We start from the raw sequence: 134,817 nt of genomic DNA, 5'->3' as shown, positions 1-134,817 counted from the left end.
CAAGGCTGACCATCGCAAGGTTTCGGGATTGCTACAGCCGCTGCCCGTGCCTCATCGCCCCTGGTCTCACATCGGCCTGGATTTTGTCACGGGCCTCCCGCCGTCCCAGGGCAACACCGTCATCCTCACGATAGTGGACCGATTCTCCAAGGCGGCCCACTTCGTGGCCCTCCCGAAGCTCCCAACGGCCCAGGAGACAGCGGACCTCCTGGTCCACCACGTCGTCCGGCTGCATGGGTTCCCAACAGACATCGTCTCCAATCGCGGTCCCCAGTTCTCCTCGCACGTCTGGAGGAGCTTCTGCCGGGAACTGGGGGCCACAGTCAGTCTCTCATCCGGGTATCATCCCCAAACCAACGGGCAAGCAGAACGGGCCAACCAAGAGATGGAGCAGACCCTGCGTTGCGTGACAGCCGCGCACCCGGCGGCCTGGAGTACCCATCTGGCCTGGATCGAGTATGCCCACAACAGCCAAGTGCCGTCAGCCACCGGCCTCTCCCCTTTTGAGGTGTGTCTAGGGTATCAGCCCCCGTTGTTTCCAGTGGTTGAGGGAGAGGTCGGTGTGCCCTCGGTCCAGGCCCACCTGCGGAAGTGCCGTCGGGTGTGGCGAGCCGCCCGTTCTGCTTTGCTGAAGGCCCGGATGAGGACAAAGGCCCATGCAGACCGTCGGCGGACCCCGGCCCCTACGTATCGTCCAGGGCAGGAAGTGTGGTTGTCAACCAAGGACATTCCACTCCAAGTGGCCTCCCCGAAACTACAAGAACGATACATAGGTCCCTTTAAAATCCTCAAGGTCATCAGTCCCGCCGCAGTGAGGCTTCAGCTTCCGGCCTCACTGCGGATCCATCCCGTGTTTCACGTGTCAAGGATCAAGCCCCATCACACCTCACCCCTCTGCACTCCGGGTCCGGCACCACCTCCTGCCCGGATCATCGATGGCGAGCCGGCTTGGACTGTGCGCCGGCTCTTGGATGTCCGCAGGATGGGCCGGGGCTTCCAGTATTTGGTGGACTGGGAGGGGTACGGACCTGAAGAACGCTCCTGGGTGAAGAGGAGCTTCATCCTGGACCCGGCCCTCCTGGCCGATTTCTACCGCCGCCACCCGGACAAGCCTGGTCGGGCGCCAGGAGGCGCCCATTGAGGGGGGGGTCCTGTTGTGTGGGCCGCTGAAGAGGAGGTACTGCTGGCCCACCACCACCAGAGGGCACCCGGCCTGGAGTGCGGGCTCCAGGCACCAGAGGGCGCTGCCGCCTCACAGGAGCAGCCAGGGTGACAGCTGACGCTCATCATCTTTGACAGCTGTCACCATTCATCAGGATCAGTGTTGGTATATCAGCCAGACGACATCTCCACCTCTTTGCCGAGATATCGTTCTACCTTGAAGGTAACGTACCTCAGCTGACTGTGAGACAGTATCCTTTTGTTACTTGAGCGTTGTATTGTGAACTACTTTTCCAACGAGAGGTGGAGGTAGCTTTCCTGCCATACGGATTGCTGGGTGCAAACGCGCCCTCATTTAACTGCTTTTTGTTCCTCGCCAGCAGTACCAGATCCGACACGCGGAGGCAGTGGCCACCTGGGAGTTCGGGACTTGGCGGCTCCAGTATTCCCGGGGTCTGGTGGCGGAGGAAATCGTGTGGTTCCGGTTCTGCTTTGGACAGGTGTCTCCTATCTTCGAGCCTGCCCACACGACACCTTTGTGATTTGACTCCTGTCTAGTGTTGTAATCTGTTGTATTGGTTGTGCACATTCGCAACAGTAAATTGTTGTTATTTGACCTACGCCATTGTCCGTTCATTTGCGCCCCCTGTTGTGGGTCCGTGTACCTACACTTTCACAACAATTACCGCGACACAGTCAGTCATTTGGATGAAGGTCAAAGTCAGCGGGATCAATTGTCAGATTGCCCATACCTGCTACTGTCTTCATGCCCACTGGTACCACTACCTCATATACATAAAATCTGTTACAATGATTAACTTCCAAATATTTTAAATAACTTAAAAAAATCTTGAACATAACAAGAGACAACATTTTTTTTTAATGTAAATCATTTAGGATAAAATCATGAAATTCTCATAAATTAAATGTCTTTCCTGGTAAATTTGGTAAATTCTGGTAAATGAAAGCTGTTAGTTTCAAGTGATATGTGTTCTTTGTAGAGTATATACACACCTGATCAATGTTGTTTTTTTTTTTTGTTTTTTTTATCAGTCAGTCAGATTGTCTGTCTGTAAAGTTAATGAACTACTATTGTAGTTTCATTGTTATGGTTCCGAAACAGGTGGCTGGACCTCCCTTGGGCTCTGTGTGCACATGAGTGCGTGTGTGCATGCATGCATATATGTGTGCAAACATTAATAAGAAGGATACCATTAATATATTCAGGATTCCAAGTCTGGGGTTAACAAAAATTAGACTGCAAACTACCATTGAACACAAACCATAAAAATTATGTTCACAAGTACGAACCATTGCTTTTATGGATGGAGGTGGAATTGAATTTCTTTATTATTTTTTTATTGTGTCCACAACATTTTGAAAATATATCAAAAGTTGGGCTGAACGGAGCTGGGATATCAACCAGTCCTTGAATCTGGATGTTATTGGTTGCTACAGTTTTTGGCTAGACCACATATCTGTATCCCAGAATGACCTTCACCTCGTCAAATCATTCTTTAAAGTTGTATGCAGAGCTGCAGCTACATGTCCAAGTTTCTGTTGATCATAAGATGGAAAAAAAAAAACTTTGAACAAACATGTTATTCAAAATCATTAAAATTAGCTACATGATTTTGCTCATTTTGCCATAGCACCCCTTGTATGCTTTCTGCCACTCCCTGTAGACTACAAACATTCTCTTTAGATTACAAACATTCCCTGTAAACTACGAATATTCTCCGTAGACTAGAAACATCCCCTGTAAACGACATTCTGTGTAGTCTACAAACATTCTTGCAATGTAAAAAAAAAAAAAAAAAAAAAAAAAGGCTTTATTGAAGTTGAAGAGAAACCATAACATATGCAAATGTGTTTCAAACCTTTAAACATTTCCATCCATCTGGTCACTTATCACTGTGGCATTGCAGGGTTGGAGTCTGCCAGTACTGTTTGTACAAGAGGCAAAGTTCACATTGGACATGTGTATCACAAAGTTTAAATGTACAAACCGTTCATGTGTACACTCAGGTCACCTCTACCAGTGGCGGTTCCAATGGATTGTTCTTGATGAGGCTAGGTGGAGGTGTGGCTACAGAGTGGCTGGGTGATGAAAACCTTTAGTTGTGACTGCAAACAGACAACCGACAGAACAAAGATAGTAGAAATTATCCTGAACGGACACATGCAAATTTGGTAAATCTGGGCAAATTTACAGACAAAACAACAGAAAGAATCTCTTTCTGAATGTGGAATTATCATCTTCCATGTTCTGGCTCCTGGATGTAGTTGTCTGACAAAAAAAAATTGTCCAGAGATTTTCAGACATGACTTATATCAATTTGACCCTGCTCTTCCCAAATCATGGTGGTGTGTATCTGTCAGGTGGTAGGTTTTCTCAAAATGGCAGCCATCTTGGATTTAATCAAAAAGTGGTTGGTAAGTCGTGTGTTTTTATTATTTGCTACAAAATAATTCTTAACACCACTTTTTATAGTTTTTTTTTTTTTTTTTTTTAAATGATGACAAATCTACATACAATGCATCCTGAAAGTATTCACAGCGCATCACATTTTCTACATTTTGTTATGTTACAGCCTTATTCCAAAATGGAGTAAATCATTTTTTCCCCCTCAAAACTCTACTCACAACATCCCATAATGACAACATGAAAAAGGTTTTTTTTTGTTGTTGTTGTTTTTTTTTTGGGGGGGGGGGGGATTTATTAAAAATATAAAACTAAGAAATCATGTCCACATAAGTATTCATACTCATTGCTCAACACTTTGTTGATGCACCTTTGGCAGCAATTACAATCTCAAGTCTTCTTGAATATGATGCCAAAACCTTGGTGTACCTATCTTTGGGCAGTTTTGCCCATTCCTCTTTGCAGTACTTCTCAAACTCCATCAAGTTGGATGGGGAGTGTTGGTGTGCAGCCATTTTCATCATCAGAGATGAAGCCACTCCTTTGGTATCGTGGCTGTGTGTTTAGGGTCATTGTCCTACTGAAAGATGAACCGTCACACCAGTCTGAAGTCAAGCGCACTCCACATCAGGTTTTCATCCAGGATGTCTCTGTACATTGCTGCATTCATCTTTCCCTCAATCCTGACTAGTCTCCCATTTCCAGCCGCTGAAAAACATCCCCACAGCATGATGCTGCCACCACCATGCTTCACTGTCGGGATGGTGCCTGGTTTCGTCCAAACATAATGTGTGGTATTCATACCAAAGAGTTCAACCTTTTTCTCATCAAACCAGGGAATTTTGTTTCTCATGGTCTGAGAGTCCTTCAGGTGCCTTTTGGCAAAATGCAGTGGCTTCTGTCTGGCCACTCTAACATGCAGGCCTGATTGGTGGATTGCTGCTGAGATGGCTGTCATTCTGGAAGGTTCTACTCTGTCCACAGATGAATGCTGGAGCTCTGACAGAGTGACCATCAGGTTCTTGGTCACTTCCCTGACTAAGGGCCTTCTCCCCCGATTGCTCAGTTTAGATGGGCGGCCAGCTCTAGAAAGAGTCCTGATGGATCCAAACCTCTTCCACTTATGGATGATGGAGGCCACGGTGCTCACTGGGACCTTCAAAGCAGCAGAAATGTTTCTGTACCCTTTCCCAGATTTGTGCTTCAAGACATCTGCAGTGAGTGCCAGTTTCCAATATAATCGGCGGTACTGACTGCACACATATTGCTTTAAAGGCATCATCACATGATAAATTTGTTTTTGTTAAAAAGAAACAAGTTCAATCCATCCATGTACAAATCATATGTGATGTGAGGAGGTGAATGCAGTCCATTTACCATTTATGTGCAAATGAATTGGGTTTGGTTGGAAACAGGCTAGGGGCTGGCACGGTGCACGATGGGTGGCTGCTTGGTGAGTAAATAGTTTATTTGTGTAATTGTTCCAAATGAAAACCAGCACAGGCATATTTGGGCGTGTGCGCATTCAAATATGTTTGTTATTCTTATGTTTTTTTTGCTGTTGTTCTCTATGGTGAAACTAGAACTACAGAGCTTCTTGACAGGCCCCCAATTGTCTTCCTGTGTTCAGGATTTGTCAGTAAAGCGTGTGCAACAATGTGAATGTCACACACTGTCAGCCACAGCTCACCTGATTTTTTAACTTCAGTTTGTGTGCGCTGCTCTGAGTCCACAGCATTTATGCCCCCCCCCCCCCCACACACACACGCTCCCAATAACTTTAGTTATGTTTTATGTTGATTCAGTTTTACAGGGTACCAAATGAACTATCCCTGAATGTCTCCACATCATTTACAGTCATCTGTAGCTCACACTCTGTATAATTTTTTTTCTGTGTTCATGTAGAATGATTGGGCAGAGGGGAATTCCACATCAGGTCCTATTTACATGAATTTGTGTATTTAAATGGATGGGGGGGGGGGGGGGGGGGGGAGAGGGAGGAGTTTGGTATGTCTGCATGTGCGCTCAATTCCACGTTCAGTGGGCTGTACAAACGGAACGTGCTTGGATCCTTAAAAAGTACAAAAACAGTGACAACCTGGCTTGTCTGGAATTAAATCATGTAGCAGATTGGATATATGCAAGGTTCTTATGATCAGTACAAACAATGAAGGGAACGGACGTACCTTCAAGCCATTGTCTCCATTCCTCCAGCGCCTCCTTCACCGCCAGGAGTTCCCGGTTCCCCACATCATAGTTTTGCTCAGTGAGAGTCAGAGGCCAGGAGAAAAAAGTACAGAGGTGCAGATGTTGATCTCCCTCAGCCTGCTGAGAAAGGATGGCCCCAATCCGGATGTTGGCGGCATCGACCTCCACGATGAACTGACGATCTGGATAAGGCTGTATAAGTATGGGTGCAGTGGTGAATCAGTGTTTCAGTGACTGAAAGGCACATTCAGCCTCAGAATACCAATGAAAGGTTGTCTTAGAAAATGTGGGTTTGTGAAGAGGAGCAGTGACCTGACTGAAATTGTAAACAAATCTATGGTATAGATAGACAAACCAAAGAACTGTTGGAGCTGTATAATGTTGGAGGGAGCGGGCCAATTGGAAACCACATGGATCTGGAAAGGTGATGGTCTAGTGGTTAAGCATTGGGCCTCAGACCAGAGGATCCTCAGTTCAAACCCCAGCGTGACCGGAAAATCCCTAAGGGCCCTTGGGCAAGGTCCACCAATTTGCTCCCAGTGTATAGTGAGCGCATTACTTGGCAGCATGCTGACATTGGTGTGTATGTGTGAATGGGTCAATGTGAGGCATCATGGTAAAGCGCTTTGAGTGTCTGATGCAGTTGGGAAAGTGCTATATAAATGCAGTCTATTTACCATTTAGAGGGGTCCGGTTTAATTTGATTGTGTTGGAAAACAAAACCCGGGAGCGAAATGGATTCCTGATGGAATGCGCATTTTTCAGCTTTCACAAACAGATGATTTTCCAATAGCCGATTCAGTACAAGTCAGATGTGATGGATATGTTCTGAAAGAGCTTTGGAGAATATCAATATATCATCCAAATATACAAAAGCGAAACAGTTGAGGAAGTCCCGTAATACGTCATTAACAAGGGCCTGGGAGGTGGTGGGAGTGTTGGTGTGGCCGAAAGGCATGACGAGATAAACGATAAAGAAGCCTGCCCACAGGGGGCAGGACGAAGGTTGGATGGGGCCTGCGGCCAGTGAGTCTTGTATATACTGCTCCACCGATTCCCGCTCCGGGCACGACAGGTTGCATAGGTGGCTGGAAGAGAAAGATGCCACCAGAAGTAAGTCGATGGAGCAGTCATAGGGTCAGTGCGGAGGCAATGAGTGCGCACGACTCTTTGGGGAGGTTGTGATATTGTTCCAGTATGAAGGAAAGATCCAGAGGAGTTGTGTTGGACTCTCTGGCACTGGAGGTACATGGCATGGAAGAGCTAAGGCACCTAAGGAGGCAGGCTTTGCTCCACTGGGAAATAGCCCCGGTCAGCCAATCAATATCACGGTTGTGCAGGGAAAGCCAGGAGAGGAGCAGTAAATGAAAAACTGATTGGATTTGTGGTGATGTGAGCTTTAGTGATAACGCTGTGATCAATGAAATTGGTGTCGGCTCCTGTGTCCACCAGAGCCTGCAGTTGCAGGGACTGATCTTCTAATAATAATGTAGACGGGACATGATTGCGCAAAGTGCGGTCACCCATGAGATGTGTATAGCTTACCAATAGCCCGGGTCCATTGGTGAGAGTTGGCTTTTGGTCGAACCGGGTATTCATGAAGGATGTGCCCCTGGGCACTGCAGTATAGGCACTCCCTGGATTCAAACCTGCACGGGTGTTTGTCGAGGCTTGTCAAGCTCCATAGGCTCCTTGACAGGGGGCGCCGTGGGAGTGGGGAGTGCACTGGCCGGTGGAGCGTGAGGAAGAAGGTGCGGGACTGAGGCACAGAGGGAGTTGAAGGGAAGACACGTGTTCTGCCCTCTGGCCTTGCCAGTTCATCTTTAGGGATCTTGGTTAATCCATGAACAAATACACTCCACAGTGCAGCAGCATTCTAGCTGGCCTCCACAGTGAATACCCAGAACTTGACTGAATATGCCACCACATTGCAGTTCTCCTGACAGAGGGACAACAATCTTTTAGAGATTGCCTGCCCCCACATCGGATGATTGAAGACCATCTGAAATTCCTGTACAAAGGAGGAGTATGATGCCAAGACAGGTGACTACTGTCCCCATAAGGCCGTAGCCCATGCTAGCGCATCTCCCTGCAGTAAGCTGATAAAGTAAGCTATTTTGTGTTGGTCGTTATGAACACTGTAATAGAAAGGCGGCACATGTCTCTTCACATCCTGAATATGACTCGGAATGGCAGATGATAGGCTCATGAGAATGGTGTGCTGATGCAGGTGGAGAGGAGGTGGACAGAGAAGACGGTGATGGTGGTGCAGGGAGACTGTGAGACAGCTGATCACTGATAGTGGACAACTGAGTGCATAACTGTGATATCTGGGTAGCTAGTAGCTGCTGTTGTCCTGAGATAGACTGGAGTTGTTGCTGTTGCTGTACGAATAAGGTTCTCTGCGAGCTGAGGGCTTTGCGGACCGGGTCTGCTCCCACTGGGTCCATGTGGTGGCCAGAAACTCCTATTATGGTTAAACCACAACAAAAGGTTAAGGGAGTCTGGATGTAATAGCCAAATAATAATTTTATTGTCATTTACAGAAATGTACAAAAAAATTGAGTTGATAAATGTACAAATCCATGGAAGAAGACACCGGAGCAGGGAGACGCTGACTTGACCAGAATGATAACTGGAGTGAGTTCTCGGTGGATGCCAACAGAACCAAAACCAGGTGGCTGCAATGGAGCTGACAGGTCGTAGGAACGCTGTGGACACAATGACAAAGACGCTGTCAAAAAACCAGAAGGCACAGAGTCAAAATAGAGCATGAACAGATAGGTGACAAAGAATCACTGAAGCCAGGCACCATACAGCCAGAACTGAGTTTCTGGCAGTTGTAGAGAGGCAGGACTAGGGTTTATGTACAGGTAGTGGTTGATTGCTGGCAGGTGTGAAGAATCAGCTCCATGACGCGGCACCTGGAGGAACAGGAAGGACACCAAGGAAACACAACAAGAGAGGTGTGATTGAGAGGAACGGCCTCTCTGATCTAAACCCGAGTGGTCATTTATTATTCAACTTCTGTGGTAGTCATGGACTGTCCATAACGAACACCATGTTCAAACATAGGGATGCTCATAAGTGTAAATAGTACCAGAGCACCCTAGCCCAAAGGCCGATGATCGATTTTGTGATCATATCATGTGAGCTGTGGTAGTATGTTCTGGACATTCAGATAAAGAGGGGGCAGAGCTGTCAACTGATCACCATCTGGTGGTGAGTTGGATCAGATAGTGGGGGAGGACTTTGGACAGAACTGGTAAGCCCAAACGGATAGTGCGGGTGAACTCGGAACATCTGGAGGATGTTGTGCTCTTCCGTGCGTTCCACCGCCGGGCCCCGTCTCCTTGGTGTCTCATGTCACAGTTATTGTCTTCACCACTTGTCTCTAGTTCTTGTCTGTCTTTGTGCTGTTTTGGTGGTCTGCCCTTCCTGATAGAAGTTGTCCATTGGCTTTGAGTAGAATGTTGTAGGCTGATCGGGAAGGGCGGATGGGGTCACACACACACCACATTCACTCATGCACTACATACCTTCTGTCTTGCAAGAATAAATTGCATATATGGGTATTAATGTTCATAAATGGTTCTGCCAGTGTGGCATTTACCATTACTATACTTGTATATGCAGACAACAACAGATTTTCAACCCATACCTCCGATGATGCCTTTCTGGTGTCCAAAATTGTTTTCAGTCAACTTACCAAAAGCAAATCTTGAACCAGAATGAGCAATGTTCAAAGGTTCCATTGCTGAAGCTGCAGCAGGAAGCTGTGGCCTGAAGGTCTTGGGTGCAACAAAGGGCGGCAACCGGCGAACACCGTGGTGGACAGTGGAGTTCGAAGAAACCATGGAGAGGGACTTTCCGGTGGGCACCAAGGTGCTTCTGGCGGACCATGAAGCACCTCAGGAGAGGAACCATCCAAGCTGTCTACAGTAAGGATGGGACTCTGCTGACCTCAACTGAGGAGGTAATCAGGCAAGGAACACTTTGAGGCCCTCTGTAGTAGATTCACAGCTGGAAGCTGATGGAGGATCATCATCAATTTCCCTGGTGGAAGTGACTAAAGTTGTAAAACAACTCTGTTGTGGCAAAGCCCAGAGGGTTGATGAGAACTGCCCAGAAATGCTGAAGGCTCTGGGTGTGGAGGGACTGTGTTGGATGAGACATCTCTTCAATATTGCATGGAGATCTGGGACAGTGCCTAAGGAATGGCAAACTGGGGTGGTGGTCCCCATATTTTAAAAAAGGGAACCAGAGAGTGTGTGCCAATTAAAGAAGCATCACATAAGTCAGCCTCTCTGGTAAAGTCTACTCCAGGGTGCTGGAAAGGAGGGTTCGGCCAATCGTTGAACCTCGGATTGAAGAGGAACAATGCAGGTTCTGTCCTGGCTGTGGAGCAACCGACTAACTCTTCACTCTCACAAGGACCCTGGAGGGGCCCTTAGAATATGCTCACCCAGTCTACATGTGTTTTGTGGATTTGGAGAAGGTATATCATCGGGTACCACAGGAGATACTGTGGGAGGTGCTGCGGGATTATGGAGTGAGGGGGTTCCTTCTGAGGGACATCTGACCTATTTACTCACAAAGCGAGAGCTGTGTTCGGGTTTTTGGTAGTAAGTCAGACTCGTTTCTGAAGGGAGCCCATGCAAACACCATCCGTGCGCCTACTTGTCTAAAAAACTGTCGCCGGCGGAACGGAATTACGGCATCGGCGACCGCAAACTGTTGGTGGTCAAAGTGGCCTTAGAGGAGTGGCGGCACTGGTTGGAGGGGGCACAGGTACCATTCTTTGTGTATACGGATCACAAGAACCTTGAGTACCTCCGGGCAGCTAAACGTCTAAACTCCCGTCAGACCAGGTGGGCTATTTTCTTTAGCCAATTTAATTTTACACTGTCCTATCGACCAGGCTCCAAAAACGGGAAACCAGATGCATTATCCCGTCAGGGGGATTCAGATGACGCGCCCGCTGTCTACCGAGTCCTGTTTTGTGTCCGCACTTACTTGGGACATTGAGTCGAGGGTTAAATCGGCATTAGGTATGGATCCCACTCCCGCGGGGTGTCCACCGGGTCGTCTTTATGTTCCCACTGCGCTTCGGGGTGATGTAATTCGATGGTGTCATGATAGCCGGTTATTCTGCCATCCGGGGATCAAGAAGACCATCTCCGTGATACAGCAGCGGTTTTGGTGGACAGGACTTGTCAGGGATGTGACGGAATATGTGAATGCCTGTCAGGTTTGCGCTATGCAAAAATCTGCCAACCGTTCACCTGCAGGTGCACTATTACCGTTACCGGTTCCTACCCATCCATGGTCGCACATCACCTTGGACTTTATTAGTGGTCTCCCACCCTCAAAGGGTAACACAGTGATTTTAACAGTTGTCGATCGCCTGTCCAAGATGGTTCATTTTGTCCCGCTGCCACGCCTCCCGTCCACTAAGGAGACGGCAGTAGTCACGTTAACACATTTTCAAATTACATGGATTGCCACAGGATGTTGTGTCTGACCGGGGTCCACAGTTTGTGTCACATTTCTGGAGGGAGTTCTGCCGCCTTCGCGGGGTCACGTCAAGTTTAACCTCGGGCTACCATCCGCAAGCCAATGGGCAGGTGTAAATCTGTTTGCAACATACCACAGAAAAGAAGTGTTGTCACTGATGAGGAAGTGGAAGACATAAAGAAGTCATTTACGAGGGCTGTCAATAAAGTATAGGTCCTTTTTATTTTTTTCAAAAACTATATGGATTTCACTCATATGTTTTTACGTCAGACATGCTTGAACCCTCGTGCGCATGCGTGAGTTTTTCCACGCCTGTCGGTGACGTCATTCGCCTGTGAGCACTCCTTGTGGGAGGAGTCGTCCAGCCCCTCGTCGGAATTCCTTTGTCTGAGAAGTTGCTGAGAGACTGGCGCTTTGTTTGATCAAAATTTTTCCTAAACCTGTGAGACACATCGAAGTGGACACGGTTCGAAAAATTAAGCTGGTTTTCAGTGAAAATTTTAACGGCTGATGAGAGATTTTGAGGTGATACTGTCGCTTTAAGGACTTCCCACGGTGCGAGACGTCGCGCAGCGCTCTCAGGCGCCGTCGTCAGCCTATTTCAAGCTGAAAACCTCCACATTTCAGGCTCTATTGATCCAGGACGTCGTGAGAGAACAGAGAAGTTTCAGAAGAAGTCGGTTTCAGCATTTTATCCGGATATTCCAGTGTTAAAGGAGATTTTTTTAATGAAAGACGTGCGGACGGGTCCGCGCGTCGGGACGCAGCCGACGCGGTGCGGCAGCACAGGAAAAACACCTCCGTGTTGATAACCATTTGTAAAATCCAGGCGGCTTTTGATGGCTTTCAGTGGAGTGAGTATATGAGAAATTGTTTAACAGCTGGACATGTTCCAACTTGTCCTTAAGGCTTCCAACAGAGGTGTTTTTCCTGTGGCGGAGCATCGCGGCGGCTGCGAGCCGACGCTGCAATCCGTCCGCACGTCTTTCATTAAAAAACTCTCCTTTAACAGTGGAATATCCAGATAAAATGCTGAAACCGACTTCTTCTGAAACTTCTCTGTTCTCTCACGACGTCCTGGATCAATAGAGCATGAAACGTGGAGGTTTTCAGCTTGAAACAGGCCGACGATGGCGCCTGAGAGCACTGCACGACGTCTCGCTCCGTGGGAAGTCCTTAAAGCGACAGTATCACCTCAAAATCTCTCATCAGCCGTTAAAATTTTCACTGAAAACCAGCTTAATTTTTTGAACCGTGTCCACTTCGATGTGTCTCACAGGTTTAGAAAAAATTTTGATCAAACAAAGCGCCAGTCTCTCAGCAACTTCTCAGACAAAGGAATTCCGACGAGGGGCTGGACGACTCCTCCCACAAGGAGTGCTCACAGGCGAATGACGTCACCGACAGGCGTGGAAAAACTCACGCATGCGCACGAGGGTTCAAGCATGTCTGACGTAAAAACATATGAATGAAATCCATATAGTTTTTGAAAAAATAAAAAGGACCTATACTTTATTGACAGACCTCGTAACTTCATGACGGAAGAAATTACTAAAATTTCATAACAGCAAAAAATGAATATGGAGTTAATGGTAGAGATTAAAGACCCAAGAAAGCAAAACAAAGAAATGGTTAAGAGAAGTGCTCTTTTGAAATGCCGGGTGTCAGACCTGGAACAATACTCAGAAATAAATGATGCGATATTGAGTGGCGTGGAAACCATGCACTGGTCATATTGAGCATCTTAAAAATCTTATGAAACGTAACTAAAGTTATTGGGAGTGTCTTTTCAAAATGGTGTATTTCTGCACCAGATGAAGGTACCGGAGACAGACACCACTTGGCAAATTATAGGCTGGTATCAATACTTTCTTAGTTTTGTAAAATATTAGAAAAAGTATTAATGAACTGATTTGACAGTTTTGTAGAGAAACGTGTTGTTGACAGGTAGCCAGTATGGATTGAGAAATAATAGATAGCCTTGGCATTCATTGATTTATTAGAGGAAGTAATGGAATGTATCAATAAAAAAGGTATGCAGTAGGAGTATTCTTAGATCTTAATCAAGCATTTGATACTGTCAATCATAACATATTGATTAGAAAAATGGAGAAGTATGGTTTCCGAGGTATTGTTTTGAACTGATTACAGAACAATTTCTTAACAGACAATAATTTGTACAAATACACCAATATACGTAAATCTAGATTCATGAATATTACATGTGGGGTACCTCGAGGGTCAGTCTTAGGTCCAAAAATGTTTAGCATGTATATTAATGACATATGTAGAGTATCAAAAGATAATAAAATTTGTGTTAAATGACACAAATATTTTCTGTTCTGGTGTGGAATTGCAACAGCTTTTGGAGGTAGTCACAAAAGAAATAAGTTAAAAATTGGTTTTGTTATAAATTAATTGTCTTTCAATTTGAATAAAACTATTTTTATGTTGTTTGGAAACCATAAGATAAATAAAGGCGTAAAAGTAAGTACTGACAATATAAACACTGAAAGAGTGTGACTTTAGACCACAAAATCTGTTGGAAAGCACACGTGAAATATGTTCGAGGGAAGTTGGCACAGAGTATTAATGTCCTGGAGACAACAAGTCATACACTAAATAAATCATTATACGTATACTTTATATTGTACATTGATTTTACCATATTTGAATTACTGTGTAGAGGTTTGGGGAAACACAAAAAAGTAATATACAAACAGTAAATACAATGCAGAAAAGGACCATAAAATTAATAAATAATGCTGGATATAGGGACCATACAAATGAACTCTTTAAAAATACAAGCTATAAAATTTCAGGATCTGATTATTTTTAAAACAGCACAAATAATATTCAAAGCAACAAATAATCTACTTATAAATAAAATAAACTGTTTTAAGAGAGAGAAGGGGGATATAACTTATATAACTATAAGAGAAGGGAAAGGTGATGGTCTAGTGGTTAAGGTGTTGGGCTTGAGACCAGAAGATCATGGGTTCAAATCCCCGCCTGACTGGAAAATCACTAAGGGCCCTTGGGCAAGGCCTTTAATCCCCTATTGCTCCCGGTGTGTAGTGAGCGCCTTGTATGGCAGCACCCTGACATCGGGGTGAATGTGAGGCATAACTGTAAAGCGCTTTGAGCGTCTGATGCAGATGGAAAAGCGCTATATAAATGCAGTCCATTTACCATAGCTTCAGAGGGGAACTGAATTTAAAAATGCTGTGTGTCATAACAACTTTGAAAAGTATGTGTTTCTGTGTCGGGGTAAAATTATGAAATAGTCTGACAGATGAACTTAAGCAAAGTAAAATCACTCATCAGTTTAAAAGAAAAACATATTTTAAATAAATATCAAGATGAGGTGCAACAGATTTAATCCAGGACAATAATGGCACTGCAAAAAGAAATATTTTTGTTGTTTTCAATAAGAAAACTGAACATTGTATTAAAATATAATATAGCACTCATCAGATTCTGTAGTTTATACAAATTTGTTGAGGAAGATCAAGTGTGGATGGGCACGTTGTATCCTGTAAAATTTGAAGGACCGTGCAACTCCTCTTTTCCTGTTAAAGTGCATACACACATGCATTCATAAAGTTGCTGTCACACCTTGTTAACAGAGACTCTTCACAGATCTTCTTGAGTTTCATAAAATAATAAGTTAAAAATAAACATTGGAATTGCGAATGAAGTAACATCTTGTTCAATCAGTCAACCAGAATACAGTAGAATTTATGGACAAAGGGGGCCCAGACTAAGAACCAGGGGCCCAAAAGCAAAGGGGGCCTCACACTGTTGTCCATTAAGATGTTATGGATAGCACAAATTACAACACTAACTCAGAAAGCACACAATGCAACACAAAATAATAAATACTTGAAACTAATAATATGCCCAGAGTTGCTAACACAACTAATAGTAAGACACTGATTTATGTACTTTCAGTCAAGAGATTTCAAAACCTTCGCCATTATTTTGTTGCTAGTGTTGCAAATTTTTAATATCAGAGTGAAAAACAACCTGTTACCTTTTAAACTGATGCAGCTGCTAGTACCTATAGCGCTGATATGCCTATGAAATCATAAAAACAGTAACATTTTAGAAGTGGACTGGTTTTATACAATAGCAAACAGAAAACAGAACAACCGTCTGACCCCTTTCCCAGGGTCCGTCACATCACAGCGCACAGGCCAGACTTTGAATTCCTGAATTTTGCATCTACCCTCCATTGCTGGTGAGCAGCCAGCGTTTGCTTGAAGCATGCTGGACAAGTCACATTTGACTTCCAAACCACTGTGAAGCTGGCGCCAAAGCTGAGGTTGTCACTATGTTTTTATAGAAAATGTGTAGCACACCGCTGCAGCATTTTGTCACCATTTCAGCAGATTCTTCGTTTCATACCAAAATGTGACAGAGCACCAGCTGCACAACCAGGACTTGTTAAATATTTACCACAATTTGTGTGTGTGTGGAGGAGCGGTCTTTAAAAAGTCTGAAATTGAAATGTCTATTATTAATTGATAACTGTTTATTGATGATCTGTCTTAAAAGAGAATCCACTTTCATATTTTACTCCGTCTTCAATGGAAACTCCAACAATCAGGCCTCTGAAGCGTGAAAAACCATTTGACAGCACACAGCTGAGCTGGACACAAGAAAACAAGATCTTTTTCCCCCCTTGGAAAGCTCATTATTCCTCAAACTGCCCTCTGTTTGAAAAGTGCCCCCTCCTCTACTCTCACTTTTTTAGCCTTGGCCTCGCCTCCCCACAAACCCACAGTGTGTGAGGGGCTGTAAGAGTTCTTCCTCTGTGCACCGCCTCTGTGCGCTCACTGGCTCTTTCCTCTCTGCCTCTGTGCCCTCCCTTCCTTTCTGCTCGCCCTCCTCCTCCTGCCTTTCTCTTTATTTCTGATTGCACACATCATCCAGTTCAGAGCCAAAGATGTCGTCTCTCCCTCTGGTATTGACTGAGCTTTCATTGTAGTTTGAAGAACCGAGACAGAACTCCAAAGGAAACTGTTGTTCAGGACTAAAGGTACAAGAATCCACTGTTTTGTAGTTTACAGTTGACTTATCTGCAGATAAACAACATCCTGTAACTGCATTCATCTCGTACGTGAGACAGACCCGTTATCAGCTTAAGCAGTCGTGTATCCAAACTGTACACGTGTAGTTACTTTGTGCATGTATGAGGTCGTGTCCATGCCCTTACGGCTTCAAGCCGATGCAGTGCTTCATATTTTAATGCTCTCAGGATTAAATTCATGACTTCATTTTCTAAATATGATGGACGATGTATGTCAGAAAGGAAGCTTCTGCGATTTGAAGCGGAACGTCCTCGCGTCAAGCAACCCAGTCCAGTCCAGTCGAAGATTCAAGCTTCTCTACTATGTCAGAAAGTGTTTTTATGTGTGCGCACATGTGCTTTTTTCCCCTTTTTTCTTACTGCAGATTGTGGGTCAATATTTTAATTATTTAAAGTTTGACTATCATGTAGGACTATTCAAATAAATTTTACTGCTTATTGAAGTCTCTCTGATCGCAATAAATGGTCAGAGATGTTAACAGATCTTTACAACCAATGTCATGTGCTGGATTACAGTATCTATATTATAATAGCCAAGTGCCCTCTATGTGTGTGGGTGTGTGCGTGCGTGTGTCTGGCTTCATCACGGAAAAACTGGGGAGAGCTAACATTTGCCATTTGGTATGCATATGTATTTTGGTTCAAGGATAAATGCTACAAAAACAGAAAGTTGATAGGACTAATATTTTTGCAGAAATTAGTGATATTAGCTAACAATAGTGAATAATTGATATTGTGCTGCAATGCACCATGGGAGTTTGGTGTTTTAAATGTTGTTGTGTTAGTTTAACAGTGTTGTTACTGTTATTGATTTGTTGTGTTTTTGTAGTTAAAACAGTTAAATGTGGTCTATTAAACATTAGGTCTCTTTCTTCTAAGTCCCTGTTGGTAAATGATATAATAATTGATCAACGTATTGATTTATTCTGCCTAACAGAAACTTGGTTACAGCAGGATGAATATGTTAGTTTAAATGAGTCAACACCCCCGAGTCACACTAACTGTCAGAATGCTCGTAGCACGGGCCGGGGCGGAGGATTAGCAGCAATCTTCCATTCCAGCTTATTAATTAATCAAAAACCTAGACAGAGCTTTAATTCATTTGAAAGCTTGTCTCTTAGTCTTGTCCATCCAAATTGGAAGTCCCAAAAACCAGTTTTATTTGTTATTATCTATCGTCCACCTGGTCGTTACTGTGAGTTTCTCTGTGAATTTTCAGACCTTTTGTCTGACTTAGTGCTTAGCTCAGATAAGATAATTATAGTGGGCGATTTTAACATCCACACAGATGCTGAGAATGACAGCCTCAACACTGCATTTAATCTATTATTAGACTCTATCGGCTTTGCTCAAAAAGTAAATGAGTCCACCCACCACTTTAATCATATTTTAGATCTTGTTCTGACTTATGGTATGGAAATAGAAGACTTAACAGTATTCCCTGAAAACTCCCTTTTGTCTGATCATTTTTTAATAACATTACATTTACCCTGATGGACTACCCTGCAGTGGGGAATAAGTTTCATTACACTAGAAGTCTTTCAGAAAGTGCTGTAACTAGGTTTAAGGATATGATTCCTTCTTTATGTTCTCTAATGTCATATACCAACACAGAGCAGAGTAGCTACCTAAACTCTGTAAGGGAGTTAGAGTATCTTGTCAATAGTTTTACATCCTCATTGAAGACAACTTTGGATGCTGTAGCTCCTCTGAAAAAGAGAGCTTTAAATCAGAAGTGTCTGACTCCGTGGTATAACTCACAAACTCGTAGCTTAAAGCAGATAACCCGTAAGTTGGAGAGGAAATGGCGTCTCACTAATTTAGAAGATCTTCACTTAGCCTCGAAAAAGAGTTTGTTGCTCTATAAGAAAGCCCTTCGTGAAGCTAGGACATCTTTCTACTCATCACTAATTGAAGAAAATAAGAACAACCCCAGGTTTCTTTTCAGCACTGTAGCCAGGCTGACAAAGAGTCAGAGCTCTATTGAGCTGAGTATTCCATTAACTTTAACTAGTAATGACTTCATGACTTTCTTTGCTAACAAAATTTTGACTATTAGAGAAAAAATTACTCATAACCATCCCAAAGATGTATCGTTATCTTGGCTGCTTTCAGTGATGCCGGTATTGGTTAGACTCTTTCTCTCCGATTGTTCTGTCTGAGTTATTTTCATTAGTTACTTCATCCAAACCATCAACATGCTTATTAGACCCCATTCCTGCCAGGCTGCTCAAGGAAGTCCTACCATTATTTAATGCTTCAATCTTAAATATGATCAATCTATCTTTGTTAGTTGGTTATGTACCACAGGCCTTTAAGGTGGCAGTAATTAAACCATTACTTAAAAGCCATCACTTGACCCAGCTATCTTAGCTAATTATAGGCCAATCTCCAACCTTCCTTTTCTCTCAAAGATTCTTGAGAGGGTAGTTGTAAAACAGCTAACTGATCACCTGCAGAGGAATGGTCTATTTGAAGAGTTTCAGTCAGGTTTTAGAATTCATCATAGTACAGAAACAGCATTAGTGAAGGTTACAAATGATCTTCTTATGGCTTCGGACAGTGGACTTATCTCTGTGCTTGTTCTGTTGGACCTCAGTGCTGCTTTTGATACTGTTGACCATAAAATTTTATTACAGAGATTAGAGCATGTCATAGGTATTAAAGGCATTGCGCTGCGGTGGTTTGAATCATATTTGTCTAATAGATTACAGTTTGTTCATGTAAATGGGGAATCTTCTTCACAGACTAAAGTTAATTATGGAGTTCCACAAGGTTCTGTGCTAGGACCAATTTTATTCACTTTATACATGCTTCCCTTGGGCAGTATTATTAGACGGTATTGCTTAAATTTTCATTGTTACGCAGATGATACCCAGCTTTATCTATCCATGAAGCCAGAGGATACGCACCAATTAGCTAAACTGCAGGATTGTCTTACAGACATAAAGACATGGATGACCTCTAATTTCCTGCTTTTAAACTCAGATAAAACTGAAGTTATTGTACTTGGCCCCACAAATCTTAGAAGCATGGTGTCTAACCAGATCGTTACTCTGGATGGCATTTCCCTGATCTCTAGTAATACTGTGAGAAATCTTGGAGTTATTTTTGATCAGGATATGTCATTCAAAGCGCATATTAAACAAATATGTAGGACTGCCTTTTTGCATTTACGCAATATCTCTAAAATCAGAAAGGTCTTGTCTCAGAGTGATGCTGAAAAACTAATTCATGCATTTGTTTCCTCTAGGCTGGACTATTGTAATTCATTATTATCAGGTTGTCCTAAAAGTTCCCTAAAAAGCCTTCAGTTGGTTCAGAATGCTGCAGCTAGAGTACTGACGGGGACTAGCATGAGAGAGCATATCTCACCCGTGTTGGCCTCCCTTCATTGGCTTCCTGTTAATGCTAGAATAGAATTTAAAATTCTTCTTCTTACTTATAAGGTTTTGAATAATCAGGTCCCATCTTATCTTAGGGACCTCGTAGTACCATATTACCCCATTAGAGCGCTTCGCTCTCAGACTGCGGGCTTACTTGTAGTTCCTAGGGTTTGTAAGAGTAGAATGGGAGGCAGAGCCTTCAGCTTTCAGGCTCCTCTCCTGTGGAACCAGCTCCCAATTCAGATCAGGGAGACAGATACCCTCTCTACTTTTAAGATTAGGCTTAAAACTTTCCTTTTCGCTAAGGCTTATAGTTAGGGCTGGATCGGGTGACCCTGGACCATCCCTTGGTTATGTTGCTTTAGACGTAGACTGTGTTTCATAATTATTGTATGGCCTTGCCTTGCAATGTGGAGCGCCTTGGGGCAACTGTTTGTTGTGATTTGGCGCTATACAAGAAAAAAGTTGATTGATTGATTGATAGTTCAATTGGTTTAGTCAGTTTAGTTAAGTGTCATATTGCCTCATGGTAATGGCATGGTAACTCATGGTAATGTGTTTGCTGTCTTCCACCACCATCTCTGTTTGTGGGTGTTTAAAAATAAAAGCACCTGGTTGTGGCAGAATGCAGAAAAGACAAAAAGCTCTGCCTGTGTACGTGCGTATAACTTATGGTATGCTTATTGTATGTATTTTTGGTCAAGGATGAACGCTGCCAAAACGGAACAGTAATAGGTCTAATATTTTTGGAGAAACTATGGATATTAGCTAACAACACTGAACAATGTACGTTGGTAATTACATTCTGGACTCACACTCCATTCCAGCAAAGGGCGGACCGCCCTTTGCTGGAATGTCTGATTTTATTTAGTTAAGTTCAATGTAAGTACATAATATAATTGTAAATATGTTAAATATGCGTAGATGACACAAGAAAGCAAAAACACTTAATTGTGGTACATTTAAATAATCAAATGACAAAACAGAAGTAGCAATAATACAACCCCAATTCCAGTGAAGTTTTGGACGTTGTGTAAAATGTAAATAAAACAGAATACAATGATTTGCAAATCCTCTTCAACCTATATTCAATTGAATACACCACAACGACAAGATATTTAATGTTCAAACTGATAGACTTTTTTGTTTTTTGTGCAAATATTTTATCATTTTGAAATGGATGCCTGCAACACGTTTCAAAAAAGTTGGGATGGGGCAACAAAAGCCTAGGAAAGTTGATGAATGCTCAAAGAACACCTAATTGGAAACAGGTGAGTGTTATGATTGGGTATAAAAGGAGCATCCCCAAAAGGCTCAGCCATTCACAAGCAAAGAAGGGGGGAGGATCACCACTTTGTGAACAATTGCGTGAAAAAATAGTCCAGCAGTTTAAGAGCAATGTTTCTCAACGTTCAATTGCAAGAAATTTAGGGATTCCATCATCTACAGTCCATAATATAGTCAGAAGATTCAGAGAATCTGGAGAACTTTCTACACGTAAGCAACAAGGCCGAAAACCAACATTGAATGCCCATGACCTTCGATCCCTCAGGTGGCACTGCATTAAAAACCGACATCATTGTGTAAAGGATCTTACCGTGTGGGCTCAGGAACACTTCAGAAAAACATTTTCAGTTAACACAGTTCGTCGCTACATCTACATACAAGTGAAAGTTAAAACTCTACCATGCAAAGCGAAAGCCATACATCAACAACATCCAGAAATGCCGCCGCCTTCTCTGGACCCGATTTCACTTGGAATGGAGAGACGCAAAGTGGAAAAGTGTGCTGTGGTCTGATGAGTCCACATTTCAAAATTGTTTTTGGAAATCATGGACATTGTGTCCTCTGGACAAAAGAGGAAAAGGACCATCCAGATTGTTACCAGCGCAAAGTTCAAAAGCCAGCATCTGTGATGGTATGGGGGTGTGTTAGGGCCCATGGCATGGGCAACTTACAAATCTGTGATGGCACCATCAATGCTGAAAGGTACATCCAGGTTTTGGAGCAACACATGCTGCCATCCACGCAACGTCTTTTTCAGGGACGTCCCTGCTTATTTCAGCAAGACAATGCCAAGCCACATTCTGCACGCGTTACAACAGCGTGCCTTCATAGTAAAAGAGTGCAGGTACTAGACTGGCCTGCCTGCAGTCCAGACCTGTCACCCACTGAAAATGTGTGGCGCATTATGAAGCACAAAATACGACAACGGAGACCCCGGACTGTTGAACAACTGAAGTTGTACATCAAGCAAGAATGGGAAAGAATTCCACCTACAAAGCTTCAACAATTAGTGTCCTCAGTTCCCAAATGGTTATTGAGTGTTGTTAGAAGGAAAGGTGATGTAACACATCATTTCAAAATGAGCAAATATTTGCACAAAAACAATAAAGTTTATCAGTTTGAACATTAAATATCTTGTGTTTGTGGTGTATTCAATTGAATATAGGTTGAAGAGGATTTGCAAATCATTGTATTCTGTTTTTATTTACATTTTACACAAAATCCCAACTTCACTGGAATTGGGGTTGTTGTAATAAAAATAATAATAATATGAATTATAATTATGTGTATATGATAACAAGAATCTAAACAATTTATAAATACACTAAGGTCTAAGGTTCCGGGCTCACACACCATTCCAACTCATTATAGAAACTTTGCTTAATTTATTACCACCTTTGAAAAATGTCCGCTACCTATTTTCTAAACACTACCCAATCTAGAGCCTGTGGATCCCCAACACGCTAGTATAATTTATATTTTAGATGCATTTCATCTCTCAAATATGTGACTGTCTTCTGCTTCTGGTTTCAAGCAGCTTGCAGACCAAAGAAGAGAGAAGAGCAAAGGTTACTGACTAAAGCAGCGACAAGTTGAAGGATCAAGACAGCTTCAAAAGAATTTTAAACAAGTTTAAGCACCTCAAACTGAACTCAGCCTATCAGCGTCCATGGATAACCCACCAAGAACCCAGCGGAGGATCCACTGGTTCAGATCTGGAGTCCAGTCACGGTCAAGAATGGCCCTGAAGAGAGTGCAGAACATCACAAAAGATGATGTGAAACGATTCTTCATAAAAAATGCCTTTGTGATCTTTACGGTCACTGCTGTCATTATTGGTGAGTGGGAATGTGATTTCAGTGTTTTATACTATTTCATCTTTGAGTTTATTGTTCATTTTGGCAAGATCTGTTATATTAGTCAGCATGTGTTTTTTTTGTTTTGTTTTGTAATCATTGCATTTTTCACCTTTAGCTCACTCTGGTGCACATAGTTTACATTGCAGACTCTTGTAAGTTCACTTGTAGCAGTCCTATGGAGATGCCTTTCAGCACACAAAAGGGTCAAGGTCAAAGGTCACAGGAAGGTCCAACACTAAAATCACAAAAAAACCTTTCCTGGTCGCAATTTTTGAAGTTTTGCCTCCAAACGTCACAGGATGATAGTAGGTGGTCTGGCGCATTAGCCATTACCTGGGATAAGCATTCAACCTTGACCTTCAGAGTTTGCATTGGGGTCAAAGATGACCTACAAGTAGGTCAGATTTCATATTTGAGCAAAACATGTTGTGTAATACACCAAATGAAAGTGCTTGATAAGAGGGTTCAGAATATATCAACCGTTTTGCATTGTGATGTCATTTGGTGATATGATGAGAAAAAGTGCAAGATTTAGATTTTTAAGGGTGTGAAAAATCATGCAAATCATCTTGGATTGTCTTCAAAGCGAACAAGAAGACACTTGAGGAGGACTTCTTTTGGTGTGCGAAAAATGTAAGGTCAAGGTCAGAAGAAGGACAAACACTAAAATCAACCTAAACAAACTTTCTTTGTAGCAATTTGTGCTTTTTTCCCCTCTACATTTTGCATGCATATATTGAATGGTCTTGTCCATAAGAATACATGATTGACCTTGACCTTCAGGGTTTACCTGGAGGTCAAAGATGACCTATAAGTAGGTCAAATGGCACATGACATGTTTTACTGAAATATAATACACCAAATTATAGTGCTTGATGAGAGGATTCAGAACATAACAAAAACTTTTGTGTTATGGTGTTATTTGGTGGCATTATGATAAGAAAAATGTGCAAAATTTTGATATTTTAGGGTGTGAAAAGAATGCAAATCATCTTGGATCGTCTTCAAAATGGGCAAGTAGAAACTTGAAGAAAACGTCTCTTGACATGTGAAAAAATTAAAGTCAAGGTCAAAGATCAAGCTCACAATATGGTCAAAGAAAGGTCAAAGACCAAGTTCAGTAAATGAACATTCCCGACGGCATTTTCTTGAATTTTTGCATCCAAATATCAGGAAATTCTAGGGGTTGGTCTTGCAAAAGTGCTGTTGCCTCAGAAAACCAAATGACCTTGACTTTCAGGGCTTGTTGTGAGATCATATGTGACCTACACATAGGTCAAATTTCATTTCTGATTGAACCATGTTAAGTGGTACATCAAATGAATGGTCTTGGTGGGTGCTTTCCAAAGATGCCATCATTGCTCAGGTATGATGTCACTGAGTGACGTTATAATGGAAAGACTGGGTCAAATTACGACATTAAAAGATATGACGCAGGAAGCTCTTCTCGCGGTATTGTCTTCAAAATGCACCAGTGGACACTTGGTGAATATCTTCTCTTCACACACAATGTGATCATTTCTTGTGGTAGTCGCTCTTGTTCACCTTTTTGGCAAGATGCCTGTCACCCATTTTCATTTGCTTCTTTGCATGATTGCAGAAAAGCTATTGAAACAATCTAAATGAAACTTGGTGGAGGAGTTGGGCATGGGTAATTGGGGCATTTTGTGCAAATCTAGATCAAGAGATGGTTCCTCACTTTGATCCTTATTATTGGTCTTTCATCCTGATTACTTTGACCTGGACTACAGGATCAAAGCAATCAACATCTAAACTCAGTGATCAGGAGAAGTCAGGATGAAACTACAGCAATCAGGATTGGTGTTTAGGTTCAAATTTCAGCAATTCAGATTAAAAATCAGGATCAAAGATGAATAATCAGAATCAAAGATTAACAACCATAATCAGTGGTCATTGATTCAGATTTAAATCCAGAGATCTGGATCAAATTTCAACAACTGGGATCAATGATCAGTGTTTCTCTAACTGGCCCTCAAGGACCTCCTAACCAACACATTTTTTCATCTTTCCCTGCGCTGCCACAAGCTGATTAGTTCATTCAGGTGTGCAACCAATCAAGTACTAGCAGACAGCTTGTGACAGAGCACGGAAAGATTGAAAATGTGTAGATTAGGAGGTCCTTGAGGACCAGTTTGAGACCCACTGGTTTAGGATTAAAAACCAGTAAGCAAGATCAATATGTATCAAAGATGAGTAGAGAAGCTTGAATCTTCAACTGGACTGGGTTGCTTGATGCGAGAACGTTTCACTTCAAATCGCAGAAGCTTCCTCAGCTAAAATTCTTGCTCTGGTAGTCTGACTTCTGTCTTGACTCTTGTAGAGAAGAATGAGTAATCAGAATCAAAGTTAATGATTAATGCTCATTGGTTAGGATCTAAATCTAGTTTATTAATTGGGATCAAAGATCGGTGTTTAGGCTCAAAGACCAATGATCAGGATCATGGTTGAATGACCAGGTTCCAGCAAATGTACTTTAGTCCAGAAATAATCCAGATCTGGCAGACAAAAATGAATTTTTGGACAGGAGAGATCTACTAGAATGGCGTCAAGATTAGAATTCAGTGTTTATATTAAAGAGGAATGTGGGGTGTTGGCAGAAGAACATGTGTTCCCTTGAGTGCCCTTCTACTTTAAGTATGTTTATTTTATTCAAAATGAATCTTGAATCAGAAGAAGAAGATCCTGGGTTCAAGCCCACCGATGCTCAATTACTTTTTATGTGGTGTTTACCTGTTCTGTGTGGGTTTCTTGTGGCTACACCAGTTGCCCCAACCATCAGTAACATCCACATTAGGTTCTTTGTAGATCTGGAGTTTGTCAGAAATGGCACTGGGTGTAAACTTTGCACCAAATCAATATACAGATCAAAATAGGAGGATCAGGTGAGATGGAAAGAAGACCCTGAACAAAAATGGGAGAAACTAAAAGAAAAAGAACCTGTATTTAAATCTGACAGCAAGGATTAGTATCATGTGACGTGTTAATAAAGAAACAACACAATAACAAAATACCATGTATCACTACTTGACCTCACGTCTTTTCAAAGTTATAATGAGGAAAATTCCAGATTTTTGCATCAGCATGTGGTACCACCCTCCTCATCAGACTGAAAAACAAAAACAAACTCACCAGGATTCAGATGAAATGTCTGACCTGCAGCCATTGTCCTTAGACCCTTATCCAGTACGAAGCAAGGCAAGCTCACGCACGTGGGATGTCGACAGTTATTTAATCGATTGTCTGAGTCAGGATATGCTGTGGTCAGCCACCTGGTCCTGTCAGTGGATTAGTGCTCCTTGTTGTGACAAAAGATTTCATTGATGTAGAAATAAAGAATGTCTGAAGACATTTTACAGCAAATACAAAACCGGTTTGGCTACAAACGTACTGCAACAGTAGTGGTAATGATTGCACACTGTGATTCCTGTTCCCCTCTACACCAAAATTCCATCAAATACAAACACACAATTTGTGTCATTGTGCAATGCAAGCACCAGCAATGACTAAAGTAATGACATGCTTAGACCTCACAACAGTTATCTTGTGGTTGTGAGGATCAATGTTGTAGTACAGGGGGAGGGGTTTAATGGTCAAATCCCTCCAAAAACATTCCACACACAGTGATGTTTGAACCATATTCCCCCAAATCTGTTAGAAAGTGGTTTGTATATTTTATCAAGTGAATACTTGATAAAATATATGAACCAATTGCGAAATGCTTGAAAAACAAAGAATGAGCTGCATTTTTGGGCAGTCTCCATTGCTGATTATTGATACCCAATTCTTTACATTTTTGGCTTAAAAACAAACAAACAAACAAACAAGGAACAACAAAAAAAGGATTCTCAATCAGAACCTGAAATTGAATATAATCAGCGGTAAAAGTAATATAAAGTAAAATATTGGCACAAACAATAAAGTCTATCAGTTTGAACATTAAATATCTTTTCTTTGTAGTGTATTCAACTGAATATAGGTTGAAGAGGATTTGCAAATCATTGTATTCTGTTTTTATTTACATTTTACACATGTCCCAACTTCACTGGAATTGGGGTTGTAAATGTTGTTATTTCACTACACTCCAACCAGAAAATGAATCGTTTTGAATGAAAGAATCACTGATTGAATCAATTGCTTCAGAAATTAATTCTCAGTTTCAAAACACTCGAGACACTAAATGAACCCATTGCTTTCCACAAAAATAAAACAATACAGAAAATTTATCAGTGTATCAAAATCTTTGAAGAAGCAATTTATATAATTGCTCCAGGAAACACTTAAAACATGAAATGAAGCAGTTGATTCCAAGAATGAGTGATGGTTTTGAAAATCACATCTAACACAAAATGAAGCTGTTGTTTTGGATAAAATAATTGCAATAATTAAATCAGAATATTTATCAGTGTTTTGAGCAAAAGCCAGGGCAGTGGTTCCCATCCCAGGTCCTCAGGGACCCCCTAACCTCTCTATCTCTCACTGGTCTGCCAAGCGCTGATGAGTTCATTCAGGTGTCTCTTAGCTTTTGATTGGCTGAGCACACCTGAATGGGCTCATCAGCATTTGGCAGAGCATGGAGAGCTTCCTGATTTTGTCTCATCCATTCAGGGTTTTCACGTATCCCATAATCTCTTGCGTGCCAGAGAGTTGCTGCAGTCAAAACAACATAGAGAATCCACACGATGACAATTGTAAATGAATATTATACTACAAAAATGTCATTTTTTTAATACTTTTCATCATGTTAATAAGAGACTGCTGCATGATACCCTGAAAACTTGCTAAAACAATTATAACAAAAAATCCGTGTCTGCTACGTTTAATCTGTGTGGAATTTAATAAACGCGAACCGAATTTCAGACATATTATATATATTAGTCTGGAACAAAGAGGACAAACAGTGTTGTAAAGAACAATAATCAAGACGTTAAAGAGCAAACTTCACTTTTCCCCAGAACGACATGATCAGGGAGTGAGCAGAGCTCACAGCAGCTCCTGTTGAAAATAACGGAGAGACAGCCTGTGATTCTTGCATGTTTACATAAAATAAACGCAATAACAACATCTAAAAACCCAGAGAATATATTCACGAGAGTTTTAGGCACAATATAAAAATAGTTTTATGTTGCGATGTTAATTGTGTTGTCCGTGTGCAGCGGTTAAAGTGAAGCGTGATCAGAGCGTATCAATGCAGTTCTCAATGTTACTGAGATCTCGCAGAGCAGCGAACTCTCCGAGGTTTTGTGGGATTTGAAACCTGAAAAGCCTCAATTAAAATATACAGTAGCTATGCAGGAATGATCTCATATCTTCACATTAACAGTCAACTGATTTTTTTCTTTTATGTGATCCTTGCGGCAGGTATAGGTCTGGGGTTTGCCCTGCGTCCTTATAACATGACATATCGGGAAGTGAAGTTCTTTTCTTTCCCTGGAGAGCTGCTGATGAGAATGCTCCAGATGCTGGTGCTGCCTCTGCTTATTTCAAGTCTCATTACAGGTATGGACAACATAAAATCACAACATACGTGGCATCAACTTTGCTGTACCAAACTGTACATGCTTGCATTCATATGAAAATATAAATACGCTTGTTTTCATTCCCAATTTGTCATGTATTGTTAAATATCAAGAATTTCTTCTATGAAAATAAAATGATCTCTCAAACTGCATTCACAAATTTGTTTGAGCACTTCTCCTTCACCAAGATAATCCACTTGGCAGGTGTGGAATATCTTAGGGATGGGTATTGATAAGATTTTATTGATACTGATACCATTATCAATCCGATTCCTTATCGATTCCCTTATCGATACCACTTGTGAATTTTCTGTGTACTAAAAGTAGGATTTACAGGTTTTCTATGTCAGCAACATTTTATTAAGTCTTAAAGTAAATAAATATGAAATTAGTCACTGTATCCTTAAACTCTGAACATAAATAAACTCTACACGGTGGATCCTTGATCTCTGGACATAAATCGAAATAAACAAAATGTATAGTTTTTGTCAAAAGCATTTCCTTTCAGACATTATTAGCATGAATCTCACTCCATACCTCTGAGCTGAGCTCTTGCAGCCGGCTGTGCTGCACATCAGGATGTAATTCAGAAAGAATGCAGGACGTCTCATTTTGGGTGGAAAAACGTTTTAGTCAGTTGTAGTTTATTGTCTGTATTACAACATTTGGAAAGAGGTGTCATTTTATTTAAAGCAGCAATTCATTTTGAAGTTATTAATTCCGACCGGACTCTGTCTTGGCAGAGAGCTGCGCAGTGTTTGGAGCTGTGCCAATAGAACGGAGGACAATTCTTGTTTCTTGACTGCAACAAGACAAGAGTCCCAGTTAGTGACTTTAATCCACACAAAAGTGACTCACGATTGACTTTTTAAATGGCTTTGAGAGGGGTTAAGAAGCGGACTTGCCGCTTCTGAAGAGCAGCGAATCAAAGAACCAACAAAGCAGCAGACTGAAGCACTGCTTCATTGGTTTAAGCTTCAAATCGGAGTCGCGCTGCAGAAGCGGTTGATTACAGACCTGCTGCAGGGTCTGGAATCAACACAGAGATATGATCATTTTCCTGACAAACACCCTTCAAAACAACGGCCGCTCTGAAGGACCGATAAGGGAATCATTAAGCAAAAAGACTATTGATGTCGGTATTTTTTAACAATACCCAAAAAGAACCACTTCTCGATACCCAACCCTAATGCTGATTAACCAGCATATTTATTGCACAGATGTGCTTTGGGTGAGTCACAATAAAATCACATTTAAAAAAATAATATTTTTTTTTGCAGTTGTCTTGGATCAAGACTAAGACACAGGCTTTCAATGACCTGGTCTCAGCCATCAGAATCACATGTGGCAAAAGTATTGAACTTGCAGAGACATTCACTTATCATGACACTCATGCCCTCTGTCTTTGAGATCGGGAGATCTCTGGGAAGAGCTTTTGGAATCATGAGGTTGCTCGACAGATGTGTTTGGTCCAAGTCTTGAAGGTCCTTTTGCTTCCTGTCTTTGTGTTTTGGACATTAAACAGTGACCTGAGGCCATGGCTAAATGTTTTTGTTACTAGGTTTCTTCTGAGAATCCTTGGGCATCACTGCTTGACTTTGTATCAAATAAGCCATTACTTAGGAAGACTCAGATGAGAAGCATCGCGTGCATTGTGAGGGAGCTTCAGCTACAACATTTTGGCCATGTAGCACATTTCTCTGGGCATGGTTCAATATACAGGAGTCTCAGTTTTAAGCACACCAGCAATTAGAGAAGGGCAAGAGGACATTCATGTTTCACCTGGCTACAGCAGACAGATGGTTATACTCCAAAGTTGGTGATGGACCAGTTGCATGGTTGCCATCCAGGAGCCAAGGTGGTTCTGTGGTGTGGTAGATGTGGAAAAGCACAGCCCCAGTGCATGTTCTCAAACCTGACCTGACCTGGTACACTTAAAAAAATGGCTTTTTGGATGAACTCAATTCAATTATGTGTAGGATTTACATCTAATGAATATATGTATCCCCAACTCAAATAAAACACATCCATGCAAGATAATGTCATTTAATTTAGTTGGGACTACATATATTTATTAGGTGGAATCCAATACAATGAGTCAATTTTTTTGAGTGCCTCACTCAAACAAATTGTCAGGACTTGAGGATGCATGGCACAGAATGTGGGATGGCACAAAATGCAGACTCAAGAACAAGGCGTTATAAGTAGAATATAATCTTTATCATTTTCACCAGCAAGGATACAGTACACGGGAAGGCAGGCAGCGAAGCAGAGGTACAGATAAGCACTAAACAAAAATGTGGTCGAGAGACAGGCTTGTTTCAAAAACACTGCGAGATACTGTATCTCACAGTGTACTGTATGAGGCAAAAACAAGGTCTGTTAAACAAAGCAAGGCCGTAACACTATGAGGCAAAACAAGACAAAGGAAAAAGGCTAGAACATGGATACTAGGATTGCGACTAACTGGCAGGGGAGTGGAGAAAGTGAAGGGCTTAAATACGAGGTCTGTGATTAAACTATCGTACGTTTTTATTTTTTTAAAAATCCATATGGATTTGAATCACGTGTGAATGTGTCAGGCAAGCTTGAACCCTCGTGTGCATGCGTGAGTTTTTCCATGCCTGTCGGTGACGTCATTCACCTGTGAGCACGCCTTGCGGGAGGAGTGCTCCACCCCCTTCGTCGGAGTTCTGTTTGTGCGGAAAATGGCGGAATGCTTGGAGCAACGATTTTGCATTAAATTCTGCCAGAAACCTGGCGACAGCCAAGCGGAAACGATTCGAAAAATACAGACGGGTTTCAGGGATGAAGCCATGAGCACCACACGGATTAAGGAGTGGTACAACCGGTTTAAAGACGGACGCGTAACGGTGGAGAGCGAGCCGCGCTCCGGCCGACCATCGATGTCCCGAAATGAGGAGATCATTTCCAAAGTGAACGCTGTGGTGATGCAGGACTGTCGAGTGACCATCCGAGAAATTGCGGAGGAAGTGGACATAAGTACTTTTTTGGCACATTCCATTATTAGAGAAGATTTGGACATGAAGCGAGTGGCTGCGAAGTTCGTGCCGAGGTTGCTGACAGCGGAGCAAAAGCACCTCCGTGTGGAAATCTCACAGGACATGCTGGACTCCATTCACACTGATCCCAGTTTTATGGACACCATTATAACTGGTGATGAGTCCTGGGTGCACGGGTATGACCCGGAAACCAAGTTCCAGTCGTCACAGTGGAAGCATTCCACGTCGCCAGGACTGAAGAAGGCGCGCCAAGTGCGCAGCAGCGTGAAGGTTATGCTGACTGTTTTTTTTTTACTCCCGTGGTGTGGTACACCACGAGTACGCACCACAGGGTCAAACAGTAACGAAGGAGTATTACAGAGATGTCCTCCGTTGCCTCCGTGATGCTGTAAGGCGCAAGAGACAGGAGTTGTGGGCCACAGGAAATTAGCGCCTCCACCACGACAACGCGCCAGCTCATTCCTCCAATTTAATTCGGACCTTTTTGTCTCAAAACCAAACTCCTGTGGTTCCACAGGCTCCATACTCTCCTGACATAGCCCCTTGCGACTTCTGGCTGTTCCCAAAAATCAAAACACCATTAAAAGGAACGCATTTTGAGACGAGGGAGGACATCATGGCTGCAATGACGGTGGCGCTGCGCACCATCCCGAAAGAGGCGTTTTTGGAATGCTTCCAACAGTGGCGACACCGCTGGGAGAAGTGTGTGGAGTCCCAAGGAGACTACTTCGAGGGTGATTATGTTTCCAACGCTCCAGGTAAGACAGTTTTTTTTCCCAGCCAAAGGTCCGATGCTTTTCTCACAGACCTCGTACACAGGTGATGTAATTAGGTTAACAATGTGCACGTGTGGAAGAATGTTCTAGAAGGGAGGTGGGGTCATGTGAATCCAAGAGGGAAGAGATGCAAGAGAGAGGGAGTGATCAGGGCAGACAGAAACAAAGATGAAACAGGCAAGTGCAAGAGTGCAAGTGAACACACGGAGGAAACAGAGACAAAGAAGAGACAGACAGGTGCAAGAGTGTATGTGAAAGAAATACAAATGGTGACCAAAATTAATGACTATAAAGGTAACAAATTAAACACATGGCTAAAGTCTAAAAGATAATAAACATAGCAAAGAACCTATAGATAAACAGCTGAAGTGTAGAACAGAAAACAAAGCACAAAGAACCCTATTAGCTAAGTGAAGAACAAAAGAGAACTGAAACAACTAAAGACTACATTATAAGAATCAGTTGAGAAAACCAGAAAGCATAAAACAATGGAAATAACAATAACTGGACAGAAACCACAACTAAATAAACCGCATAACTACAATATGAAAAACAGAAAATACAAAATAAACAGAAAACAAAAAAATAGACTGCAGAATACAGAACAGAAAATAAGTGATGAACTCACAACAAAACTAATGACTAGAAAGTCGTACTGTGGAAAGGGTTAAATAAGAGAAGCAACCCCATCTCGGGGTCAAACCTGACACAAATGACTCTTTCAATGAACTCAGTTCAATTATGGGCAGGATTTCCATCTAATACCGTAAATACATGTAGTCCCAATTAAATTAAGTTATGTTGCATGGATACACTTTATTTGAGTTGGGCCTACATATTTATTACGTAGATGGAAATCCTGCTCATAATTGAATTGACTTCATCCAATGCATGTTTTTTGAGTGAACAAGTTTTGAGGGCATGCACAATTCCAGGAATGTCCACCAGCCCTATTTGCCCATGAACCGAATGTTCAGTTTATTACCATAAGCTGTCTTCAGCATCATTATAACCCACAACTCCAGAGCACACATAACCATGCCAACCCACAGGACAGCCACATTTGGCTTCTTCACCTTTTTTTTTTTACTTTATTTTTTTAAGATCAGCTGCACATTGTAGATGGAGGATGTGCACGTTTGCATTTAGGCATTTTTCAGCTGTTTTTGAACAGTTTTTGTGCGACCTCTAAAGACGGACATTCACTGTATGATGATAACCATCCTTATCAATGTAATGCAGACCTGCCTCAACACAACACATTAACATATTTTAGAGGAAACATGAAACATAGCATACACATTATGGTGTGCAACTGTATCCATGCAGCAAATGACAAATGGCAGCTACACAGGTTGTCCTATCTCTAGCAGAGTTAGATTGTGTGACAGGCAAAAAATATGTCACAAAGCCACATTTTACAGAGGGCTAAAATTTCTTCTCCATACAAGATACATTTATTATCCACATTTGATTAGCTCATGTGGACATAAGCATCTGCATTGTGCCAAAAATGCCAAGCAAACACACAGAATTGAGATAGACAGTGACACCCTTTGTGATAGATGTTATTACTGGGTGTTTATGTGGAAAACAATAAACATGGAAATACATTTTGTTTGCGCAGAGAGAAACATGCAGTGAGCCTGCACCTTACTTTTTCCAATGGCCACATACACTGCCGCAATTATTTTCATTTTAGAATTAATTAAGCATGTGAAATCAGCAGCTGAGGTGATCTGTTGCAAGGAATACCTGCACCATCTTGGCCCTTGCTGCCCACCCTGGTGTACTGCACAGCAGCATGGTGAATAAGTGATTAGCACGGTTGCCTCACAGCAAGAAGGTCATGGAATCACTTCCCGCCTGGTCTTTTCTGTGTGGAGTTTGTATGTTGTGTCCAGACAGTCCAGTTTTCTCTCTCAATCAAAAGCATGGTTATTTAGGATCTGCTCCTTTCTCTGCCGCTGACCAAGACAGTGTCTCTACATCTGGAGATGGTCCCTGGGCACCAGACTGTGGCTGTTCACTGCTCCTAGTGGTTGTATTGTGTCTAACAGTAATTAGGATGGGTTAAATGCAGAGGACAGATTTTATTGCTTGTATGTACAGTGGCAATGAAAGCCCTCCTTCTTCAATTATTGTGTAAAACTAAACATTGCTGGATTGAGGTGGGCGTGATCTCCTCTGCAAAGTGAGGAAAATACTTTCTCATCCCTTGCAAAGCTTGTGTGAAGTGTAGTAAACACTTTTCTCATATTTGAGATGATGAAAGAACAAAATTGTTCACGTGTCTGTCCATAATTAAAAAAACAGCATCTGGTGTCATTCTGGCACTGTGCCCTGTATCCTCGGATGACCCCTGTCATTAATACTACAGCTGTAAAAACAAAACTGTGATGGCAATGCTTGAGTCACATCTTCACCATGACCAGTGTCTGAATCCTTCCACAGTTATCCACAGCTGACAGAGTCAAAGGTCAAGGTCATTGGTTTATTTGTTCGTTGCCAAACTCCTCCCAGGTCCTTTGGCCACTTTCCACCAAACTTGATATGTGGATGAAGGTCAACTCCAAAATTTCCCTTTAAGGGTTTGTTTTGGCAAATGTTAAGGTCATTGGGATCAATGGTAAAAAATGATGACCTATGATGTCCACCAAATGTGGTACACATACAGAGGTGGGTCCTGAAATTTCCCAGACGACATCAAACTTAACGAAGAGCAATCATTTGAGTCAAGGTCACTGGTCAAAATTGAAGGTTTTATTTTTAATGTGGTTTGGGCCAAATGTGGCACACATTTTTGTGGATTCTGGAATTGCCCTGGCAAGGTCAGCCAGAGGTCAATCATTTGAGTGAAAGGTTCAAATGTTAGAGCACTTGCCGCTACTCTCTTCATGCCCACAGGTACTAATTCATACTTACAGGAAAACATGAACAATTCATTGATCACTAGTTATTTTGAGTTCAAATTTAAAATCATTCTTTATTCAAACTTCCAGTGCCAACTTGTCTGTACTGATTTTAATTGAAATTTGTATCCAATGAAATTTTTGTCATACACAAAAATGTACTGTAATGCCTTAATTACACAAAAAGCTAATATTTAATTTTTATACAGACACTGGAAACATTTCTCCTATATTTCCAAATCTGCTGGTTTGAGACACCAGCAAATCCTCAGAGTGATAAAGAGGGACAAGTGGCCATCTGGTTTTTACTTTTTTCTTTCTTTCTTACTTTTTTTTTTTTTTTTTGCTTTATACTCTTTTCATGGCAGCACATCTTCCTGTATACGCTAATATCATTCTCGTATGTTATTCTCATTCAGTTGGTACCGCAGAATGCTGTTTGTTCAGTCTCCAGCTTTTGTTGGTTTTGGATAGTTGTACTACTAAGACAACCTCGAGTGTGAGAAAGACATTTGGAAATTTCCTCATCTCAGTCACATGTTTGACACATGTTGGAAGGAGCAACAGCGGCTCTGCAGTTCTCCGTTCCAGTTCAGGGTTATGATGAGCTCCTTTACCACTGTGGTCCATGAATCCCGTCTGTGACTGAGTGCAGGTGATTTTCTTTTCTTTTCTTTTCTGTGGAGGCCCTGTGAGGTTATTATTGAGCAGCAGAGGTTCCACTTGTTTTGGTCTGTGCCTAAGGAGTGAGTATCTGATAACACTGGACAAAGGTGGGTGGGGCACAGAGAGACCAAATGCTGGCTCACTGAGCTGCGAGTGACAGGCTGCAGAGCCAGTGTCCTTCACCAACACCATGTCCAATAATCACTGGCTTTGTGCAATTTCCGTGTAAACTCTGACATCACATCACATGACAAGAGCAACAACATGTGGAAGGCAACAAACAGCTCTGTGTAGCTTGGTCATCAGACTCTTTCCATCAGTCTGTGCACATACAAGCAGCGATAAGCTGATCAAACTTAAACACATGCACAAGCGTTTCATACTTTAACCCTCAACAACAAATCACATGCACTGCATGAAATCAGTGAAAACAATTTGTTTTCCAGAGAAACAGGACATCTACCAGTGTACACATATCAGTATCATCTGCCATACCTGCAATGAAGTTATTATTATATATTATGTTATTGTTCAAAATTAGTCAGCCAGAAAAACTACACTCAAGGTATAATTCGTCAGCATTAAGCAACAAGAAAGCAGAAGTAATACTAAGGTGATCACCGGCCACTAGCCCTAAGCTTCACTAACAGACCCAGACTTTAGATAAAGTTGAGGCCGAGACCCACTCTGTTTACTAATAAAATGAATTGAAAAGGGTAGAAAGCATACTACTATGCCAGTATGCTAGCCATACGAAAGGGAAAGTAAGTGCGTCTTAAGTCTGGAGTTGAAAGAATCTGACTATTTTATTGACACAGGGAGATCATTCCACAAAACAGGGACACGATAAGAGAAGGCTCTGTGGCTCGCAGACTTTTTATTCACCCTAGGGACACAAAGTAGTCCCTACGTACCAGACCGGTATATAGGGCTTTCCGCACACCGGTATAGATCTTCCAAAATCTTTTAATTGACTAAAAAAGCAGACAACTATATAGCTGTCTGACGAAGACCTCACAGTCGAAACGTTGTGTTTGTTTTCTTAGTCAATTAAAAGATTTTGGGAGCTCTATACCTATGGGTGAATTTTCCTTCTTTTTTTGTCTGCAATTCTTGATTATCCTGCACCTGGCCTAATCAGGATTGGATGTGCGCACAACTATTATTGTTTTCTTTGGTATATAGGGCTTGACCGGGAGAGCTAAATGGGGAGGTGCTTGTCCATGAATAATTTCATAGGTTATTAGCAGAACCGTAAAAGTCTGACCTCACAGAGACAGGAAGCCAGTGAAGAGATGCCAAAATGGGTGTAATGTGGTCAAACTTTCTGATTTCTGTCAAGAGTCTGGCAGCAGTGTTTTGAACCAGTTGGAGACCCCCAATGCTGGACTGCGGTAAACCAGAAAATAGAACATTACAGTTGTCCAATCTAGAAGAAACAAATGCATGGATCAGGGTCTCTGCATCAGCCAAAGACAGGATGAGACAGATCTTCACTATAATTCGCAGGTGGAAGAAAGCAGTCCTCATAATGGGCCTCATGTATCAATGTGGCGCACTTGTGGCGTAAATTTATGGTGTAAATTTGAAGTACACCAAAGCTGCCGTGACATGTATCAAGCAGTGCGCACCTACCCATTTCCGGCGTACGCCTGACGTGACCTTGATAAATGCGGCGGGTGAAAACAATCGTAATTATAATAAACACGCCCATAAATATTCAGACTCTGCTTCAGACACACCCTCATTTTACGACATGGAAGCCAGGAAGACGGCAAAGAAAAAGAACTCCACCAATCACGACACGTGCCAATAGAGCGTCAAAAGCGGCCGTCGTATCAATTGTTTTGTAGTATAATCAAAAAAGTGTTACAGTGGTCCCTCGTTTATCGCAGGAGTTAAGTAGTCAGCGTTATTTTTACAATTATTATAGACGTTTTAAAGCTGTAAACACTCTCAACGTTCAAACCTTAGTAGAAAAATAAGACCAACCTGTTTTCAGGCCCAAACATTTGTTTGAGAAATAAAAATAGAACGTTTTCCTATAAATAATTATGATGGCTTTTAGAACTAACAAATTTAATTCTAATGATCAACGTATGAGGGTCGACACATAAGAAATTATTAATAGTGACTGACCAGTATTTCACAGTTCCTCTGATCTTGCCTCTCTGTCCTGGCGCCGCGCCTTTTTCCTCTGAGTCAAACCTCGCTGCAGGTGTCTTTGTCCGAGTGAAGGACACAGTTGTGGGTAGTTGTTGGCGCTCTTTTTTCTTCTGGGCGAGAAGATTCTTATAAACAGACACGCAGAACACAATACACTGTTAAAAAAAAAAAAAGCATGCAAAATTGGACTAAAAAAATCTGCGAAACTGCGAGGCCGTGAAAGATGAACCGCGTTATAGCGAGGGACCACTGTATTCTCTTTAGCTCAATTAATAAGACATGCCTAATTTTTCAGATTTCTTTATTTTTTAAATTTATTTCTTTATTTATTTTATTGTAACAAACGAATGGAGAAGACAAAACCTGATTGCAGCACGGGCGAAGGGAATGACAACACTACAGTTGTAATAATCAATTTCATTGTCTAAAACGATCACACCACATAAAGTTAAGCTCAGCGCTGCTCTGGCTCCAGGCTCTGGAGAAAAAGGCAAGCAGCGCTTTCTTTGCGGTCAGCGCTGTGGCCACGGATCATGCTTGATAGACCAACAATTTGTATTAATTATTATGTAGTATAATCAGGAAAGTGTTATTTATGTAACATATACATTGATTTGTATGATGGCACTGTTTATCATGTTGATCATTTACATTTTTATGTGGATTCCAGTGCTGGTTCATTTTGGTGTATAATTTACACCACCTCTCGACCTGGTGTATATTTTCAGCGCAGCGTACGCCAACGACCACATTGATAAATGCCAAGTAGCGCAGCCATTTTGGCGTACACCCCATATATGCTCAAATATCGCCGTACGCAACGTTGATACATGAGGCCAAATATCTCTAATGTTTAAGTCAAAGCACAACATAGGATCAAAAATCACACCAAGGTTCCTCACTTTGTCAGTGTGTTGTATGTCACACGAACCTAGGCTAAGCATTATCTAGTCAAATTGATGCCAATGTTTTGCTGGACCATGAACCACCATTTCAGTCTTGTCTGAGTTCAAAAGTAGGAAATTGCTAGACATCCAGCTTTTCACTGATGCAAGGCAATCCTCTAAGGATTTTATCTGTATATTACCAGCGGTTTATCGGCATGTATAACTGAGTATCATCACCATAGCAATGAAAGGTAATCCCAAAAGGCCACAATATGTGCCCAAGTGGTGCTATATAAAGGGAGAAAAGCAAGGGGCCTAAGACGGACCCCTGTGTAACCCCATATTTTATGTCACTAAGATTAGAGGTAGTGTTGTTGTACAAAACACAGTGAGAACGACTGGTTAGGTATGATGTCAGCCATGCAGGGGTAATCCCAAAATGATTCTCCAACCTATCGAGTAGAATACGGTGATCCACGGTATCAAATGCAGCACTAAGATCTAACAGCACCAGAACCATAGTGGTGTCAGAATCCATTGCAAGGAGAAGATCATTTACCAATTTAGTGAGAGCTGTCTCTGTGGAATGATATGTTCTAATTGCAGACTGCAATGGCTCGAAGAGATTATTCTCAGTAAGGTAACTTTGGCTAGGTTACCTTACTCATTCATTTTATTCATAAACAGAGCGGGTCGCAGCCTTAACTTTATCTAAAGTCTGGGTCTTTTAGTGAAGCTTGGGGCTAGTGGCCAGCGATCACCTTAGTATTTGTTTCGATTTTCTTATTGCTTAATGCTGACAAATTATACTGTATTTGTTGTCTTTTTGCCACCTGATTCTGTTTTTTCTCTCTGATTGAGGTGCGGCTCCATCCACAAGTGGGAGTGATGTCTTCTTCTGCAAGCCTCCCGTCCAGTACACCATCACAAACTCCCAAAATTTCCTGGATATTTGTATTTTCAATTGTGTTGGTAACATGGCCCAAGCAGAGGGTCACCCCTGTGAGTCTGGTCTGCTTGAGGTTTCTTCCTCAAATCATCAGAGGGAGTTTTTCCCTTACTACTGTAACCTGTGTGCTTTGTCTAGGGGTTGATAACATTAGACTTTACTTGTGTAAAGTACCTTGAGGCAGCTTTGTTGTGATTTGGTGCTATATACAGTAGTGTTCAGAATAATAGTAGTTCTATGTGACTAAAAATATTAATCCAGGTTTTGAGTATATTTCTTATTGTTACATGGGAAACAAGGTACTAGTAGATTCTCACAAATCCAACAAGACCAAACATTCATGATATGCACACTCTTAAGGCTATGGAAATGGACTATTAGTAAAAAAAAAAATGTAGAAAAGGGGTGTTCACAATAATAGTAGAATCTGCTGTTGACGCTACAAACTCAAAACTATTATGTTCAAACTGCTTTTTTAGCAAACCTGTAAATCACTAAACTAGTATTTAGTTGTATAACCACAGTTTTTCATGATTTCTTCACATCTGCGAGGCATTAATTTTGTTGGTTTGGAACTAAGGGCCCTGTCCCACTGGCGTTTAGGAGGATTTGCATATGGATTGCGCACAAAATTGGCCCATATTCACCAAACATCCGCAATATCCGTGTAACATGCCTGTATGAGTCGGCCATCATCCGAACATGCCCGTGATCATCCGCAGAGGCACGCATGTCCGCAGCCAGGATTTTTGAGCTGTTCAAAAATCTGAATGCGGACAACATCCGCCTTACATACTCCATCAATACTTTTTGAATTTAATTGAATTTATTTATTCAGCAACAGGAATAGCAGCAGCAGCAGCAGTATCAGCAGCAACTGCAGCAACTACAATAGCAACAGAGTCTGTAATTTATAAGACACATCAAAAAACACAAAAAAAATTTAAGCATATAAAACAAACTCAAACAAATAACAAACAAATAACCCAACAATGCAACTGAAAGGGTGTGGGCAGAAGCAGAAGCTTATAAACGCCCACCCCATACATCATACAATATTTAAATACAAACACATTCACACACGATACAGATGTAGCACTATTAACAAACCAAAATACAAAGGCAAAAAAGAAACAAATATATTATTCACCATTATTATAACCAGAAATTATTAATTTTTTTATAACACTTCTTAAACAGGCCAATGAACCACATAATTTAATTTCCACAGGACATTCATTCCAAATCTTCACCCCTCTAACTGAAGCACAAAACCCCATAACATTAGTGCGTACAGGAGGCTTCTTAAATACCATGCAACCGCGTAATCTATATCCCGATTCCCTACTCTTAAACAAGTTCTGGACATAAAAGGGCAAGGCCTGGTTATTAGCTTTGTACAGAGTTTGTATCAAAATATAATCCACTAAATCCCTAAATTTCAATAAGTTTAAATTCCTAAACATGGAATGTGTTGACTCAAAATGATGTATATTACCAATAATTCTGATGGCACGTTTTTGTAGAAGAAATACAGGATTAGTGTTAGATTTCTAGGTATTACCCCAAAGTTCAATACAATATATCATATATGGTACAATTAAAGTATGATATAATGTAAGTAACCCAACCTGGGACAATATGTCCCGAACCCTATACATAATAGCAATAGATTTGGACATTTTTAACTTTATATAATTTATATGGGGTTTCCAACAAAGTCTATTATCAATTATAACACCTAAGAATTTGTACTCAGATACTGTCTGTATTTCGATATTATTGATAGTGACATTTTTACATTTGGACATAAATTTATTTCCAAAAATCATACATTTAGTTTTCCCAAGATGAAGTGACAATTTATTAGCATTAAACCAAGCGATAAATTTCCCCAGTTCATCTTCCACAATGTCCAAAAGCTGTTCAAGATTATCCCCGCTACAAAACACAGTCGTATCATCAGCAAAAAGAATGCACCTCAATACCCGTGAAACCAAACAAATATAATTTATATATAAAATAAATAACAAAGGACCTAACACCGAACCTTGAGGCACCCCACACGTGATTTCCCTGAATTCAGAATCAATGTTATTATATTGAACATACTGATACCGACCATGTAAATAACTATCAATCCAATCATATGCTAAACCTCTGATTCCATATTTCACCAATTTATTTTTCAGAATTTCATAATTAACAGTATCAAACGCTTTCTGCAAATAAAAAAAAACACCTACAGTATATTGCTTATTATCAACTGCAGTCGCAATATTTTCCACAAAATCCATCAGTGCATGTGAAGTAGTCCTAGATTTTCTAAACCCATATTGCTCTTCACATAATATCTCATACTTAAGTAAATAATTATTTAACCTTTTAACAAAAACTTTCTCCAATATTTTTGAAAATTGAGGTAAAAGTGAAATAGGTCTATAATTAGAAAAAATATATTTGTCACCAGACTTAAACAAAGGAATTACTTTGGCTATTTTCATTCGTGAAGGAAATTTACCTAAACTTAAAGATTTATTACAAATGTAAGTAAAAGGTTTTACAATACAATCAACAATTTTTTTCAAAAGAGCCATGTCCAAATTGTTAAAATCTGTAGATTTCTTACTTTTTGAGTTCTGCAACAAATCAATAATTTCTTTTTCATTCGTTGCACCAACAAACATTGACACATTTTATTAAATATTATCTTATTTGCAATGAATTTATCACTCATTGGATCAATCTTACTATCAAGATTTCTACCTACGTTGACAAAATATTCATTAAAATGATCAGCAATCATCACATTATCATCTATGACAGTATTATTAAAAAGAAAATAAGAAGGATAATCTCTACCTTTTTTATTCTTTTTAATTATATCATTTAAAATATTCCATGTATTTTTTATATTATTCTTGCTTTTAACAAGTAACTCACCGTAATATTCATTCTTACTAGATCTCATGATATGAATTAATTTGTTCTTATACATTTTATATTTACTTTCAGCTTCATTTGTTCTCAATTTAATGAATTGCTTATACAATCGATTCTTCTTTTTACATGCCCTCTGAAGACCCTTAGACATCCATGGTTTATTACTAAATCTATTATTATATAACTTATTTACAAGAGGACAATGTTTATCATATAACTTAGAAATAATAGAAATAAACCCATCATAAGATTCATCAACATCCTCAACATAAACATTATTCCAATTCTGACATAATAAATCCTCCCTAAAATTATCAACAGTCCTTGGTGTTACATTCCTACTCCTTCTATTGCAATCCTTTTGGAGCACTCGATCTTGAGATACAAGGACAGTAAATACAGGCAGATGATCACTAATATCATTTAACAATATTCCCGCATTAAGATTACCAGTTATAACATTAGTTAAAATATTATCAATAAGGGTTGCAGTATTCGAAGTTATTCTACTTGGATGAATGATAGTCGGAAATAATCCCATGCAATATAACGAATTAATAAATGAAGTAGTTTGTGAATGATTGTGAGGATTTAAAAAAATCAATATTAAAGTCACCGCAGATAAATAAATGAGAATTCTTATTTATTTTATTATACATATTCATAATTACTTCTTCAAAATTATCAATATTTGCTCCAGGAGCTCTGTATATACAACTAACAATCCTATTATTTGAATTTATAGATGTGATCTTAACTGTAACACATTCCATGATATTATCAATTGTAAATGACATATTATAAACCAATTCACAGTCATAATCAGACCTAACATATAATGCCACACCACCACCTCTTCTCTTCGATCGATTTACAGAAAACAATTGATAGCCATTCAACTGCACAAAATCATAATTATCCTTAGTTAACCAGGTTTCAGATATAGCGATCACTGAAAAACGTTTGCTAATTGTGTCTAAACAATCATTTATTCTTGAAAAATTCCGAGAAAGACTTCTACTATTAAAATGTATTATTGAAAAATCACCATCATTAATTTTATAGTCCTTAAGTTGTTCTTCTGTAAAATAATTACATTGTCGATGTTGTGTGGGCCGCTGAAGAGGAGGTACTGCTGGCTCACCACCACCAGATGGCGCCCTGCTTGGAGTGCGGGCTTCAAGCACAAGAGGGCGCCAGAACCACTGGGAGTGACAGCCGTCAATCATCCTCAACACCAGCTGTCACTCATTCATCTCATCATCATCATCACCATAAAGGCCGGACGGCGACTCCACCTCCTCGCCGAGAAATCTCCTACGATTCGAGGTAAACTTCTCTGCTGTGATTATTGCGAATAATAATCTGATCTGTTTTGCAGCTGTTTTTCCTGTTGGTATTCCTTATCTGGGATTTTTGGCGTTTGGTGTGACTGCGACGACTTCGCCTCACACCCCAAAACCGATAAGTGGTAAACAGGAGCTGCACGTGTGTATGATTGGAGGTGGAGGTTCTCCCTCCAAGAGGAATCATTAATCAAGGTTGCTGGGTGTGAGGATTCACACTCACCACCTCTGTTTCTGTCTGCCAGCAGTACCAGGGCCGACAACGGAGGACAGAGACCACCTGGGGACTCAGGGCTTGGCGGCTTCGGTGTTCTTCAGGCCGTTGGTGGTAGAAGCGGTGTGGGCCCCGGCTCTTCGTTCATCCGAGGTCTCCTATCTTCAAGCCTGCCCGCAGTCCTCTTGTGTATGATTGGCAGCACTCTTGTTTATATTACGTTGTGTTCTTGTGCAACATTAAATTGTTACTCCTTCTCTTATCCATTGTCCGTTCATTTGCGCCCCCTGTTGTGGGTCCGTGTTACAACACCTTCCCAACATTTCTCGGCCATTCGTCATGGATCCCGAGGGGCGTCAACCACAGCTTGAACAGCCAATGGGAGAACAAGGAGCGCAGGCGTCAGCAGGAGGCGTGGTAAGTGATCTGCAGCAAATCCTTACCGCTTTCACTGCTCAGTTACAGCTGGTAACCGAGCAAAATGCAATCCTCAATCAGAGGATGGAGGCTCTCACCGCCAGAGTGGAAGCACGCGAGTCGAGCGTCGCTGCAGTGTCTCCTCCTGCTGGCCCGGGGCCTAATGTAGATGTTCCATTGGCCGTTCAACTACCCCCCCCACCGTCCCCTGAAGCTTGCATAAGTCCTCCTGAACCGTACGGAGGCTGTGTGGAAACGTGCGCAGACTTCTTGATGCAGTGTTCGCTCGTTTTTGCACAGCGTCCAGTCATGTACGCAGCAGACGCCACCCCGGGTGGCTTATGTAATTAATCTGCTTCGAGGTGAGGCACGTGCTTGGGCTACAGCGCTCTGGGAACAGCAGTCATGGCTTCTGACGTCATACGCTGGGTTTATACGGGAATTCAAACAGGTGTTTGATCATCCCAACAGAGGCGAGACCGCCTCGACCGTGCTGCTGTCACTGAGACAGGGGCGTCGGAGCGCAGCTGATTACGCTGTCGACTTCCGCATCGCGGCTGCGAGGTCGGGTTGGAATGACGTGCGCTCCGCGCTGCCTTCATAAGCGGACTGTCTCCAGTACTGAAGGAGCATTTACTGGCTAAGGACGAACCGCAGACTTTCGACGGGCTTGTCACTCTGGTTATACGCTTAGACAACCGCTTGAATGAACACCGTCGGGAGCAGGCCGGGGGCGTGGCCGGGCACAAGCCGTCCCTCTCTCTTCCGGGTCTGAAAGGGTGACGTCGTCCCCACGCTCCATTGCCAGTGGGCTCCGTGTGGCAACAGCTCCCCCTGCTGACGAAGCTATGGACACGAGCAGGGCTAAAGTGAGATCAGATATCAGACAAAGGAGACTGGCCCGCGGGGAATGTTTTACTGTGGCTCATGTGAACACATGTTAAAGGACTGCCCCAAACGGTCAAACACCAACGCCCGTCCTTAGAAACTGGGCTAAGGGTGGGCCATAACATGTGCACGGGAAGACCCCACAAATCAGCACGAATCCCAGTGTTAATCCTGAGTGGGGATTTAACCCTTCACGCCCAGCACTGGTGGACACGGGGTCCGAAGGGAATCTGTTGGATAGCAGATGGGCAAAGGAAGTGGGGCTCCCTCTAGTGGCTCTGCCTTCGCCCTTGAAGGTACGGGCACTAGATGGCACTCTACTCCCGCTAATCACACACCGGACCCAGCCTGTGACCCTGGTTGTGTCTGGGAATCACCGGGAGGAGATAGTGTTTTACGTGACACCTTCTACCTCCCGAGTGATTTTGGGTTTTCCTTGGATGGTGAAGCACAATCCCCGGATCGATTGGCCGTCTGGGGTCGTGGTGCAGTGGAGCGAAACCTGCCACCAGGAGTGTTTAGGATCCTCGGTTCCCCCCGGAATCACGGCTAAGGAGGAGGTTAAAACCCCTCCCAATCTGACGGCGGTGCCAGGGGAGTACCATGATCTGGCTGACGTCTTCAGCAAAGATCTGGCGCTCACCCTTCCACCGCACCGACCGTACGATTGCGCCATTGATTTGATTCCGGGCGTTGAGTACCCATCCAGTAGACTGTACAACCTCTCACGTCCGGAACGCGAATCAATGGAGACCTACATCCGGGACTCCTTGGCCGCCGGGTTGATCCGGAACTCCACCTCCCCGATGGGTGCTGGTTTCTTTTTTGTGGGCAAGAAAGACGGCGGACTTCGTCCATGCATCGATTACAGGGGATTGAACGAGATCACGGTTCGCAATCGATACCCATTGCCCCTCTTGGATTCGGTGTTCACACCCCTGCATGGAGCCAAAATATTCACCAAACTCGATCTTAGGAATGCGTACCACCTAGTTCGGATCCGGAAGGGAGACGAATGGAAGACGGCATTTAACACCCCGTTAGGTCATTTTGAGTACCTGGTCATGCCGTTCGGCCTCACTAATGCCCCCGCGACGTTCCAAGCCTTGGTTAATGACGTCTTGCGGGACTTCCTGCACCGGTTTGTCTTCGTATATCTGGATGATATACTCATCTTTTCCCCGGATCCTGAGACCAATGTCCGACATGTACGTCAGGTCCTACAGCGGTTGTTAGAAAACCGGCTGTTTATGAAGGGCGAGAAGTGTGAGTTTCACCGCACTTCTCTGTCCTTCTTGGGGTTTATCATCTCCTCCAACTCCGTCGCCCCGGATCCGGCCAAGGTTGCGGCGGTGAGGGATTGGCCCCAACCAAAGAGCCGTAGGAAGCTGCAACAGTTCCTCGGCTTCGCAAACTTCTACAGGAGGTTCATTAAGGGTTACAGTCAGGTTGCTAGCCCCCTGACCGCCCTGACCTCCACTAAGTCCCATTCACCTGGTCGGACCAGTGCGAAGCCGCGTTTAGGGAGTTGAAACGCCGATTTCATCTGCTCCAGTTCTGGTGCAGCCTGATCCTACTCGCCAGTTTGTAGTGGAGGTGGACGCCTCAGACTCAGGAATAGGAGCCGTGCTGTCCCAGAGCGGGGAGTCCGATAAGGTTCTCCATCCTTGTGCCTACTATTCCCGCAGGTTGACCCCCGCTGAACGGAATTATGACGTGGGCAATCGAGAACTCCTCGCGGTGAAGGAGGCTCTAGAAGAGTGGAGACACCTGTTGGAGGGAGCTACGGGGCCTTTCACGGTTTTTACGGACCACCGGAACCTGGAGTACATCCGGACCGCCAAGCGGCTGAACCCCAGGCAAGCCCGCTGGTCCCTGTTCTTCGCGCACTTTGACTTCCGGATCACCTACCGCCCCGGGACCAAGAATCAACGATCCGATGCATTGTCCCGGGTGCACGAAGAGGAGGTCAAGGCCGAGTTGTTGGACCCCATCGACACCATCCTTCCCGAGTCCACTGTCGTGGCCACCCTCACCTGGGACGTGGAGGAGATCGTCCGGGAGGCCCAGGCAAAGAACCCGGACCCGGGAGACGGTCCGAAGAACAGACTCTACATCCCACCAGAGGCTAGGGCTGCCGTCTTGGACTTCTGCCACGGATCCAAGCTCTCCTGTCATCCTGGAGTGCGTAGGACCGTGGCAGTAGTCCAGCAGCGCTTCTGGTGGGCGTCACTGGAAGCCGACGTCCGGGACTACGTCCAGGCCTGCACCACCTGTGCCAGGGGCAAGGCGGACCATCGCAAGACCAGGGGCCTACTCCAACCCCTGCCTGTGCCTCATCGCCCCTGGTCCCACATCGGCCTGGACTTCGTCACGGGCCTCCCGCCGTCCCAGGGCAACACCGCCATACTGACGATAGTGGACCGGTTCTCCAAGGCGGCCCACTTCGTGGCCCTCCCGAAGCTCCCGACGGCCCAGGAGACGGCAGACCTCCTGGTCCACCACGTCGTGCGTCTGCATGGGATACCGTCGGACATCGTCTCGGATCGTGGTCCCCAGTTTTCCTCGCAAGTCTGGAAGAGTTTTTGTAAGGAGCTGGGGGCCACCGTGCGTCTCTCGTCCGGGTATCACCCACAGACGAACGGCCAGGCAGAGCGGGCGAACCAGGACCTTGAACAGGCTCTTCGTTGTGTCACCTCCACTCACCCGGCGGCCTGGAGTAACCATCTGGCCTGGATCGAGTACGCTCACAACAGCCAAGTATCCTCTGCCACCGGCCTCTCCCCCTTTGAAGCGTGTCTGGGCTACCAGCCCCCGTTATTCCCACTTGTGGAGGGAGAGGTCGGGGTACCCTCGGTCCAGGCCCACCTGCGGAGGTGCCGCCGGGTGTGGCGGACCGCCCGCTCTGCCCTGTTGCAGGCCCGGACGAGGGCCAAGGCCCATGCAGATCGCCGGCGTTCCCCGGCCCCTACATACCAACCAGGGCAGGAGGTGTGGCTATCCACCAAGGATATCCCGCTCCAGGTGACATCCCACAAACTCAAGGACCGCTTCATCGGGCCGTTCCCCATCGCCAAGATCCTCAGTCCGGCCGCTGTGAAGCTAACACTCCCGGCTTCACTGCGGATCCATCTGGTTTTTCATGTTTCTAAACTCAAGCCATACCACACCTCACCGCTCTGCACCCCCGGACCCGACCCACCTCCTGCCCGGATCATCGACGGGGAGCCGGCATGGACTGTTCGTCGGCTCCTGGACGTCCGTCAGAAGGGTCAAGGTTTTCAGTACTTGGTGGACTGGGAGGGTTACGGACCCGAAGAACGCTCCTGGGTGAAGAGGAGCTTCATCCTGGACCCGGCCCTTCTGGTCGATTTCCACCACCGACACCCGGACAAGCCTGGTCGGGGCGCCAGGAGGCGCCCGTTGAGGGGGGGTCCTGTTGTGTGGGCCGCTGAAGAGGAGGTACTGCTGGCTCACCACCACCAGATGGCGCCCTGCTTGGAGTGCGGGCTTCAAGCACAAGAGGGCGCCAGAACCACTGGGAGTGACAGCCGTCAATCATCCTCAACACCAGCTGTCACTCATTCATCTCATCATCATCATCACCATAAAGGCCGGACGGCGACTCCACCTCCTCGCCGAGAAATCTCCTACGATTCGAGGTAAACTTCTCTGCTGTGATTATTGTGAATAATAATCTGATCTGTTTGCAGCTGTTTTTCCTGTTGGTATTCCTTATCTGGGATTTTTGGCGTTTGGTGTGACTGCGACGACTTCGCCTCACACCCCAAAACCGATAAGTGGTAAACAGGAGCTGCACGTGTGTATGATTGGAGGTGGAGGTTCTCCCTCCAAGAGGAATCATTAATCAAGGTTGCTGGGTGTGAGGATTCACACTCACCACCTTCTGTTTCTGTCTGCCAGCAGTACCAGGGCCGACAACGGAGGACAGAGACCACCTGGGGACTCAGGGATTGGCGGCTTCGGTGTTCTTCAGGCCGTTGGTGGTAGAAGCGGTGTGGGCCCCGGCTCTTCCTTCATCCGAGGTCTCCTATCTTCAAGCCTGCCCGCAGTCCTCTTGTGTATGATTGGCAGCACTCTTGTTTATATTACGTTGTGTTCTTGTGCAACATTAAATTGTTACTCCTTCTCTTATCCATTGTCCGTTCATTTGCGCCCCCTGTTGTGGGTCCATGTTACGACACCTTCCCAACAGTCGATCGATATTATCATTAAAGAAAAAATCTGGATCTGATTCAAATTCACAATGGCGAGAGGCAAAATGACTATGATCAAATGTTTCCAAACAAAGCTCCTTTGCAGAGGTAACCTGATTATTAACCGTGATCATTAAATTATATTAAGATTATTTTGTCATCACAATCAACCAATACATACCATTATTAAGCATTTCATCACACTTACATCAATTAAACACATCAAGATCATTCTCATCTTTAATCCACAAGATTTTAGCTTGTTCAGGAGTTCCATTTAATTTAATATAAACTTTACAATTAAGTGTCCATGTAGCCTGTATCTTATTTTGTTTTCTTAACAATCGTGCCTTTCTTGCTATATCAGAATTTCTCTTGGTCAAATATTCATTTATATATACATTCGTTCCTTTTAAGTTCTTAGCTTGTTTTAAGATTTCAATCTTCTGTTTCCTATTTTTAAGCCTCAATAGTGTAACTTTAGGTCGATTTTGACCTCTCCTCGGGAAAAGGTAACTACTGTCAATATCATCAGAATTTATTACGATACCTTTGTCCTTCAAAAAAGAGATCACCTGTTCCTCTACAGATAGGTTGTCCATTTCAGAGGGCTCCTCTCCTGGAGCCACCGCTCTTGCATAACTTCGAGGCTTAATATCCAATCCTGTGATAAGAAGGTCATTTGACTTACACTGCTGTTCTAGATCAGCAATTCGATTTTCCATAGATTTCAATACTCTATCCTTATCCTCATTAGCCCTTTGTAATTCCACCACTTGTTTGGTTAATTCCAAAATCTTCTGTTGTTGTTGCGAAATAATCTTTAATTGGTCAGTTACTTCTTTAAAGGGCTTCATTTGCGCTGACATTTCATTTAACATTTTCCTAATGTCCTCAAGCTCTTCTTCCAAGAACAGAGTACCTTTTTTTGGAGCCATAGCTGATGATCCTGAAGATGAACCTCCAACACCGACAGCAAGAAATTCAACAAGCCGCAGTCGAGGATTTGGTAGGCCGCTAAACCCGGCCTACACGATATAAGCACCTCCTCAAGGCAGACCAACAGCAAATGACCACTGCAAATCTCCCGGCAAAAACAACAGCGGCCCCCTGGATCTGATGGCAGCTGATAAACGCCAACGATGATATCCAGCGACAGAAAAACGACGGATCCAACAGCTCCTGAGATGTTTGACGCTTGCTAACAGCATCATTGCTATTAGCAGCGCCCCAGTCAAGCAACGACCGCAGTACACCAGCCACACTACAGCTGCAGATTTTAACGGCCACACAACAAGTGACTGGACTTCAACAACAATGTTCCAAATAATATATTAACCGCCAGACTTGCTTCGGTCATTTCAATGACTTTCCGATGGTGGTCACAACAACCTTCCACAACAGTGCTAGCTAGCACACAGAATGGATTGTGACGACATCCGTTGTGACATCAATACTCAATTCATACACAATACATACTCACTCTATGCGCTGTATATCTGCCGTTAACCGCTGATATCCGTAACTGACGGGGATTTGCGGCTTGACAGTGGACTGGGACAGTGTGTAAAACAGATATATATTGTGCCCATCATGTCCACATCACAAACTAAAATATGTTGTAGCGAATGCAAACAGATTGGCCACGAACAAAGCGTTTTTATTACATCTGCTTTGCAGCTGATTTGCGGACAATCTGTGAATGCATAACAAACACGTCACGTAAACCCAAAGTATTATGTGTGGCAGAAAGCGACATACCTGCCAGTCAGTGCCGGTCCGGCTGTGTAAATCCACAAAGATAGCTGCTGCAATCCAGGACTTTATTTAACACCAACAAAAGGAAGAGTTGCTGTTTAGCCACAACTCAAGCTGAAGTATCTTTTCTGTGACACTCTCAAAAAAAAAGAAAAAAAAAAAAAAACACCATCTCACCCCCAAGCAGCTTCCCCCCTCCCACTCCCCAAACTCATGAACAGTTAACCCTCGCATGACAAAATGAACATTGACTCTGTATCAACTTATCCAAGTCCAGCAAATGCTCCAGAGGCTGTATTGTTGTATGATAGTGATGCTGAAAGGCCCGAGTGCGCTTCTTTTATGACAGCAATGCAGATGCCGTGCACGTGCAACACATGCGCGATACATTCATAATACACCCGTAATACTGCCGTGATAATCTCATGTGTCGTTTCAGTTTCCTCACTACATGCGTTATATAACCCGTGATTGTTCATCATATATTCGCTATATTATTAATATATCCGTAATTCATACAGGGACATTTGTCATTTTTGGCCATTTTTTGTTGCGGACGACAACGAATGCCTGCAATTTGTATACTCAGTTCATGCGCAATTAATCCTCTCCCCAGTGGGACAGGGCCCTAAGATTTTGCTTGTTTACTAGTGTGCTTGGGGTCATTGTCTTGTTGAAACACCCATTTCAAGGGCATGTCCTCTTCAGCATAAGGCAACATGACCTCTTCAAGTATTTTGACATATCCAAACTGATCCATGATACTGATATGCGATATATAGGCACAACATCATAGTAGGAGAAACATGCCCATATCATGATGCTTGCACCACCATGCTTCACTGTTTTCACTGTGAACCATGGCTTGAATTGCGGGTCGTCTCACAAACTGTCTGCGGCCCTTGGACCCAAAAAGAACAATTTTACTCTCATCAGTCCACAAAATTTCCTCCATTTCTCTTAGGCCAGTTGATGTGTTCTTTGGCAAATTGTAACGTCTTCTGCACATTCTTTTATTTAAAAAAGGGACTTTGCGGAGATTCTTGCAAATAAATTAGCTTCACACAGGCGTCTTCTAACTGTCACAGCACGTACAGGTAACTCCAGACTGTCTTTGATCATCCTGGAGCTGATCAATGGGTGAGCCTTTGCCATTCTGGTTATTCTTCTATCCATTTTGATGGTGTTTTTTCTGTTTTCTTCCACGCGTCTGTGGTTTTTGTCCATTTTAAAGCAGTGGAGATCATTGTAGATGAACAGCCTATAATTTTTGCACCTGCGTATAAGTATTCCCCCCTCTCCCATTCAACTTTTAAATCAAACTACGCTGTTCTTCTGAACATGTCTTGAACGTCCCATTTTCCTCAGGCTTCAAAGAGAAAAGCATGTTCAACAGGTGCTGGCTTCATCCTTGAATAGGGGACACCTGATTCACACCTGTTTGTTCCACAAAATTGACGAACTCACTGACTGAATGCCACACTACTATTACTGTGAACACCCCCTTTTCTACTTTTTTTTTTACTAATAGCCCAATTTCATAGCCTTAAGAGTGTGCATATCATGAATGCTTGGTCTTGTTGGATTTGTGAGAATCTACTGAAATCTACTGGTACCTTGTTTCCCATGTAACAATAAGAAATATACTCAAAACCTGATTAATCTTTTAGTCACATAGCACTACTATTATTCTGAACACTACTGTAGATGAAATAAATAAAATAGAAGGTGGTTCACGAACTACTGTGATACCACTTTTCCAGATTTGACTTCATATAGGCTTTGAAAAATTATGTATTAAAAAAAAAAAGAATTTTGGAGGTGATCCGCATCTGGATTCTGGGTCAGGATTTCACTTTGGACTTTTTAAGGATTATGTCAAAACTACTTCATGGATTCTCACTAAATTTGCACCACAGATAAATATTAGGACATGGAAGACTCCACTGAATTTTGGAGGTGATCTGGAATGTTGACGTCAGAAAAATGCTCTTGATTGTATTGCACTGAAGAGGAGATGTCAAGATCCTCTAAGCAGAAACCTCTGTTTGTGTTGTGAGTACTTCTGCTGTGTTGTTAGATGAACTATTCCAAAACATTATTGTGTTTGTGTGCATTGTGTGAATTTGCAGCAGATGCATTAATTCGGAAGTGTTGTGGCCCCTACATGTGGATTCTCATCTGCTTCAAAATATACTCAATTAGTCCTTGAACCAAGGTCATAAGCTTCTTTCTAAAGGTATTCACAATGTACATGAATGGAAGAGGGACAGTTTCTTTTAGTTTTCAAACTGAAGAGAGGAACCACCAACTAACAGACCCAACATATTTACAAATGACACAATGATGCCGATGTCTCCTAATGTGTGGAGGCATGCAGACCTCTGAAAAAAAGTTCACCAAAATCTTGAACTGAAGCTGAACTTAATGGCCTGGTCACACGGCATACGACGATAGCTAAATGAAGGAAAAAAGCACAAAGTCACAAATTGTCGAGAAAAGGTGGACGAATGAGCTTTCACTTTTCCCATCACTGAATAGCCTGCGAATCAAGAGCGCAAAAGGAACAAAAGAGGAACAAAATGAAACCGAAGCTAATGTTGACCTTGATGCTTTAAATGAAACATTGCTGGAGCCACTGCTGGAGCAGTGTGTGTCTGCATCCTGCTCTGCGTTCCAGGACTCGGCACTGGGACGGAGCTCTGTAGTACCTGAGTCCTGGAGAAGCTGCAAAGAGAAGCACATGATCCGATCCACTGTGGAGATTTGTGCACACATCGTGTGATCCACCTGCTCTGTTGCTCGTCCAGAACAAAAGAGGGATGATCATCTCCTACATCATCAGAATCCTCACTGGTTCAGACTCTGACGACGTGCTGCACACTGCGTTTGCTCCAGTTAAGAAAACTGAAGCGCTTGCTCTGTTGGGAAAGTGTAGTGACACGGACCCACAACGGGGGCGTAAATGAACGGACAATGAAAGAGTCGAATATGAACACTTTTCTGTTGTGAAACAAGCACAACCAAAACACAGATGATTACAGAATTTATGCAAACAGTCAATCTAGAAAGGTGACGTGTGGGCAGGCTCGAGGATAGAAGACGTCTGTCCTGAGAACAACCGGAACTACACGATTTCCTCCGCCACCGAACCTGGAGAATACTGGAGCCGCCAAGTCCCGAATTCCCAGGTGGCCACAGTCTCCGGATGTCGATCTGGTACTGCTGGCGAGGAGCAAAAACAGTAAGAGGGTGGGTGCGTGCACACCCAGTAACAACAACGGTGGAAATATCACCTCCACCTCTAATACAAGAACGTGCAGAGTAATGCAGTTATCTCTCAGGGGGAAAAGGAATGCAGTCCTAGCTCCCAATCACCAGCTCCTGCTGTCCTGAGATTAAACAGGTACTCCTGCAAAAACACGTACAGAACAAAGACTTATGTGTAAGCACACGAACGGCTAAGAGTCGTTACCGTCTACAGGTAGATGATATCTCGGCAGCGAGGGTGGAGATGACATCCGGCTTTTATGGAGTGATGAAATGAAGATGGGTGACAGCTGTCACGAGTTGATGGTGTGACAGCTGTCACTCCCGGCTGTGTCCGTGGCGGCAGCACCCTCTCGTGCCTGAAGCCCGCACTTCAGGCAGGGCGCCCTCTGGTGGTGGGCCAGCAGTACCTCCTCTTCTGGCGGCCCACACAACATGCTCAACATTCATAAGACGCCTCATTTTTACAAAACTAAAACAAAACAAAAAAACACCACCACACACACTACATTCTTCACCAAAATAATACACATTCCAAACATGCCAAATATTTGTCAAATCTCTTAAATACCAAAACTCTAATCATTGTCTGTATGCCCGAAATGTGTGCGTACTCAGTATTTTTTGCGTGTCGTTGCATTCGTAGATTTGCTTGCAGCTGCATATGTTTGCTTTTAATGTATGCGTTCTGTCGAGTGTAGCCCTTGCTACACTCCTGCTGTTTCTTTTTTTTGCTTGATTTTTTTTTTTTTTTTTTTTGCATTGTAGAAATCCGCTATGTTCTCAAAATGGTAAAGCAAATGGCACTCACATTTCCAGATGTACAGCAGGACACACTGCTTCCTTCAGGGCTGGGAACATCAGATCGCACAGTTCAGAGTCCTTCTCTGTCCCACCCAAAAATGTAGAAAATATTGCCATTTAAACTCACAGGCAAACTTAAAATTGCCATTCCTTGTTTCAGCATTGAGAGCGAGACAAAGGGAGAAAGAGAGGGAGAGGGGGGGAGAGGTGGGGGAGAGAGAGAAAAAGAGAGAAAGAGAGAGAAATAGCGCTGTCTTTCTCTCTGCCTTTTTTTTAAACTCTGGTATTTCTGATCACTGGGCACTGCGGCTGTGTGATCATGCAGTCAGTCACACGCACGCGTGTGGGTTCGATTACCAGTTCTGATCACGCACGCACAGGCACTGCATACCTGGATCAGTCACACACACACACACACACGTGCGTGCGTCACCTTTTCTCCAGCTGATTCACTCTGGATTAATGCATTCAGTGTTTGGATGTGTTGTAGCACACGTACATGTGCGCACAAAAGGACTGTCTCATAAATAATTCAGCGACTGAAACGTTGTTCAGAAAAGAATGCAGCCATTTGTGATCACACTGTGGTTTCTGTTTTTATATAAAAATTCAGGAAGTTATATGTTCTATTATGCATTCCAAATCTAAGGTGGAACTCCACTAGTGTATACTAAGTTTAAAATTTAAAATATGTCACACCTCTGTGGATCAAAGCTGTTCACACATGAATGTCCACTGCTGCTGAAACTTTTCACACTTGATTCTCAAAGTCACACTTCTGTAAACTGCCACCTGGTTTGCACAAACCGAGGCGCGGTTTGCTCTGAGAGATCACCACAGACGACACAAAATATTATTACGTCTTATCCGCCCTCAGCAGCTCCACGACAACAAGGCTGATTGCACTCCTGCAAAGCCCCCCTGCTGCGAGCAAATACGCAGCCATCAAGAATCACCTCCTCAAAACTTTGGAACTGTCAGATGCTGAAAGGGCCAGCAGGCTCTTCTCTCTGCATGGGCTGGAGGACAGCAAGCCCTCAGAGCTCATGGACAGAATGCTGCAGCTCCTGAGAGGACACTTTGTCTTGAGAGGACACTTTGCCAGACTTTTTGTGCAGCACCTCCCTCCTAAAGTGCACGCAGCGCTGGCCAACACCACGACCACGGACCGCCATGCGCTGGCAGAGGAGGCCGACAAATTCTTCCTGGCTGGCCAACACCACGGCATGACAGCAGCTGCATTCGCCCCATCACACGCAGCGGCAGAAGCCCCACATCACACACCAGCACCATCTCTCCTGCACAGCAGCACTCACAAACCGGCTTCTGTACTGTATGAAAATGTTCAGCTGGTCAAACAAAGTCAAATGAAACGCTAACGTTACAAAAACTAAGCAAATGATAAGAAACCGACAAGAATGACAGCAAAAGAAAATACAGACAAATTGAGGGTTTCGGAGGCATTCTTTCAAATTTTTTGACACTTTAAAAATCCTGATGAAGCGCCAGCTGCAGGAACGAAGCTGTGCGTAGGTTAAACGATGCCAACAAAAGTCAGTGAAAGTCCATATTTCTTGTTTCAGTTGGGCTTCGTTGCCCTTCGTTTAGTGTCATGTGACTGGGCCTTTAGGCAGAACCAACAAAGAGAACTCACAACTGATGTTACATGAGATCTCTTGGAGGGGTCCATAAGAAGCCTCACTGCAACATTTTGAACTATTTACCAGTGATCCAGAGATGACATACTGAGGCAGAAGCATTGTGAATTACAATAATCTAAATGAAATGTTTCAATTTCAAATGGTGATGCAGCATGCAAAAGGTCACAAGTTCAGGTCTTTGATCAAGCAATGGTATTGTGCATCGTCACATCCACCACGTACTAAATGCTCTGGATCCTGATTGGCATCACCAAAGCAGACCAATACTCCAGCTCCATCCCTACCTCCCAAAGTAGCTATCTGTCTGCTTGAGCCAGTGATACATGGGTGTCCCCTTTACCTCATCCAGTTGCTGAAGTCCTCAGCACTGAGGCACCTGCACTCAGATCATAATCAAGGGAACACACCACATTGCCACAGTGTTGCAGTTGATGTTCGATCACAATGAAAAGCGGTCTTCCTTACCTGGGTCCCTCTCAGTGAGGTGGGCAATGTTTCATAAATGGAAATGTATACCCAATTATCCAGACTGAAGCCTAGATCTGTAACATCCATCCATCCATCCATCCATCCATCCATTTTCTATACCCATTTACTCCAGTTAAGGGTTACGGGGGGGGGGGGGGGGGGGGGGGGGGGGGGGGGGGGGGGGGGGGGGGGGGGTTGGAGCCTATCCCAGCAGTCACAAGGCGTGAGGCGAGGTACACCCTGGACAGGACGCCAGTCTATCACAGGGCAGATCTCTAACAGTTCATTGAATTAGAAACAGAAATGGCGCTGTCAGTGACCTCAATGACAAAAAAATCGCTGTGGCACAAACATGACCAATTCAGGTCTGGCTTAGATATACATACCTCCTTTGTACCTCAGTCAGTATACAGTGATCAGTTGTGGCAAAAGCTGTCCAGACAGCCAACAGCACGCAGAGAAAACTGTGCACTAAGATATCATTAGAGAGACTGAGAAGTTTCAGTGGACTCCAACTGGGGAAAACCAAACTAATATTTATCAAGAATATTCTGTTCTGCCAAGACTAAACAACTGTTACACATCCAGCACTGGATTGTTATCATTTGTGCAGAACAGAACTCCATCTAACTTGTGCATAGTCTATCTTTAGGAAAACTACAGCATTTATTTGCTCAGTGTCACTGAATGCTAACTGGATTTCAGATGGAACCCTTGTGTGAAGTTCCCCTGTATGTTGGCCTATATTTTTTTGATGAATCTGCCCAATATGGGAAAAGGTAATTCTCCTCGCTCTCCATCAGTCACTCTTTCTTTTATTTGAAAAGACGGAATTGGCAAAGCTGTGTTCACTGTTGCCTCGACAACAGACCAGCGATCATTGTGTCCAACTTTGTCAACAAGTTTTCCCAAGGCTATCAAAAGGAGGAACAGGGGGAAAATTACATTTTGGGGGTGGGGGCATGGAGAAGAATTAGGGCTGAAATGAAAGAGGATTTCAGCAATAAGACCAGAACAAGAGAATGAGGGAGGGAAGATGTGTGCTTAGAGAGGAGGACGGGGGGGGGGACCTGAAATAAGATGTGACGATAAAGTAATGGCAGACAGGAGGTGAGGAAGTTGGGAAAGGATAATGAAGGAAGAAAGGGAGGATGCGAGGATCAAGCAGAACTGGATAAAACTCAGTGGGATGTACATTCATTAATTTTCTATACCCGCTGATTCGAATTAAGCGTCACAGGGGAGCTGGAGCCTATTCCAGCAGTCACTGGTCAAGAGGACAGGTCGCCAGTCCATCGTCACATGGAAATATACAAACACATAAATGGACTGCATTTATATAGCACCTTTCCATCTGCATCAGACGCTCAAAGCGCTTTACAAATAATGCCTCACATTCACCCCGATGTCAGGGTGCTGTCATACAAGGCGTTCACTACACACCAGGAGCAATGGGGATTAAAGACCATGCCCAAGGGGATTTAGTGATTTTCCAGTCAGGCTGGGATTTGAACCAAGGATCTTCTGGTCTCAAGCCCAACGCCTTAACCACTAGACGATCACCTCCCCACTAACCCATAATTTATTTTATTCCACAAGAGCACAGGGGAAAACATGCAAACTCCACACAGAAAGGACCAGGTGGGAAGCGATCCCAGGACCTTCTTGCTGTGAGGTAACAGTGCAAACCACTTATCCTGCCTGTGGGACTCACACATACCATCAAAATGTCTCATTTGAAAGGAATGCACATCTACGACCACACAAAGCCCGTTTGCTTTGTCCCTCTCTGAATGAAAATAATGGGCATAATAGGGCCTGACACTTCCAAAATACACGGCCCGCCACCTTCATGCCTATTGATAAAGCTTGTCTTTTTAAATCCACTTTTTTTGAATACTTGTTTCTTTTAACTACCATTATCCCTGCAAAGTCTTTATTGTTCAGGCAGTCGAGGGCACTTGATCCAAGGTTCTGGAATTCAGAAACTTCATCATGATTTGCATACTTTTATTTATTTATTTTTTTAATGGCAGTGGTTTATATTAAAAAAAAAATCAAAAACAAACATGAGACCCATGCTTATTGAGTCTTATTTGCTGTTTATTCATCAGGCCTATATGATAAAAATCACCATGTTTTTGGTTATGTACCCAATGTATATGTTGCAGGAACCTTGGAATGCAATGCAGCTGCACACAGCAGCAGAGGAAAACAGTCTTCTTCAGTTCATTATCCTAAAGGCAACAGGAAAATTTTAATCAAGCAATATCTCCTTTTAAAATTATCCTGATTGTTTGGTTGATTGACTGATGGATAGAAGATCTATGGGTTGTTTTTTTGCACAGTATCTGCAGTGTCTCAGTTGCTTTCACTGCATTGCTGTTGGCAGGGTAAACGTGCACACACAGCTTTTAATAGCACAAAATGTCCTTTCTGTATTTTGAATGTGCACAGACTAAAAGATTCCTGTTGAAGTCTCATTTAAAATACCAGTAAAGCACTTTTTGTTGCATCAGAATTCATTTTAATATTCCTCAGACCAAAGTGGCTGCAGGCATCATCCATCTTTCCCTCACTTTCTACAAATTTGTCATAAAATGGGTTAACAGTTAAACTTATAACATTCAGGTTCGTTGGGACCATGTTGGTGTCAAAGCCTATATTTTAGGCTCACAAGGTCAAAGGTTAAAAACACTTGAAGAGTTTTATCATCGAGACATTACTTGTGAATGTGATAACTTGTGATTGCTGCCCAGGCTTATATATGTGCAGGTATATTACATCACAGGACTCCCAAGAACCCTACTAACAGTGAATTATAATGCCTATAATGCTTGCTCTGCAATACTGCTTTTTTGTTCTCCCCCTTCATGCAGTGGCGGAACCAAGGGGGGGCTTAAACTTCCCCAATAATGAGCCAAGCTCCCCCCAATAATTCTGCCAATAATGTGAAACCGACTGACATATTTGTGGATCTCAACTGCAGTTTTGCGCTGAGAATGTCTCAATATTGCGTAACTGAGCAAAGTGATTAATGTGTGTGTTCGGTGATCCACCAATGCTAAATCACCCTTCACAAACAGAATTTTCAGTTTGCAAATAAATATTTATTTGTAAAAACCCACACACAAGTTACAAATCAGAAATTTGTGTTGTGGATCACAAAGCACATGTACAAATCAAAGGATATTTGTAAATCACCCTCTGTGCATTTGCAAGTATTAATGAGACAAATTTAAATCCATACTCCAAAAATGTAGGTTTCCTAAATTTTTATTACGGCCACTCTTAAAACTTCACTTATCTTTATAATTTTATTACTGGTAAATTTTAGAATTGCTTTAGATGAAATATACTTATTATCTCACAGGAATATATCACAATTATCTGGGAACTACTTCAGTTTGTATACCTATGTGCAAGTTTACTGAACTTGCAATCATTCTAAGTAACGTGTGTGTGCACTGATACCACATTTTAGAGGAGCACGGGTGACTAAAACATATACCTTGGTATTTATAAAGCAATTTACTATATATTGTTCATTTCGATGACATTTTATGGAGCACCTCCAACTTTTACCCCAGCCCCCCCTCAGGCCCCCCAACAAAAATTTTCTGGTGCCGCCACTGCCTTCATGGCACAATGCTTGCAAACACCTTACTCTGCTTCTGCATCCAGAACAAACTCACATCACACTTGAGGAAATGCCACAGTGATTAAAGACATTAGGGTGACACATTTTGCACAGCCAGACTAACCACAAAACACTTTTGCACTGTTGCTGGTTGCTCAAGTAACAGTTTTTTCAAAGAGTTTATCCATGCAATTGAAGTAAGAATACATGAACTGTATTAGAGCTGTATAAACTGGATATCTTCACTCAAACCGGACCAAAGGAAAAGTCCCAGTGTTTTTGTATGGTTTTCCATATAATAAACACTGTATATAATGGATTTTGTACAAGGGAATTTTCGCTCACATGGGACATGGGATTTTTCTGCCTCATCGTAATGCGGTCCCATTAACACCCCTTGCCATATATCGGACAGAGCCGTCTGTACAGAGTCAGTACAGAGGTATTAAATGCAGTTCAGCACTGACACTCACCGATTCGATGAAAGTGGTTTCCTTGATTAAAAGGCCGGCCATAATTTTTTTCAAACTGTGCTCAGACACGGTACCTAAACGAGGCAGGCCTTAATTCAAGGTCGGTGATTATTAACAAAATACTGCTTGTTGCCTGCCACTGTAATCTGGTGTTAAGTTTCACACATATTCCTGGATGTGGTGAACCAAACTGCTTTAGATCAAAGCCCTCTGTGTGGCTGCAAACCCCGCGCACCTGCTAAATGACTGCAAAAGGCTGTGACTTGTCACTTATCTAGTTTCATTCCTTCCTCTCCCATTATATTTTATTTAATAGTTTTTTGCAGTGCGCCCGCTGATTACATTTTCAATCATGGATCAAATACATTGGCAGAAAAGTCCACAAATATGATCAACTTTACAACATGGAGTCAAGAAAAGATGCTCAAATGACCCGCAGTTCATGGACGAGAAATTGTACGTATATCGTTGGTTTGGAGGTTGATGATTGTATAAAAAAGTGCAGCTCATTGAGGGACAAATTAATCCAGAAAAGGCTCCTGTCCTGCTGTAAATTGCATAAAGAACGAGACGGAGAACTTAAAAGGGTCACATGAACGTCAAAGTAATTACATGGCCACAGAGTTACAGAAATCAGGCTTTAGGATTTTAAGGTACCACTCCACAGCGGGACTTAGGAAAAACAGTGACTCAACCAAATGTAATCTTTTTAATGCATATAATGTCCAGCGCTTATGTTAAGGCAGGGTGTTGTACACAAAGTACAGAGGTTGTCCTGCATTGTAGACAAGTTTTGACGCAAAGATTAATTGAGGCAGCTCCTAATTTCCAGGTCAGGCTTTTATCAAGGAAATACAAAGCCTAACTGGAGATGGGGATTCCCCATAGATATCTCGGCGCCTCCTGGCTGTAGCAATCTGTTACATCCATATAATGGATTTTGTTCTTTATAAGTAATATAGTATATAAATGGATTTGTCCATGTTATACATATAACGATTTCAGTTTATAATGGACAAAATTCACTGGTCTACCTGAGTTTTACTGTATTTTCATATTTGATTAATCTGTGGATTAAATGTCAAAAAATAAGAAAAATGCCAGTGTTTCCCAAAGCCCAGGACGATGTGCTCAAATACTGTATTTTGTTTTGTCCATAATGTGAAGTTATTTAGGTTATTGTCAGAGAGAAGGAACAAAACTAGTAATGAAACTACAAAAATACTCACATTTAAGTTGAAAATTTAAAAAAATACTTTTTTGCTGTTGTTTTCTTTTTGTTTGTTTTTTATGTGTCAAAAAATGACTCAAAATGATTAATCTATGTAAATTGTTGGTGATGAATTTAGTAGTTGATGAATTATTGATTAATTGTTGCAGTTGTAACTGTAAGTACGTCCGTGTGACTACAGAGATGTTGTACATTGGATCTGTCCCTGGGTGGTGGTGATAGTGTTGTTTTCTCAAAGGTCAGAGATTGTGTTTCTTTCCCAGTCGCTGCCCCAGTTTGTTCTCACAGATAGGCAGATAAACCTCATGGGTGTATTCACTTTTCCCAGGTTATCTCTACGCACATGGGGCCAAACTCTTTTGAAACATGTATGTCACACGAAGGTCACAGAACAATGTGACTCCTGTCATTTATAATTAGGACGTTACTTTTTTGTGGACAGAAACCAGCTGGAGCATATGAGACTCAGATACTGTATGCAGTACGCAGAACACACAAACTAATAAATCTGTATGTGAAACATACCTTCATTGTAGTAGGTGGCATGATGCCACATGGCTTTCATAATATTTATGAAGGACTCACCCTTTAACATCACTATATATACATCACTCCTCATATCTACATGCTTTAAGTAACATGAGTATATTTATCAGTCATGAAGTATGTTTGATATTTCTACACAGAAGATTAACACTGGAGTGATGATATAAAATGTCTCTTCCAGGTATGGCTGCACTGGACAGCCGTGCCTCTGGTAAGATGGGTATGAGGGCGGTGCTTTACTACACCACCACGACCTTCATTGCTGTGTTCTTGGTATCGTCTGGTGCTGATCATTCACCCTGGAAAAGGATCGAAGGATGAGTTTAAAAGGCAGCAGCAGGTTGAGCAGGTCAGCCCTGCCGACGCCTTCCTGGACCTCATCAGGTACCACTCAGTGTTTTTCTCAAAGAATTTTTTATTTCCATTGTTGTTGTTGTCATGTGTTTTTTTTGTTTTTTTTTTTGGTTTGCCACACACTGGTGTCAGAAATTTCCAAATGGTTCAAAAAGTGACCACAGTATTATTACCCAGATGAAGAAGTTGAGCCATCATAATCACATGAATCTCTGAAGAACAGGAAGACAGTCTTACAAATTTGTGTCACATGTGCATGACCATGTAACTATGCTGCCATCGTGCGTACAGTAGTGTTCAGAATAATAATAGTCCTATGTGACTAAAAAGATTAATCCAGGTTTTGAGTATATTTCTTATTGTTACATGGGAAACAAGGTACCAGTAGATTCAGTAGATTCTCACAAATCCAACAAGACCAAGCATTCATGATATGCACACTCTTAAGGCTATGAAATTGGGCTATTAGTAAAAATAACCCACACCTGCACAGTTGTACAATGGCTTAGCCCAGGCACACATCTTTCAATATTATTGTTTGAGCAGAATTATGTTTTGCAACATTTATACATACATTCTAATTCTATTCTTTTACAACATGAATTGTATGGACATTAATAACATGCAACACAAAAATGTGTTTAATGCCAGTTTTTTGTGCGCCCCCCCATACTCTGGATCCTGGGTACATAGTAACCTCCCCCCAGTCCGACACCTCTGATGATGACAAACATCTTTACATGCCTGTTACAAATAGTATTTAAGTTTATTTCAGTACATTTAAAAATTGTGTTGACAGTAGCAAAACGATAACAAGCAACATATCCAAAACAGACAAATATGTGAGTAAAATCAAGTCAACATAAATAAAATCCTCACTCATGAAGAAAAAGGTATAGGCTAATGCCAATGATTATTATGTTCACCCTTCTCATATTTAAACTTAAAAGAAAATGTCAGCAACATGAAAAACATGACATTACAACATAACAAAAAAAAACAACACATCTTTTGTTGACCATATGGTCAGATACACATTTACATCCATTCATACATGGGAAATACTGTGTGTGTGTGTGTGTGTGTGTGGTGTGTGTGTGTGTGTTGTGTGTGTGTGGTGTGTGTGTGTGTGTGTGTGTGTGTGTGTGTGTGTGTGTGTGTGTGTGTGTGTGTGTGTGTGTGTGTGTGTGTGTGTGTATACAATTGTAAAAAAAAAATGGGGTAAAAACGAAAGGGAGAAGCCGAAGGGACTTACTATGTAAATAAATAAAAGCTGTGAAAACAAAACTACACAGCTGTTCCAGTCCTAATCGTAACTGGGTTTATTATTTTACTTTAAGTCCTGTGTATAATTGTCTGTGCTCTTCTGTGCATTTCAGAAACATGTTTCCTCCAAATCTTGTTGAAGCATGCACCAAACAGGTAATACCTCCCTCCACATTCTGTGCTCCCCTTGTCATGCTGACATACATGAAATGCTTATTATTTTTCTGATCATCTCTCATCATCCATATGGGAGTGTTCAAATGGGCACCGCTGTCTGTATGTGTTAGCCCTGTGATGGACTGCTGATCTGTCCAGGGTGTACCCGGCATCTCACCCAGTGTATGCTGGAATAGGCTCCAGCGCTCCCTCCCCCCGCGACCTCTAATGAGATAAGTGAAAGAAAATGGTTGGATGTATGGATGGTTACAACGTCACCTATACAGAGATTCTGTATGGTTTTTACTGTCTTTGTGTGTGTGTGTGTGTGTGTGTGTGTGTGTGTGTGTGTGTGTGTGTGTGTGTGTGTGTGTGGGTGTGTTGTGTGTGTGTGTGTGGTGTGGTGTGTGTGTGTGTATTCCTGTAATAATTATCAGAGATGTATGCAATGCTAGGAACTAATGTAATCTAAATTAGCTGCCACAATGAAATGACATCAAATTTACAGTCCTGGGGGGAAAAATGCACAACCTAATACAACCCCAAAACAGAAAATGCTGGTACAATATAGAAAATGAAAATAAATAAAGAAAAAATAAGGAAAAACATGCTGTGTTTCTTATATTTGCTTTGACTTCTATTTCATTGCAGACACTATAAACCCAAGATATTTCATGTTTTGCATACTCTACTTCATTTCATTTGTTAATATAGGTGTGCAACACAATTCAAAACAATTGGGATTATTATTATTATATATATATAATTATATAATAATATAATCCTATATAATTATTTAACACTTTGTAACTTTGACATTCCTTCTCAAAACACTTAAGACATTTTGGAGTCCATACCAAGCGATGAACCATTTCAGGTTTTATTCCTGCAAACACATCTTCAGGTGTTCAACAGACTGAGAATGTCATTGTTGCAGTTTTCATTTAAAAATTCTCCACACATTCTCTGTTGTGCACAGGTCAGGAGTGCAGGCAGACAGTCCAGTACTCATACCCTCATCTTCTGCAGCAATGCTAATGTAATGTGTGCAGAATGTGGTTTTGTATTGGTTGTTGAAAAATACATGGACATTCTTGGAACAGATGTCTTAAAGGCAGCATATATTGCTTTAAAATCTCAATGTACTTTCCTGCATTAATGGTGCCACCACAAGTGTAAATTACCTTTGCCAATGGCACTGGTACAACCCCATACCGTGACAGACCCTGGCTTGTGCACTTGTTGCTGATACCTGATGGACCTTTTCATCTTTACTCTGGAGCATATGGTGTCCATTTCTTCCTACTTCCTACATACTGAAATACTAGTTCATCTGACCACAGCACATATTTCCACAGTGCAATTGTCTGAACCAGAGGCCTCTGAGCCTATAGAAGTTGATGCTGCTTTTAGACAAGGTTAGCATTGAGCTTCTTTTTTCACACTGAAGTTTTTAATGACTTGTTTTTGTTTGTTTGTTTGTTTAACTCCATATTGTAGTCTTTGCTAAAGGTTTTCCAAATTAATCCCATGCCCGTCTGGTTATATCAGCTATTAATGAATGACTGTTCTTGATGTCTTGCTGTCTGAGAAATTTGAGATCACGCGTGTTCAGCTTAGGCATGCACCCTTGCCCTTTATGCACTAAAATTCCTCCATCTCTGCTCCTCAAAGACACAGTCTTTCATGGATACTGCTTTTGTACCAAGTCATGATTACGACCACCTGCTCACATCACCTGTTTGAAATAACATCATTTTATTTTGATACTTTTTAAAATCATTACTAGTGCTAAACTGGCCCATCCCAACTTTTTTTGGAATGTCTTGCAGGCTTGAAATGTAGGAATAGATGTACATTAACACATGAAATGAAGATAACCACAGAAGACAAGAAATATCTTTGGTTCATACTGTCTGCAATGAAATAAATGTCAAAGTAAATCACTGCATATATTTGAATGCATTTCCCATATCATCACAACTTTTTCTAATTCAGGACGGTACAATTGTGGCTGTTGTCTGTAGTAATGTTTTACATGTGACATGTAAAACATTTGAAAACTAGAGCACCCCACTCGTAGAGCACAAACCTCCGCCACTAGTTTCCAATTCCACACATTTTACCTTGGAAAAAATTTTCAAGGTCAATGTCCTGTTAGAAGTGGCTTTTCATAAGCTAAATTAGATGTGATCAAATGTCAGGAATATGTATTTAGTTCATGCACTTGAATCAAACTTTTTTTTTGTGGTGTTGTCAGTTTCTTTTCTTTTCTTTTTTTTTTTACTTTTTCATTTTCTGAATTCTTTTTCAGATCATTTTCACAGAACATTGATTATCTCTGCTATGCACAATTTGTCATTGTTTTTTGACACTTTCCGACTGATAACTGGAAGATAGACAAACAGACATAAATTTTGGTGGTGTAGGTAAATTCATAACAGAAAAATGAGAGTGAGTGAGGCACTTTTCATTGGGATATGATGCAAAATGTACACCAAATGGGCTTTGCAATATCAAATTAAAATGTCCACAAAATCCACAAACCACATCAGATCCGGATCATACTGTATCAGGTAAGACATAATTTAAATGGGGTTTTCAATGTTACATTTAAATGGCCAGAGAATCTGTAATCTGGATCAGATCTGGGGTCAAACCTTGTCAGTTGATAGAGGATGCCATCCTACATAATGCTATCAAGTATGAAAGAAATTCAATCTTTTTTGAGAAAGGTATGAATTTTTGGAAATTTGTTTAATGTTAAAGATTAGGAATTTTTCCAAAATTTTTCATGACTTTGACCTATGACCTTGAAAATGTAATCAGTTCTTGCCTATCAGGATATGAATCCTCTGTAAAAATGTCATAACCATATATGAATATTGTGGGTTACAGGCTGTTCACAAACAGACAAACAAACAGGGGTGAAAAACATTACCCTCTGCCCAACTTCGTTGGTGGAGGTACTATAAAAAACACCTGAATATCTCATATTTATTTATAAATAACTATAAATCAATTGTGACAACTTTTCACTTTTAAAAATACAATGTTTGTGTGTGGTGGAGGGGGGGGGGGGCATATTTTCTTTTAGTGGTTTCCTGCAATTCAGAAGAAAAGTTGGGCATATTTAATGACGTTACTACAACAAGTTTACAACTGCATGATCAACAACAGTTTTCTTCATGTTATATACCGGGTACATTTACAAACAAATCAGGATTTCTGTTAATGCTATTGATGGGAAATTTTGTTTTATTAATTTTACAATGTTTATACCTTGATGATTTGTTCCATGATTTAAACAGAAAAAAATTACACTCAAGCTTCTTTTGTCACAATGAAGAACAAACATTAAATGTACATATTAATCACAATACTATGATGACTACAACTTTTGACAAGTACTCCCATTTCTTATAATTTGCTCTCTCAACCTGTAACCAAGGGTTCTGTTGTTGTTGTTGTTGTTGTTGTTCTGTTCATGATCTAGTTCTAATACGTATGCTACAAAACTAGATCTTGTACTCATGTACATGTACCATCAAAGGAATTGAAAAAAAAAAAGTTTTGTTTTTTTGGTTTGTTTGTTTGTTTAAGATCTGAAAATTGCTTGTGGCTTGCATCTGATAGAGGGACCAGATATAATTACATCAGTGTTACTTTCATGTTCTCAAACACAGCCTACCTTTTAATCAACTGTGAGTGTGTCAGGGCAAAACTGTATGTTTTCTGTGAAAGATTTAAAGAAAAAATGTATTTACATAAATTAAAATTTAGTTCTGTTATGTTCAAAAAGCTGCAGCTCTTACTGTCACTAACCATTAAAATATAATAATAGGCATAGTTCTTAAATGTAAGTATTACTGTTATTCTGGAATAAAGTATTTACATGTAAACCTGTCCTTTTTTCTGCAGTTCAAGACACAATATGGCAAGAGAGTTGTCTATGTGACAGTGATGGTGAATGAAACCTTGTTCACACTCAATGGTAGCCAAGAGTTGACACGAGAGGAGGTGATTCCAGTGCCAGGAACAGTTAATGGAATCAACGCGCTCGGCCTGGTGGTGTTCTCTATGTTCTTTGGTCTGATCATCGGCAAGATGAGGGAACAGGGTCAACCCCTGAAGGATTTCTTCGACTGTCTCAACGAAGCTATCATGAAGCTGGTCTCCATAATCATGTGGTAAGTGCAAGGAAAGAAGGACTGGATGGATCTGCTCATCCATGGATGGATGGATGAAATAACTGGTAAGAATTCTTGACTGAATGAATTATTGAATTTTGAGAAACACAAATTTAGTATGACATGTTTTACTTCTCAGGTACGCCCCTGTTGGTATCCTGTTTCTGATTGCTGGTAAGATTGTGGAGATGGATGACATTACAGCCATGGGTGGCCAACTAGGCATGTACACTTTGACGGTCATAGGTGGCCTCCTCATCCACGCCGTTATTGTCCTGCCAACACTCTACTTCATCATCACCAGGAAGAACCCCTTTGTCTTCATTGCTGGGCTGCTGCAAGCACTCATCACTGCTTTGGGTACCTCCTCTAGGTGTGTGGAGATGTTCATCATTGTCACTGTCACGTATAAGTCAAAATTCACTACTCCCTAATCACAGACTTCTTTCTTTCCTTCCACAGTTCAGCCAGTTTGCCCATTACTTTTAAATGCCTGGAAGAAAACAACAATGTAGACAAGCGAGTAACCCGTTTCGTACTCCCTGTTGGTGCCACCATAAACATGGATGGCACAGCCCTATATGAAGCCCTGGCAGCCATTTTTATTGCTCAGGTCAATAATTATGACCTTAATTTTGGACAGATTCTCACCATCAGGTATGCAACACAGTTTACTTGCAGAGCTTTATTCATCTTTAAACCACCCATGACTTATTCATAGGCTTTAGAAAAGCCAAGGCATGTACCCTGTAAAATGCAGCAAACAATTAGAAAGGCGGGTCAGTATGATTCCCACTCCAATTTGTTAAAACAATAATTCAAAAACAATAACTACCGTCATCTTTTAAGTCTTGTAACTAACTGTAATTAAAAGATCATGTCAAGAATATTGATGAACCAGATAAATCCATAACATAACTTTGGGGAGGTGATGGTCTTGTGGTTAAGTGTTAGGCTTCAGACCAGACGACCCTCAGTTCAAAACCCAGCCAAACCGGAAAATCACGAAGAGCCCTTGGGCAAGATCCTTAATATCCTAGTTGCTCCCAGTGTGTAGTGAACGCCTTGCATGGCAGCACCCTGACATCAATGTGTGAGTGTGAATGGGTGAATGTGAGGCATAATTGTAAAGCTCTTCGAGCCTCTGATGCAGATGGAAAAGTGCTTCATTAATGCAGTCCATTTACCATTTGTTTTGTCTATGTAATATCCCATAGACATGTCTGCCACCTGCTGGATGATTAGTGTATGTGGATTGATGAAGACAGAAACAGGTGTCATTTTTAGTGAGAGGGACAGAGTCTTTCTCCACAGAAATTTGCTAAATCAAAACAAAAAGGTCACAGCAAGAAGGTCATGGGATCGCTTCCCACCTGGTCCTTTCTGTGGAGAGTGTTCATGTAGGTTCCCTCCGGGAGCTCAGGCCTCATCCCACTACCAAAGACATACAGGGGTTGGTGAACTGAAAACTTTAAATACATTAAATGTGACACAGTTTTAATATTTGCCACCATTTATGCGATATTGTATGGTCTGAAATCTCACACAATTGACCAATCAGATTGAGGAAAAAAATGTAATTCGATTAGAATGCAAAATTTACACCAATTTCAATATTAAATTCAAATGTTCACAAAATCCACAACCCAGATCAGGTCCAGATCAAACTTTGTCAGGTAAAACATAATGTAAAATATACATTAAATGGGGTTTTCAATGTTACATTTAAATGGCCACAAAATCTGTAATTTGGATCAGAAAACTTTAAATTGACCAATGATGTGTGTGCGAGTGTAAATGTTTTTGTATATGTGACCCTGCGAGAGTCTTGTGTCCTGTCCAGAGTGTCTCTTAACTCTTGTGCTATGATTGCTGGGATAGGCTCCAGTCCCACGTTTGTAATAAAGCAGGCGTGCTTGACTCCAGAAATAACAGATTTTGGGTGCAAGTTAAAAAAAAAAGATCAATCTGACGTGGGATATTATTTTTCACAGCTTAGGTCCGAAACACTTCGTGCAGTGGACTGGTCCAATAAAGAAAAATAATTATGAGAGCAGCTTGAGAGTGTGGTCCTTCACATCAGAGTGATAGAAATTTAAGTATGCACAGGCCAAGGTGTGGTCCAAAATTTCAAGGACATCCACTAATAAAAGAGCAAAGTGGACCCAGAATGTTGTGGACTGTGTCCAACAGGGGGAAAAGTGACAATTTAATCCTCAGTAACTTTTTGTGGTCTTGTCAGACCATGAATAAATTATGCACTGCTTTAACCTACAAAGGACTGATATAAGTTCCAGAAACCTTGGCATCACAAATACTCATAAAAAAAGTTTATGACTATGAATTCATGGATGATAATAAGTCTTACACAATCCACAACGCAACAGTTTGCAACCTAATTGGCAACTACACTGTCAGTTTTTGTATCTGAAAGTGCTGATGGGCATTACTTCAGTATTTGAAATAACTCTGTGACCTTCTCACTCGTGTGACAATGATAGAGCAACTGGCCTTTGTTAAGTCCTTGAAGATATTTTGCTGCTCATCCAAGTGAGTTTTTGATTTTTACACCAAACAAACTGCAGAAAATAGTGAAACATCATGAAGACTAACAAGAGTAAACTTCTGAATATCTGGATAACAGAGAGGATTCATCAGTTGATATGTTACAGAGGGATGACGAAATCTAAACACCAGAACAGGCAACAGTGGCCTTCACGGCCACTAGGAATCGACAATTACCAACAAGGCTTCACCCACTGCTTGATAGGCTGGTCTGTCTTTGCATTATGTTATGGTCATTGTGCATGTTAAAAGATGCCATCATGGCCCAAACTAGGATGTCTTCACCTGTATCTACCAGAACTTGAAATGTCAAAGCTGAATATCTTGTACTTTTTATGGTGTTATTTAAAGAAATTTTGTGGACTGACTGACTGACCAACTCCATTAGCCCTACGTTTGCACTGCTACTCACAGGGAACATTCTTTTACTTATCTTGCTTGTGTCACACTGTAGTGTTTAACCGTTTGTCTTTGGACTTTGTCATCAGTATCACAGCCACGGCAGCCAGCATAGGAGCAGCTGGAATCCCACAGGCTGGACTAGTCACCATGATTATCGTGCTGACGTCTGTGGGTCTGCCCACCGACGACATCTCACTCATCATTGCTGTGGACTGGTTCCTGTAAGTACTGGATACACGTGTTCCCAGTGTTTAGAAACATATAAATATGCTGTAAGTGTTAATTTACCAAACAGAAGTCAAGCTTTTTGCTCAAGTTGATCTTCAGGGTTTTTATCTATTTATTTTTACTGATCTGGACATGAAACAGTGTAGTATGAGTTCAAGCAAGTCACATCCAGGGAGGTTTTAGAGGCCTATGGGATCAGTTTGACACGTTGTATACTCTTACAGAACATCGTGAGACACTCCCCTCACATCCCATATCCTTCAGTTCATCCTTTTTTATTTAGTAGATATCTCCTCTGAAGCTCATTGGCTGTGATGCGCCTTGTGATTTGAAAATGACCTGAAAGTATTACAAATATGGCACATTTTTTTGTGTGAACACAGGGAGACACTCCACATTGATAACATTTAGATACCCTGAGTATGAATGTTGTATATTCAGCACCCCCCCACCCCCCCCCCCCCCCCCCCCCCCACACACACACACACACACACACTTTAGTTAGCTCCTGTCCTTTCCTGTCATTTTCAAGTGGTTGTGGCTGATGTGCACCCCCCCCCCCCCCAAAAAAAGTCTGGTTCTTCTCTGGGTTTTTCCTATCAAAGTGGAGTTTTTTTTTTTCCTGTACACTGAATTATATAATAAAGAGTACATAGTCCAGACGTGTTCTACAGGTAAAGTTAATTGAGATGACGTATGCTGTTATTTAGCACAACATAATTAAAACTGACTTTTCTGTAGGGATCGATTGCGCACGGTAACCAACGTTCTTGGAGATTCCATTGGCGCAGGCATCGTGGAACATCTATCTCGCCACGAGTTGCACAACAAAGATGCGGAGCTGGGGAAATCTGTCATGGAGGACAGAGCCAAGAAACCATATCATCTCGTCTGCCAGGAGAATGAGCACGAGAACGAGAACGAGAAACCTCTTCATTCTGAAACCAAGATGTAGGAGTGGTTTCTCTGTGAGGACAAGTATTAGGGAAAATTTTGAATTACATATAACCATTTACTGCAAGACTAATATCAGCTGATGAACTTTAAAAGTTTTAAAATGTTTTTGTAGGAGCACAGTGTGTGTTTTATGACCCAAGATGAGTTCCACGAGCAAAGACGAGCTGATAGGACCTTCCTGGGCAGAGCACAGATCTCAAATGGTTGACTGTAGTACTGTTTTTTCTTGGAATGTGTGCTCTGATGTTTAAGTGTACAATATCAGCCAAAAGGCTGGCAGTTGTTTACCGGTGATAATGAGCTACTCCCAATCTTGGCTGTCTGGCCTGCCGAATACGTCCAGTGCCCCTCAGAGCTGTAATGGCTATTTTCCATTGTTAGAGGTCAGTATTTCTACAAAAACAAAACGGCTGATAAACTTTTTGTTGTTTTTGCTGTACTTCAAACACCAGTGCAATGAAGTGGTGTTGTAATATCATGCACAAACACTGAAGAGAGCAGGGCATTTTGTTTTTGTAAAAGATGGCTTCTTTCCAGTTTTTTGTACATATGTCAGCAGCTTTATGTTGTGGAATTTATCAGTTTTATATTGTGACAGACTGGATGAATGAATTTTTTCATCTAATACAACACTGAAAAAAGTGCTACTTTGGATCAACTTAAAAAAATTGATGTAATTTGTTACAGCTAATTTTTTTAGTTTCTCATAATGTATATTTAATGATTTTGTAAAGCGATTCCAGCAGATTTAAACTGGAAACCACAATTTTCCATTAGACCAATGTAAATAAGTACTTTGAATGAAGTGCACTGTTTCACTTTTTTCAGTGAATGAAAAGGGCCTTTTATACATACATTCCAATGAAGTTGGGATGTTGTGTAAGATGTAAATAAAAACAAAATATAATGATTTGCAAATCCTCTTCAACATATATTCAACTGAATACACCACAAAGACAAGATATTTAAAGTTCAACCTGATAAACTTTGTTGTTTTTGTGCAAATATTTGCTCATTTTGAAATGGATGCCTGCAACACGTTTCACAAAAGTTGGGATGGGGTAACAAAAGACTGGAAAAGTTGATGAATGCTCAAAGAACACCTAATTGGAAAGAGGTGAGTGTCATGATTGAGTATAAAAGGAGCATCCCCAAAAGGCTCAGCCGTTCACAAGCAAAGATGGGGCGAGGATCACCGCTTTGTGAACAACTGCATGAAAAAAATAGTCCAACAGTTTAAGAACAATGATTCTTAACATTCAATTGCAAGGAATTTAGGGATTCCATCATCTACAGTCCATAATATAATCAGAAGATTCAGAGAATCTGGAGAACTTTCTACACGTAAACAGCAAGGCCAAAAACCAACACTGAATGCCTGTGACCTTCGATCCCTCAGGCAGCACTGCATTAAAAACTGACATCACTGTGTAAAGGATCTTACCGCCTGGGCTCAGGAACACTTCAGAAAACCATTGTCAGTTAACACAGTTCTTCACTACGCTTAAAGTGCAAGTTAAAACTTTACCATGCAAAGCAAAAGCCATATATCAACAACATCGAGAAACATCACCACTTTCTCTGGGCCCGAGCTCATTTGAAATGGACAGATGCAAAGTGGAAAAGTGTCTGATGAGTCCACAATTCAAATTGTTTTTGGAAATCATGGACGTTGTGTCCGCTGGACAAAAGAGGAAAAAGACCAGATTGTTACCAGCGCAAAGTTCAAAAGCCAGCATCTGTGATGGTATGAGGGTGTGTTAGTGCCCATGGCATGGTCACCTTCACATCTGTGATGGCACCATCAATGCTGAAAGGTACATCCAGGATTTGGAGAAAAACATGCTGCCATCCAAGCAACATTTTTTTCAGGGACGTCCCTGCTTATTTCAGCAAGACAATGCCAAGCCACATTCTACACGTGTTACAACAGAGTAACTTTGTAGTAAAAGAGTGTGGGTACTAGACTGGCCTGCCTGCAGTCCAGACCTGTCACCCATTGAAAATGCGTGGCTCATTATGAAGCACAAAATACGACAACGGAGACCCCAGACTGTTGAACAACTGAAGTCATACATCAAGCAAGAATGGGAAAGAATTCCACCTACAAAGCTTCAACAATTAGTGTCCTCAGTTCCCAAATGGTTATTGAGTGTTGTTAGAAGGAAAGGTGATGTAACACAGTGGTAAACATACCACTGTCCCAGCTTTTTTGAAACATGTTGCAGGCATCCATTTCAAAATGAGCAAATATTTGCACAAAAACAAAAAGGTTTATCAGTTTGAACATTAAATATCTTGTCTTTGTGTTGTATTCAATTGAATATAGGTTGAAGAGGATTTGCAAATCATTGTATTCTGTTTGTATTTACATTTTACACAATGTCCCAACTTCAATGGAATTGGGGTTGCGCGCGTGCACACACACACACACACACACACACACACATATATATATATATATATATATATATATATATACATATATATATATATATATATATATATATATATATATATATCATAACCATTCAAAGCAGTAAGTGTTACTGCAAGAAGAAAAAGCTGACACAAATTTTTAAACCAGATGGTGATGACGTTTCTCTGTTATTTTTTTTACTGTGTGTATGGCTGTGTTTGTCAAAACTAATATGCAATCAGCAGCAATGAAAAACCAAAATCACTTTTAATTACATTTACTTTGTGATGAAAGATTTATAGGTGGAAATATCTGCTATTTTAAGTGTTTGATTAATTATACCAAAACAAACAAGTAAACAAAAAATATCAGATTTTTTATGATTTATAATCGTTATACTAAATCAGGTGTTCCACTAACCTACACAAAAATCAAGACTGCTACAATTTAAAAAATGATGATGATGATTGCAGTGGAAATCATTTGAATTGCCTCAAATAATGATGTAGTATATACCACTGATAATAAAACTTTAAATTGCTGGCTTGTAATATTTTCTTATCAGAGTTTAATTAATAACTAAGGAAAACAATAATGCTAGTAGTTTTTGGCACGTTTAGCATAGTATTCCTTTCTAAAGGGTTTTAAATCTCACAGTATTTTATGATTGAATTCTTAATTAAGCAAATGCTTATTTTGTGTCATTTAATATGGAAACATTAACATGAATAATTTCACACTGTTTAGAGGATTAACTTGAATATTTTGTATGTGGATAGACATGTAGACAGTAACACATGTGAACATTAGTTATAGATTTGCATTGCAAAATGTTAGTTGGGGATGAACTCATTAAAAAATAAAATGCTGTAACAATGTACATATCAGTTCAAGATACAAGCTAATAATCTTCCTAGTTCCATTGTTTAAAAAAAGAGGCTGATTTAAAGGAAAAAATGTCTAGATATTAGCTCATTTGTTTACAGTCACTGTCCCTTCTGAGAGGAACACATCTTTTGTGAATTTATAGTATTAGTGTCATCTATTTTTTTCTTCTTCTATTGACTCTGAATAAAAAAATACAACAGGTTTTGGATTTTTGTTTTTAGGGTTTTTTTTTGTTTGTTTGTTTTGCTGCTGGAGGCTGCTAGCATAAATATGTACTGTATTAATGACTGCATGAATACAGCCTTAAAACCCTGGTTTGACCAATCATCAGATAACATAAGCTGGTATGAAGAAACAGCTGCTTCAAAGGGTAATATAATAGAAAATTCATTGGACACTTTTTCTTAAAATTGCCCACTTCAATACACTAGACAGGACCTATCATGTCATAATACAATCCAATGCTGACACCTTGAGGTCAAACATTGATTTAATCCCCTTTTAACAAGTGTACGTCATCATTTTCAAAATCCATCTCAGGGTCAAGGGGAGCCAGAGCCTATCCCATTGGTCATTGGGTGAGAGGTGGGCGACACCCTGGACGGTCACCAGGAAGCTGGAGCTCCCAGAGAGAAGCCACTCAAACAAAGGGAAAAATAGGCAAACACTACACAGAAAGGACCAGGCGAGAACCAAACCTGCAACCTTCTCAGCGTGATGCAACAGTGCTAACTATAATATACTATAATTCACTCACCATTTGCTAATTGCAGTAATTTTAAACAGATTTCCTTCTCATAAAATTGATCCACTTGTCATATTTCAGTAACACTTTACAATGAAGGTACATTATTAATACATTAATAAGTATTAACCAATAGTGAATTATGACAATTATGTTTACTTATTGTTTATTAAGGATGATCATGTTAAGTATGGCATTACTTTATACAATATTTAATCATTTATAACAGGGGTGGGCAATCATGTGCCATAAAGGGCCGAGACACTGTAGGTTTTCCATGCAACCAATCGTCTCAGCAGGTGATTTCATTAAAGATCAGGTGTTTCAGCAGGTGATTTCATTGACAACCAGGTGTTTATGTTTAGAGCAGAAGCTCATCAGCAACCCACCTGCTGAGGTGATTGGTTACACGGAAAACCTGCAGTGTCTCGGCCCTCGACGCCCACCCCTGATTTATAAAGATACTAACAGAAAAGTTTTGTAATCTATTGCACCCCTACATAAAACACTGAAAGCCATACCAAGTGTAGTGACTTAGGTTAATACTCTGTGCAACCACACTGCTCACTCACTCACTCACTCATCATCAACAACTGCTTACTCTAATTAAGGGGCACGGGGGCTGGAGCCAATCCAGCACTCATAGGGCATGAGGCAGATCCACCCTGGACAGGATGCCAGTCTGACACAGGGGCACATGTAGACAAACAAACATACCCACCTACTGACAGTTTAAAGTTTCCAATCCACCTAACCTGCATGTCTTTTGGATATGGGAGGAAACCGGAGCACCCGCAGAGAACTCACAAGGGCAGAACATGCAAACTCCACACAGAAAGGCCACAGGTGGGAATCAATCCCATAACCTTTTTGCTGTGAGGCAACAGTGCGAACCACTAATCCACCGTGTTGCCTTTATAAAGATACTGAATAATAATACTAATACTCATAATAATAAAATAGTACACCTAACATTTTTATTAACATTACTGTTGTTATTATTATCATTATTATTACAAACACAAAACCTGTTTCCTTCTGCATTCTGTCAGCATATTTTGAAAGGTACACATTCAACTGATGATATTTACATTGTGTAAATTTTGTCTTTTCAGTGGAACATTTATGGTATTCAAGGGTTCAAGGGTCAAAACAGGTGTTTTCAGTCATTTTCACCTTCTAAAAATAAATAAATAAATGAAAATAAAAATCATAACTTTGCCAGAAAGAATAACTGAGAAAAATAAACTGAAATGAGGCATTGGTCTATACTGCATTTCTTGTCCACTGTTTAGTTTTATAAAGTTAGCATATATTATGTTAGGCCTATTTATTACAATGAACACTTGGGTCTATTTTACATTATAATGTGATATGTGTATGAAGAAACACTGACATGTGTAACAGTCAGTACATTATGTCATATGCTTCTATAGAGATTATTTACTGTATGTGTTGGTATGTACTACGTTCATTCAAGTATACCACAAATGAACAAGACAGAATACAGAATTCTTTGTTGTACTTTGTTGATTTGATCTTTGTTATTGTTAGAATGACCCAAGCAGTTGGTCACCCCTCTGAGTCCGGTCTGCTTGAGTTCTCTTCCTCAAAAAATGCTTGAGGGAGTTTTTTCCTTCCTACTGTTGCCTATGTGCTTGTTTAGGGTGGTTACCCTTGTGATGTGCCTTGGGGCAAATTATGTTGTGATTTGGAGGTGTATTAATAAATTGAATTGAATACCAGGGGGCGCCGCTTCAAGGTCATCAATAATCAGTAGAAACAAACAATCAATCAATCAATTCAATCAATCAATTTTTTTATATAGCGCCAAATCACAACAAACAGTTGCCCCAAGGCGCTTTATATTGTAAGGCAAGGCCATACAATAATTATGTAAAACCCCAACGGTCAAAACGACCCCCCTGTGAGCAAGCACTTGGCTACAGTGGGAAGGAAAAACTCCCTTTTAACAGGAAGAAACCTCCAGCAGAACCAGGCTCAGGGAGGGGCAGTCTTCTGCTGGGACTGGTTGGGGCTGAGGGAGAGAACCAGGAAAAAGACATGCTGTGGAGGGGAGCAGAGATCGATCACTAATGATTAAATGCAGAGTGGTGCATACAGAGCAAAAGAGAAAGAAACAGTGCATCATGGGAAACCCCCAGCACTCTACGTCTATAGCAGCATAACTAAGGGATGGTTCAGGGTCACCTGATCCAGCCCTAACTATAAGCTTTAGCAAAAAGGAAAGTTTTAAGCCTAATCTTAAAAGTAGAGAGGGTGTCTGTCTCCCTGATCTGAATTGGGAGCTGGTTCCACAGGAGAGGAGCCTGAAAGCTGAAGGCTCTGCCTCCCATTCTACTCTTACAAACCCTAGGAACTACAAGTAAGCCTGCAGTCTGAGAGCGAAGCGCTCTATTGGGGTGATATGGTACTACGAGGTCCCTAAGATAAGATGGGACCTGATTATTCAAAACCTTATAAGTAAGAAGAAGAATTTTAAATTCTATTCTAGAATTAACAGGAAGCCAATGAAGAGAGGCCAATATGGGTGAGATATGCTCTCTCCTTCTAGTCCCCGTCAGTACTCTAGCTGCAGCATTTTGAATTAACTGAAGGCTTTTTAGGGAACTTTTAGGACAACCTGATAATAATGAATTACAATAGTCCAGCCTAGAGGAAATAAATGCATGAATTAGTTTTTCAGCATCACTCTGAGACAAGACCTTTCTGATTTTAGAGATATTGCGTAAATGCAAAAAGCAGTCCTACATATTTGTTTAATATGCGCTTTGAATGACATATCCTGATCAAAATGACTCCAAGATTTCTCACAGTATTACTAGAGGTCAGGGTAATGCCATCCAGAGTAAGGATCTGGTTAGACACCATGTTTCTAAGATTTGTGGGGCCAAGTACAATAACTTCAGTTTTATTTGAGTTTAAAAGCAGGAAATTAGAGGTCATCCATGTCTTTATGTCTGTAAGACAATCCTGCAGTTTAGCTAATTGGTGTGTGTCCTCTGGCTTCATGGATAGATAAAGCTGGGTATCATCTGCGTAACAATGAAAATTTAAGCAATACCGTCTAATAATACTGCCTAAGGGAAGCATGTATAAAGTGAATAAAATTGGTCCTAGCACAGAACCTTGTGGAACTCCATAATTAACTTTAGTCTGTGAAGAAGATTCCCCATTTACATGAACAAATTGTAATCTATTAGACAAATATGATTCAAACCACCGCAGCGCAGTGCCTTTAATACCTATGGCATGCTCTAATCTCTGTAATAAAATTTTATGGTCAACAGTATCAAAAGCAGCACTGAGGTCTAACAGAACAAGCACAGAGATGAGTCCACTGTCCGAGGCCATAAGAAGATCATTTGTAACCTTCACTAATGCTGTTTCTGTACTATGATGAATTCTAAAACCTGACTGAAACTCTTCAAATAGACCATTCCTCTGCAGATGATCAGTTAGCTGTTTTACAACTACCCTTTCAAGAATTTTTGAGAGAAAAGGAAGGTTGGAGATTGGCCTATAATTAGCTAAGATAGCTGGGTCAAGTGATGGCTTTTTAAGTAATGGTTTAATTACTGCCACCTTAAAAGCCTGTGGTACATAGCCAACTAACAAAGATAGATTGATCATATTTAAGATCGAAGCATTAAATAATGGTAGGGCTTCCTTGAGCAGCCTGGTAGGAATGGGGTCTAATAAACATGTTGATGGTTTGGATGAAGTAACTAATGAAAATAACTCAGACAGAACAATCGGAGAGAAAGAGTCTAACCAAATACCGGCATCACTGAAAGCAGCCAAAGATAACGATACGTCTTTGGGATGGTTATGAGTAATTTTTTCTCTAATAGTTAAAATTTTGTTAGCAAAGAAAGTCATGAAGTCATTACTAGTTAAAGTTAATGGAATACTCAGCTCAATAGAGCTCTGACTCTTTGTCAGCCTGGCTACAGTGCTGAAAAGAAACCTAAAGTTGTTCTTATTTTCTTCAATTAGTGATGAGTAGAAAGATGTCCTAGCTTTACGGAGGGCTTTTTTATAGAGCAACAGACTCTTTTTCCAGGCTAAGTGAAGATCTTCTAAATTAGTGAGACGCCATTTCCTCTCCAACTTACGGGTTATCTGCTTTAAGCTACGAGTTTGTGAGTTATACCACGGAGTCAGACACTTCTGATTTAAAGCTCTCTTTTTCAGAGGAGCTACAGCATCCAAAGTTGTCTTCAATGAGGATGTAAAACTATTGACGAGATACTCTATCTCCCTTACAGAGTTTAGGTAGCTACTCTGCACTGTGTTGGTATATGGCATTAGAGAACATAAAGAAGGAATCATATCCTTAAACCTAGTTACAGCGCTTTGTGAAAGACTTCTAGTGTAATGAAACTTATTCCCCACTGCTGGGTAGTCCATCAGAGTAAATGTAAATGTTATTAAGAAATGATCAGACAGAAGGGAGTTTTCAGGGAATACTGTTAAGTCTTCTATTTCCATACCATAAGTCAGAACAAGATCTAAGATATGATTAAAGTGGTGGGTGGACTCATTTACTTTTTGAGCAAAGCCAATAGAGTCTAATAATAGATTAAATGCAGTGTTGAGGCTGTCATTCTCAGCATCTGTGTGGATGTAAATCGCCCACTATAATTATCTTATCTGAGCTAAGCACTAAGTCAGACAAAAGGTCTGAAAATTCACAGAGAACTCACAGTAACTCACAATGGGAAGATGTTCTTTACTATTGTGCCTTGGAACAACCTTCCTGTCTGAATAATTTATGAACAAACAGACACTGTAACAACCATCATGTACAAGACAACTACCACAGTCCTTCCTGGTACACAAAGCCCACAGCACCCGTCAAGATATGAAGCAGAGATCAACAATAGCAAGACCATTCTTATAACGCTGGAGGATATGCATGTGTAATTGTTATTTCTGCACCTTTGAATCCGGTATGACTACAGAAGTCAGAGCAACTTGGGGTACCATCATAGATGCACCACTAGGGGTCACTCAAGTTGGTTGTCTATTGTTCCATCTCTCTCTCTCTCTCTCTCCTCTCCATCTCTCTTCTCTCCGCTCTACTTCGTCGTCCTCTCTTCCTCTTCTCTCCTATCAATCTCTCGCTCCTCTCTTATGATTTTGAGAAATAATTGTTACATTGATGGGAGTATACTGATTATTTTCTGATGCATCATTTCAGTCTTTATCGAGTATATTGTGGTATATTTTAGCTTCAGACTTTCATATCTGATCTTAAGACACCTGGTGACCCATTTTAGCTTCCTGAAAATGTGTGCAACTTGACATCTTTATGTTTTAGAAACTATAGAGGGGTAACTTTCAATCATAGTTTTAAATATATGTTCTCCCCTTTTCACAACAATTTTAAATGCATCCAGACTACAAAAGCCACCACACATACAAATTTAAAAATTCTTCTTAGTGTGGTCAGACTGTAGTAAACTGTGTCTGATAAACAGATTGTCAGCTTTGGGGGTAGGATATGATATGGGCTTGATCTCATACTCAAACAAATCTTCCACTTCGTTGAACACAGACAACATGCATCATCCTTTTCCAAGACAAAGTCAGGGAATGCCTCATAGATAGTCACAGAGGTCAGCTTATTAACAACAGACAAAACTGTCGCAAAGAAAAAAACCTTACAGTACCATTTTTATACACTACCATTAGGAGAGAAACAGACAGTCAAACATCTGACTTACATTTCCAGATTATGAATTTATCTCATAGAAATCTAGAGAGTTTATTTGGGATTCGTTTATACCTTTTTGAATTACCACAGTGCATCCTGTATAATAACACTCCTCAGAATTTTATCCAGTGAAAAATGGAGAACCACAAGATTCTGTTCTTGGCCCCTTGTTATTTTCTCTTTTGCATGTCTGATTCAATCAGTTATGTAATACCTTTTCACTGATACTCATTTTCTGTAGTTCTGTGGAAAATGAGTATCAGAGAACCATAGAATCTCATCTCTGCTGTTTGCAGACGATGTGGTTCTGTTGGCTTCGTTAAATCAGGACCTTCAGCGTGCACTGGGGCGGTTTGCAGCCGAGTGTGAAGCGTCCGGGATGAAAATCAGCACCTCCAAATCCGAGGCCATGGTTTTCGACTGGAAAAAGGTACCTTGCCCTCTTCAGCTCGGTGGGGTGTCCTTGCCTCAAGTGGAGGAGTTTAAGTACGAGGTCTGTTAGAAAACTAACGGACCTTTTTATTTTTTTCAAAAACCTGGTGGATTTGAATCACGTGTGCTTGCTTGAGCAAACCTTGAACCTTCGTGCGCATGCGTGATTTTTTCACCCCTGTCACTTGCGTCATTTCCTTGTAAGCAGCCTTTGTGTGAGGATGGGTGGAGTCTCTCGTCATTTTTTCTTTGCAAGGAAATGGCAGAACGACTGGAGCAGCGTGACTGCATCAAATTTAGTTAGAAACTGGGCCACAGCCAGGTGGAAACCATTCGGATTATTCAGACGGGTTTCGGTGACGGTTCTCTTGGCATCACACAGATTAAGGAGCGGTACAACCGGCTTAAAGACGTCTGCACAACGGTGGCGAGCGTGCCGCACTCCGATCAGCATCAACACGCTGAAACGACCGGATCATTTCCAAAGTGAACGCTGTGGTGATGTGGGACCTGTTATGTGTCGACGCAGATTGAGGAGCGAACCTGCGTCAGACAGGACCCAGCACTAAAAATAACAAAGAAGCGGTTCCATCAACAAAAAACAATTTATTTTTCACCTGTGCCTAAATAAATCATACAAAAAAAACCCAACCCAATGTCCTTCAGGAGGAGTGACTGCTGGCACGCTCTCCAGTGTTCACGGGGAGAGAAGTCCGATGCTCCTGGACTCACTACCATCAACAGACACCCCCCAGGTGGACACGACAAACTGATTCTCTGTTGAAGCACAGAAGATGTGAGGCACGTTAGCTATTATAGCAATTTCTTTCACAGAACACATGCTATCAGCAACACATCAAGGTTTATACTTTTTATCTTTATGCACATGAGCAGCTTCTCACAATAAGTGGAGGATCACTTATCCTGCACGCCACAACAGTGAGAAGCAAGCCACACCATTCTCATCACAATTTCACGTATACTATGTAGCAAAACATCAAGTTATTATCTACAATTAATCCAACAGTTAATTACCTTTACTGTGTGCTGACAGCATGTGTCCTCACCCTTCCTTGCTTCACAGGCTTATTGTGTCAAACCCAGGTGCGGTCCTCAGCGTCTCACAAACGAACATCACAAGGTCGAGTTCCCGGCAGTTCTGCTTGGCTCACACCTGCCTTAAAAGCAGAACGCCATCCAATTATCTGCTACAGCTGAAAGTCTTTAGGGCTGCACGTGAGCACCAGTCCCAGGTGCCTCACATGATATTGACGAGGGTGAGGATTCTTCAGCCAGCACCTTCTTTTCCACAGACAAATCAGCTTCCATGCCACCTGAGGAGCAAAGAAAAGAAAACAACACCAAAACCTCCAGCCACACCCCCCGACACACAACAGGACCACCATGTGACTATCTGAGAAATTGCGGAAGAGGTGGACATCAGCACTTTTTTGGCACATTCCACTGTGAAAGAAGATTTTGCCATGAAAAGAGCGGCGGCGAAATTCATCGGCATGACGCTGGTGGTGCAGCAAAAGCAGCTCCGTGTTGAAGTCTCACAGGACACGCCCTAACATGCCCAGATCTTGAGCCATTCAGAAGATTCAGACGGCTTTCAGTGGCTTTTCAGTCGTGTGACTATCCCAGAAATTGTGGACGAGGTGGGCATGTCACAACATGTCCTGTGAGGCTTCATCACGGAGGCGCTGTTGCCGCGCCATCAGCTTCGTGCCGATGAATTTCGTCGGCGTTCTTTTCATGGCAAAATCTTCTTTCACAGTGGAATGTGCTGAAAAAGTGCTGATGTCCACCTCTTCCACAATTTCTGGGATAATCACACGACAGTCCTGCATCACCACAACGTTCACTTTGGAAATGATCCGGTTGTTTCAGCGTGTTGATGCCGCCTGGAGCGCGACGCGCTCTTCACCGTTGTGCGGCCGTCTTTAAACCGGTTGTACCGCTCCTTAATCTCTGTGATGCCGAGAGGATCGTCACCGAAAGCCGTCTGAATAATCCGAATGGTTCCACCTGGCTGTTGCCCAGTTTCTGGCAAAATTTGATGTGGTTGCGCTGCTCCAGTCATTCCGCCATTTCCTTGCAAAGAAAAAACGACAAGAGAGTCCACCCATCCTCACACAAAGGCTGCTTACAAGCAAATGATGCAACCGACAGGTGTGAAAAAAATCACGCATGCGCACGAAGGTTCAAGGTTGGCTCATGCAAGTACACGTGATTCAAATCCATCAGGTTTTTGAAAACAATAAAAAGGTCCGATACTTTTCTAACAGACCTCGTATCTCGGGGTCTTGTTCACGAGTAAGGGACTGATGGAGCGTGAGATCGACAGACGGATCGGTGTAGCGTCTGCAGTGATGCGGTCGCTGTATTGGACCGTCGTGGTGAAGAGAGAGCTGAGTAGGGGGGCAAAGCTCTCGATTTACCGATCGATCTACGTTCTGACCCTCACCTATGGTAGAGAGAAAACTGACCCACCTTTCGTCAAAAAAGTGACAGCTGCCAATCAAAATCGACTACGTCACTAAGCCCTGCCCCCTCTATGACATCATAGCCAATCAGAATCGATGACGTCACTATGTCCCGCCCCTAAGCCCCTCCCCTAGTCCCGCCTCCAAGCCCCCCCCCTTATGACATCACAGCCAATCATAATCGATGACGTCACTATGCCCCGCCCCTAAGCCCCGCCCCTAGTCCCACCTCCGAGCCCCCGCCCCTTATGACGTCACATCCAATCAGAGTCGATGACGTCAGTATGTCCCGCCCCTAAGCCCCGCCCCTGGCTCCTCCCCTAGTTCCGCCCCTGGCTCCTCCCCTAGCCCCACCCCCAAGCTCCTCCCCTAACCCCGGCCAAGCACCGCCTCCAAGCCTTACCTCCCCTCCCACCCAGGGTCTAATATTTTAATGTCATTTTATTTCATGAATTAAAGAACAATTAAAAATACCTAGATCTTTTTAATGTATTAAAGAATTAACTAATTCTGAAATAATTAAACATAAATCAGTGTCTATTATTTAATGCCCCTTTAATATTTTTAATTCTTAAATTATTACGTTTCCTTTTCTGTTTTTTAATTCGTAAATTAAAGAAGGGGGTACAAATAGCCGTCTCTCGGCTGTAAGTCTTTGCAGCAAGACGGTCAAATACCCACGCATAGAGCCGCTCGCGGAAACATGACCCCACGGCTCTAATACCTGTTGCAGACGCTGTGTCTGTGTGAGTGCGCGTGTGTGTGTGTGTGTGTGTGTGTGTGTGTGTGTGTGTGTGTGTGTGTGTGTGTGTGTGTGCGTGTGTGCGTGTGTGTGTGTGTGTGTGTGTGTGTGTGCGTGTGTGTGCGTGTGTGTGTGTGTGTGTGGCGGGACACTCGCTGATCGGAGATGCTGCCCCGAGGTGATGAACCCGAAGAACAATAAACAATGCTCCTTATCACTCACGCCAGATGATGTTTTCTTTTAAGATATCAGCCGATCATCATGGTGCGCGGGACATCCGCTGATCGGAGATGCCGCCCAGAGGTGATGAAGGCGGAAAAAACAAAGTTTCTTCTCCGTCACTCCCGGCAGGGTGGCTGGGTGTCAGGCCAGATGGTATTTTTAGAGCAAAAGGTACCAGTAAGTGTTTTTCACAAAAAACCTCGTTTGAAAAACAATTTACCCTTTTCAACAATATTATAGGAAAGAACACAGACTGTATAAGGTTTAGAATATGTGCTTTATTACATTCATTAAAGTCACACACAGAGAAAAAAGCAATTGTTCATGTTTATTAAACACAGCATACGTGAAGGAAAACATTAAGAAAAAAAGTATTTGGTCCACTTACATGAAGAAAAAAGTATACGTTCATATTTATTAAACACAACATACATGAAGGAAAACATTAAGAAAAAGTACTTGTTCCAGTTACCTGAAGAAAAAAGCATATTTTCATGGTTATTAAACACAAATTTGGTCCACTTACATGAAGAAAAAAGCATACGTCCATGTTTATTAAAGGGTAACCATCAGGCTGTCGCTGTAAATTAGCTGATAGATGATTATTATGTCTCCAGCTGCGTATAATAAACTCAAGTCTGCTCAAAGCCACTTTTTTAAGGCAACAAGTTCGCATATTTTTTTTTGTAAAGTCAACTTATTATATTTTACACATTTTGGGATTCAAACATCAAATCCTTATCTCAACACTTCACGGTAACGTTCACATGCCAGCAGCTTGGATGTTAAGTCCTAAATCTAAACATTTTCTTTGCTCACTTGTATCGCTGCAAGTTCCTGCTTTACCACCTCATTCTGACCAAGAAACATCTGAAGTGTGTCAAAAAAATAACTGAAACTGTTCTTGAAAGCAGCTTTCTCCTGGTTAGTTTTTAATACACCCTGAAGACATCAAGATTCTCTGATCAGATTTCTTGGGAGACTTTCCAAAAGGGAGACATCTATTGTTTTAATATGAAAATCAGCCGTCAGCATTTTATGTCAAGTGTTCCCTGAAAATCACAGATAACTGAATGACGGAGAACTGAAGCAACAACTTTGAAGTTTCAAATAAAACAGGGTTCATCAGCATTTTTTGGTTTATCAGAATCTGAATCAGAACAGCTTTTAATGGCCAAGTATCCACAGAATACATGGAATTTTACTTTGGTTTGAGCCGCACTCTCTCTGTACACTGTAAATGCATGCAAACATACAAACGAATTAAGTTAACCAGACTCAGTTTTCAAGCTGTAGCTTCAAGAAAATTAAGTTGACCTGAATATGATGAATGAACAAAACTATTTTGAGAATTAAGCCGTCACTTGCTGGATGTTCACAGTAAATACATTACTGTAATTTATTTTTTTCAGTACAGCAAAATAAACAAGTTACTGTAATCTAGATTTTAAGTGTATTTGAGTACTGCACACTCGCAATAATTAAGGTAATCAAATCTGCTTCAAGACAACATAAATTACTTTGTAAGGCAGCAAGTTTGCATTTTTTGATTATTTTCATTTTTAGTAAAGTCAACTTATTATTTTTTACAGTGTAAGGCATGTAGAAATACCCTAAACAGCGAATAATCCGCAGTAAAAAATTGTACGTGTTTTTAAAAACCGCTTGTAATTATGAACAAACTAGTTTAGCTAACAACTGCTACAGAAAGGTGAACATTTATTAAAATGAATCTGAAATACACGAGTTGACCAACATCAGGAGGGTAAGAGTTCTAATGTTAAAACTCACTGTTGTTACTCCGCTGTTTTATGATTTGTAAAAAGCTGCACCAGGCACTTGAAAATTGCACATTTCCGACCAATTCTGTCAAAAACATTAACAGCCTGTGAGCCGACACACTGCTGTCAGTGTGACAAGAGGAAAGTGTGTCATGTAGAATCTGTGCATTTGTTCAGAGCGTATAATTATAAATCTCAAGTCGTTTTAACGTGGATAAAGATTTAAATACGGTTGTTTTGCAGAAGTTCCACTGAAAACACACAGAAGCTGTAATTTTTACAATTCACACGCCGTATCTTTGATAGAAACAGTCGGTGGTCATTTATTGAGAAATCTAACTGGCGGAGGGTTTTACGCTTTAAACGCTTATTTGGTTGTGAAAAGCTCCACAAAAACTTCTACTTTTCGAGCTGATGCTGACTGTTTGCATAAATTTTTGGCTGAGTGGGGAAACGTCTGACATTATATAGCCAATATGTTTTTTTTTTCTTACTTTACGGACCTTTAAAAACTTTAGTCATATTACCAAATCATTGTTTTTCTTTTTTTCTTACCTCATGAAGGCGACTCTCTCTCTCCGGCTCCCCGTGTCGTCTAATAACCCTCTGGGCTTCATTTGTCTTCTTCTTCTCGTTACACCAGAATAAACTTTTTATGCATCGCAATTATTCTCTCTCAAAAACATTAATTAATATCAGTCCAAAATATCCTCGAACCTCCGGGCATCTTGCAGGAGCGACGGTCACGTCTCGCCATAAACTGAAAGAAAAGATGCGACTTATTAAATATTTAGCCTACACTTTAAAAAAAAAACGTCATGATGTGATTTTTTTCTTCTTACCGTGTAACACGAGTCCGTCCCCGCGGCGCCCTGTTGACGGTTCGACAGACCTCCGTCGGTTAGAACACACCAGCTCCGCGTTATTAACATGTATTTTTAATATAAATGAGATTTCAGAGGGTTTACTATCTCTGCTGCTGTGTCTGGGGGAAAAAACTTGATTAAACAGCGTTAAATAAACTCCTAACAGAATATCCACAAACTGTAACACAGACCATACTTATTAATTAAATATTTACACTTTAAAAAGTTATGAGCTGATTTTCTTACGTCATAAAGGAGAGTCTGTCCCTGGTGCGTCGTGTCGTCTAAATGATCCTCTGGGCTTCATTTGTCAGGCCGAATTCTTCTGCTCCATCAGAATAAACTTTTCTCACCGTGGGGCTCTATATCTAACAAAAAAACATCATTTAAAAAATGTTTACCGCCGAGGATCTTTAAAAAAAAAAAAAAAAAAAAACAGAAGCATTTCTATCAAAAGATTACTTAAATCACTTGCCGTGAAAGACTTTCGCACTCTGAAGAAAAAGAAAACTTCATCCCGAGAGAATGAACGTCTGCTCCGGTCAGCGGCTGGAATGAAGGAAAAACACTGCAGCAGGAGGCGGGACAGAAAACTGGACCAGCCTCCAAAACAAGCTCATTACCCACAGGTATCAGGTTTTATGGTGGACCCAAAAAACACACGTAATCATCGATCAGGGGATTTAGCCTGACACCTCGGACCGAGGGACACAGCAGGACCTCATAAAAATATTGCTTCAAACGGGACCTGTGACGCTGGTCCGGTTTGTCAAAAGAGGTGCGACCTTTTGCGCTAAACACCCCAAATACACACACACAGGCACACACTTTTAAGAGTAAATATCCCCAGACCCGCGCGTGTAGTGGTCCCATACTATGAACAAAAGTGGATGGATAGCAAAGTCATGACGGATAATACAGAAATAGTGGACCTTTTAATAGTTGCACTAAAAGAATAAAACGCTACTCACAGGAGAATTAGTTTTCCCAGCTTCAGCCTGTCTTATTCCAGACATGTCAGAAACCGCATGAACAAAACATCTACATATCTTTTACACCAAAGAGATTTAAATATATCCGTACATACATATGTACATACTCATATTTTTTCCCATTTCTATTTCCATGTTTCCTTTTTGTGAATATTTACAAATAAAATAAAGGTCACTGCGTGTATTAAATATATATCAGCGCCACCGGGGCGTCGTACCAAGATGTGCTGTCTTTATACACCGAAAATACTATCGCAAACCATGATCTGGTTTCTGATTTTGTGAAAAGATATCGTAATTGCCTTAAGAAAAGGGGTAATACCTCCTGTATCCAGCTACAAGGACCTTCACACACTTTTAAATGCTGTGACAGCTTGTGTTAACCTTTGATCCTAATTTTTTTTTAATGTTTTTTCACGTGAAAATGTAACCCCTGTCTTGGGACAACCTCCCGATCATACCTTTTAAAGTTTTATCGCGTTTGCACGCTTTAAAACATTGTTATTAAGTACAGAAAGAAGTGTTAATCTTTGATCCTAAATTTTTTAAATGTTTTTTTTCACCTGAAAATGGGTTGGATGTGTGAGAGCGGCCTTCCGATCATACCTTTAAAGTTTTACCGCGTTTGGATAATTTAAATCGTCGTTATTAAGCGCAGAAAGAAGCGTTGACCTTTGACCTTGATTTTTTTATGCGCGTTTTTTTGTGAAAAAATGCTATGCTTCTGGTGTGTTGAGAACGCTCTCCCGATCATACCTTTAAAGTTTTACCGCGTTTGGACGTGTTTAAAAATTGTCACGGCTCGTGTTAATCTTTGATCCTAAAATTTTTTAATGTTTTTTTGCCTGAAAACAGACCGGATGTGTTGAGAGCGGCCTCCCGATCATACCTTTAAAGTTTTATCGCGTATGCACGCGTTTAAATATTGTCCCTCACATAAAACATGTTCAAGCTAAAATATCTAAAAATATTTCTAGTACCCTCAACAAAGCAAAAATATTTATTGAATTACAAAGCTCTACATATTTTATATCATTCACTTGTTTCGCCATATCTGAATTACTGCGTGGACGTTTGAGGCAACATTTACAAATCCTCACTTCGACCATTACCTTTATGATACCTTGTCAGTATTCATGACAGCCAATTAAGCAGTGTCTTTACTATAACCTTGATTAGCAATTTTAATGCGTATTCTTTATTCTATACAACATATAGCCTATTGAAATGATGTAAACTAAGGTGCAGCAATACAAATTCTATGGAAAAAAAGAGACTTACATGATTAATTATAACATTTATTAAAATAAGGGCTTACTTTCATCAATCAGCAACTCCGTCACTACATAAACGGAAAGTTCACCCCTTAAAAGTCAAAATTCAGCCAAAAGAGGGGCACCTATTCTCGTTTTGAGCTTCTCACAAACCTTCATGCGCTGCATCTCCTGGAACTCACCGTGGAAGAATATGAAGAGCTATTGTGGAATACTTTCGAGCAAAACTGCTGACAAAGATGTTCAGATGGTTCTCGCAGGATGCTAAGGTGACACTCCATGTGGTCCGGCTGCTGATGGTCTATTTCAGAGAGCCCACGGATGGACTTGTCCTTCTTGCAGACGTAAGTTTGTTCCTCTTCTTTCTTAAATTTTTATTGCATTGAATAATATTCTCACAACATGTATATATTTTCTGTACCCTATAGTCATCTTCCATAGGCTGACATCGAGAAGACCCTCACCCTGCCCATGATCTAATAACACTGCTTGGTATTTGGTGAATTCGCGCATTCGCATCAGATGAGCCGAAGTTATAGTCATCCCAGCAAAGCATGAATGTTAACCCGATTAGAGATATTTTCAAGATGCTTTCTGAAATAACTCCAATTTCATATTTCAGATGGGACAGAGCGTGTAACTGTGACGCTGTAATTTCAGTGTACTACAGTACCAAGAGGAGGCTGCCAGCACACTTGAATTCATTCAAAAGTAAGCCTCTTCTTCTCCAATTGACCTATTCACAGCAGTTATTTTGACATTAAATTGTATGGTCAACTCTCTCGTGGTGCTGTAATGACATAAATTGAAATGAAATTAACGATAGAAGGTTCACTTCTTCTATAAACAACAACCCTCTTTTGGAGTGACAAGATTAGGAATGAACATATCAGAGGGACGGCTCAGGTGGGACGGTTTGGAGACAGAGTCAGAGAGGCGAGATTGTGATGGTTTGGACGTGCAGAGGAGGGACCCATAGGGAGAAGGATGCTGAGGATGGAGCCACCAGGCAGGAGGAAACGAGGGAGGGCAGAGAGGAGGTTCATGGATGTGCTGAGGGAGGACATGCGGGTGGTTGGTGTGACAGAGGACAGGGTGAGAAGGAAACGATTGATCTGCTGTGGCGACCCCTAACGGGAACGGCTAAAAGACAAAGAAGATGCTGAAGATCCTGTCCAAATTACTAGTGACTGTTTATCAACAATCCTGTATGTCCATATGTTTGGAATGCGCCAATAGCCATCTCATCAATGTATGTGGTTAAACATAGTTCTGATTTTATTACCCAGCCGTGCTCTATATTGGAGATTTTATTTATGTCCAACCTCCGATCTCGGACTACCGTTTTTTCAGGTGATACATTGGGATCAATCCTGAAAGGGTGACAAAGACCTGCCGCGGCATGACCACTTCCAAAAGGACGGGTAGACTTGTTCAAAAAAAGTCGACCACGGTGAATCCCCAGGTAGCCACACTGCTCAAGAACCTGATGGATCTTGAGTGGAATTTCATATAGGTGACTAAGAACGCTCTACTCCCGCTCGTCTTGTCAGCAGTGTTTAAATTTTGACTTTTAAGGGGTGAACTTTCCGTTTATGTAGTGACGGAGTTGCTGATTGATGAAAGTAAGCCCTTATTTTAATAAATGTTATAATTAATCATGTAAGTCTCTTTTTTTCCATAGAATTTGTATTGCTGCACCTTAGTTAACTACATCATTTCAATAGGCTATATGTTGTATAGAATAAAGAATACGCATTAAAATTGCTAATCAAGGTTATAGTAAAGACACTGCTTAATTGGCTGTCATGAATACTGACAAGGTATCATAAAGGTAATGGTCGAAGTGAGGATTTGTAAATGTTGCCTCAAACGTCCACGCAGTAATTCAGATATGGCGAAACAAGTGAATGATATAAAATATGTAGAGCTTTGTAATTCAATAAATATTTTTGCTTTGTTGAGGGTACTAGAAATATTTTTAGATATTTTAGCTTGAACATGTTTTATGTGAGGGACAATATTTAAACGCGTGCATACGCGATAAAACTTTAAAGGTATGATCGGGAGGCCGCTCTCAACACATCCGGTCTGTTTTCAGGCAAAAAAACATTAAAAAATTTTAGGATCAAAGATTAACACGAGCCGTGACAATTTTTAAACACGTCCAAACGCGGTAAAACTTTAAAGGTATGATCGGGAGAGCGTTCTCAACACACCAGAAGCATAGCATTTTTTCACAAAAAAACGCGCATAAAAAAATCAAGGTCAAAGGTCAACGCTTCTTTCTGCGCTTAATAACGACGATTTAAATTATCCAAACGCGGTAAAACTTTAAAGGTATGATCGGAAAGGCCGCTCTCACACATCCAACCCATTTTCAGGTGAAAAAAAACATTTAAAAAATTTAGGATCAAAGATTAACACTTCTTTCTGTACTTAATAACAATGTTTTAAAGCGTGCAAACGCGATAAAACTTTAAAAGGTATGATCGGGAGGTTGTCCCAAGACAGGGGTTACATTTTCACGTGAAAAAAACATAAAAAAAAAATTAGGATCAAAGGTTAACACAAGCTGTCACAGCATTTAAAAGTGTGTGAAGGTCCTTGTAGCTGGATACAGGAGGTATTACCCCTTTTCTTAAGGCAATTACGATATCTTTTCACAAAATCAGAAACCAGATCATGGTTTGCGATAGTATTTCGGTGTATAAAGACAGCACATCTTGGTACGACGCCCCGGTGGCGCTGATATATATTTAATACACGCAGTGACCTTTATTTTATTTGTAAATATTCACAAAAAGGAAACATGGAAATAGAAATGGGAAAAAATATGAGTATGTACATATGAATGTACGGATACATTTAAATCTCTTTGGTGTTAAAGATATGTAGATGTTTTGTTCATGCGGTTTCTGACATGTCTGGAATAAGACAGGCTGAAGCTGGGAAAACTAATTCTCCTGTGAGTAGCGTTTTATTCTTTTAGTGCAACTATTAAAAGGTCCACTATTTCTGTATTATCCGTCATGACTTTGCTATCCATCCACTTTTGTTCATAGTATGGGACCACTACACGCGCGGGTCTGGGGATATTTGCTCTTAAAAGTGTGTGCCTGTGTGTGTGTATTTGGGGTGTTTAGCGCAAAAGGTCGCACCTCTTTTGACAAACCGGACCAGCGTCACAGGTCCCGTTTGAAGCAATATTTTTATGAGGTCCTGCTGTGTCCCTCGGTCCGAGGTGTCAGGCTAAATCCCCTGATCGATGATTACGTGTGTTTTTTGGGTCCACCATAAAACCTGATACCTGTGGGTAATGAGCTTGTTTTGGAGGCTGGTCCAGTTTTCTGTCCCGCCTCCTGCTGCAGTGTTTTTCCTTCATTCCAGCCGCTGACCGGAGCAGACGTTCATTCTCTCGGGATGAAGTTTTCTTTTTCTTCAGAGTGCGAAAGTCTTTCACGGCAAGTGATTTAAGTAATCTTTTGATAGAAATGCTTCTGTTTTTTTTTGTTTTTTTTTAAAGATCCTCGGCGGTAAACATTTTTTAAATGATGTTTTTTTGTTAGATATAGAGCCCCACGGTGAGAAAAGTTTATTCTGATGGAGCAGAAGAATTCGGCCTGACAAATTAACCCCAGAGGATCATTTAGACGACACGACGCACCAGGGACAGACTCTCCTTTATGACGTAAGAAAATCAGCTCATAACTTTTTAAAGTGTAAATATTTAATTAATAAGTATGGTCTGTGTTACAGTTTGTGGATATTCTGTTAGGAGTTTATTTAACGCTGTTTAATCAAGTTTTTTCCCCCAGACACAGCAGCAGAGATAGTAAACCCTCTGAAATCTCATTTATATTAAAAATACATGTTAATAACGCGGAGCTGGTGTGTTCTAACCGACGGAGGTCTGTCGAACCGTCAACAGGGCGCCGCGGGGACGGACTCGTGTTACACGGTAAGAAGAAAAAAATCACATCATGACGTTTTTTTTTAAAGTGTAGGCTAAATATTTAATAAGTCGCATCTTTTCTTTCAGTTTATGGCGAGACGTGACCGTCGCTCCTGCAAGATGCCCGGAGGTTCGAGGATATTTTGGACTGATATTAATTAATGTTTTTGAGAGAGAATAATTGCGATGCATAAAAAGTTTATTCTGGTTTAACGAGAAGAAGAAGACAAATGAAGCCCAGAGGGTTATTAGACGACACGGGGAGCCGGAGAGAGAGAGTCGCCTTCATGAGGTAAGAAAAAAAGAAAAACAATGATTTGGTAATATGACTAAAGTTTTTAAAGGTCCGTAAAGTAAGAAAAAAAAACATATTGGCTATATAATGTCAGACGTTTCCCCACTCAGCCAAAAATTTATGCAAACAGCCAGCATCAGCTCGAAAAGTAGAAGTTTTTGTGGAGCTTTTCACAACCAAATAAGCGTTTAAAGCGTAAAACCCTCCGCCAGTTAGATTTCTCAATAAATGACCACCGACTGTTTCTATCAAAGATACGGCGTGTGAATTGTAAAAATTACAGCTTCTGTGTGTTTTCAGTGGAACTTCTGCAAAACAACCGCATTTAAATCTTTATCCACGTTAAAACGACTTGAGATTTATAATTATACGCTCTGAACAAATGCACAGATTCTACATGACACACTTTCCTCTTGTCACACTGACAGCAGTGTGTCGGCTCACAGGCTGTTAATGTTTTTGACAGAATTGGTCGGAAATGTGCAATTTTCAAGTGCCTGGTGCAGCTTTTTACAAATCATAAAACAGCGGAGTAACAACAGTGAGTTTTAACATTAGAACTCTTACCCTCCTGATGTTGGTCAACTCGTGTATTTCAGATTCATTTTAATAAATGTTCACCTTTCTGTAGCAGTTGTTAGCTAAACTAGTTTGTTCATAATTACAAGCGGTTTTTAAAAACACGTACAATTTTTACTGCGGATTATTCGCTGTTTAGGGTATTTCTACATGCCTTACACTGTAAAAAATAATAAGTTGACTTTACTAAAAATGAAAATAATCAAAAAATGCAAACTTGCTGCCTTACAAAGTAATTTATGTTGTCTTGAAGCAGATTTGATTACCTTAATTATTGCGAGTGTGCAGTACTCAAATACACTTAAAATCTAGATTACAGTAACTTGTTTATTTTGCTGTACTGAAAAAAATAAATTACAGTAATGTATTTACTGTGAACATCCAGCAAGTGACGGCTTAATTCTCAAAATAGTTTTGTTCATTCATCATATTCAGGTCAACTTAATTTCTTGAAGCTACAGCTTGAAAACTGAGTCTGGTTAACTTAATTCGTTTGTATGTTTGCATGCATTTACAGTGTACAGAGAGAGTGCGGCTCAAACCAAAGTAAAATTCCATGTATTCTGTGGATACTTGGCCATTAAAAGCTGTTCTGATTCAGATTCTGATAAACCAAAAAATGCTGATGAACCCTGTTTTATTTGAAACTTCAAAGTTGTTGCTTCAGTTCTCCGTCATTCAGTTATCTGTGATTTTCAGGGAACACTTGACATAAAATGCTGACGGCTGATTTTCATATTAAAACAATAGATGTCTCCCTTTTGGAAAGTCTCCCAAGAAATCTGATCAGAGAATCTTGATGTCTTCAGGGTGTATTAAAAACTAACCAGGAGAAAGCTGCTTTCAAGAACAGTTTCAGTTATTTTTTTGACCCACTTCAGATGTTTCTTGGTCAGAATGAGGTGGTAAAGCAGGAACTTGCAGCGATACAAGTGAGCAAAGAAAATGTTTAGATTTAGGACTTAACATCCAAGCTGCTGGCATGTGAACGTTACCGTGAAGTGTTGAGATAAGGATTTGATGTTTGAATCCCAAAATGTGTAAAATATAATAAGTTGACTTTACAAAAAAAATATGCGAACTTGTTGCCTTAAAAAAGTGGCTTTGAGCAGACTTGAGTTTATTATACGCAGCTGGAGACATAATAATCATCTATCAGCTAATTTACAGCGACAGCCTGATGGTTACCCTTTAATAAACATGGACGTATGCTTTTTTCTTCATGTAAGTGGACCAAATTTGTGTTTAATAACCATGAAAATATGCTTTTTTCTTCAGGTAACTGGAACAAGTACTTTTTTCTTAATGTTTTCCTTCATGTATGTTGTGTTTAATAAATATGAACGTATACTTTTTTCTTCATGTAAGTGGACCAAATACTTTTTTTCTTAATGTTTTCCTTCACGTATGCTGTGTTTAATAAACATGAACAATTGCTTTTTTCTCTGTGTGACTTTAATGAATGTAATAAAGCACATATTCTAAACCTTATACAGTCTGTGTTCTTTCCTATAATATTGTTGAAAAGGGTAAATTGTTTTTCAAACGAGGTTTTTTGTGAAAAACACTTACTGGTACCTTTTGCTCTAAAAATACCATCTGGCCTGACACCCAGCCACCCTGCCGGGAGTGACGGAGAAGAAACTTTGTTTTTTCCGCCTTCATCACCTCGGGGCGGCATCTCCGATCAGCGGATGTCCCGCGCACCATGATGATCGGCTGATATCTTAAAAGAAAACATCATCTGGCGTGAGTGATAAGGAGCATTGTTTATTGTTCTTCGGGTTCATCACCTCGGGGCAGCATCTCCGATCAGCGAGTGTCCCGCCACACACACACAGACACACGCACACACACGCACACACACACACACACACACACACACACACGCACACACACACACACACACACACACACACACACACGCACACACACGCACACACACACACACACACACACACACACACACACACACACACACACACACACACACACACACACACACGCGCACTCACACAGACACAGCGTCTGCAACAGGTATTAGAGCCGTGGGGTCATGTTTCCGCGAGCGGCTCTATGCGTGGGTATTTGACCGTCTTGCTGCAAAGACTTACAGCCGAGAGACGGCTATTTGTACCCCCTTCTTTAATTTACGAATTAAAAACAGAAAAGGAAACGTAATAATTTAAGAATTAAAAATATTAAAGGGGCATTAAATAATAGACACTGATTTATGTTTAATTATTTCAGAATTAGTTAATTCTTTAATACATTAAAAAGATCTAGGTATTATTAATCGTCCTTTACTTCATGAAATAAAATGACATTAAAATATTAGACCCTGGGTGGGAGGGGAGGTAAGGCTTGGAGGCGGTGCTTGGCCGGGGTTAGGGGAGGAGCTTGGGGGGTGGGGCTAGGGGAGGAGCCAGGGGCGGAACTAGGGGAGGAGCCGGGGGCGGGGCTTAGGGGCGGGACATACTGATGTCATCGACTCTGATTGGATGTGATGTCATAAGGGGCGGGGGCTCGGAGGTGGGACTAGGGACGGGGCTTAGGGGCGGGGCATAGCGACGTCATCGATTATGATTGGCTGTGACGTCATAAGGGGCGGGGCTTGGAGGCGGGACTAGGGGAGGGGCTTAGGGGCGGGACATAGTGACATCATCGATTCTGATTGGCTATGATGTCATAGAGGGGGCGGGGATTAGTGACGTAGTCGATTTTGATTGGCAGCTGTCACTTTTTTGACGAAAGGTGGGTCAGTTTTCTCTCTTATGGTCATGAGATTTGGCTCATGACTGAAAGAACAAGATCGCGAGTACATGCGGCCGAGATGAGTTTCCTCCGCAGGGTGGCTGGGCGCTCCCTTAGAGATAGGGTAAGGAGCTCGGTCACTCGGGAGGAGCTCGGAATCAAGCTGCTGCTCCTCCGCATCGAAAGGAGCCAGCTGAGGTGGGCATGTTTTCCGGATGCCCCCTGGACGCCTCGCTGGAGAGGTGTTCCGGGCACGTCCCATTGGGAGGAGGCCCCGGGGAAGACCCAGGACACGCTGGAGGGACTACGTCTCTCAGGTGGCTTGGGAATGCCTCGGGGTTGCCCTGGAGGAGCTGGGGGAGGTGTGTGTGGATCGGGAGGTCTGGGCGGCTTTGCTTGAGCTGCTGCCGCCGTGACCTGACCCCAGATGAAGCGGAAGAAAATGGATGGATGGATGGATGGATGATACTCATTTTAAAATGCAAAAAAAACAACAAAAAAATGATATGACTTTTCACCCCGTCTTGTTCACTGAGCCGCATATTAGAAAAAGGAGCAAAAATGCCTTTTTCTTCACCCAAGTAACATTGCGACACTGTAGCCCATTCAATCCATGGCTGATGCAGAAAAACCTATTTATGCTTTGTTGCTTTTCATTCATAATTGACAGCTTCGACATTGTACACTCAACAAAAATATAAACGCAACACTTTTGGTTTTGCTCCCATTTTGTATGAGATGAACTCAAAGATCTAAAACTTTTTCCACATACACAATATCACCATTTCCCTCAAATATTGTTCACAAACCAGTCTAAATCTGTCATAGTGAGCACTTCTCCTTTGCTGAGATAATCCATCCCACCTCACAGGCGGGCCATATCAAGATGCTGATTAGACACCATGATTAGTGCACAGGTGTGCCTTAGACTGCCCACAATAAAAGGCCACTCTGAAAGGTGCAGTTTTATCACACAGCAAAATGCCACAGATGTCGCAAGATTTGAGGGAGCGTGCAGTTGGCATGCTGACAGCAGGAATGTCAACCAGAGCTGTTGCTCGTGTATTGAATGTTCATTTCTCTACCATAAGCCATCTCCAAAGGCGTTTCAGAGAATTTGGCAGTACATCCAACCAGCCTCACAACCGCAGACCACGTGTAACCACACCAGCCCAGGACCTCCACATCCAGCATGTTCACCTCCAAGATCGTCTGAGACCAGCCACTCGGACAGCTGCTGGAACAATCGGTTTGCATAACCAAAGAATTTCTGCACAAACTGTCAGAAACCGTCTCAGGGAAGCTCATCTGCATGCTCGTCGTCCTCATCGGGGTCTCGACCTGACTCCAGTTCGTCGTCGTAACCGACTTCAGTGGGCAAATGCTCACATTCGCTGGCGTTTGGCACGTTGGAGAGGTGTTCTCTTCGCGGATGATGCGAAGGAGATGTGTTGCACTGCATGAGGCAAATGGTGGTCACACCAGATACTGACTGGTATCCCCCCCCCCAATAAAACAAAACTTCACCTTTCAGAGTGGCCTTTTATTGTGGGCAGTCTAAGGCACACCTGTGCACTAATCATGGTGTCTAATCAGCATCTTGATATGGCACACCTGTGAGGTGGGATGGATTATCTCAGCAAAGGAGAGGTGCTCACTATCACAGATTTCGACTGGTTTGTGAACAATATTTGAGGGAAATGGTGATATTGTGTATGTTGAAAAAGTTTTAGATCTTTGAGTTCATCTCATACAAAATGGGAGCAAAACCAAAAGTGTTGCGTTTATATTTTTGTTGAGTATATTACCTGGCCTACCACTTGCTAGTGTGAGGGCTGGTTGAAAAGTTCTGCCTCCAAGAGGATTATTTCAACAGCAAGATAAATTGCATATCTGTTTATAGCTACTATCAGACATATCATCATTGACTTTTCCATGTAGTCACATTGTCTTTCCACAAACTTATGCCAACTGCAGACAGGTTTTTGCATCCAATCGGTGAATAAATCATGTCTTTTCTTGGCAACACACAACACAGAGCTGCTTGCACCTCTGCATGATTACTTTAACAGTGTCACTTCAAGTGTTCTTTCAGCTTGGGAAAAAGGACAAAGTTGGAACAAGATCCAGACTGTGCGGTGGATGTGTTAAGATCTGCTAAAATTTTAACCATTGCAGTGAATCCTGTGTGTTGACACCTGTGGATGAGCATTGCAATGTGAAGAATTGAGTCTTTTCCAGGAGAAAGCCCTTTCAAGAAATGGGTCAAATTCTGCGGAAAGACAATAGAACCGGAGGAAATTCGTGTTTTGCATGCCAGGAACATTCAGAGAGAAGCACACTGGGTTCAACGTTATGTGAGAAGATCTAGGTGAGTTGCTCTCTGCTTTGTTCTTCAGTGTTTAAAAGTTGTCGCACATTCATTAACATCCCAGTTCGCAACACAGCATCAAAGTATTCATGATTCTAAGTCTGTCCGGGCATACACAGTAAAATCACTAGTGTTAAATTAACACTAGTTAATTTAGTACACATGGTCCCACTCTGGTCAGAGTAGGACCATCACTATCAGTGTTAGTTTTACACTGGTGAATTTACTGTGTATGTGGTAATAATTAGTGGTTGCTGATGTATTTTATTCATGAAAATTAGTGACGGAGAAACCGAAGCGTTTTGAACCACTGAATATGAAGCAATGGTTTTGAAGCTTTTGATACAATTAGATATGGCGACATCTGCTGGCCAATCTTTGAAATAACATTTGCATGGAACAATGTCATGAAACAGTCAGACTCTGTTGTGTATGTTTACTACTATGGAGTGGCTAAACGTCCAACTGTTGGTTCAATCGCTACTTCTATGGGTCAGTAAAGTAACTACGCGAGCATATGCGTCCAACCACAACCGACCGACCAATGAGCATGCTTGTAAGTTCACTTCCGGTTTCAACGCGGGGCAAATGTATTTTCTTGCAGTTAAAGTAAAATGATTGTGAAAGGGGCAACGTTTGAAGAAATTTGATGATTTTGAGCATGCCCTCCAGGAATACAGTACAGCCAACAATGTGTTATTTGTTCTGAAGAACTGCAAAACCGTAGATACCGCAAATAAGAAAATTTGCCAAACGGCACCTCGCTATGATGCCAAATACCAATAATGCGCATTTGTGCACTATGTCTGCACTTTGGAACAGCCCAGAGAACAGGGAAGGGACATCGGCTGAATCAGAGGTAAATCATAAAAATCTCGATTTATAGCCAATGAGCCTGGTGCTTGTGAATGGAAAAATGCACTGCAGTGCATCTCTCGTGTGTATGGAATGTTTTTGGGCTCAGAATTCATGTCTGTAACCTACTGGATGTATAACATCATGAGTGGGGTTTTTTTTCGCCAGAATGTCTTCAGACTAATTTATCTAGGCCACATCTGGGCATTTTACAGACCTCGGGCCGGACTCCGACCGGCCCACAAATACAGTCACCTGCCCAGTTCCGAATCACTGCTGTAGTATTTGCGCCGCGGTTTTTCGTAATCAGCGCAAATAGGCTAATACTTGGTAGAGGTGGGCAGATCGATCCTAATATCGATAAATCAATACCAACGCTGGTATTAATATTGAACGATCCTCGTGTAAAAAGATCGATACTCAAGCTTTTTTTCTCTCTCTCATGCACTGACTGATTCATCAAAGTCTACTCTCTGTCTGTAAGAGCAGCGCTGCGCTGTCACACAACACGGAGCAGCGCACCCTCCCCCCTCTGGTCTTTTGTCAGCGGCGCCAGCCAACAGCCATGCAGGTAGGCTCAGCCTGACCCGCCCACTCAGCGCGCTCCTCGAGTCAACACGTGACACTGAACATGATACTGTTCTTAAATAACCTCTAATCCTTTGTTCTCAACAGTGTAGCTGTGGGCCCTTTCTTTATTTATACTTTAATTTTCACTTATTGTTTTTATTTTGTTTAAAGCCAGAAGTGCACTGAAGGGAGGAAATTCCTTATGCTTTGTCTTATTTTCTTGTATTGTTGGACTTGAAAAAAAGAACAAGTTTGAAACTGTTTACAATATTTGTTGTGGTGCGTTAGTTTTTCCTCTATTGTGGTTTGTCAGCTCTCTAACCTCAGAAGATTGTTTTAATTTGCTTTAAGTTCTATTTTTTTTTACACTCTTTATTTAAGAAACAATGTAGAGAAGTGTTATGTTTCGGACGCGGTCGGAGCACCGACCCAGCGTTTGAAAGGACCCAGCATAAAATAAGCAGAACGCGGTTCAAAAGGTAACAGAATTTAATAAACATAACAGTGGGTGAAGTGCTAAACAACTAAAAAGTCCGCGGTCTGGTGAGGTGGAAACACGGCGCGCTCTCAACAGCGCAAACGGTCCGGAGCCACAGCAGTTCGGACCCAGGGACCCCGCCGACACCCCCCAGGTGGCCGCGACAAACCGAGTCTGTGAAGAAAGAAAACATGGAGGTGAGTCCAACTCCACACAGAGAGACACAACTCAAAGGTGCACGCAATCAGCAAACACTTCCTGGCTTAAATCTATACATCAGTTTCTCACCCTGCAGGCACGGAACAACTCAGTTCAAATCTCCACTGCAGTAGAAGCTGATTAGACAATTAGCATAACGTGACAGCTCAATAACACAAGGTGTGAGGGACACCAAATCCACTGTCATTACTTCGTAAAAGTCACCAAAACCAAATTACCTCAGGAAGTGTTGCTGAAGAGCGTGAGACCTTACCTAATCCTCCTTCACAGACTGTGGCGTCAAACCTGGAGCGGTCTCTGCGTCTGTAATGGTGAGATTGTTCTCCTGACGTCGATCTCACACATTTGCTCACAAGGTCGAGTCTCTGGCAATCACACACTGTGCATTCAAGGTTTAAATGCAGCAATCTCTGATTAAGACAAAATACACCACAGCTGTGAGTCCTGATGACCTGCATGTGAAAACAAGCCTCAGGTGTTCAGGGTGAGGTCCTAATGCTCAGCCACTCAGTCCTGAATGCATACCACCTGGTGGGAGAAACAGAAAACAAAAACCAAGCCAGCCAAACACCCCAGCCCACAACAGAGAAGTGCACTGAAGGGAAGAAATTCCTTATTTTTTGTGTTATTTTATTGTATTGTTCAACTTTAAAAACAGAGTAAGTTTGAAACTGTTGACAGTATTTGTTGTGGTGTATTAATTTTGTTGTATTGTGGTTTGTCAGCCCTCTAACTCAAGAGATTTTGTTTTAAGTTGTGTTGAGTGATATTTTTTTTTAACAAAAATGTTGATTGTGATAATAGTATTTTGTCACGTACAATGTTTGGCGAAATTCTATCCTAGGTCTTTTGGATCCTTTGGATCTATGAAGCTTAAATATGAAAAAGTATTAGTATTGGTATCGATATTGGCGATACTGGGCCTGTATTTACTTGGTATCGGATCAATACCAAAATTCCTGGTATCGCCCACCTCTATACTTGGTACTAATGGAAAGACTGATGTTTTGTCTACAAACGACTATAAGATCAACCGGATCCAGCCTTCTTTGTGATCAGCAGAGGAATCAAAACTGTTGGGGAAGTGTCGTGACACGGACCCACAACAGGGGGCGTTAATGAAGGGACAATGGAATAGCCAAAAAGTAACAATTTAATGTTGTGAAGGTGCACAACGTGATACAAACAGATACAAATATGTGTTATCAATCCAACAAAAGGTGACGTGTGGCAGGCTCGAAGATAGGAGACGTCCGGTGAGAGAGAAGCCGGAACCCACACAAGCCTCACCACCAACGGACCTGAAGAACACTGGAGCCGCCAAGCCCTGCGCCCCAGGTGACCACTGTCTTCAGCAGTCAGACCCGGTACTGCTGGCAGAAAACAGAAACAGTTCTGGATAAGTGTGAGTCTGCACACTCAGTAATCCCACAGTCTGTGTTCAGTTAAGGAGGGAGAACCTCCACCTCCAATCACACACTCGTGCAGCTCCTGAATTAACCACTTATCTGAGTGGGGTGTGAGGCGAAGCCGTCGCAGTCCACACCAAACGCCAACTCCGCAGATAAGGCACACCACAGGAAAACGGCTGCAAAAAGAGATCAGACTAATACTCAAAGTTTAAGTCAGCAGAGAAAATTACCTGTATGGTAGACGATTTCTCGGCGAGGAGGTGGAGTTGCAGTCTGGTCTTTATAGTGGTGGTGAAGGGTGACAGCTGGTGTTGATTGATGACAGCTGTCACCTCCAGCGGCTCCAACGCCCTCTCGTGCTTGGAGCCCGCACTCCAAGCAGGGCGCCATCTGGTGGTGGTGGGCCAGCAGTACCTCCTCTTCAGCGGCCCACACAACACAAAACATCAAGTCTCGGTGGTGTGCGCACATTTTCTGACTCACTCACTTGTGCAAGTGTGAAAGTGACGATCTCTATTAAGTAGCAAAGGTGAGTTAGCCATTCAGTGTCATTGGTTCTAGAGTGGGAAAATACTTACAGAAAGAAAATGTCAGTGTGTTATGTCTTGCTATTTAATTGCTGCACGCATGTATTTCCGACATGAAAATTTGCCGGTTGTGGATCACTGAAGCAGCAGCCTCGTGTCTGTAGTTGTGATCTATGTGTACTTTGGGGGTCATCTCAACATCATGAATGGGCATGAATGTTTGGGCTTTTACTTTTTAATTCGGGAGAAATCTCACCTCCACACATTTAAAAGCCTCCTTTGCTCTCCATCTCTAACAATATAAGGTGCAAAATGATAGCAAGTTGGGGCATCTTGTTCTATCCTGATCCACTTCATTGAGTTAAAAGCTTAGGGGGAGATGTCAAAATCCAAGAATGTTTATTACCACAGATTTTATTTTATCTTCATTTATTAAGGAATGCTACCCAATTTGAGTAAACACTTCATTTTTTGCTCGTAAAAACGTATAACAGTGCCTTTCAAAACGAAGTAAATTCTCATTTAATAAGTATAATTTATATCATTTTGTGTTCAAAACACATTCTCGGGCACAGTGTGTATCATTCTGCATTAGAAGGGCTCCAGCCAGATGCCAGGAATGCCCCCAAAGTGACACAGAGTGTCATGATCCAGAACCGGGCAAAGTGATCCATTTCCGGCAAATATTTGCACCACACATAATGTGGCTTCACACTTTAAGTAGAAGGGCTACCCCATCCAGACTTCTTCAGCTAGATAACATCCAAATACCCAAAGCATATTCAGTTGCATTATGGCTCCATATAGCGGGACTTTCAAAAAAGTGACCCAGAACTGGGCAACTGACCTGGTAATTAAAGAATAAAACATTTCCTATTCTATCAAGTTAGTGTTGCGGGTGACCTTCGTCCACCTCTCAAGTGTGGCTGCGTGTGCGTGTCCTCTGGAGTACAGCAGAGCCTGGCAGGGAGCGATCACCTCGCACAGAGCCTGGCTTTTTTCTTTTTTCTTTTTGAAGCCTGTTGTTGTTGTTGTTTTTTCTCAGAAATGATTAATCCAATCAATGTGTACCGCTCCTCAAAAATGTCTGCTCATGCCAAAAAGAGAGAGGTGGATTTGACAGCATGTCTTTTTCCTGGTTCTCTCCCTCAGCCCCAACCAGTCCCAGCAGAAGACTGCCCCTCCCTGAGCCTGGTTCTGCTGGAGGTTTCTTCCTGTTAAAAGGGAGTTTTTCCTTCCCACTGTAGCCAAGTGCTTGCTCACAGGGGGTCGTTTTGACCGTTGGGGTTTTACATAATTATTGTATGGCCTTGCCTTACAATATAAAGCGCCTTGGGGCAACTGTTTGTTGTGATTTGGCGCTATATAAAAAAATTGATTGATTGATTGATTGATTTGATGAAGTTTAATAAATCCAGGTACAAGTCCTCTCACACTGATGATCATCTTTCAGCTTTGCTTCACATTTGATACACTTGTTAAAGATCAACAGAGACTAGATTTCTCTCACTGAATAAGAAAAAAGAACTGAAAAACACAAAAATTTGGAAAGTGGTGGAAAATGCAAATGTCATGCAAAAACATAAGAACTAGTGAACTGGGACACTTTTCTCTTTTTTTCTGCACAGTTCAGTGACAAAGATATTGTGACTCATCTTTAATATAGGGTTTACAATGACAATTGATGTGATGTCTTTAGAAAGCTAAGAATTTCCTTGTTCCAACAGTAGTTTCAGTTTCAACAGTATATTAAACTCAAAAATACATTTTGGGATCATTGTGACTGGAAATGATCACAAATGTGAATCAGAAATGTTTTAAATTTTGTTCACTATTGTCTTGGAAAATTTGATTTGAATAAATTACATTTTTGTAAGGTAACCTATTTTCTTGTCATTACCTAATCAGAACATGTAACAGTTTGTCAAAACAATACTATTTACTGCTTTTTATATAGGAATAAAATTATTATTGTGCAGACTTGAGTTTAGCCCTTTGGTCTGGCCCTCCACAATATTTTCTGTTTCTCATTTGGCCCTTTGCAAAAAATAATTGCCCACCCCTGATCTAGGCCCACCAAACATTCTTCTTAAAGAATTAATTCATCATTGTAGTGAAAACTTCTGTTAATAAAAAAAAAATGTCCTTGGGGTGAAGAAATTTTCCATCAAAACAAATATAGGATGAGCTATTTTCCATGATAACATTTGTTATGTTTGTTCTGGAAATTCTCCACCTCAACTGGCACCTTGGTTGGTGGAGACATTTTCACCTTCTGCTTCACTAATTGCTTGTTTCCCACTTGCAAACTTTGGATGATATAGATTTTGCGAAATTATAGGGAACAGGCTCATTGATTTCCATTATATGAATACACAGTGGACATGATTGTGTAATATCGAGGGTTTTACTGTATTACTGGCTCTATATGTACAGCTAAATTAGACAAAAATAGTGTTTGTAGATTTGATTGGCTGATTTCTCTTCACATGCAATACGTCTCAAAAAATCAGTCAAGTACTATTATATGTATTTGTTTTGCCTGTTCACAGGCCCTTCAAGATTGGGTGTCAGTGTTCGGTGAAGGCATTAATCGATCAGAAATGGGACAAACTGATTATCAGTGAGTTCAGTGATAGATATGAGGGTCATGAACAGAACCAAGCCATTTTCCGAATGTATTCTGAGGTATGTTCAGCTAATCACATGAAATATATTTGTGTCAAACCTTCATTTTCCTCACCAGCCAATTGGGTTTGAGGTATTGGGTAGGTGCATTGTCTGGCGTCGTCTTCGTTATCTGCATCGTCTTCGTCCGTTGGCATTTTTTCAAAGTCTATCTCCTAGTTGTACTTGTTTGTCTGGGAGGGGGACAAGCCACTTGCTGGCCCCTCAACACCTGACCTGGGTCCACTACAGGCAGCCAGAGACTGGCAGATGCGAGTCGATATGGATCAGAAGCTTATTTTCCCCACTGAGATCACTACAACCACCTTGCGACCAGACCTTGTTCTCTGGTCTGAGTCCTACCTGCTTGCTTACATCGTCAAACTAACAGTTCCCTGGGAGGACGCCATCGAGGAAGCTTACGAGCAGAAGATGTTGCGATACTCTGACTTACAGTGAGGAAAATAAGTATTTGAACACCCTGCGGTTTTGCAAGTTCTCCCACTTAGAAATCATGGAGGGGTCTGAAATTTCCATCTTAGGTGCATGTCCACTGTGAGAGACATAATCTAAAAAAAAAAAAAATCTGGATTTTGTAATAATTTATACCTGTGAAAATCAATGTTAATATTTGGTACAGTAGCCTTTGTTTGCAATTACAGAGGTCACCAGGTTTGCACACACTGCAGCAGGGATTTTGGTCCACTCCTCCATACAGATCTTCTCTAGATCTTTCAGGTTTGGAGTTTCAGCTCCCTCCAAAGACTTTCTATTGAGTTCAGGTCTGGAGACTGGCCAGGCCACTCCAGGACCTTGAAATGCTTCTTACAGAGCCCCTCCTTAGTTGCCCTGGCTGTGTGTTTGGGGTCATTGTCATGCTGGAAGACCCAGCCATGACCCATCTTCAAAGATCAATATGGTGATCTGAATCACGTGTGATCAGACATGATCTTCGGGATCATGGCTTATCATGAGTGGTTTCAGAATCACCAAACCATGTCCTCAGCCTACTGGGGGTTGACTTGTGAAAATTCAGACATCTGGCAACGTCGGGATCGGGTCAAACCAGAACTAAGGATATGAATGGTACATTCTTCAAGATACTGTGTGAGGCATGGCAGCATGGAATGGTGGTAAATGGTGAATGTTAACATTTCTTTGTTAGAGCCCTCAGATACACCAACAAAATCGCCACCCCAATTTTTGGGTGACACTGCGGTATTAACCATAACCCGCTGCAGCTCCGTTACTTTGTCACGTGGTTGTGTTTGTTTGCAAACGCTTTAGTTAGAACTCAACTATTTCCCAATGTATAATAGTGGAAAACCCAACAGGACATTTATGCGCTTGTCTAAACCAATCAGAAAAACTTGCTTTTTTTGTTGTTGTTCAGTATAAGTAACACTCACAAGTCTCACTATAATATTGAACAAGGACTTGGGTTTATGGCCCGATTCATGTACAAGTCGCATGTAAATGGATTTTTCCCCTAGAGAGAAAATCCCGCTCATATTATCAATTGTATTTAAGTGTATTTGTATTTAGGAAAACAGATAATACATTTGCAGTCGTGGGCGACCAACAGCTCTAGTTTCAATTTTTTATTTATTTTTTTATTTTTTTTGCCATTGAGCTACTCGCCCAATGGTCCTATTTTATACAACCTTATAGTTGCGAATGGCAATGTAATTGTTGTACACTGTACAGCAATTATACATTGAACATTAAATGGTTTGGTAGACAGGGAATACAGTCATGTCATTGACGGCTGTATCTTTTGTCAGTAAATGCTGTCCATGCACAAATTTAGTCCCTGTTTCTGACTGTTGCAGAATCGCAGACTTGATGCAGAGACCACGCATGCTGCAGAGGAATTGTCAAAGTTAAAAGTCAATGCATGGAAATTCAGAGTTCATCTTTCAGCCTTATCCAGGAAAAGATTATGCGCCAAAGATGTTCACAACATCCCCCAAAGAGAAAGACGTCTAAATTCAGAAGAAGAAATCCTTGCGACTGTCCTGGAAAAGCTCGTTGAACAAAGCAAGGGAATAGTTCAGTTGATTGTGGATTCAGATAATCAAGTGAAGACCATATTCTGGCAGACACAGGAAATGCGTCACATGTTTCATGCTTTTCCAGAAGTTCTCATTATGGATGCCACATATAAAACAAACAACTGTAACGTGCTTCTTCTTCACACTTATGGCAGTGGATGGACATGGCTGTGGTCAGGTGGTTGGGCAAGCATTGGTTGAAACTGGGCAAAGAGATATTGTGAAAGGTTTCTTGGAAACCTTCCTGAACAACAACCCTGAATCAGCTGACAAGACAATGGTCTTCCTCATTGACAAGCATTTCAATTAATTCACATTGCTTACAGAACTTTGTCTAGAGGCAAATACATGTATTGCATTTTCCATGTCATCTACTGGAAAATTCACACTTTGCAGATACCTACTGAACAGAAGGCGAATCTGAAAAAAGCAATCAAAGCAATGGTGTATTTGAAAGATCATGAAACATTTACTTCTTTGGTCAGCGAGATGGGAAATAGTGCTCCTGCAGAATTGTGTGAGTACTTTTCCAAAAAGTGGGAAAACTGCAGTGACGTAGGTTGCGTTTATGAGGAATGAGCACCTTCATTTGGGAAACACCACAACAAACAGACTGGAAAGCTACCATGAAAAAATAAAAGCCCACCTGAAATCGAACATGACAGTTGGAGACTGCATATCTGAGCTGCTTAAAATGCACCAGGAAAAGTCTGTGGAAACAAGCTTCAAAGAAATACTGGACTAAATAAACCACCATTCGCTATTGCCATAGCGATCAATCACCCAGTGCAGCATCGATTCAGGAAATGGCTACACCTTACGCTGCATATATCATGCCGAAGCAGCTGAAAATAGCAAGATCTCTAAAGTTCGAAGGTGATGTTGAAGAAGATGGAACATTCCGCATGACAACAAAGGGACACAAGACCCACACTTACGAAGGCCACTACAGAACTGACTCAGTCAGGTGCCAGTGTGATGTTTTCAAAACCTTACATCTTCCATGCTGCCACCTCTTTACCTTGGACCTAGCAAAGAACAACTTCAATGCTGCATGGATGCCCAAGCGATGGATGAGAAAGCATCAAGAAAATCAATCAAAAAATTGCAACATTCAGTCAACAGTCAGTGAAGAAGGCTATGACATCCGAAGAAAAATTTACAGAAATGAACCGTGTTCTGTGGGAAATCGGCAGCATAACTGCAGATATTGGACCCAAAGAATTCTGTGCCAGGTTTCAGCTAGTGGTCCAGCTTCTGGATGCATGGGAAAAAAACAAACAGGTATTGTTGGAAATTCCTGATGACACAGACGATACAACAAATCCTGCTCAACAGGAATCTCCACTCCATGCCACCACCACTGGACAACTACAGGACCAACCCTGGAGCTGCTCAAGGTGATACCACGCTGGCAGAGGAGCTGAACCTGTTCTTTGCCCACTTTGAGGTAGAGCCACTGGAGGTAGCTACACTACACCCCACGGTCCACAGCAGCTCTACCCTCATAGTGGAGGAGCATGAGATCAGGCGCATGCTATGGGCTGTCAACACAAGAAAGGCTGCTGAACCTGATGGTGTCTCAGGACGGGTGCTGAGGGACTATGCAGACCAGCTGGCTGGAGACTTCACTAGGATTTTTAACCAGTCCCTGTCCCAGTCCACTGTCCCGATCTGTCTGAAGTCCTCCACCGTAATCCCCCTGCTCAAGAAACCTCACATCTCCAGCCTTTATGACTACCGGCCAGTTGCACTCACCCCAGTGGTAATGAAATGTTTTGAGAAATTGGTCAGGGGTCACATCACATCACTCCTGCCCCCCGGTTTTGACCCCCACCAGTTTGCGTACAGAGCAAACAGATCAACAGAGGACGCTGTAGCCACAGCCCTCCATGCTGCACTGTCCCACCTGGAGCAGCAGGGAAGCTATGTGCAGCTGCTCTTTGTCGACTACAGTTCTGCATTCAGCACCATCCTCCCTCACAAACTGGTGGACAGACTGGGAGACTTGGGTCTCCCACACTCCATCTGCATGTGGATATACAGCTTCCTGTCTGGACACAGCCAGAGAGTCAGAGTAGGCCACCACACATCTACGGCCCTCAGCACCGGTGCCCCACAGGGCTGTGTGCTGAGCCCCCTGCTCTACGCCCTCTACACCTATGACTTCACCCCCGCCCACCACAGTAACACCATTGTCAAGTTTGCGGATGGCACCACAGTGGTGGGCCTGAGCTCCGGAGGGGATGAGTCTGCCTACAGGAATGAGGTGCAGCAGCTAATAGGGTGGTGCAGGGAGAATAACCTGCTCCTCAACATCTCAAAAACAAAGGAGGTAATAACAGACTTCAGGAAGAAAAAAACGTACATTACACCATTGATTATCAGCGGGAACTGTGTGGAGAGGGTGGCAGACTTCTGCTTCCTGGGAGTTCACATTGAGGAGAATGTGTCCTGGAGCGTGAACACATCTGAGCTGCTGAAAAAGGCCCAGCAGAGACTGCACTTCCTGAGGGTGCTCAGAAAAAACACAACTCAGTCTCACGGCAAGTCGTGATTCAGCAGTACAAAATATACAGTGGGGAAAATAAGTATTTTCACCCCCTGTCAGTTTTGCAGGTTTTCCCACCTACAAAGAATGGAGAGGTCTGTAATTTTTATCGTAGGTACACTTCAACTGTGAGACAGAATCTTAAAAAAAATCCAAAAAAAACATTGTATAATTTTTAAATAATTAATTTGCATTTTATTGCATGAAATAAGTATTTGACACCCTAGAAAAACAGAGCTTAACAATTAGTACAGAAACATTTGTCTGCCATTACAGAGGTCAAACGTTTCCTGTACTTCTTGACCAAATTTTTACACACTGCCACAGGGATTTTGGTCCACTCCTTCATAGAGATCTCCTCCAAATCTTTCAGGTTTGGAGTTTCAGCTCTCTCCAAAGATTTTCTATTGAGTTCGGGTCTGGAGACTGGCCAGGCCACTCCAGGACCTTGAAATGCTTCTTACTGAGCCTTAGTTGCCCTGGCTGTGTGTTTGGGGTCATTGTCATGCTGAAGACCCAGCCATGACCCATCTTCAATACTCTTACTAAGGGAAGGAGGTTGTTTGCCAAAATCTCGCAATACATGACCCCATCCATCCTCCCTTCAATACGGTGCAGTCGTCCTGTCCCCTTTGCAGAGCACCCCCAGAGTATGATGTTTCCACCCCCATGCTTCACGGTTGGGATGGTTTTCTTGGGGTTGTTCTCATCCTCTAAACATGGTAAGTGGAGTTGATTCCATAAAGCTCTATTTTGGTCTCATCTGACCACATGACCTTCTCCCATGCCTCCTCTCGATCATCCAGATGGTCACTGGTGAACTTCAAACGGGCCTGGACATGTGCTGGCTTGAGCAGGGGGACCTTGCTGCCCTGCAGGATTTTAAACCATGACAGCATCATGTGTTACTAATGTAATCTTTGTGACTGTGGTCCCAGCTCTCTTCAGGTCATTGACCATGTCCTCCTGTGTAGTTCGGAGCTTTCTCAGAAACATCCTTACACCACAAAGTGAGATCTTGCATGGAATCCCAGACCGAGGGAGATTGACAGTCATCTTGTGTTTCTTCCACTTTCTAATAAATAATCATAACAGTTGTTGTCTTCTACTAAGCTGCTTGCCTGTTGTCCTGTAGTCCATCTCAGCCTTGTGCAGGTCTACAGTGTTGTCCCTGGTGTCCTTAGACAGCTCTTTGGTTTTGGCTATGGTGGACAGGTTGGAGTGTGATTGATTGTGTGAACAGGTGTCTTTTATACACATAACAAGTTCAAACAGGTGCAATTAATACAGGTAAAGAGTACAGAATAAGAGGGCTTCTTAAAGAAAAATTAACAGGTCTGTGAGAGCCACAATTCTTGCTGGTTGGTAGGGGGTCAATTACTTATTTCATGCAATAAAATGCAAATTAATTATTTAAAAATCATACAATGTGATTTTCTGGATTTTTTTTTTTTTTTTTTTTTTTTTAGATTCTGTCTCTCACAGTTGAAGTGTACTACGATAAAAATTACAGACCTCTCCATTCTTTTAAGGTGGGAAAACCTGCAAAACTGACAGCAGGTCAAATACTTATTTTCCCCACTGTACATTAATCTATTGGTTTATGATATTGTGAGGAAAAGCGCCTCATTTTTGTTACGGCAGCACAAATTCATTTTAATTCATTCCGTGATGGCTGCACAAAATTAAAGGTGAAGCAGGGGGTGGGGTCGGGGTGGTTATGGTTAAGGTGGGGGGAAGGAGAAGGATTAGATTATGGTTAAGGGTAGGAATAGGGTTAGTAATAGTGAATTAAAAAAAAAAAAACCCGTCACAAAAATTTGACTCATTTCGTCACGAGAGCATAAACAAAAAAAAAAGAGACTGGGCTGAAAAACAACATCACACAGAGACTGCTGGTGTCCTTTTTACCAGTGCTCCATGGAGAGCATTCTGACATATTGTATATGTGTGTGTGGTACACCAGCTGCACAGTGGCTCAGAGGAAAGCACTCCAGAGGGTCATCAACACGGCCCAGAAGAACTGCACCGTTCCCGCTACCTCAAAAAAGCCACGAATATTATAAAGCACCTCTCACACCCTGGTCACTTCCTGTTTGATCTGTTACTGTGAGGCAGATGGTACAGAACAATCAAATCAAGGACAAACAGATTCAGAGAAAGGTTTTACCCCACAGCAATAACCACACTTAAAAATGCCAAAATGTAATACTGCTGCTCATCCAACTAAGGGATTGTGCAATTAATGTTGAGTGTTTGGTTGAGTGTTTGATGGTTGGTATTATAATTATTTATTTATGTGTGTGTGTGTGTGTGTGTCTATATATATATATATATATATATATATATATATACACTCAACAAAAATATAAACGCAACACTTTTGGTTTTGCTCCCATTTTGTATGAGATGAACTCAAAGATCTAAAACTTTTTCCACATACACAATATCACCATTTCCCTCAAATATTGTTCACAAACCAGTCTAAATCTGTGATAGTGCGCACTTCTCCTTTGCTGAGATAATCCATCCCACCTCACAGGTGTGCCATATCAAGATGCTGATTAGACACCATGATTAGTGCACAGGTGTGCCTTAGACTGTCCACAATAAAAGGCCACTCTGAAAGGTGCAGTTTTGTTTTATTGGTGGGGGGATACCAGTCAGTATCTGGTGTGACCACCATTTGCCTCATGCAGTGCAACACATCTCCTTCACATAGAGTTGATCAGGTTGTCAATTGTGGCCTGTGGAATGTTGGTCCACTCCTCTTCAATGGCTGTGCGAAGTTGCTGGATATTGGCAGGAACTGGTACACGCTGTCGTATACGCTGGTCCAGAGCATCCCAAACATGCTCAATGGGTGACATGTCCGGTGAGTATGCCGGCCATGCAAGAACTGGGACATTTTCAGCTTCCAAGAATTGTGTACAGATCCTTGCAACATGGGGCCGTGCATTATCCTGCTGCAACATGAGGTGATGTTCTTGGATGTATGGCACAACAATGGGCCTCAGGATCTCGTCACGGTATCTCTGTGCATTCAAAATGTCATCAATAAAATGCATCTGTGTTCTTCGTCCATAACAGATGCCTGCCCATACCATAACCCCACCGCCAACATGGGCCACTCGATCCACAACATTGACATCAGAAAACCGCTCACCCACACAACGCCACACATGCTGTCTGCCATCTGCCCTGGACAGTGTGAACCGGGATTCATCCGTGAAGAGAACACCTCTCCAACGTGCCAAATGCCAGCGAATGTGAGCATTTGCCCACTCAAGTCGGTTACGACGACGAACTGGAGTCAGGTCAAGACCCCGATGAGGACGACGAGCATGCAGATGAGCTTCCCTGAGACGGTTTCTGACAGTTTGTGCAGAAATTCTTTGGTTATGCAAACCGATTGTTTCAGCAGCTGTCCGAGTGGCTGGTCTCAGACGATCTTGGAGGTGAACATGCTGGATGTGGAGGTCCTGGGCTGGTGTGGTTACACGTGGTCTGCGGTTGTGAGGCTGGTTGGATGTACTGCCAAATTCTCTGAAACGCCTTTGGAGACGGCTTATGGTAGAGAAATGAACATTCAATACACGAGCAACAGCTCTGGTTGACATTCCTGCTGTCAGCATGCCAATTGCACGCTCCCTCAAATCTTGCGACATCTGTGGCATTGTGCTGTGTGATAAAACTGCACCTTTCAGAGTGGCCTTTTATTGTGGGCAGTCTAAGGCACACCTGTGCACTAATCATGGTGTCTAATCAGCATCTTGATATGGCACACCTGTGTGGTGGGATGGATTATCTCAGCAAAGGAGAAGTGCTCACTATCACAGATTTAGACTGGTTTGTGAACAATATTTGAGGGAAATGGTGATATTGTGTATGTGGAAAAAGTTTTAGATATTTGAGTTCATCTCATACAAAATGGGAGCAAAACCAAAAGTGTTGCGTTTATATTTTTGTTGAGTGTATATATATACGAGGTCTATTAGAAAAGTATCCGACCTTATTATTTTTTTCAAAAACCATATGGATTTGAATCACGTGTGATTACATCAGACATGCTTGAACCCTCGTGGGCATGCAAGAGTTTTTTCACGCCTGTCGGTTACGTCATTCGCCTGTGGGCAGTCTTTGAGTGAGGAGTCGCCCACCCTCTCGTCGATTTTTTCATTGTTTAGGAATGGCTCAGAGACTGCTGCTTTGTTTGATCAAAATTTTTTCAAAACTGTAAGGCATAACTGAGTGGACACCATTCGATAAATTCAGCTGGTTTTCAGTAAAAAAATTTTAACGGCTGATGAGAGATTTTGGTCTGGTAGTGTCGCCGTAAGGGCAGCCCACGGCGCCTAACGGCGATCTGCGCTTCGAGGCGGCAGCGTCCCGCCGTTTCAAGTTTAAAACTTCCACATTTCAGGCTCTGTTGACCCAGGAAGTCGTCAGAGAACAGAGAACTTTCAGAAGAAGTTGGCATGAGGAGTTTATTCGGACATTACATTGTTAACGGACATTTTGTAATGAAAGAACGTGCGGGCAGAGTCGCATGTTGATAAAGCAACGCGCGCCGTCTCGAGCAGCGTGTGAAACAAAGGAATTCAGCCGAGAAGGCGGGACCACATCTCACTCAAGGCCTGCCCACAGGGAAATGACGTCACCGACACGTGAAAAAACTCACGCATGCGCACGAGGGTTCAAGCATGATTGGTGTAATCGCACGTCATTCAAATCCATATAGTTTTTTTAAAAAATAAAAAGGTAGGAAACTTTTCTAATAGACCTCGTATGTGTATATATATATATATATATATATATATATATATATATATATATATATATATATATATATATATATATATATATATATATATACACAAAACCCCTGGCAAAAATTATGGAATTATGGTTTATTGTTTGAACCTTTTTGTTATACAGTGTTTAACACAAGAGCCCAAATTACCTTTTATAAAGTGTCAAAACAGTTGTTTATTATACAACCCCTGGCAAAAATTATGGAATCACCGGCCTCGGAGGATGTTCGTTCAGTTATTTAATTTTGTAGAAAAAGCAGACCAAGCAGAGGGAAAAAAATATGGAATCACTCAATTCTGAGGAAAAAATTATGGAATCATGAAAAACAAAAGAACGCTCCAACACATCACTAGTATTTTGTTGCACCACCTCCGGCTTTTATAACAGCTTGCAGTTTCTGAGGCATGGACTTAATGACAAACAGTACTCTTCATCAATCTGGCTCCAACTTTCTCTGATTGCTGTTGCCAGATCAGCTTTGCAGGTTGGAGCCTTGTCATGGACCATTTTCTTCAACGTCCACCAAAGATTCAATTGGATTAAGATCCAGACTATTTTCAGGCCATGACATTGACCCTATGTGTCTTTTTGCAAGGAATGTTTTCACAGTTTTTGCTCTATGGCAAGATGCATTATCATCTTGAAAAATGATTTCATCATCCCCAAACATCCTTTCAATTGATGGGATAAGAAAAGTGTCCAAAATATCAATGTAAACTTGTGCATTTATTGATGATGTAATGACAGCCATCTCCCCAGTGCCTTTACCTGACATGCAACCCCATATCATCAATGACTGTGGAAATTTACATGTTCTCTTCAGGCACTCATCTTTATAATCTTTATAAATCTCATTGGAACGGCACCAAACAAAAATTCCAGCATCATCACCTTGCCCAATGCAGATTCGAGATTCATCACTGAATATGACTTTTATCCAGTCATCCACAGTCCACGATTGCTTTTCCTTAGCCCATTGTAACCTTGTTTTTTTCTGTTTAGGTGTTAATGATGGCTTTCGTTTAGCTTTTCTGTATGTAAATCCCATTTCCTTTAGGCGGTTTCTTACAGTTCAGTCACAGACATTGACTCCAGTTTCCTCCCATTCGTTCCTCATTTGTTTTGTTGTGCGTTTTCGATTTTTGAGACATATTGCTTTAAGTTTTCTTTCTTGACGCTTTGATGTCTTCCTTGTTCTACCAGTATGTTTGCCTTTAACAGCCTTCCCATGTTGTTTGTATTTGGTCCAGAGTTTAGACACAGCTGACTGTGAACAACCAACATCTTTTGCAACATTGCATGATGATTTACCCTCTTTTAAGAGTTTGATAATCCTCTCCTTTGTTTCAATTGACATCTCTCGTGTTGGAGCCATGATTCATGTCAGTCCACTTGGTGCAACAGCTCTCCAAGGTGTGATCACTCCTTTTTTAGATGCAGACTAACGAACAGATCTGATTTGATGCAGGTGTTAGTTTTGGGGATGAAAATTTACAGGGTGATTCCATAATTTATTCCTCAGAATTGAGTGAGTCCATATTTTTTTCCCTCTGCTTGGTCTAAAAAAGTAACCGTTACTGACTGCCACAATTTTTTTTCTTGATTTCTTACAGTGTTTCTTAAAGCCAGAAAGTTGCCATTTGAAATGACTTTAGTTTTGTGTCATGTTTGTGATCTGCTTTTTTTCTACAAAATTAAAGAACTGAATGAACATCCTCCGAGGCCTGTGATTCCATAATTATTGCCAGGGGTTGTGTGTGTGTATATATATATATAAGAGATTACTTACACACACATATGTGTATGTAATCTCTTCAATCACAGCCACAGAAGTCTATAACCTCTTTAGGGTTGTCTGGTTGTCTTGGTGGCTTTCCTCACTCTTCATCTTCTTGCACAGTCACTCAGTTTTTGAGAACTATCTACTCCACACAGATTTACCATAGAGTGCTATACTGTTTGTATTTCTTCATAATTCATGTAAATACTGTCCAATACATAGTCAGTGTCTTGGGAATGTTCACGTATCCATCCCCTGACTTGTCAGAAGAAAACTGTATATAAAAGTGATGGTTTACATGTGCTATACTAAAGGGGGCACTTACTTATTCACACCATCATTTTGGCTTTTAGATTTTTGTTTCTTTTAATTCATGATGTAACGATTACCTTTCACTGTGAGTTTAAAGTGCATGATTTTAGGAATTCGAATACACAAGGCCTGAATTTTTGCTTTGTTTTTTGATGTCCTAATAAAAATCTAACATGTAAAGGGTCAAGGAGGCAAACACCTTTGTCACAGCACTGTACCTAGGCCTACTCTCATGGGAAAGACAGAATGTGTGCGTCTTGCCAAGCTACCTGGCTGCTCTGATGGGAAAGGGTTGCTTCTTCAAATGGCTCTACAAAAAGGTAGGTTCTGAACATTGAATATAATAATATTCGACTGGAAAATTACCATATGTAAAGATGCCTATCTTTCAATTTTTATTCTGAAGCACATTTAACATTTGCCATTTAGAATAAAAAAAAAATATATACAAAATTTGGATTTTGTATCCACATTCCTGTTAAAAATAACAACAAAATTGCATCTGACACTGGTCATTTGTAAGTGTTTTTTTTTTTTTTTTACATTTGTACATTTCTTTTTGGAGGTACTTGCATTTAGTGTAGTATCCACACGTTATACGAGGTCTGTGAGAAAAGTATCCGACCTTTTTATTTTTTTCAAAAACTATATGGATTTGAATCATGTGCGCTTGCATCAGACAAGCTTGAACCTTCGTGTGCATGCGTGAGTTTTTTCACGCATGTTGGTTGCGTCATTCGCCTGTGGGCAGGCTTTGAGTGAGCACTGGTCCACCCCCCTCGTCGGATTTTTATTGTCAGTGAAATGGCTGAGAGGCTGCCGCTTTGCTCCATGAAATTTTTTTCAGAAACTGTTAGAGACAGCCAGTTGGAAACCATTCGAAAGATTCAGATGGATTTCGGTGATGATTCTGTCGGTATCACACGGATTAAGGACCATTAAAACTGGATTAAAAACGGCCCACGGCGGCGGAGGGATTCGCGCATCGGGACGCAGCCACTCACAGCCGCTGGACAAACAACACCTCCGTGTTGGAAGTCTCACAGGACAAGTTGGAACATGCCCAGCTGTTAAACAATTTCTCGGATATTCACTCGACTGAAAAGCCATCAAAAGCCATCTGAATCTTCTGAATGGTTTCCAACACTGAGGTGTTTTTTTTGTTGCGTGCAGTGAGCGGCTCCGTGCCGACGCGCGAAATCCCCTGCACGTCTTTCATTACAAAATCTCCTGTAACAGTGGAATGTGCCGCAAAAGTGCTATGTCCAGCTCTCTTGCCATTTCTGTGGTAGTCACACAATGTCCCGGATCAACACAGCGTTCAGTTTAGAAATGATCTGGTCGTTCCAGCCTGTCGATGGCCGCTCGGTGTGCCGCGCGCCCTCCGCCGCTGTGGGCCGTCTTTAAAAAGGTTTTAACACTCCTTAATCCGTGTGACGCAGACAGAATCTTCACCGAAATCCATCTGAATCTTTCAAATGGTTTCCAACTGGCTGTCTCTAACAGTTTCTGAAAAAAAATTCATGGAGCAAAGCGGCAGCCTATCAGCCATTTCACTGACAATAAAAATCCGACGGGGGTGGACCAGTGCTCACTCAAAGCCTGCCCACAGGCGAATGACGCAACCAACATGCGTGAAAAAACTCACGCATGCGCACGAAGGTTTAAGCTTGTCTGATGCAAGCACACATGATTCAAATCCATATAGTTTTGAAAAAAATAAAAAAGGTCGGATAGTTTTCTCACAGACCTCATACAATTACAAGGATTTAACTGACATAAAAAATAAAACTGTATGACATTGTGTGTATGTATGCAATAAGTTGAAATTGACAAGAAGAAGTATGTACATGATGTATTGATACTTGTAGATAACCCTCTGCTTTAACTCAGCCACATGGGGTGTGCAGCCAGTACATTCTGAGTGCCGGTCCCAAGCCCGGATAAATGAGGAGGGTTGCATCATTAAGGGCATCCGGCATAAAACAAGCCAACCCAACTATGCAGACTAAGAATTGAATTTCCATACCGGATCGGTCGCGGCCCGGGTTAACAACATCCGCCACCTGTGCTGTTGCCCAACAGGGTGCCGGTGGAAATTGGGCTACTGCTGGGCGAAGACGATGAAGAAGAGGAGGAGAACGTTTCCACAAACAGCGGGACAAGAAGAAAACTAGAAGGGTGGAAATGAGAGTAGGGACTTTGAATGTTGGTAGTATGACTGGTAAAGGGAGAGAGCTGGCTGATATGATGGAGAGGAGAAAGGTAGACATATTATGTGTGCAAGACACCAAGTGGAAGGGAAGTAAGAGCAGGAGCATCGGCGGTGGGTACAAGTTGTTGTACCATGGTGAGGACAGGAAGAGAAATGGTGTTGGGGTCATTTTAAAGGAAGAGTATGTTAAACGTGTGTTGGAGGTTAAGCGAGTGTCTGACAGGGTGATGAGTGTGAAGTTGGAAATTGAAGGGGTGATGCTGAATATCATCAGTGCATATGCCCCACAGGTAGGTTGTGAGATGAAGGAGAAAGAAGATTTCTGGAGTGTGTTAGATGAGGTGGTGGAGAGTGTGCCCAAGCATGAAAGAGTGGTGATAGGAGCGGACTTCATTGGCCATGTTGGTGAAGGGAACAGAGGTGATGAGGAAGTAATGGGTAGATATGGTATCAAGGATAGGAATGGGGAAGGACAGATGGTAGTTGATTTTGCAAAAAGGATGGAAATGGCTGTGGTGAATACCTACTTTAAGAAAAGGGAGGAGCACAGGGTAACGTATAAGAGTGGAGGAAGGTGCACACTGGTGGACTACATTCTTTATAGGAGATGCAAGCTAAAGGAAATCAGAGACTGTAAGGTGGTGGCAGGAGAGAGCGTCATTAGACAGCATAGGATGGTTGTCTGTAGGATGAATTTAGAGGTAAAGAAGAAGAAGAGAGTGAGAGCTCAACAAAGGATCAGATGGTGGAAGCTGAAGGAGGAAGATTGTTGTGTGAAATTTAGTGAGCAGGTGAGAACCACTGGTTGGTGGGGAAACAATTTTGGACAACTGGAAAAGTACTGCAGATGTGGTGAGGGAGACAGCTAGGACAGTACTGGGTATGACATCTGGACAGTGGAAGGAAGACAAGGAGACTTGGTGGTGGAATGAAGAGATCCAGGAAAGCATAAGGAGAAAGAGGGTGGCGAAAAAGTTTAGGGATAGTCGTAGAGATGAAGAAAGTAGACGGGAGTACAAGGAGATGCGGTGTAAGGCGAAAAGAGAAGTGACAAAAGCAAAGGAAAAGGCATATTGCGAGCTGCACAAGAAGATGAAAAGTAAGGAAGGAGAAAAGGACTTGTACCGATTGGCCAGACAAAGGGGCAGAGCTGGAAAGGATGTGCAGCAGGTTAAGGTGGTAAAAGATACACATGGTAATGTGCTGACAAGTGAGAAGTGTGTGCTGAGAGGGTGGAGGGAATATTTTGAAGAGCTGATGAATAAAGAAAATGAGCGAGAGAAAAGGCTGGATGATGTGGTGAGAGTAAATCAGGAAGTACAAGAGATTAGTAAGGAAGAAATGAGGGCTGCTATGAAGAGGATGAAGAGTGGAAAGGCAGTTGGTCCAGATGACATTCCAGTGGAGGCATGGGAATGTCTAGGAGAGATGGCAGTAGAGTTTCTAACCAGATTGTTTAATAAAATCTTGGAAAGTGAGAGGATGCCTGAGGAGTGGAGACGAAGTGTGCTGGTTCCTATTTTCAAGAACAAGGGTGATGTGCAGAGCTGCAGTAACTACAGAGGCATAAAGTTGATCAGCCACAGCATGAAGTTATGGGAAAGAGTAGTAGAAGCTAGGCTTAGAAAACAGGTGAAGATCTGTGAGCAGCAATATGGTTTCATGCCGAGAAAGAGCACTACAGATGCAATGTTTGCTCTGGGAATACTGTTGGAGAAGTACAGAGAAGGCCAGAAAGAGTTACATTGTGTGTTTGTGGACTTAGAAAAAGCTTATGACAGGGTGCCAAGAGAAGAGCTGTGGTATTGTATGAGGAAGTCTGGAGTGGCAGAGAAGTATGTTAGGGAAGTGCAGGACATGTACAAGAATAGTGTGACAGCATTGAGGTGCGCAGTCGGAATGACAGACTCATTCAAGGTGGAGGTGGGATTACACCAAGGATCAGCTCTGAGTCCTTTCTTGTTTGCAGTGGTTATGGACAGGTTGACGGATGAGATCAGACAGGAGTCCCCATGGACTATGATGTTTGCAGATGACATTGTGATCTGTAGTGAGAGTAGAGAGCAAGTTGAGTCTAGTCTGGAGAGGTGGAGATATGCTTTGGAGAGAAGGGGAATGAAAGTCAGTAGACGCAAGACTGAGTACATGTGTGTGAATGGGAGGGAGCCCAGTGGAATAGTGCAGTTACAAGGAGTAGAAGTGGTGAAAGTAGATGAGTTTAAATATTTGGGGTCAATTGTTCAAAGTAATGGAGAGTGTGGTAAAGAGGCGAAGAAGAGAGTGCAGGCAGGGTGGAGTGGGTGGAGAAAGGTGGCAGGAGTGATTTGCGACCGAAGAATATCAGCAAGAGTGAAGGGGAGAGTTTACAAGACAGTAGTGAGACCAGCTATGTTGTACGGCTTAGAGACGGTGGCACTAACAAAAAGACAGGAGGCAGAGCTGGAGGTGGCAGAGCCGAAGATGTGATTCTCTTTGGGAGTAACAAGAGTGGACAAGATTAGGAATGAACATATCAGAGGGACAGCTCAGGTGGACGGTTTGGAGACAAAGTCAGAGAGGCGCGATTGAGATGGTTTGGACATGTGCAGAGGAGGGACCCAGGGTATATAGGGAGAAGGATGCTGAGGATGGAGCCACCAGGCAGGAGGAGAAGAGGGAGGCCAAAGAGGAGGTTTATGGATGTGCTGAGGGAGGACATGCAGGTGGTTGGTGTGACAGAGGAAGATACAGAGGACAGGGTGAGATGGAAACGATTGATCTGCTGTGGCGACCCCTAACGGGAACAGCCGAAAGACGAAGAAGAAGATAACCCTCTGTTTTACCCTACCCTACTTTGTTCTTTCACAACATTCATGGATGAAAGATGTAAAAATCTTGGATTGGAACCTTCTTACTGGACCTCCCTGGCCTGCTCACAGCAAACAGATGGACATAGCTCTGGTGTTTTTGTCATGATGGTAAGTGTATAATGGTTTACATTGTAGTTTGTTCTTTAATAACATATTGTTATATAATATTTAATAACATATTGTACCAGTGTGCCTATGGTTATTCAACATCTCCCACTGCCCTTTATTATCATGAATATAGTATCAATAAACAAAACAATACAAAGCAACTTCCATTGTACCACTTGTCACTTTCTTGTTAAGAAATGGGACAGATCATGGCATACAGTCTGTTTATAAAGTCTCTGTCCATGATCCATTCATCTGTCTTTCTTGAAAGGTCAACATACATTGAAATGTTGGTGAGCTGTAGGGTCCTCGGCCCTATTTTCTATTTGCAGAATTCAGATGCTTTGTTGTCAGTACATCCACACCATCTACAGTAAGCCAGACTCACACTTCTTTGTACTGGAGGTATGTCCTACACAAACTTATTGCCAAGGGGAAGGATGACTCTGAAGACACTCTTGTGTGTGATTTGCCCTTCTGTTTGCTTCTGGACAAAAATAGGCCCAAAGTTAAATGCATTCAGTGGTTTGTGTGCCAGATGGTGCCACAAGTTTTGCACAGGTTTAAAAACCATTCCTAAATCCTATACATGTATTATATGCCAGTAGCACATGTACCGGTAACTACATCAGCACATATTGTGATGTAATGTGATCCTGAAAGTCAAGCCAGAAATATTGGATGTCCTAGCTTTTGCATTGTATATGTATTCCTTTTACACTTCATGTATAATTTTTTAGCATAAGATTGTCTTATAGCTGTTCAGAGAACAGCTCTGTAAACAGAAGTCTGACAGAATAAGTTGTTTTCATTTGTTTGGTAAGTTCATTATGCTATTGTTGTGTGGTACATGTATGTTTTTTGTTTTGTTTTGTTTTTTACATCACCAGCCAACAGGCCAATGAGTTATTGCCATGGGGTTGCATCCGTTTGCATCTGTATCTGGGAATCCACTGTCAGTTGTACATGGATAATTGTTTAGGTTTACATTCAGAGCTTAGGTGTGAATTGTTGACTATGAGGAATTCACATATGGGCTTTCTGATAGTCAGGTCCAAAGTGACCTGGATAGGTCACACTCAAGGTCATGACAAATTGACTGGTCTTTATCTTGTCTTGCATCAAGAGGTTAGGTCATATACGAGGTCTGTTAGAAAAGTATTGTACCTTTTTATTTTTTTCAAAAACTATATGGATTTGATTCATATGTTTTTACGTCAGCCAAGCTTGAACCTTCGTGCGCATGCGTGAGTTTTTCCACGCCTGTCGGTTGCGTCATTCGCCTGTGGGCAGGCTTTGAGTGAGCACTGGTCCACCCCTCTCATCATCGTTTCATTGCGAGGAAATGTCTGAATGATTTGGCCTTTTTTTCCCTCTGAATTTTTTCAGAAACTGTTAGAGACAGGCAGCTGGAAACCATTCGAAAAATTTATCTGGCTTTTGGTGAAAATTTTACGGGCTTCACAGAGAATAAGGAGTGTTACTACAGCTTTAAGGACGGCCCACAATGGCGCACAGCACACCGCGCTCCGAGCCGCCATCGAGAGGCAGAAACCACCACATCATTTCTAAACGGATCGCTGTGTGGAGCCGGGAACATCGTGTGCAATTTCTCTTGTTATCACAAGAGCTGGACATCAGCCATTTTCCGGCAGATTTCACTTTTAACAAGAGATTTTGTCATGGAAAGCCACGCGGAGGCTTCGCGCGTCACGACCGATTTGCTGATGAAGAGAGACAAAGGAAAACCTCCGTTTCGGAGTGTTAGAGGACAAGTTGGGCCATACCCAGCTCTCCACAATTTCTGTTATACTCACTCAACTGGAAAGCACTGAAAGCCGAGATAGGCATGTCGATTTTTTTCATTGTTTAGGAATGGCTCAGAGACTGCTGCTTTGTTTGATCAAAATTTTTTCAAAACTGTAAGGCACAACTGAGTGGACACCCTTCGATAAATTCAGCTGGTTTTCGGTAAAAATTTTAACGGCTGATGAGAGATTTTGGTCTGGTAGTGTCGCCGTAAGGACGGCCCACGGCGCCTGACGGCGATCTGCGCTTCGAGGCGGCAGCGTCTCGCCATTTCAAGTTGAAAACTTCCACATTTCAGACTCTGTTGACCCAGTAAGTCGTCAGAGAACAGAGAACTTTCAGAAGAAGTCGGCATGAGGAGTTTATTCGGACATTCCATTGTTAACGGACATTTTGTAATGAAAGAACGTGCGGGCAGAGTCGCATGCCGGGCCGGACCTGACCGTGGGGGGTCGCGACAGGAAAAACACCTCCGTTGGAAACCTTAACGGGCAAGTTTGAACATGCCCAAGCTGTTAAACAATTTCTCAGTTACTCACTTGTTGAAAGCCATCAAAAGCCGCCTGAATTTTACAAATGGTTTTCAACACGGAGGTGTTTTTCCTGTCGCGGCGCACACAGATTCACAGAGTCGTCACGGAAACGACTCAGCGAATTTGCGCGCACGTCTTTCATTACAAAATGTCCTTAAACAGTGGAATGTCCGCATAAAGTCCTCATGCCGGCCTCTTCTGAATCTTCTCTGTTCTCTCACGACGTCCTGGGTGAATTAAGCCTTAAATTAGGATGTTTTCAGGTCGAAACAGGCCGACAACAGCGCTTGGAAGCGCTGCACGACGTCCCGCTCCGTGGGAAGTCCTTACAGCGACAGAAACACCCCATAATCTCTCATCAGCCGTTAAACTTTTCACCGAAAACCAGCTTAATTTCTCGAATAGTGTCCACTCGGATATTCCTCACAGGTCCAGAAAAAATGTTGATAAAGCAACGCGCGCCGTCTCGAGCAGCGTGTGAAACAAAGGAATTCAGCCGAGAGGGCGGGACCACATCTCACTCAAGGCCTGCCCACAGGGAAATGACGTCACCGACACCGTGAAAAAACTCACGCATGCGCACGAGGGTTCAAGCATGATTGGTGTAATCGCACGTCATTCAAATCCATATAGTTTAAAAAAAAATAAAAGGGTCGGTTTATTATCTAATAGACCTCGTAAAATCAAAACAATAACGTATTTATAAGCACCCTTAAGTATAACAACTAAATCATCACTTGTACATCCAGTTTTCTTTAAACAACTCAGGAGACAGATAGATGAACATTTTTATCTGAAGCAGAAGTTCAAAGCACTTTGCAATGATGCTTCACATTCACATAACACCCACTCACACACAGATGTCAGTGTGCAACTATACAAAGTGCTCAGTTTGCATGGCTGCACACTGACAGTTTGATGGAGATTTGAACCAAGGTCAAGGACACCGCTTTAACCTCCAGACCCTCACCTCCCCCATAAGTGGGTTCATGCTACTCACATCATGCATTAATAATTATTTTTAAGACAGTAGTTTGTTTTTCTCCTTTGGAACAGATATTGTCATTAAAAATGGATCACTTCGTTGTCAAAAAGCCTCACCCTGGAATTAGAACCTCATAAAAATAAGAAAGATGAGCAGACAAAGTATTGATAGAGTGTGAGGGACTCTTTCAGTACAGACTAGTAGCAACAGTACTCTGAAAGCTTTCTTAAACTGCTGCAACACCCGAATTTCAAAACATTGTTCTGAAGTCTACAAAAAGGAAGAAGTCAAAACTGTGCAAAACAGTTTATTTGCTGAATGAAGGTGAAAACAAGTGAATAAACTTGAACCACAGTGGGGTTTTTAAAGAAACACTTCTTGAATAAAAAAAAAATTAAAATGAGTAAACGATGCATTGTGTATGACTTCCTTGCACTGTGATTGGCTGTAATGTCACATGACCTGCTTTCAAAAATATTTAAATGCCTGTCAAAACCTCAAACATTTGCAAAGTCTTGCCTCAATTTCCTGAGTGTCTTGTACTGAACCTTGTTGTTTCTCTGGTGTTTTTGTGTGCTGGTACCTAGTCAACCATTTCTGCTTTTCATGCCAGGCCTGCTTGATTTGTAATAGTCTGTTTGTTCCCATTTGCATATGAATTACTCACAAACTTCAATTCTGGAGGAGGGTTTTGGATAAAGAATTACGACATTGTAAAAAGAATTTATGACAGAAAGAGAGAATATAGGATGAGCGAATATTCTCCATAGCAATAGAGGTTTTGACAAAGAGAACAAACCATCTCAGTTCTAGCACAGTCAAACCGATTTTTTTTTCTTAATAAAATAAATATTTGATACGTATTATTATCCAGGGCAGTATGGTGGCTTAGTGGTTCGCTTCACAGCAAGAAGGTCATGGGATTGATTCTCGCCTTTCTGTGTGGAGTTTGCATGGTCTCTCCATGCTTGCATGGGTTCCCTCTGGATGCTCCGGCTTCCTCCCACATCCAAAGACATGCAGGTTAGGTGGACTGGAAACTTTAAATTGTTCGTAGATGTGTGCAGGTGTTTGTCTGTCTGTATGTGGCCCTGCGACAGACTGACGTCCTGTCCAGGGCGTACCCTTCCTCACGCCCTATGACTGCTGGGATAGGCTCCAGCCCCTTGTGACCCTTAACTGGAGTAAGAGGGTATAGAAGACGGATGGATGATTATCCGGTGTACACAAACACAGTGTCCTACAAACCAAAATAAAATCTCTCTTCATGCAAAGTTATAATATAAAACTCTCTCTATATATATATATGTGTGTGTGTGTGTGTGTGTGTGTGCACTGCACACTGTATACAGACACATACAACACATTTACAAATATATAAAGTTTATATAGAATTATACACCAGATCCAAGTCAATGTAATCATTGCAAATGAAACATGCATTTGGCCACTAGATGTCATTGGTGTTCTGAACATTGCAAAAGAATAAATTTTATGAATCAACTGGTTTCATTTGATTCAAATTTTTGAAAGTTCAGTTTTTGCCATTGCTACCCGCTAACATGTTACTTGTAGCTATGAAGATTTTGCTTCAAAGATGTTCTGAAGAGACACATGAAAACAGGAATTAGTCCTGACACATGGGAGCAAGCTGCCTACAAAGTAAGGAGCACTGAGGAGAAATGGCTCAAGGAATACCAACAAGCCCATGGAAGACTCCATGCAACTGCAACATCATCTGGACACGCATGTAATACTTGTGGACAGCTCTGTCTCTCGTGCAGGTCTTGCGGCTCACCTGAGGGCATGCAGGAAATAAATACCTCCCTCCATAACAGTCAGAATTGAAACCGATGGACTGCTGAAGAAGCAGCTTGTGGCTATGCAGTTATTCTGCCTGTGCGTTTTCCAGATTTCCAAGATTTGCAATTGAGCCCTATCAGAAGGAGTACGAGGTCTGTTAGAAAAGTATCCGACCTTATTATTTTTTTCAAAAACCATATGGATTTGAATCACATGTGATTGTGTCAGACAAGCTTGAACCCTCGTGCGCATGCGTGAGTTTTTTCATGCCTGTCGGTTGTTTCATTGGCCTGTGAGCAAGCTTTGAGTGAGGTGTGGTCTACCCCTCTCGTCTATTTTTTATTGCGAATAAATGTCTGAACGATTTGGATCTTTGCTGCATCAATTTTTTTCCAGAAACTGTAAGAGACCTCCAGGTGGACACCGTTCGAAAAATTAATATGGCTTTCAGGGACGATTTTATGGGGATTAAACAGATTAAGGAGTGTTACTGCCCCTTTAAGGACGGCCCACAACTGCTGAGAGCGCAGCACGCTCCCAGCGCCGATGGACAGGCTGACACCCCGCACAAACAACCAGATCATTTCCAACGTGAAAGCTTTGTTGATCCGGGACCTCATCTGACTTTCACAAAAAGGCAGAAGATGTGGACGTCAGCACTTTTTCCGGCACATTCCACCGTTACAGGAGTTTTTTTTTTTCATTGAAAAAGAAGCCGAGGGACGCGCCACTGAGCCGTTCATTACGCGGGACAAAACCACCTCGGTGTTGGACTCACAGGACGGCTTAAAGGTGGATTTCAGACAGATTCCGCTTGCTTTCCAGTCGTGTGAATATCCGATTGTGATTGTGCATGAGCTGGACATGCCAGAACATGTCCTGTGAGGCTTCATCACGGTGTTTCTTTTCACCGTGCAGCTCCGCCGCGACGCGCGGAATTCCTCCGCCTTTGTTCCTCTTTCCAGTCTTTCTGTCTTGATCCGGTATGTCCTCTGACTAGCACAGGAATTGTGAAAAGACGTGGACATCAGCACTTTTTCCGGCACATTCCACCGTTACAGGAGTTTTTTTTCATGGAAAAAGAAGCCGAGGGACGCGGCACAAAACCACCTCGGTGTTGGTCTCTCAGGACGGCTTTCAGAATGATTCCGGTTGCTTTTCTGTCATGTGAATATCCGAGAAATTGAGCTTGAGCTGGACAAGCCCCAACATGTCCTGTGAGGCTTCATCACGGCGTTTCTTTGCGCCGAGCGGCTGCACCGCGACGCGCCCGCACGTCTGTCTTAATGTGCCGAAAAAGTGCTGATGTCCACGTCTTTTCACAATTCCTGTGCTAGTCAGAGGACATACCGGATCAAGACAGCGTCCAGTTTAGAAATGAACGGCACATTTCACTGTTACAGGAGTTTTTGTCATAGAAAGAGCTTTCCAAAGCTTTCACGTTGGAAATGATCTGGTTGTTTGTGCGGGGTGTCAGCCTGTCCATCGGCGCTGAGAGAGCTCTGCACTCTCAGCAGTTGTGGACCATCCTTAAAGGGGCAGTAACACTCCTTAATCTGTTTAATCCCCATAAAATCGTCCCTGAAAGCCATATTAATTTTTTGAACGGTGTCCACCTGGAGGTCTCTTACAGTTTCTGGAAAAAATTGATGCAGCAAAGATCCAAATCGTTCAGACATTTATTCGCAATAAAAAATAGACGAGAGTGGTGGACCACACCTCACTCAAAGCCTGCTCACAGGTGAATGAAGCAACCGACAGGCATGAAAAAACTCACGCATGCGCACGAGGGTTCAAGCTTGGCTGACGCAATCACACGTGATTCAAATCCATATGGTTTTTGAAAAAAAATAAGGTCGGATACTTTTCTAACAGACCTCGTATTATTGTGTTTTTTTTTTTTTTTTTTTTAACAACAGTTACTGTTCCTAGATCTGTCTGTTATATAATGCAAACAACAAACAAGTGCAACCCCAAATCAGAAAAAGCTGGGATGGTATGGAAAATGAACAAAACAAATGAAAACAATGCAGTGGTTCTTCCATTTACTTTGACTTCTGTTTCACTGTAGATGGTATGAACCCAAAATATTTCACATTTTGTGTGGTCAGTTTCATTTTTTTAAATATACATTCTTTCTTGAATTTCAGACTTGCAGCATATTCCAAAAAAGTTTGAATGGGGGCAGTTTAGAGCTAGTAATGAGGTTAAATAAAGAAATTATGTTATTTCAAGCCAGTGATGTCAACAGCTGTTTGTCAGCTTGATTTGGTACAAAAGCAGAATCCACAAAAGACTGAGTCTTCCAGGAGCAAAGATGGACAGAGGATCTCCAGTTTGTAACCAAATGCATCGTTAAATGTTTAAACAATGTTCCCCAAACAAAGATTATGAAGGATTTTCACATCTCTCCCTCTACAGTGCACAATATTATTTTAAAAATTCTCAGAATCCAGGAGAATTTCAGTGCGTAAAGAACAAAGGTGCAAGCTAAACTGAACACCTGTAATTTCTGAGGCCACACCACATCAAGAACTGTCATTCATCAATAGCTGACATAACCACATGTGCAAGGGATTACTGTGGAAAACCTTTGTCAAGCATAGCCACTTAAACCTTTACTGTGCAGAAAAGAAGAAGAAGTCTAATCCAGAAGTGACGTTGACTTCTCTGGGCCCAGAGGCATCTAGGCTGGACCATCACACACAAGGAATCCACATGACTGCAGTGCCCATCTACTGCCAGTTAATTTTTCAACTTCATTTGACATCATGATGTAACTGACATTAGAGATCTGGTCCATTTGTTATTCCTAGGGAAAGAGAAGCCTATGCAGAAAACTGTGTTTCAATATCACTTCAATATCTAGTTCTGAGATGTGGTCATTAAAGCACTGAATGAGATGTTTCCATTAACTAGGATGTTGTAATTCCCAACTGGGAATGATACCACACCCAAGGTCAATGCATTCCAGGTACCATACAACATTGCAAACTGGAAAATAAGTTGGACACCTGCAAATTTTTTGAGCAGAACATGCTTCAAAAATGTGTGAATCACAAAAGGGCAGTGTTGCCACTTCATCGACTTTGCCAGTAGATATATATATATATATATATATATATATATATATATATATATATATATATATGTGTGTGTGTGTGTGTATTGTAGGTGATGACCCCTGAGGTGACCTTAGCCTTAGAACTTCAAATGACCTGTGTTGCAAGGGGTTATCCATAGGTTATTCACCAAGTTTGATTGAAATTACTGGTTTTATTTGGAAGGCGTTGCTGCAGACAGACAAACTACCAGAGATTACAAACCTCTTTCACCTTTTGGTCAAGGCTAGCAGTCTCTGGTGCCCCTGCTGTCAGCAGGTGACAGAGTTGGGAAGGATTACTTTAAAATATAATCAATTCCTTCTTCTTTTTGCTGCTCCCGTTAGGGGTTGCCACAGCTGCATCTCACCCTGTCCTCTTCCTCTGTCACACCAACCACCTGCATGACCTCCCTCACCACATCCATAAATTAAGTTTTGTTGTTTATTGCAATGACAATAAAGTCTCTCTTATCTTATCTTATCTCTTATAAACCTCCTCTTTAAACCTCCTCTCCTCTTCTACTCCTGGCTGGTGGCTCCATCCTCAGCATCTTTCTCCCTATATACCCTGGGTGCCTCCTCTGTGCATGTCCAAACCATCTCAAGTTTGCTTCTATGAGTTTATCTCCAAACTGCCCCACCTGAGCTGTCCCTCTGATATGTTCATTCCTAATCCTGTCCATTCTTGTTTCTCCCAAAGAGAATTGCAACATCTTCCACTCCACTCTGCCTGCACTCTCTTCTTCACCTCTCTACCACACTCTCCATTACTTTTTG

General features: G+C 41.9%; 1 protein-coding gene across 1 annotated transcript; it reads left to right on the top strand.

The window, feature by feature from the left end:
- Positions 1 to 16,181: 16,181 nt before the first annotated feature.
- LOC117510639 (excitatory amino acid transporter 1-like) lies at positions 16,182 to 73,846 on the top strand. The gene is given in 11 exon segments (XM_034170433.1): positions 16,182 to 16,355; positions 22,617 to 22,917; positions 28,318 to 28,455; positions 63,912 to 64,002; positions 64,004 to 64,114; positions 65,464 to 65,506; positions 69,428 to 69,696; positions 69,836 to 70,069; positions 70,159 to 70,353; positions 72,750 to 72,884; positions 73,633 to 73,846. Coding segments are annotated over 10 exon segments (1,599 nt in total). The 5' UTR covers positions 16,182 to 16,355; positions 22,617 to 22,748.
- Positions 73,847 to 134,817: the final 60,971 nt, after the last annotated feature.

The sequence above is a fragment of the Thalassophryne amazonica genome, chromosome 5 (genome assembly GCF_902500255.1).
Source record: "Thalassophryne amazonica chromosome 5, fThaAma1.1, whole genome shotgun sequence".
Taxonomy (NCBI): Eukaryota; Metazoa; Chordata; class Actinopteri; order Batrachoidiformes; family Batrachoididae; genus Thalassophryne; species Thalassophryne amazonica.
This window is presented reverse-complemented; position numbering and strand designations above follow the sequence as displayed.